The sequence below is a fragment of the Puma concolor genome, chromosome B1 (assembly GCF_028749965.1).
Source record: "Puma concolor isolate L17-30 chromosome B1, mPumCon1.1.hap2, whole genome shotgun sequence".
Lineage (NCBI taxonomy): Eukaryota > Metazoa > Chordata > Mammalia > Carnivora > Felidae > Puma > Puma concolor.
The window spans coordinates 110086309-110187817 of record NC_141670.1 but is presented as its reverse complement, the minus strand read 5'-3'; the positions used below and the strand labels follow the sequence as shown (position 1 = coordinate 110187817).

The 101509-nt window shown below is 37.9% G+C and overlaps 1 protein-coding gene across 3 annotated transcripts; it reads left to right on the top strand.

Annotated features, from left to right (window-relative positions):
• The first annotated feature begins 315 nt into the window (after positions 1-315).
• Positions 316-86776, top strand: UGT8 (UDP glycosyltransferase 8). Of its 3 annotated transcripts, XM_086704326.1 has the most exons (7): positions 316-582; positions 12637-12746; positions 30741-31564; positions 77401-77543; positions 79249-79325; positions 81900-82119; positions 84113-86776. In XM_086704326.1, the coding sequence occupies exons 3-7, from the start codon at positions 30743-30745 to the stop codon at positions 84474-84476; spliced, it is 1626 nt and encodes a 541-aa protein (XP_086560452.1). In that variant the 5' UTR covers positions 316-582; positions 12637-12746; positions 30741-30742; the 3' UTR covers positions 84477-86776. The 3 variants fall into 3 exon arrangements, with proteins under 3 accessions (XP_086560452.1, XP_025777711.1, XP_086560451.1); XM_025921926.2 differs by lacking the exon at positions 12637-12746; XM_086704325.1 differs by lacking the exons at positions 316-582; positions 12637-12746 and adding an exon at positions 583-664.
• The last annotated feature ends 14733 nt before the right edge of the window (positions 86777-101509 follow it).

The following is a 101509-nucleotide window of genomic DNA, read 5'->3' as shown; positions in this document are numbered from 1 at the left end:
CCAGTCCCAGGGTTCCCAGCTCGAGCGCGAGCGGAGGGTTCCCGAGCGTTCCAGCTTGCCAGCCGACCGCCACTCCGCAGGCGAGCATCCCTATCCCAGGACCTGCCCCTCGCCCAGCCCGCGAGCGCGTGGCAAGAAGGCGCGTCCGCATCCATGCCCCAGCCCGGGGAGCACAAGGCGTTCGCAGACCCAGGCGTGTGACGAGAGGCTGAGCGCGTGGCACCCAAGTCGTGCCCCGCTGAGCCAGACGCGGGAGGAGAGGGGCGCGCTCCAGCTCTTCCAGCAGTGCGCTGGGCGGGGCGCGGCTGGGTGGGTTGGGGGGGGGGCGGCCACCCGCGGGGAGCAGCGGAGGAGCAGGCGCGCTGCGGCCCCGAGGGAGGGCACCGTTAAAGCTTTGCCATCAATTGTGAGCCCAGTGAGTCCGTCCTAAGCTAACACACTAACGCTACAGCCTCCCTCACGCCCCCAAACCACCGAAGGCGGCGACACCTGATCTAGCGCACAAACACGGGTCCCTTCTGTCCCCGGATACAATTACGCGGCAGACACACTCAAACTCACGCGCAGCAGCCAAGAGCCGAGGTAAGTAGAGTGAGCACGCCGTTCCAGCCGGCGGAAGGGGGGCGGGCTAGGAGGAGGAGATGGGCGTCGTTTGCTCCCAGAGGTGAGTGCTGAGCGAATGGCTACGGTCCAGGGTGGGGGGGGGAGGGTGGAGGGTAGGGATTGGAAAGTGCAGATGGGGTTGGGCTGAACAAGATAGGGAATGGGGGAGTGGGGTTGGGGGGTAGGGAGAAAGGTCAAGGTTGTGGGGCTGTGAAAGAGATTGTTCCCAGCTACCCTCGAAAGCTCCCCTAGTCTTTTCCTCTCCCATATGGCACCGGTTTGAGGGTCTTTTCGAATTCGTGTGTGAACTCGGAGAGAGGAGGAAATAACTCGGCGCGGATCTGTTCGAGGACCTTGCACTTGACCCTGGAGGGATGGGCATCGGGGAGTCCCAAGGCCCGAGTCGCTGAGGGCAGCGATGGGGTCCAGGAGGTTTCGGACCTCTCCCAACAGTCTTCTACTTTGTCCTCTCCCTAAAGGGGAACTGGATGTGTTGGGGGTGGGGAGTGTCTCGGAGCTGCGCGCGCGCGCGGACACAAGCTCACACGCTCACTCACACTCTCTTTGGACCTTTGAGCTTCTGCGGGATCTCGCGCGACCCCCTAGGAAAGTACAGTGGTGGCAGGGTCGCGCGCGGTTTCCCGCGCGGTTGGGGAAACCGTGCGGCGTGCCCTCGCAGTAGAGAAGCCTGTGCAGGCTGCTAAGGTTAGAGAGGAGTTGAGAGGAGGACGCGCTGCAGGAAGTAGGGCGCCTTCCTCGGGCTGGAGGAGCGGCGAGGGGGCCTGGGATGCGTGATTTGGGTTTGTACGAGGCAAACCGCATCGGCAGGCGCAAATATGTGCAGTGCGACGGGGCAAAAGGACAGGCAGAGGTGGCGAAGGACGTACCCAATCTGTATGTGTAAATTTACTGGTTTAATTTTAGGTGTATAAAGTTGTGTACGGTGAATGTACTACTCTGCAGCACTTCCTTGGGGAGAGAACCGCGTCTGTACATGTACCGCTGGTTCCCATCACCTTAAAGCATACCAGGGCACGGGGGAGGGAGATGGGGGAGAACGGGATGTCCCGAAGACTGACTCTTCCGAAGTCTAGGTCTTGTTAACTAGCCTTTCTTAAGGAGAGGGAGAATCAGAAGAGGACGGTGGTGGGCGGCGTTCTCAGCCAGGAGTGACCCCGTGTCACCTCTGTATGAGTCAGTGTTAGTAATAGGGACAGCCTTTTATTTCAGGTGGGTTCCACCTAGAAAAGATCAAACAACAAACAAACAAACAAACAACACTACACCAAAAAGCCTCAGCCCCCTCAGGCTGTCACCTTGTATGATGAATTTTTGCGTGAAGGTGTGGCTGTTTGGCTATATGCCAAACTTTACTTTTTCTGGTAATTTCATGTTCCAAAAAAGGTCTCCACTCAGAATTGCTGTGCTTTATATCTTTGGTGGAGGGGAGGGGGGGAAATGACTGCCATTAGTAGGAAGGATAGAAAGTCCTTTTAAACTGGTTTTCTAATTATATTAGGATTAATCACACTTTGTTCTCTGGAGATTTTTAAATTAATTGAAGAGTCATGCACCTCAATGGATAAAGGAATCCAGAACTTTGTTCACTGAGTAAAATCATAAGTCAGCATTTTTTTTTTTCCAGTCCCAAAGTGGATTTAGTTTTCTCCTATCTCCTGATGGATAGTTTAAGGTTTTGCTTTAGGAATGGAATTCTGTTCAGCAACTATTCTAGATAATTCCAGTGAGAAATAAATACTCTAGTATTGTTTGATTTGCCTGCCACCCGCAAAATAAAATTGACATCTAGCGTTGTGTGATTTATTGCTATAGGATTGTTTAAAAACTACAGTGAAGTGTATTGCCTTGACATTTGGTAAAAGCTTAATAGTGTATAAGTACCTGGGCATAACTTAGTAGAAACAATACTTCTGACTTGATCTGGCTAATACTACTGAAGACATTTAAACTCTTCTTAAATCTACACTTCCCAGAGCTTTATGCTTGTTATGTTAATACTTGGTGCATTTATTAGGATAAGTAAACCAGTGGAGTAAAGAAAGATATTTACAACAAAATTTATTTTTTTGTAAAATCTATTGTTTGTGTAAAGAGTTTGACAGTTAACATTTAATTTGAATTACTTAAAACATTTCAAGGTACCTTATCAGCTTAATTACCACTTAAATAGTGGTAACAAAGGAAGAAAACAACCATATTCCCAATTCTCAAACTCCTTTTCAAAGTTATTTATTTATCAAATAATATTGATTTGATGTTGCTTAATTCACACTAGATTTTCAGAATATACCAGGAGAATAAGAACTTTTTATTGCTTTTGTAATATATAATAATACTTAATTTATTGATATTGTTACCATCTGGGATGTTGCTTATTTAGATAAGCGCATTTTCTCCATAGCTGACCTCTCACGTGATTAATTACTGAAACTTAAAAATTAAACTATTAAAACAAAAAAATAATTTCTAAATCTTACACTCAGTTGCTTCCTTGGATTTAAGTTAATTTTTCTGTTGGGTTGTCTTTATGAGCATGAATTCATAAAGAATTGAATAGTGCTATTCGTTGAGGTGTATAGAGCTGTTTTTGTTTATAGTAAATGGTCTTAGTCTGCCCAGTTGAAAAACTAGATTGAAGACAGAAGTACTATTCTTCCTTTTATGGTTTTTCTGGGTCCTCTTTCTGTTATCAGCTATCAACTTTCTACTGTCAGGCTGTGAGCGAGTCTTGCTGCTATATTATCTGTTGTCTTTTTTTCTGTGAAATGATGTGGGCTATTGCCTGAGTATAAAGCCTGTGGACTTTGTGACAGATACTTGCTGTTCTCATGCTTTATTTCTGGGCTCAATCACAAGCTATATGGTGCGGTTCCTAAAAGGATGACTTCTACATAAATGGTTTTAATGTTGTTTTATAGAATATTTTGTGTGTGAGATCTTAAGAAGAAGAGTGACTTAATTTCAGACAGTTCAGTCTTGTGAAAAATCTTCGCTTTTCTGAGAAATTGAAGTAGCCCTTAAAAAAGTCGGTTGAATATCTGACTCTTGGATTTGGCTCAGGTCATGATATCACGGTTTGTGGGATTGAGCCCCGCCTCAGGTTGTACACTGGCAATGCAGAGCCTACTTGGGATTTTCTCTCTCTGCCCTTCCCTCTTTCTCTGTCAAAATAAATAAATAAACTTTAAAAAAAAGTTTACTGTACGCTAGGCCCAGAGTGTCTTTGTTTGAGAATATGAATACAGTGATAGTTTCCATACCACTTCCTGCCACTGAAACCAGCTAGCCATATATAATATCGTTAATATTTTCCTATTCTGGAAGCCACGAGTAAGAAGTGTGGTTTGATAATCTTGTTAACCATACTTGAAGGTAGGTCAATCATTTCAATGTTATTTTGCATACCTACCTATGGAGGAACTAATCAAATTAGTTTGAATAGATTAGTTTAATTTAGTCTTGAAAACAGTAGCAATCAATATCTTCCCAATATAAAGCATTTCACAAACATTCATTCTTCTGTTCAACAAATATTTATTAAAACCACACTGTGCTCTTGTGCTCTGGGGATATACAAACACATAAGAGCCTGGAAGGGCTCTGGGTGTAAGAGGGTTAGTTAGATAGAAAACAAACTAGTTTCAGTACGTGCAAAATAGTGCCATAAGGTCTATGAGTGCTGTGATGAGGATATGCAGAGTGCCCTGAACAGGTATTGGAAGTGATCGGAAGACTAGAAAGGCTTCATAGAGAAGGTGACATAAAAGGCAGGGGAAAGGTCATGAGGGGCTGTTTGCCATCATAAGGAATATGGACCATTTTCTGTTCAAGTCTGTTTCAAACAAAGGAGTGATTTGATGAAAAGACAGCTCTCACAGCCATCTAGAAGGGTGGATCTGAGGAATATGAGATAAGAACAGCAGTTTAGAAGGTACTGGAGTGATCTTGTTGAGGACCTTATACCATAGTGGTAGCAGTGAGATGAAGAAAAGTGTTTGATCACATAGATGTTAAGGTAGGAGAATCTAGGATTAGGTGAGCAATTAGGTGAGCGATTACATGATGGGTGACATAGGAGGATGGAATAGGGACTTTAAAAGGTTGGAGGGGCAAAGATGATAGAGTTCAGTTTTGGACATGAAGAATATGAACTACCTATAGAAAATCTAGTTCTGGGCAGAGATGTCTTGGCTGGATAGATAGGTAGATAAATGGATAGATGGAAGGATGGATGGATAGGTAGGTAGATAAATGGATGGATGAATGCACTGATTTAACAGTTTTCAGTATATGGGTGGTTGTACGAAAAAAAAAAAAAAAAAAAGGAGTCGATAGGTCTTCCAGGGCAGGTACAAAGACTAAGACGGAGATAGAGACCTAGGGAGATCTTAAAGTTTAACAGTTGGGTGAGAATCAGGGAGCCAGAAAAAATGAGAGGTACAGAGTGGAAGGCAGGAGGACAATTAGGGGAGAACAGCTTTTTAGGAGCTGAAGAAATAAGTTCAAGAAGTAAGATCAGGTACTTAAATGGGGGTATCAGACAGTCCTGGTTCTGCCCCTGACTAACTCTGTGACCTTAAACTTAGAATTTAGTTCTCACCTACAAAAAGAGAACCAAAGTGCCTACACCATATGTCTACTGTGAGGATCAAATGAGATGAAGTCTAGCAAGCTCCGTGCCTAGAAGCTTACTGGTTTGTGTTCAATAAATGGCTAGCTGTTTTTATGAAGAGCTGAACTTGGATTTGGTGATAGTTTGTAGGGACTATTGCTTTCAGCAGTACTTGCTCTCAGGGTTTCAGGAGGGTGATTGAAGGTATATTTCGGATGAAAACTTGATCAGATTTACAGCCTTTGGGGAGGAAGCCAGTAGAATAGGGGTAATTGGAAATTTTGAAGGGAGCAGAAAGAGCAGTTTGAAAGCATTGCCTAAGGAGAGGGTGGGAATTGCATCAAGAGCTCTGGGAAAGCCCCTGGGATCCTCTGGACAAGCCACGCCTTTACCAGCCTGAGGGTCTTGTGCCACACAGGTTTGTTTGGTTTGTTGTTGTTGTTGTTGTTGTTTTATTTATTTTAAGAGACAGAGCAGAGGAGGGGCAGAGAAAGAGAGGGAGAGAGAGAATCCCAGGCAGGCTCCATGCTGTCAGAGCAGAGCCCGATGTGGGGCTTGAACTCACAAACTGTGAGATCATGACCTGAGCCGAAACCAAGAGTCAGACGCTTAACCATCTGAGCCACCCAGGCACCCCGCACACAGGTTGTTTTTTAAAAGCCTCTAGGGGCGCCTGGGTGGCGCAGTCGGTTAAGCGTCCGACTTCAGCCAGGTCACGATCTCGCGGTCCGTGAGTTCGAGCCCCGCGTCGGGCTCTGGGCTGATGGCTCAGAGCCTGGAGCCTGTTTCCGATTCTGTGTCTCCCTCTCTCTCTGCCCCTCCCCCGTTCATGCTCTGTCTCTCTCTGTCCCAAAAATAAAAAAAAAAAAAAAAAAAAAAAAAAGTTGAAAAAAAAAAAAATAAATAAAAAAAATAAATAAAAGCCTCTAGTAATCAAATCATAGACATTTTAAATGTTTTGTTAAACTATTTTTGGTACCATAAGTGAGTTCTAGTTTCTTAGATAATCTAATAAGGATATGGATTATCCATTTTGAAAGAGTCTGAACAAAAACAACAAAAAAGACAAGTGATATTAAAACTGAACAAAATATTTAATATTTGATGATTCAGAAAGCACTTCTATATCTTATGGAATCTGAAAAGGCAACACTATGGGAAGCAGTTATTAAACTTGTATAATGGACTGATGCATTATTTTTTTAAAAAATTAGATCTACTGTAATCATATTTAAAAATACCTACTTTTTTTCTTTAGGATTTTCTCTATTTGGATGAAGTAATGCTTTATATTAGTGATAAATATCTAAAATTAGATTTCTACTTTAATATGTGTGTACAATTTCTACCCTGTAATTAGTGGACATTTTGAGGAAATGTTTTCATGTATAAACTGGTTTGGGAACCAATCAACAATTGAACATAATGCATATTATTTACTAATTGGTTGTAAGGTATATTGGTAATAATTGGTTATAAGTAATACTGATTTTTCTTTTTTAGTTCAAATTAGTATATATGTTTCAATACTTACGGTTTCTCATTTGTCATTTGTTTATATGCCATTTAGAGTACACATAGTTTTTCAAATTTCTAATAAGTGTTTTTGAGTGAAATGAAATTAGATGATCAGCATGTTTTAATTTTTTATCCTTATCCTTATCCTTATCCTTATCCTTATCCTTATCCTTATCCTTATCCTTATCCTTTTCCTTATCCTTATCCTTACTCTTATTCTTATTTTTTTTGAGAGGGGAAGAGGGCAGAGATAGAGAGAGAATCCTAAGCAGGCTCCACACGTGGAGACCCATGCAGGACTCCATCTCATCACTGTGAGATCATGACCTGAGCTGAAATCAAAAGTCTGACACTCAATCCACTAAGCTCCCAAGGCGCCCATAAAGTCAATATTTTTAAGGTGACTCATTATGTGTGTAGTTTTCATGTGTTTTATGTGTGCAGTTTTTAATCTCTGATGATGTTCTTTACTTGAAATTCTCTAGTCACACTTTTTTTTTTTTTTTTTTTTTTTACCAGGATCTCTGTATTTTGGAGTTGAATTTTGGTGCTTTTTGTTCACTGCACTAACTTCCTCACAGTGTATAATCTCGTTCTTGCAAAGCATAGTAGTCTGTGTAGTCCCATGTTGTGTATTCACCAACTCAGTTTTAGACTATGTACTGCCCTGCTCAACACTGCCTTAAGATATGACAGATGCCAAGTTGAAATTGATTTGGACATGTGTGCCATGCTTAGGTCAGCATTTCCGAGTGCAGAGCCAGAGAAAAATGGAACCTTTGGATTTATGAATGGTGGGTATCTAGGACAGCATAGGTCAGTTCGTACTCTTTGGCTAGAAATTTGTATAAGTATTAAAACATTTGGAAAGTATGTGTAATTAGGAACATTTCAGAGATACTGTGTGTTTTGCTCTTAGCCTTGTGCTATTTATTTGTATTGTTAATAATCAAAATAATCACTATATTTATTATATTTGCCTTGACTTGAGTTAGATAATAGAAATACATCTGTAGGTATTCCAGTTTACTGACAATTTTACATTATAACTGATTTGGTAAATGTTTGCTTGATTTTGGAATATTATTCATACAAAATATGTGTAAAATTATTGTGCACTTTTCAGTCTGTTTTTAAAAGAATTAATACTTGAAATATTTTCAAGATGCTGAGTCATATTTTTTTAGCTATTTCATTGGCTATAACTAATTTTAATAAATAATAACTGTAATAACCATAGGGCTGATTTTCCCCAAAGTGAGGTGTTTTAGTTTAATAATATGTCCTCATGAATTTTTAAAAACTTTTTTAATGTTTATTTATTTTTGAGAGAGAGGCAGGCGTGCAAGTGGGGGAGGGGCAGAGTGAGAGAGGGAGACACAGAACCTGAAGGTTCCAGGCTCTGAGCTGTCAGCACAGAGCCCTCTGAGGGGCTCAATCTCATGAGCTGTGAGATCGTGACCTGAGCTGAAGTGGGACGCTTAACCGATTGAGCCACCCAGGTGCCCCCTCATGAATTTTTTTTAATGTTTTCCTGTTTGTTTGTTTGTTTGTTTGTTTGTTTGTTTTTCTTAAGTTTATTTATTTTGAGAGAGACAGAGAGCGAGTGTGAGCGGGGACAGAGAGAGAGGTAGAGAATCCCAGGCAGGCTCTGGGCTGTCAGCAGTGTGGGGGCTCAATCCCATGAACCATGAGATCATGATCTGAGCCAAAACCAACAGTCGGCACTCGACTGATTAAGTCACCCAGGTGCCCCTGTCCTTGTGTATTTTTAAATTATTTTTTAAAAAGGAAGTAGAATCCAGTGTATTTTTTGTATGTTCCTGAAAAGTTGTGTAAAAATCCAATTTTTATAAACGGACTCATATTTATAGAATTTAAAATAAAGGTGATGGGTATACAGATGTTTGTTAGTCTTTATACTTTTCTGTATGTTTGAAATATTTTACAGTAAAAAATGTGGACAAACGTGGACACTAAGCACATCAGTGTACCCAGAGACTTTGTTATTTAAAGCAAAATTTTATTTTCCATAAAAAGAATCCTATTTTGATTAATCTGTTTTGCAAATTCAAATTCTCCTAATCTACTTAAGGAAACACACACCACCACCACTCTGCCACTAACGTAGGCATTCTTCTGTACCACATTTTTGAATGTAGTCATAGCCACCAGAATTTCTTAAATTTCTAAATTAAGATAAAGGCTTAATGTAATCCTCATCATAAAATCCCTTATTCTTTTTTTTTTTTTTTTCAAAGTTTATTTATTTATTTTGAGAGAGACTGAGACTGCAAAAGTCGGGGAGGGGCAGAGAGAGACCGAGAGTGTGAGAGAACCCCAAGCAGGCTCTGTGCTGCCAGCTCAGAGCCCGACATGGACTTGAACTCAGGAGACCTTGAGATCATGACTTGAGCTGAAACCAACAGTCCGATGCTTAGCTGACTGAGCCACCCAGGTGCCCCATTATTATCTCTCATTCTAAAGGGGAGGCATCAACAGAAGGATGTTTCCTTTTTTTTACACTAGCAGTGGAATGAATGATTCAGCAGTGTTGCCTTCCTGCTTTGAGAGATTGTTCTAAGACTGGGCAGTTAGTGCAGGACCTGCAGGCCCTTCCCTGTGGGTTCTCATACAGAAAGGCCCTTGTGCCTTACATAGCTTTTGCATTTGTGCTGTTGTGCCTGTTGTTCATTTGTACTCAACCAGCCAATCAGGAGAGCAGGGCTTAGAGGAAAACTAGTCAAACAGGTTTTCCCCGTCTATTTAAATGGGGGGAAAAGCAGTGAAATTTGTGGATAAGGTCAAGGGTGAAACTATTTTAAGGAGTATTAATGCTAATCACTGACTCTTATTTTCTCCTGAGTTTTGAAAATACTTTGGGGGCGTATGTGAGAATATATCTTAATGGAGCTAGAGTGAGCGTAAGGGAAACAGAAAGAAGTAAATAAGAAATAGGGAATTAGAACAAGGTAGAGAGAGGGAAAGGGAAAACAATAGTGGAGGGAAAAAAAACCCAAGAGGAAGAGGACAAGTGTTTCCATGTCCTATCTTGCCTTTGTGTAAGCTTTGATCTGAGAATGAGTTTAATTAAAACAAGCAAACACCTGCAGTCTTCAATATCCAAAATAGGGAACATTCTACTGGGTCAGGGCTGAGGCTTGGTAGGAATATTCGTGGGAAAATGTTGTAGTTACTATCTCTTAACACTGACTTTATCTTGCAAGTACACAGTTCCTTGAACAATAGTAAAATGTTATATTCGTACAGCATTTTTGTAGTTTGCAAATCCCTTACTCATACACTCTATTGTTTTATCCTCATTCCTCTCCTGAGCATCCAGTAGATAGTCATGTTTTACAAACCATGATCTGGGCTTGCAGAACTCTTAAGTAACTGCTGGTGGTCACTAGGAAAGGCTGTGAGGATTTGGTGTTGGAACACATGCTTCTTTCCTAGAGCTGTGCCCTGGAACCACAGCTGACCACCTGATGAAATCTGGACCCTATTGAAATGACCTCTAAGTAAGTCTTTCTTTAGACCTCACCAGAGTCTTTTTACCCACCTACTGAGATTTTCTTCCCCTTTACCCTCTGGAATGGTGAGCTAGTCATGCTCATGGATTGGGGTTTTATTACGAATAAACGATTCACAGATTTGCAAGTCTAGTTCGGACTTCTTAGGTACTCTCTCTTTGTAGAGTCTCCAGGTCTGACACCCTCACTTGCCTGTCTTCAGGCATAGATTTTGGTGTTATTTTGGAGTCCAACCTCTCCTTTTCCCCTTATATCTAGCCTGGTCCCTAATTCCATCACTGTCTTCACAAAGATCTTTCACACATTGATACTTTCCATTCACTTTCTGCTGTCCCTGTCGCTTCCTGACCACATCAGTGCCTCCTTCTCACCATACCCTGGACCTTGTTTTCTCCACTCTCCCATTCCTCACTGGGTTGCATTTGCCTTCCACGAGTGCTGTTTGACTGTGCCATTCGTTTTCACATGAGAAATTCCAGCTTTCAGGGTTCTTACTGTCCAGCTGCATTCTGATCATCCTCCAACAGTTTTCCATTTATCAGGTTCCATTTATTCCTGGAGGTATAAATGGATATTCCTCCACCTGATTCTTCCGCTGTTGTTTCTCTCTGTACTTAGCAAAGTTTCATTCTTCACCATGTTGACCCTCAAGTTCCATCTCAGATAATGCTTCCCAGTCTCTTGTGCTTTTCTTTGGATTTCTTTTTTACCTGTGCTGATGATCCTTTAACACTTAATTAGATTAATTCTCCAAGGAGAGTATGAGCTCTTAGAAGGTGGGCTCTCATTCATAGTTGCCTCGTAATGCCTTGGACAAACATACTGATGACAGGATATTCAAATATAATTGAATGGCATCTTTAGTGACTCATAAGGCAGCAAAGAAGGTCCATTCTCCAATTTTCTATATGTATATTGTTGCTTTTGACCTTTTGTTCTTTCCCAACTGCATTATTCAAACTTGAAATGTTCCATTATTTTATTTTTAAATGAAATATTCTATTCTACAGAGACCACTGTATCACTTAGTCACAACAGACAAAATAAAGTCTGATCTGTTATAATCTGCTACCTCTATATTATAGGTCCTTTGAACTCTTTATTATAATATAATATTTATTATAGTTTAGTAGGTTTTTCTTTTTGAGTTTACCTGGGGCTTCTAATGGATGGAAGTACATTCACAGCCAGCTCTAGGTAAGGCTAATAAAAGGAAATAAGGACAGAGATAACTAAGTGTATTTAGTTTTTGTTTTGTGTTTATATTTGAATGTAAACACACCTGATATCATGAAACAGTAGGTGGAGAAAAAAAATGATTACACACATGAGAAAGATCTGACTTCAGAGTCATTTGAATGGCTCCCTTCCTCCCCACCCCCCAGATAAGACATTAGATACTAATTAATTCAAAGCACCAGTTCAGGCCAAGTTCTTTTTTCCCTCTTCTGTGGTTATTTCCTCCTTTGGCAATCAGCAGAATTCTCTGGTTTGAAACGTCTCCTTCCCTCTCTCTTTCTGGGTAGGGCAGTAGGAGAGGGAATAGGAATAAGAACATATTTTAAGGAATCTCTTCACTAAAAGAAAAAGAAAATAAGCAGGTTTGGTAATACTATTAATAAGAAATGATGCCTGACTCTGTTATTTGCCCGTTTTAATTTTTTTTTTAATTCTCCAGAGCTATGTTATTTTGATCAATTAGACTTTATCTGAGCATATGCTTTGGAATACTGTTTTTCTTCAAATTTTACAACTATGCAAAAATACACGGATACAGCCTCCTCTGGCTGTCCTGCTCCCTCCTTTTGCTATCTCCCTCTCTTTCTTTCTTCACCAGCCTGCCCTTCTGGAGGTAATGTCCCTGTCTTTGATGGGGAATTCAGAAGAGGGATCCTAGTGATTGGGTTACAAATTGTAGGGAGGAATATTGGAGCTGGGGCATAGGGTTCTGCCCATCACTAACATAGGAGGTGGTCATTTTGTTCAAATCACCCTGTATAGGGGTGCCTGGATGGCTCAGTTGGTTAAACATCCCACTTTGGCTCAGGTCATGATCTTGTGGCCCCATGTCAGGCTCTGTGCTGACAGCTGAGGGCCTGGAGGCTGCTTCAAATTCTGTGTCTCCCTCTCTCTCTGCCTCTTCCCTGCTCTCTCCCCTGCTCACTCTCTCTCTCTCTCTCTCTCTCTCCCTCCCTCCCTCAAAAATAAATACACAGTAAAAAATCTTAAATTTTTTTTAATTAAAAAAAAAAAAAATCACCCTGTATAGTAGTTATCTAGCCTCTGTATGGGTCCTAAGTGCTTTTTGCTTTCTCATCATTTTTTTTACCAGTAAAAATACTTCAGCTTACAAATTTGATACTGCTTAAATGCATTTCTATTCCTCCTCATACACTTCTGCCCAAAGGGTATGACATAGGACACGTTTTGAATCAGACACGCTGGAGAACTGTATGGTATCTGTAACATACACAAATTCATTCACCCATTCATTCAACAATCAGTCTATTATATGATAGAACTCTTCCACCTTAGAGCCAAAATACATGGTGTTTTTTTAAAAATCTAGTATAAAATTTAAAAGTTTTATGTAGAAAGGTTTAAAAAGGTCTTTATTAAGGCTTCTCAGAAACTGCTTTTGATTTGTATATCTCAGAATTTAAGAATAGGTTGATCGATTATCTGACATATGACAGTGGCAACTTTTGAGAGTCTTTGTATGGTACTGGTAAAGGGTCCTGGATTAGGACTCAAGAAACCTGAGTGCTAGTTCCAACTCAGCCAGTGAGTAACTACAAACTTAGCCAGGGGATGCTAGGCGACCGCCCCCTGGAGACCTTGTCCCTTTCTCTACAGATGAGAGGATTTGAACTTGGTTATCTTTAGTCTTTAAATTGGGACTTTGACATTTTTTAAAGTGAAAATGCATACATTAAGAATATTTGGTATCATTTCATAACAAATATATTAAGTACCAGTGTTTAAGTATATTTATATTATGTTTGCAAGCCTAATAACAATAGCAATGCTATACAAAAGACTTCTCTGGACTTGATTCATCATGCTGAATATCAGTTACCATTCTGGATGCTAAGAAGGCACAAAATTATGTTTTCACCTGTTAGTAAGAAAGCATCAGAGAAATAAGTTTTGTCTTTTTACAGAACCTACCAAAATCTTCCTCTTCTGGGGAATAATGTAATTTTGCTGTTTTATCTAATACCCTGTAATAACCTGCTCTTAGTGATTATGCTGGCATTTTATAGGACATCATTGGGAAAATTTATTGTTAGTTCATTCTTCTGGACTTCCAAGGAATTGAACAGGGAAATATCCAGAAGTTGTTTTTTGTTCTGATTTGGTTTTGGTTATATTTGTACAGGCATTTTTGGTTCTAAAACATGTTTAAGATATCACTTGGGAATTTATTCTGTGACTCTTAATCTTAATGTAGATAATGTTAAAATCTGCTTACACTATTGATAGTAGCAAAAGGATATTATTAATAAAGAAGAGAAACAATCTTGTGATATTTTGTGATCCTGGTACATTTCTGCAGCCTTAAGAATGTCTGTATAATGATGTGTTGAAAACCTGTTTCCCTGGGGGGGTGCCTGGCTGCCTCGATGGTAGAATACGTGACTCTTGATCTCCGGGCTTTGAGTTTGAGCCCCATGTTGGGTATAGAGATTACTTAAAAAAACGATAAAATATTTTTTAAAAACCTGTTTCCCCACACGTGAATAAACCTTGAGGTGGGAGAGGATGAAAATTTAATCTAGATTTCCTCCACATTCACTGTGGTGTTCTAAGAATTAAAATCCCAATGAAAGAGAGTTATAAAAATTCCTAACGAAACATTTTAAAACATTAATCAGGCATCAGTTTTCTTTTAAGAAACCATATACCTATAAGAACTTAAAGTCTTATGCAGTCTTATTTATGAAACTTTTCTCATTTGCTTAAAGATGAGATCAGAATAAAAACAAAGAATTTCCTTTTTGTTCACTGAATGTTGATCACATGATGCAGTTGCCTGGAGATAACTGGTACCGAGCTGGTCTTGAGGAGATGAAGAAAAAGAAACCCACACTTATTCCTGTATGATTTGTGTATTTGTATATCATACATACATATTTTTTTAAAACTGGTTACGTGATAAAGATCGAAAGTGTCTTTTTTAAAAAATATTTATTGATTTAGAAAGAGAGAGAGCATGAGCGTGTGAGCTGAGGAGGGACAGAAAGAGAATCCCAAGCAGGTTCTACGCTGTCAACATAGAGCTCAGCTCAACGTGGGGCTCAATCTCACAAACTTTGAGATCATGGCTTGGGCCGAAATCAAGAGTCAGACACTTAACTGACTGAGCCACCCAGGTGCCCCAAGATCGAAAGTCTCTTAATGCCACTGTTTTCTTTATTAGAAAAGAATTGCCTTTGTTAAAATTCCAGACTTTTATCTCTGTCAGTGATCCTTAAAATGGTGCCTGAACCAGCAGCATCAGCATCACCTGGGAATTTGTTGGAAATGCAAATTTGGGGCTCATCCCAGATCTATGGAATCAGAAACTGTGAGGACAGGGCCAATAGTCTTTGTTTTACTAGCTTTCCAGGTGGTTCTGATGGCATGCCAAGGTTGGAGAACCACTGATCTCTGATACTAAATATAATCAATTCAGGTTTTCTGATCATTTTAGGGACAAAAGAAAAACTAGGTTTAAATTTCAAAATGCTTTCCTGTTACTAATTCCCTGGTTAGTTTTTATAACCTAAACTTAAGCTATTGTGTTTTATTTACAAATTGCTAATTTATGCATATTCAAGTATTCATAGTGCATTTAAAACACACACACACTCTCTCTCTCTCTCTCTCTCTCTCTCTCTCTCTCTCTCCTCTGTTTATTAAAAACAACAAACAAAATGGGTTGGATTAGTTGTTTACTTTGGTGTATTTTGCTATGATTTTGTGTAAGGGCAGTCCAGTGGTTCTCAATATTATAATTACTTGGAGAGCATTAAATAAAAGCAAAAAAATAAATGCTAAGACCTATGAGGTCTTATCTCCAGAAATTCTGATTTAATTGATAATTTTAGGGGTAGTAGGCTTTCAGGCATCTCTAGCTTTTCCAAACATCCCAGGTGATTATAACGTATGGTCAGGGTTGAGAGACACTGGCATGTAGCCATATGTTCAAAGATTGTCTTACCTACCACGTAACGGTCACTTAAAAAATTGTATAGGTAAATTAGTTCCTTTCCTTATTGTAAGCAGATTGTCTTTTGTTTTCCAGTAGGTTACTGTATTGTTGACTGGTTGACCATGTTATTAATCAGGTTTTATTGCTCTTAATTCTAACTCTTGGCTTTACCCCAAATCCTTTCTTACCAAAGTACAGTCCATGTACCTGCGTCTTTGGATAGCACCAGAGAGCTTGTCAGAAGTAAACAATTTGGCACACTAGACATACTGAGTCAGAATTTGCATTCTAACAGTATCCCTGTAAAATTTGTCTTCACACTACAGATTCTTTGTAACATAAAGCTTAAGATTCATTTTCTCAATTTTTTTTTTCCTTAGCATCTGTTTGGTCTTAACTACTTTTATGAACCAACTCATACCAATGTCATTACACCTATTTTTAAAATTGTTTTTAAGTTTATTTATTTATTTTGAGAGAGACAGAGACAGCACGAGTTGAGGAGGGGCAGTGAGAGAGGGAGAGAGAGAGGTTCCACACTGCTAGCACAGAACCTGATTTGGGACTCAAACCCAGAAAGCCAAGAGTCAGACACTTAACCAACTGAGCCACCCACGACCTTTTAAACCTATTTTTACATCTATTTTTTTAGTAAGGTCTTTTAATTGTAAGAGATCTCCAGGACCGTCTAATTTCATAGTCTTAATTGGCAGATGAAGAAAATTAGGCACCAAGAAATTAAATGACTTGGCCCAAATTACAAAGGCTGCTGATTTGGGGATCTATAGACACATGCCATACCTATTCTTATTTTTTCTTGCATCATAGAGACTTCACTGTAGAGTCACCTAAAATGATGTTATTTTCATAGTATAAGCAACTGGAAATATGAGCTTCCCAAAAAGATAGTCTTAGGTTACCCAAGTATGACACACAGCCAAAACCCAACATGTTAAATACACGTTGACATTTGTTTAAATTATCTATCTAGTGTGACATTGATTAATACTTTACTAATACTTTAATATTTCAAGTTATCTTATTATAATTTGTGGGATTAAATGATCATGGGAAAGTTGAATATGTGGTATTAAACTGATGAAAATGAAAAGCTACTGCCGTGTTCTTATAAATTTCCAAAACTGTATTTGTGTGCCTGAGATATTATAGGTACTTTATAAAAGTATATTAAAAACATACACTTTGGGGTTGCTTGTTTGTTTATTCTGAGTTCCTCAAGATCCTGGGCTGGGCATTGTGACTTTTCTGAATACCCAGAACAAGTGAAATTTAACTCGGGTCTTTATATTTCAGATCCACATGCCCTTTGAATCACTTACGTATCTCTTAATGCACATAAGGATTGAGTAGTAGATCCTTGTCTCTCAATCCGGTGGTTGAACTGCATCAAAATCTCCAAATGCTTATTAGAAATGCAGATTTTGGGGGTTCTTTCTCCCCAGACTTCCTAACAGCCTGTGTGATGAAGAAACCATGGAATCTGCATTTTTATTTTAAAAAAAAAAATTTTTTTTTTCAACGTTTATTTATTTTTGGGACAGAGAGAGACAGAGCATGAACGGGCGAGGGGCAGAGAGAGAGGGAGACACAGAATCGGAAACAGGCTCCAGGCTCTGAGCCATCAGCCCAGAGCCCGACGCGGGGCTCGAACTCACGGACCGCGAGATCGTGACCTGGCTGAAGTTGGACGCTTAACCGACTGCGCCACCCAGGCGCCCCGGAATCTGCATTTTTAATAAGCACCACAGGTGATTGTTTAGGACAGGAATGTTGGAGAACCATTTCATGAGATTAAATATGTGTGTTTAAAATAATTTAATCACTGTTATCAAGCATTAATTTGACCCATATTATATCCAAGGTACTAAGTTGCAATGTCTGTTGGTATCCATATTATCCTATTTTTCTTTCCCTTTTTTTTTTTTTTTCTTGTTTTTATCTTACTTCCCCCCACCTGATGATCAGAGAAGGGCCCCAGGAGGGCCTGGGCCAGCTATCACTGATAAGGGAAGAGCATTGGGTTTCTCCTGACAGCTTCATCATCTGTACTAGATGTCTGAATAGATACTGGTAGTGTAGGCAAGTGTTAAGTGCGGCTAACTCGGAGTGCGGGACGACAACAAAGGACAAAAAAACATTCTTCATGACCTCTCCTGCGCGAGGAGGTTTTCGTGCGCTCCTTGGCACTAGTCTAAGTCCCAGGTGCAGGATTAAAAATTTTGAATGGTTTTACTACTGGTTTATTCCTTTCAGTATTTTGTGTGTATGAAGAAAGATCTGCCTGTGTGTTTCTTTTTACAAATTTATATTCATCTTGTTTTCTTTAAGGTGACATGAGAGTGTTAGGAATGTGGTGTGAATAATAGACTATTTTCTGTTGTGCCTTTTGATATTATTAGACACAAATAGTATCCAAAAAAGCAAAAATGTGTTAGAAATTTTGGCTAAAAGCTTTTGACAAGTAGCTTTGATTTGTTTTTTGTTTGTTTGTTTTGTATTTTTGAGAGAGAGTGCACAACAAGCAGGAGAGGAGCAGAGGGAGAGGGAGAGGGAGAGGGAGAGGGAGAGGGAGAGGGAGAGGGAGAGGGAGAGGGAGAGGGAGAATCCTAAGCAGGCACCATGCTGTCAGCTCAGAGCCCTATGTGGAGCTCAATCCCACAAAGTGAGATGATGACCTGAGAGGAAATCAAGAGTCAGGCACTTAACAGACTGAGCCACCTAGGTGCCCCTGGATTTATTTGTTTTTTTAATTTGTGAAATGGAGCCCAATTTCTTTCTTTGCATTTAGCATATTCCAGTTCAATTTTTGTAGTTAAATCGTGCACCTCCATACATATACGTAAGTATCTGTGATTTTTCTCAATGAGTAAAAAGCATTAATTTGGGAAAGTGGTAGTTTCGAAAATCTAAGTTATCTATCTTTATTAACGACTGACAGACAACCTGAGTGGTTCTGTTGGCAGTGTAGGGTTTTTGTTGTTGTTGTTGTTGTTGTTTTCTTTTCCTTTCCTTTCCTTTCCTTTCCTTTCCTCTTCTTTTCTTTTCTTCTCTTTTCTTTTCTCTTTTCCTTTCTTTTCTTCTCTATTTTCCTCTTTTCTTTTCTTTTCTTTTTTCTTTCTTTCTTTTTTTTTTTAACCCAGATTGCACCCTTACTTAATTAAAAATGCCTATTGCCAGATCAACAGTTTTTGTGAGGTGGGAAGGAATATTAACCAACAATGGGTGGCCTTAATTTTCTAAATTATCTCTCCTCACCCTCCCACACCCAGTCAAGGTGTTCCCATTTCATAGTGTGATTTTAGGGGACTCCTTCCTTTTAGTAGTTTACTTGCAAGAAGACAGTCCTAATTAATTTCAGAACTCAAGATATTGCCTGCATATGAAAGATGAATGCTTAAACCTGGGCTGTTGAATAACTCTATAGCAATAAAATGGAGCCATCCCCGAGTTAGCCCACAGTTACAGTTTTCTTCAGCTTTATTTTCTTCCTCCCTTCCTATGGTGGGATAAAAGTAGGTTAAAAATGGATATGAACCTCTGCAGTATGCTACATGTAGATCCTGCTCAAGTTCTTATCCTACTCAGTCTGACTATCCTTGTCTGTAAAATGGGAACAACACTTTTTCTTTAGTATGGTCTCTCAGTGTAAAATGAGATCATGCTCATAAAGCCTGTAATGCAGGGAAGGTACATAGTACAGTGGAGCTCTTTATAAGATATGCTATTTATTGATAGTTTTACATTAGGATATAAGTCACAAACCATAGAGGGACCAGCTCATTCCATTTTGTCCAGATAGAACACTGAAAGTTCCACATCCTGGAAATCTCAGTTCTGGGCAAAGCAGGATGGTTAGTCATCCTAGTATGGGAAACAGAGACTCAAAATAAAGTGCCTTTAAGACAGTAGTTTAGTTGTGTCACAGAGAATGGCCGTAATGAGCATAAGCAAGGAAAAGGGCTGGTATTCTGCTTCCACAGTGTGGATTCAAGTATCTTTGTTGTTGCACTATTCCTGGTTTATACTTCTGCCTACGTGGTCAGTCCAGGATGTTAATCATTACCCTGTGCTCATTCCTGCTAGCAGGAAGGTGAAAATTGAAACCTCTCAAGGCATAACTTAGAAACTGCACATATCACTTTTGCTTCTGTCCCATGCACATGTACCAGAACTTACTTATATGGCCCAAACTAGCTCCTAGAGAGGCTAGGAAATGTCTTAGGTCTTTCTGGCTGTGAGCCAAGTAGAAGTAGAGGATTCCATTACTAGAAAAGAAAACTATATGCCACAGCAGTCTCTTGTATGCCTATTATGGCATCCAACAAATTCCAGCTTCTTGTCACATTCTTTTGTTATTTAATATAATGGTCACTTGCAAATTGAATGTGTAAGAAGTTAACAAATAAGATGAAAAAGACCCCTAGACTTAAGTAAAAACTGAAATGGAACCTATACTTTGATACTTTCTTCCTCCAACTGCAATATTCATTATCCTAGAAACTTTCTCCATTATTGGGATGTGTAACTAATGTCAGTACCTCAGGCAAAAAGCTTTTGATTTAGAATTTTGTTTAGAAATAAGACAATTGATAAAATTACATTTCATTCATTTAAGATTAAAGAAAAAAAAAAAAATGGGACCATTAGTGGCTGTGCCTATGGTCCAACTACATAGTACCCTGGCTCAAAATCACAATTGCAGTCAATTCATTCAGTAACTATTTATTGAGCACTTACTGCATGGTTAACAATGGAAATAAAATAGTTACCTACTTTTACTAAAATTTCAACCTTTTTGGACCTTAAATTGTGCTAGAGGATACAGAAATTAGATTTTTTTTTTGCTTTTTTAAATTGGAGTAAAATTAGCATTCAGTGTTATATTAGTTTTAGGTGTACAATAATTAGTTTTAGGTATAAAATAGTGACTGGTCAATCCTGTACATTACTCAGTGCTCACCATGATAAGTGTCACTATTTGTCACTGTACAATGTAATTACAATATTATTGACTGTATTCCCTGTGTTGTACATTTCAATTCCATGACTTGTTTTACAACTTTTGTACCTCTTTATAGATGTACCTTTTAACCCCCTTTTATCTATTTCACCCCCACCCTCCTCCCTCACTTCCTTCCCTTTGGCGACTGCCAGTTTGTTCTCTGTATTTAAGAGTCTGTTTTTTGTTTGTTCATGTTTTTTTTTTAGATTCCATATATAAGGGAAATGATACAGTATTTGTCTTTCTCTGACTTGTTTCGCTTAGGATAACACCCTCTAGGTCCATCCATGTTGTTGCAAATGGCAAGAACTCATTCCTTTTTATGGCTGAGTAATACATTGTGCATATATACTACCTCTTTATCCATTTATCTATCGATGGGCACTTTGGTTGCTTCCATGTCTTGGCTATTGTAAACAATGCTGCAATAAACATAAAGGTGCAGGTATCTTTTCAAATTAAGTGTTTTCATTTTCTCTGGGTAAACACCCAATAGTGGAATTATTGGATCATATGATATTTCTGTTTTTAATTTTTGAAGAATCTCTATACTGTTTTCCACTTTGCCTTGCACTAATTTACCTTTCATTAACAGTGCACAAGGTTCCCTTTTCTCTACATCCTCCAGGACACTTATTATCTCTTGTCTTTTTGATACTAGCCATTCTGACTGGTGTGAGGTGATATCCCACTGTGGTTTTAATTTGCATTTCCTTGATGATTAGTGAGGTTTGTGGTGCCTAAATGGGATGTCTCTGAATTGGATGGGAGCCCCTGAGGTGAGGATCTATGGAAGCCCAAGACAAAGGAGGTGAAAGAATTCACCTGAAGCAGAACATAGGAGCTAAAAATTTATTGAATAAACCACTAGGCAGTAGAGGGCAGGACCGCAGAGAGGCTATCTGCTAGGAGGCAGGAGGGGGCTTCTTTTACTGAGGGAAAGTGAGGAGTATGGGGGCCTATGGAATTTTCCCTTTTTTGGTAACTGTGCGTAGTTGTAAGTAGCCCATTGTTTGGTTAGGGCCTGTGGATATTTTGAGATATGGGTGCCTGATGGACCTGTGTGTATTCAGCCAGGTGGTCTCTGTGGGCCCTTTCTATATTCCGTTGCTCAAGCCTATTTGCCTGAAAGTGGCCTCCAAAATGTTGAACATCTTTCTGTGGGTCTGTTGATCATCTGTATGTCTTTTTTTGGAAAAAAATGTCTATTAAGGTCCTTTGCCTAATTTTTAAGCAGATTTTGGGGGGGCTTTTCTTTTGGTATTGAGTTGTATAAGGTCTTTGTATATTTTGCAAATAAACCCCTTATTGGATATGTCCTTTGCAAATATCTTCTTCCATTCACCGGGTTGCCCTTTTGTTTTGTTTATAGTTCCCTTTGCCGTGCAAAAACTTTGTATTTTTGTGTAGTCCCAGTAGTTTATTTCTTGCTTTTGTTTCCCTTGCCTAAGGAGACATATCTAAAAAAATGTTGTTAAGGCTGATTTCCAAGAGATTACTGTCCATATTTTCTTTTAGGAGTTTTATGGTTTAAGGTCTCACATTTAGGTCTTTAATCCATTTTTACTTTATTTTTGTTGATGGTGTAAGAAAGTGGTCCAGTTTCTTTTGCATGTGGCTGTTCAGTTTTCCCAACACCATTTATTGAAAAGACCATCTTTTCCCCATTGTATGTTCTTGCCTCTTTGTTGTAGGTTACTTGACCACTTGGGTGTGAGTTTATTTCTGGACTCTCTATCCTGTTCTCTTGGTCTATCTCTATGTTTTTGTGACGGTACCATACTGTTTGATTACTATGACTTGTAGTATATCTTGAAATCTGGGATTGTGGTACCTTCAGCTTTGTTCTTCTTTCTCAAGATTGCTTCACTATTTGGGTCTTTTATGGATCCATACAGATTTTAGGATTCTTTGTTCTATTTCTATGAAAAATGCTATTGGCATTTATTTAAAAGCACTAGTAATGATGTCTAATTAGTCTTTATTTTGATGGATTTGATTTTTGTTTATTTTTCTTTATTTTTTCTGGATGGCATTTTCCTAGGTTTACTTATAAAAGGTGCTTTGAAGACAGATGAAATTATTCTAATATTTCATGTAGTACCAAGGTTGACTTCTGGTGGCAGTTATGATTGACATGTTGTTTTCATGTTATTGCAGTCATTATAATTAAATGCCAGAGAAACTTAAAAAGTACTGAGAATTTTAGCTGTTCATTTACCAGACTACATAATCTATTTTTTCTAAATAGTTCAATTCGCCACATACAGACATGATTTTAAATGTCCCATTAGCCTTTTTTTTTCCTTTAATGCGAAAACACTTTGATTCTTATTTAAAATGACAGTCTATTTTTTTTTTTTTTAAGTTTTTATCGAAATACCACTTAGTTGGGATGCCTTGGGTGGCTCAGTCAGTTAGGCGTCCGGCTTCGGCTCAGGTCATGATCTCGGGGTCAGTGAGTTCGAGCCCCAAGTCAGGCCCTGTGCTGACAGCTCAGAGCCTGGAGCCTGCTTTGGATTCTGTGTCTCCCTCTCTGTCTGCCCCTCCCCTGCTCACTCTCTGCCTCTGTCTCTGTCTGTCTCTCTCAAAAATAAAAATAAAAAAAAAAGAAAGAAATACCACTTAGTTAACATACAGTGTAACATTAGCTTCAGGTGTACAAGATAGCAATTCAGCACTTCCATACATCACCTGGTTCTTATCACAAGTGCACTCCTTAATCCTCATTACCTATGTCACCCATACCTCCAACCACTTCACCTCTGGTAACCATCAGTTTGTTCTCTAGAGTTAAGAGTCTGTGTTTGGTTTGCGCCTCTCTCTCTCTCTCTCTCTCTCTCTCTCTCTCTCCCTCTCATTCTCTCACTCTCTTGTTTTCTCCCTTTGCTCCTGAATTGCTAAGCTGCTAGGCTGGTTGGCTGTCAAAATTTAACTTCTTTCCTGTAGTTTATGTGCTTGCCATTTTTTTTTTTTATATATATAGTTCATCCTCATGTATGCTTTCCAGCTCAGTATTATTCATGGTTTAATCTCAAATAGCAAAAACCAGAGAAATGATTCTTTCATGTGGTAGCCAAAGACCATTCCCCGTCTTTCTTTCTTTCTTTCTTTCTTTCTTTCTTTCTTTCTTTCTTTCTTTCTTTCATAAGTAGATGGAAATAGCACTTTAAAGTAAGGTTGCTAGAGGTCTAGTAAGGTATTAGACTCTGGTATTTTTTAGACTCCTGTTTGAGAAAATAAGAAAAATCAGGGGTTAATGAAGCCTATTTTTTTTTTATCTTTAAAAAAGTCTCAGTAGAGTAATGGGGTGTTCTGGTGTCAGATTTCAGCTGAAGTGAACCATTGAGGCTTAGGAACAGGAAAAATATAGCTAATCTATTTTTTTCTGGTGTTCTAAGGGTTTGGTCTTAGAGGGATCACTTTTGCAAATGAGTGTTTTGGATTTGCAGCGTTCAAGTAAAGTGCCACTCTGATATCCTTGTTTTGCTGAATCCATTTACCCCTAAATGTTAAACGGCTTCCCTATGCCCTGAGGTGGGTCCTTTTATTAAAATTGGCATTGTTTCTTGTCTCAAATGCAAGTATATAGATAATTTTTAATTTAAGAAGAAAGGGAGAGCTGAAATGCAAAAGGAAATTTGTTTAGAGTCTTTGAATTCCGGATTTTCTTCAATATTGTGACAGTGGAGTACAAGTAGCAGTGGCATCTCAGAGCCAAGAGAGAATTTGGAGGGGAGAAGGGATTGATCATCAATGTATAGCATTAGAGAGAAGTCCAATCAGGGAAGTGTTGGGGGAACAAAAGGGCATTTGTGTGAATATTAAGAGGTATTTGGTGCCCTCAACAATGAGTGTTTGGGCAGAGTGGTGGTGGAGACCATGCAAGCTGTAATCATTTGGGGAGTAAGTGGAGCCCAGCAAATAGACACGGATATTTTTAGACATTGGACTCCAAGAGGAGAGTGGGAGTAAGGCTGCAGCTAAAGAGGCATGGAAATGGAATGAGTGTGTTATAAATATTATCTAGTTTTGGTAGAAAACTTCAAAAGCCCGGAAATATAAAATAGGAGGAGAAAACAAAATTCCTCAATTTGACAATCCAGATTTCTGATTTCGGTTTGTTTGCAGATTTCTGATAAGTTTGTTATCAGATAAGTTACTTTGTCATCGATATAATCATTTAGTGTATATACATAATGCATATAATTTTATTTCTTTATGTTATGAGCATTTTCTCATGTTAAAAATGTTTAAAACTCAGTTTTGATGGTTCTATAATACTCCATTGTAAAATGTACTATGATGTGATTAATCCTCTATTGCTGGATTCCTGGTAGTTTCTGGCCGTTTGCTGTTAGAAGTGAATACAGGAACATCTTTGTACATATATGTTGATATACCTGATTTATAGTACTTACATAAATAACTATAAAATGATGGGCCAGTTGTTTTTCAAAACATTTGCACCGATTCATATTATTACCAACTGCCTAAAACTGTGTTGTCATTCAAAATGATGTACTTGCTAATTTTCACGAAAGTAAAATCTAGTTTGTTTTGTTCAGTCATTCAGCAAATTTAAGCTCCTAGCCTCTAACTGGGAGGTTGAGTTCAAACTGTGTGTATGGATGCGGCATGTTCAGTGACCAGTACTTTCTCTAGGGTGACAGGTAAGGGGCTAAAAGCCACCTCCTGTAAACCAGCATTAAGAGGTTTTACCCTGTTATCAGTTCTCATCACTCTTCGGGCCGCCAATCTGTTCATCTAGGGAACCGATGTGCATTTTTACTTTGGGCAGTACATGCGGCTGCGGCTGCGGCTGCTTTGCACCCATGGGAGTGAAGAGAAGATGTGATAGGTGGGGGAAACAACTCTATCTCCTCTTTAGAGAGCTCTTCCCCTTGGTTTCTTGCTGCTCCCACCACTCTTGCTCCCAGACTTGTCCACTGAAGCTCTCAGCCATTCTGGAAGCAGTTTTCACCTCTGCTACAGGATTCTCTGTGTGTTCTGGGTCATGACTTCTTCCATTCACTTTTATTCCTCAATAAGCTATTCTTGGCATTTGTTTTCTAGAAATCCATTTCACTGATGACTGTAGCCCTGCCCACACCTCATTTCCTCATAACAATTTTCAGAGATATTAGGTATTCCCTATTATATTCTTGGCTGTCATTTCTAAAGAAGCTTTAGGAAGAAAGCAGTAGAAACACTTATGTTCAGTTAGCCATCTCAGGCTGGAAACCTCTGCTCCAGATGTCTTTTTTTTTTTAATTTTTTTTTTTTAACATTTATTTATTTTGGAGACAGGGAGAGACAGAGCATGAACGGGGGAGGGGCAGAGAGAGAGGGAGACACAGAATCCGAAGCAGGCTCCAGGCTCTGAGCCATCAGCCCAGAGCCTGACGCGGGGCTCGAACTCACGGACTGCGAGATCACGACCTGACCCGAAGTCGGCCGCTCAACCGACTGAGCCACCCAGGCGCCCCAGCCAGATGTCTTAAACATTCCCAAAATATTTAATGATTATGTAGTCGAATCTAATAATATCTGTAATGAGGATTTCTTTCTTTGCTTTATGCTCATTTTCCACCTCTTTCCAGTGATCATTTAAAGTGCAACACTTTTATTGGATGTATTAAAAAAAATTAACACTAGTCTGATTTATCAATTTATAATATGGGAACGATTGACTTTTCTCAAATACCACCTTTCATTAAAGTAGTAGAGTATTTCTAAATATTTAGTATTATTTCCATGTGTATGCCTTTGGAGAAAGGCTTGCCATACTTAGGATAGCAAACAAATATCCTTTTTAGTTAATTTCAAGGCATTTTATGTACTTTATTATTATAAATGAGATTTTTTATCACATATTATTTAAAAGCAATGATTATTATTTTTATTAAGAGAAGAGTAACACCTACATGTCCATTGTAGAAAATGTTAAATTAGGGGCGCCTGGGTGGCTCAGTCGGTTGAGCATCCGACTTCGGCTCAGGTCATGATCTCGCGGTCCTTGAGTTCAAGCCCCGCATCGGGCTCTGGGCTGATGGCTCAGAGCCTGGAGCCTGCTTCCGATTCTGTGTCTCCCTCTCTCTCTGCCCCTCCCCCGTTCATGCTCTGTCTCTCTCTGTCTCAAAAATAAATAAATGTTAAAAAAAAAATTTAAAAAAAAATGTTAAATTAAAATCCTTTGTTATTTACACTATTATATGCATAGTATAAGTAATATACATTTCACTTAGTAATATGCATTTAAGTTTCTTTCCTTTTAATGGCTTGTAGTCCATATTCTTTTTAGCATTGAGTAACATTCCATTCTACTTTATTTATCCATTTACCTACTAGAAGACATCTTGGTTCCTTCCAAGTTTTGGCAATTATGAATCAGGCTGCCATACACATCCATGTGCAGGCTTTTGTGTGCACATAAGCTTTTAGCTCCTTTGGATGAATACCAAGTAGCACAAATGCTGGATCATATGGTAAACGTATATTTAGTTTTGTAAGCGGCCACCAGCCTGTCTCCCAAAGTGGCTGTACCATTTTACATTCCCACCAGCAACAAATGAGGGTTCCTGTTGCCCTGTATTCTCTTCAGCATTTAGCGTTGTCACTGTTCTGGATTTTGGCCATTCTGACAGGTGTGTAGTAGTATCTCATTGTGCTTTTAATTTGCATTTGCTTGATGTATGGTATGGAGTGTCTTCTCATGTGCTCATTTGCCATCTGTAGATTTTCTTTGTGAGTTGTCTATTAAGGTGTTTGGCCCTTTTTGAAATCAGGTTGGTTGCTTTCTTCTTGTTGAATTTTAAGAGTTCTTTGTGTATTTTGGAGAACAGTCCTTTATCAGCTGTGTCTTTTGCAATTATTTCCTCCCAGTCTGTGGCTTATCTTCTTATTCTCTTGGCATTATCTTTCTCAGAGCAGAAGTTTTTACTATTAGTGAACTCCAGCTTATCAGTAGACACATCCTGATAAGTCTGGACTGGCAATAGCCTCACCATTTGTTGGTAGTCGTGTTGCTCATTCTGTTTCCCGCCACAACAATGTTTATCAGAGTAAAATGCTGTTGTAGTACTTCATAATTAATTTTATATTTGAACAATTTTATATCTGTAGAAATGATGCTTCTTTGTTGGTCATTAATTTTTTTTTCACAAAGCATCAGTAGACATTGTTTTTAGAAGATATTTTTTCCCACAAATATTGGTATGTTTACATAACTACTTTTAAAATCTATATGTACAGAATGTATGCACTTTTTCTAACCTTATATTAGTACTGTAGCCACTGGTACTAAATTAATTAAGCCACATGTTAAAATTTAAAATTCAGTTCCTCGATCACACTAACTACACTTCAGCTGCTCAATATTGGATAGTCGTGATAGAGAACATTTTCATCTTCACAGAAAACTCTTTTGAACAATGCTATTCTTGAACATAAGCACTTGTGCGTTAAAAAAGCAACCATTTTCCTCAGTCGATTGGGCATCCGACTTGAGCTGAGGTCATGGTCTCCTGATTCCTGAGTTCGAGCCTGGTGTCGGGCTATGTACTAACAGCTGACAACCTGGAGCCTGCTTCCGATTCTGTGTCTCCCTCTCTTTCTGCCCCTTCCTCGCTTGCTATCTTTCCCTCTCTCTCTCTCTGTCTCAAAACTGAATTAACATTAAAAAAAAAATCACAGAAAATTATGTCATTTTACTTTGTAGTAATTTCTGAAATAAAATATTAAAATAAAAAAGTAAGACAAGTAAAAAGCTCAGGGAAAGGATTTGTTTCCCTACTATTATTTTTTGTGTTTTGTTTTGTGTCTTATGTGTCTATGATAGATAAAGCAGTGGTTTTAACTGTAGCTGAATGAACTGTGTGTTCACTGCTCAGCTAGATGCAAAACACAGTAGACAAAGCCGTTCCTACCATTAGTCCATCAGTTGGTATGTCTTCTTGAACATGCAAACCATGACAGGTAGTATTAATCACAGCAGTGGACACTAGCTGCTGAAATAACTGCTTTTGCATAAATCTCATCCCTCGAATTGAGAACGTGTCCACTGAAAATCCTTAATTTTTAATTCCTTGGAATTGGGAGCCTGCACCAGAGAGATACATTAGAGAGATGGTACAGAGGAATGAAGGACTGGAAAGTTTCCTCCAGAATTGGCTATTTAATTTTTTTTCTTCATTGACCTTGTAATTATAGAATAAACTTACTTCATTGCTATAGAAATAGTGTTTTCTCTAAATTTGTTTTTTTAAAGCCCTCATTAATTCAAGCAATAGTTAACATAGGCTCTTCTATGCTTATAATGGGCATTACTTCCAATTTACTCTTAATGGTACAGTATCAACTCATCTAGAAATAGTTTGAAAATTTCCTTGGAGGGAGAGAAGAGGCACCTGGAATTATAACGTATTTTGTAGTTTAGTCCTTTTTTTAATTAAAAAAATTAGTTTTTATTTTTTCTTGAGAGGGAAAGAGAGATTGAGTGAGCGGGGGGGGGGGGGGGGGCAGAGAGAGAGGGAGACACAGAATCCGAAGCAGGCTCCAGGCTCTGAGCTGTCAGCACAGAGCCCGATGCGGGGCTCGAACCCATGAACTGTGAGATCATGATCTGAGCTGAAATCGGACGCTCAACCAACCAGGCCACCCAGGCGCCCCTATAGTTTAAATCTTGATATGAGAAGAATCTATCATTTGCCCGCTATTGATTTCTTTTTTGTTTTTTGCAGCGTGTTTGAATGTTGAGAAGGTATAGTTGCTAAAACTTCATTTAGATGGTGGGAATTTGTACAAGTAGGGTAGTTAATATATGATAATGAATGAAAATGGTTATTGATTTGGTGATGTGCATATAAATCTATTCTAAGTTGTTCCTTGAAGTAAAAATATCCAGTTTGTACGGGTAATTATTATTTAGATGGGTTTTGTTTGTTTGTGTGTTTGTTTGTTTGTTTTCAGTTTGGAGGCTAATTTAGAGTCTAAGTAAAAATTATATTGGGTCGGGTAGGAGGAGTTTGCACACTATATAGACCCCACAGGTAGAACACTTATTTCTAAAAACGGATTGAGGACAACTCTAACTATTGTACATAATCCACTAACATGAAAAGGTAGAAGTGATAGGTATCACCTGTACAACCATGATCTAACTTGCCATTTGCACCTCACTTACAAGTACAACACAGGAAGTGTGGTCTGGCACACACTTGTTAATCAATCATTTCTATAAACATTTACATAGATCTGGTTAACTCCCTTGAACTTTTCTATTAAAAGTTTTTTCTTTTAATGTCCGGAAACGAATTAGCAAATTGCTATAAATTACATAGAGACTGCCAGGATACATAAGTGTATTTAGATAGAGGGGAAATTCACATAAAAGGTAATCTTTCCTGTAGAAAAATGTCCTTTATATAGAACTGTTACTTGAAAGGATTATTTTTTAAAACAATCTTTCTTTGGTATGCTTTGGTCATAATTGGGAACGTAACTGCTGTGATAAAATGATTTAAAGAGACACATACATGCTGATGCACCCAGAAATCAAAAATCTTGGCCCTTTTTCCTGGGATTAACATTAATGTTCAATTAAAAGATAAACAGTGTTGGGGCACCTGGGTAGTTCAGTTGGTTAAGCGCCAGCTTCAGCGCAGGTCATGATCTCGCCATTTGTGGGTTCGAGCCCTGGTTGGGCTCTGTGCTGACAGCTCAAACAGAGCCTGGAGCCTGCATTGGATTCTGTGTCTCCATCTCTCTCTCTCCCCGTCCCCCACTCCTGCTCTGTCTCTCTCTCAAAAAATAAATAAACATCAAAAAAAATTTAAAGGAAGATAAACAATGTTTCATAGATATCTCATTGTGATTATTCGAAGAAGAGAGATCTTTCATTCAATCTTATAGAAGTTTTATTTCAGATTTCTGAAATCTAGTTCTCAGAAAGTATCTAGTTCTCTCTTACTGATGGAGTTATGTGCTCTGCAACAGATATATTTTAAATGTATTTCAGTTTCTGTCAGCTTTGCTGTCAGTTCTGTACTTTAAAAAATTATCTTTTAAAAATAGAGAGGTAATTAGAACAAATATCAGGATACTTTTCAACAGTGATCCTTAGACAAAATATTGGATCATCAAATACTTTGAAAGAAGTCTTTGTGATTGTTTGTTTTGAATGGTAAGGACTATACTTTGTTTTAAGTCTTTTTCTGGTTGTCATTTCAGCGATGAAGTCTTACACTCCGTATTTCGTGCTCCTGTGGAGTGCGGTTGGGATAGCGAAGGCTGCCAAAATCATCATCGTGCCGCCAATTATGTTTGAAAGCCATATGTACATTTTCAAGACACTAGCCTCAGCCTTGCACGAGAGAGGCCACCGTACAGTGTTTCTTCTCTCTGAAGGCAGAGACATCGCGCCATCTAATCATTACAGCCTCCAGCGCTACCCAGGGATTTTTAACAGTACCACCTCGGATGCTTTCCTGCAGTCCAAAATGCGGAATATTTTCTCTGGGAGATTGACAGCAATCGAACTGTTTGACATACTGGATCACTATACTAAGAACTGTGATATGGTGGTTGGCAACCATGCCCTGATTCAGGGTCTAAAAAAGGAAAAGTTTGACCTGCTGCTGGTGGACCCTAATGACATGTGTGGATTTGTGATAGCGCATCTTTTAGGGGTTAAATATGCTGTATTTTCAACTGGCCTCTGGTATCCTGCTGAAGTGGGTGCTCCTGCCCCATTAGCTTACGTCCCGGAGTTTAACTCACTCCTCACAGACCACATGAACTTGCTGCAAAGGATGAAAAATACCGGCGTTTACCTCATTTCCAGATTAGGGGTCAGCTTTCTGGTTCTTCCCAAGTATGAAAGGATAATGCAGAAGTACAACCTGCTGCCGGAGAAGTCCATGTATGACTTGGTCCATGGGTCCAGTCTGTGGATGCTGTGTACAGATGTAGCACTGGAGTTCCCGAGACCCACTCTGCCTAATGTTGTGTATGTAGGAGGAATCCTAACCAAACCGGCCAGCCCACTACCAGAAGTAAGGTTTGCTGAACTCCTTGGTAATCGTTTCTAAATACAGAGGTCAATTTAATCGGTTTTGAGTTTCGGAAGAGATAGGATTGGTTATTGTTGGCTAACCGATGCTGCTCTAAAAAGTAGTTAAGACAATAGATCCCTACCAGGGTCCCTTCTTTTGTGGATGCCATTCCCCTGGAACACGTTCCTGCTTTGATGGAACATTTCTACACTGCTGAGGGGCCATTCTATATGGTCAATAGAGTGGCTGGGAAATCTATTTTTGATTAAGTAATAACGATAGTGTGTGAGGAGAATGTAGTTATTAGTTAGCTTTAATGAACGTGAGGTTTTTTTGCTTTTAATTAAACAGAGTTCCCTCTGTTCTTTGCCAGAAGCACGATTACAGGTCTCCAGATCTAGATTAGGTTCAGTGAACTCAAATAAATAAGAGACCATGTAAATAGAGGTTCTTCTTTCAGCAATCACAACCACAAGAAAGTCCAACAATGAAAACGAGGTAGTAACTTCCATCAAACTAGGGAGCCAACTAATTTTTAGTAAGCAACTATAACTCTTTTAAAGAAATCCTGTCCCGTTGCAATTTCATTTCAGAGATGGAACTGATTGAACTTGAACAAAGCCTGTCTCATATCTAAGTCAGACCTAAATTCTTTTTTCCTGGTTGAGCTGTCAGTAAATCCCTTGTGTTCTCTTCTCCATCACAGTGTGTTTTCTTAGGTATCTCAAACTTGCAGGAGCCATGCTCACATATCTGTTGTTGTAGGGTTTCCTAACCCCAGATTGGTTCTCTGTATTTAATCTCAGCATCTGATGTCATTTACCAGGAAGCAACGAGTTGTTCTAGGATTTTGTTCTCTACTGAAACTATTTCTACTCTTGAAAATCTGAAAAGAGCCACTCACAACAACTCTGCTAAATTACTCATTTCTAGCTCTCATCACTATGTATCAACAAAAATTTGTTAAGGACTTGATGAAGAGCAAAGCCAGACATTTTTATATATGCATCAGATAAGGACAATCACTGGGCAGCATTTTCTCATGGAGAAAGAATGTGATTGGAATATACAGCCAGCCTGTAGGCTTTTCTAATCCATTTATTAGAAGTATATTTAATAAATAACACCTTGATATATTTCGTGTAACATGAAAAAAATAGAACTTGCCAGATTTGTGGCCCATACCACCCTAGCATTTCAATCAGATGTCGCCAATGGAGGCTGTGAGGGCACAATTGTTCTCTCTGCATCCAATATAAAGGATAGGAATTAACCTCAGCTTTTCTCAGCCATTCACAAATTTATCCAAGCCCATTTCGAATCCTTAAGTATTCTCTGCCAGAGTCACTGTGTTATATATTAACTCCTCTTCCTAAAGGTAGCTAAAATCAGATTTAGAAGTAGCTTCTACAAGACTTGATAAGCAAGTCTGTTTTTACTCTGAGTCATTCATAATATTACACAGATGAGCCCTGTTCCCTCCCGGTGTTCATTTTCTTTTTTCTCAACCAGAGCACTTTCTGCCTGCTCCATTTGGTTTCTGTTTTGGTGCTGTCTCCCTTCGGACTGAAAAAGAAATGCATGATGAAAAGGAATGTTCTGATGAATCTTCAGTCCCTGTACATCTGTCTTGAGTTGCAGCAACTTGAGCTACATAAGCACAGAATAATATTTTATGTTTTGTTTTATATCCACTACCCTTCATTAAGATACATACATAGCATGTGAGAATGTTTCTTTTTTTCCTATAACCCAAGCTTATCTTTTCCCCCATGGGTCCCTCTGCCCGTTAGTTTCACTATTTTATTTTAAAGCATCTTTTGAGTGGGTTTGGAGCCTTATATACGATTATTACTCCAAATGTTTTCTGATTTGCATAATTTCTAGGGTGATGCTGGTTTGACCTACTTTGTGGGCTTCCCTGTTCTTTTTTTCTCTTTGGGTGTTTTGTAATGATTCTTTTAAGGATGTGCTTTTTATTTGCAATAGACACTTTGGCTGTGCCAGTTATGGTATGTGCATGTGTTATGTAGATCTAGGTAAATGTATTATTCCCATTGAAAGTGTCTTACTTAGTTCGCAAGTGTGAAGGGCCGTTTTCAGTTCAGTATGCCACTTACGAAGTTTTTCACCAGGGAATATTTTGAAGAATGATGTGTCTTACACTTTCAGATATTTCTTACTCTGGCGAGGTTTTATATGCTTAGGAACACATGTGTTCCTACTGGGATTTCTCTAGTAGATTTCTCTGATATGATAAACTGCACCTCGGGGTTCTACAAGTTAATGAGTTTCTCAAATGCCTGTATTATTTTCAGGTCATGGTTGTGACACTAAAATAATAGGGCCCAGCAAGTGGCCGTTTAGAACACATGATTCACTAATAACAGCTTAATTGTTAACTGCCTTGGTATCTTACACTGGGGATGGATTAGGTGTTCCAGATGTCTGGAAATGATTTGACAGTGGGATTTCATTTCAAAACCTGGGATGAAAGGCTACAGAAAATTTCTAAAAGACACTTTTTAGAAGCTTTCATAATGTTTGAGCCTAGAGAAACTCTAGAGAGCATCTAGTTCAGTTCCATTAATTTAGTTTATTTTTCTCCCCTCAAAATACAGAGAATAGTCCATTCATTTGTCACATAGGAGATTCAGTGAATTTGAGTGTCCCATCCAAGGCCATACAGATGGTTTGTGGCACAGCCAAGTAAAATGTGGATTATTTTGCTGTGATTAGATATTTTGTCAAGATGCCTACATCTCTTGGTACTCATATTACTCATTTACACATTTGTAGTGTATACAAAACTGTGCAGAGAAGAATATTTCTCCACTATTTGATATCTCAAAGATTGTGAGGACTTAATACGAGAGTCAAATTTTAAGTCATGCATACTCTTACTTATGCTTTAGAGATTTAATAGTAGCAATCAGCCCCGTCCAAATGCTTTTGATTACAAGGTGTTTTATTAGCATAGAGTGAAGCAGTTGAGTTCCTTGATAATACAGTTATTTAACAATGCACGTTAGCTATGTGCCTAACTTGCAGTATTATTTACTACCTGACTCCCTAGAGTATGGGTCCTTAAAATGTGTCAATCAATGAAGGAGAAGAGGTCCAGATTGGATTATATCTTACTCTATCATTGCAGGGTGGTAGAAAACATGAATACAGATTTTTTTAAAAAAAGATTTGCCTTGGGCAGGAAAGGGGTGTGGAAATAGATCCCTACTTGATTAGGTCCTTTAAGTATTAAATGTGAATGAAATAATATCTAACAGAGAGTGATTAAAGCTTTTAGCAGTTTTATAAGTGGGAAATAATGGCACTAAGGAATCATACATTTACTTAGAGAGTCTGTTAATTTTTAATTTTTTTCAACATTTATTCATTTTTTGAGAGAGACAGAGCATGAGTGGGGGAGGGGCAGAGAGAGAGGGAGACACAGAAGCACAGGCTTCAGGCTCTGAACTGTCAGCACAGAGTCCAACACAGGGCTCGAAACCACGAACCATGAGATCATGACCTGAGCCGAAGTCAGATGCTTAACCCACTGAGCCACCTAGGTGCACCCTAGTTTTTAAGATTAACATATTTCAGGTGATAATTTTTAAATGATTTCTCATTGATGAAATGGTCTGACCCTGCCAGGCAGCTGATCTCTGCCACTGTTCTGCTTCTACAGTCCCAAACTGTTTTTGCACTTAATAGATTGTACTTTAAACATTGGTTTTTCACATGGCTTTCTTCGTAACTAGAGTGTGGATGCCTCAAAGGGGGTGGATCCTCTACTTAATTCATCTTTCTCCCCTGAGTACCCAGAAAATGGTAGGCATTCGGTGAATGTTTAAGATTAAATGAACTGCATCAAATAGAAATAGTTGCCAAAAGAAATAGGTTTCAGCTAGTCCAACAATGTTGTTAATAGTATAGGCATTATCTGTTTCTTTCTAATTTATGTCCACATACCATCCCAGCCATTAAGCAAGCAAACATTCCAAGCTAAGTTATTTTAATGAATTAGAATTGCTACATAATGTTATTGATATTGACAAAAGATCATTATACATTACTCAGTTGGTGAACTAAATGGCCTCTACTGTGTTCCAAATATGCACGGGAACAGGGTTAGTAGAGCGAATCAGCCCAGCTCTTGCTGTCTTGAAAGATGTTTTGGGGTGGGTAAGGTACTCATTTGGTATGCCTCAGAGGTGCTTTATTGACAGGCGAGAAGTATTAAGGGCATCTTCAATTCACCAGTTGTAGAAACATTTTTAATTTAGGGAAACATAGTTCTGGGGAGAGATACAGATAAGAGATAAGCAGAGATAAGAAAGAGCATGAGACCAAGGACAGGGTCGTGAAATACTCACTGCTTGTCATTTTGTTATTTGCCAGAACTCTCTCACAGAGAAACGTTTTGGGGAAAATGAGATATTGAACAACAGATTCATTAGATTAACCACTTGTGAGCAGATCAGGTTATAAGAAGAAGAATAAAACTGAGAAGCAAAACATTGGCTTTCCATTTTCAGTTTCCATTGATTCACCTGTAAGCCATTCCTTACTATTACATATAGTAATGGAAAGCTGACTTCCCGAATAATGAATGAAGTGTCTAGGCTGAGAAATGGGACCACAGTTGCTGGTGCTAACAAACTTGATCCAAGATTACAGCAGTTGTGGAAAACTCCGGCCATTTTAATACTGTGTTACATATAAATTATATTATCATGAAATATAAAGCTACAGATGGGATTATAACCATTGTACCACATTGATTAAAATGCCCACTTAGGGGTGCCTGGGTGGCTCCGTCGGTTAAGCATCCGACTTCAGCTCAGGTCATGATCTCACAGTCTGTGAGTTCAAGCCCTGCGTCAGGCTCTGAGCTGAGCGCTCAGAGCCTGGAGCCTGCTTCTGATTCTGTGTCTCCCTCTTTCTCTGTCCCTCCCCCACTCATGCTCTGTCTCTCTCCTTCTCTCAAAAATAAATAAACGTAAAAAAAAAAATGCCCACTTAAAAAATTTTTTTAATGTTTATTTTATTTTTGAGAGAGAGAGAGCATGCAAGGGAGAGGCAGAGAGAGAGGGAGACAGAATCTGAAGCAGGCTTCAGGCTCTGAGCTGTCAGCACAGATCCCAACAAGGGGCTCGAACTCATGAACCATGAGATCATGGCCTCAGCTGAAGTTGGATGCTTAACCGACTGAGCCACCCAGGCTCCCCTAAAATGCCCACTTTTAAATAAGTATCATTTAATCAAATTATATATCCTTTGTTACAGGTTCCTCATTTTGAATGCCATCACTCACAAATGACTTAGTAAAATGTCTTCATCTATATAGTACTATTGTGCTGTTAGCAGCTGTGCGGGGATCAGAAATTGACAACTGTAATGTTGGAAAGAGACTAATGAGGTAGTTCCAATGACTAATTCTGAGCTTAAATATTCACTACCACAGGATAGTTGGGCAGAAGTGATAGATTCGCTTTGGGAACTTATTAATGTAAAATGTTGTTGGAGATATTTATTGCAGAAGTTTTATAGGTTGATCATGTATTTTGTCTTTATTTTGTGGTAAGAAACCAGATTACCTTGCTCAATGAATCTATCCAGGAAGTATATCAGGCACTGTTAGAACCATCAGTAACTTATTGTTCAGTTTACTGATATGGTAATTTTCTAAGCTGCACTGTAGTTTTAAATAGCTTATCAGTTGCTTCTGTAAGCATTATGGGTTTACAAAGATTTCCTGATATGATACAAGATCCAAATATAATTGAAGGTACACAGTCTGATAGGATTTTTAAACACCTTCCTTCTTCTGCTATTACGTATTTAAGCTTTAGGATGCCTGATAGAATTGTTTATGTAGATATTAATTCAAACACTGGCCGTGTTAAGGGAAATCTTTTTAACTGATCATCTTTACAAATTCCAGTTTTCGCAATTAAATTGCTGTTGGTACCAAGTTTTTGGTATGATATTCATCTCATTGTAAGCCAAACAGTTCTGTTTTTGAAATTAAAATCTCTACTGTCAGTTGAGTTTGCCAGACCTATTCCTGAGTGCAGATTTTGACGGAGAGGATGGAGTAAGCATGAGCTTCTGAAGATTCAGTGTCACTGGAGACAAACTACCTAATTCATACTTTTGTTTATGGAATTTTTTGTACCAACTTTACTGGAGCTTGTGGCAGAAGTAGCAAAGTGGAAAAACATGGGCTTTTTCAGCCAAATGGCCCTGACTTTTAATCTTGGCCTTCACAGGACTCTTGGATGAGCGATTCAGCCTCATTAAAGTGAGGACGGCAGTGCTTACCTCGGAGGGATTGGTGTGCGAGAACCATGGCAAAGCTGGTGGTGGCAGTTGTTGCATCTATTGTTTTAGTAGCTCCTATTAAGATGAGCTATAATTGCTGAATCACTATCACTTACTATTTTCCACATGGCAAATAGAATGGTTTCAGGGGCCAAGGGGGGACGTGGAGGAAGTCTCCACATCTTCCCCTCTACTTATTTTAGGGGTGGGCACGTGGTCCTTCTGCTCCTGTCCTGGGGATGTTTATTTCTCTTTCTTTCGTCCTCTTTTCTCATCCTCATTCTCACAGAAATAGAAGGAAAATGACAAGTGAGATAATGTGAAATTAGCCCATTTGAGTGTTGTGAGAAATTAATAGAAGCAGATGGGTACATTTCTCAAGGGTAAGAGAATTAAGGGTGTAGCTTCATGGTACTTGGGAATGCCGGCTTCCTTAGGCTCAATGATACTGTCTGTGGCTTTTCAGACCTTTACATGGAGCAGTTGGGACCCTAACCCCTGTCCTGCTGGCTCTACCCCTGTTCATTTTCCTATGTCTGTGCTTCCCATTCCTAAAAGAGCTTAGGGCGAATAAATGACTGCCTGCCTTCTAACCAGAGACTCTCCCCAGATTCTCCTCCACACTCAGACCCTGTAAACTAGATTATTAGATTGGATAGCCTAGAAACCTAAAAACATAAATAAATTCTAGGTTTTCTTCTAAGATCTAGAATGCAGACTCAGCAACAAACCCCAGTCTTTATCCTGATTTCTTGCAATATCTCTGTATCCTGCCCCAGTTCCTCAGTATTGTTTGGATCAGAATGCCATGACATTCTTGTCAAAACATAGATTGACTGGCCAGTTAGTAGGTCTGGGATGGGCATACTAATTTCTGACAAATTCCTAGCTGATGCTGATGCTTGCTGGTCTGAGGACTAACCATACTTTGCAGACAAGCTGTGTGATCTATAAATTTTAATTGTATTATGTAATATATTTGGCATGAGAATGGAATTTTTTTTTGCGATCATTATAGGTTTTCTCCCTTCTAGACACTTGTTTTCAGCATAAATTGTATAATGTGTATGTGTGTATTTCAATAACTAGAAGAGCCCTCGTTTCCGTTATACACATGGGGAGTTTATTATCTTATACCTCTGCATTGTGAAATTAAGATGATGCTATTGAATTATCAACCATTGCTTTAAGACACAGTCCTAAACAGAATGTCCATGTGCAGCCATGTTACATAATGCATGCAGCCATGTTACATAATAGTTAGTTATGCTTTTCAGAATGAATACCCTCAACTATTTTCCCTATTTCTTCATTCATCTCCACTATTTTCTTTTTCTGTTTTTACAGCATTCTGGAAATATTTTATCCCAGGTTAACGTATAATATTTGATCAAAGCAGGCTATGATTTTATTTTTCTAAGTTTTTCTTTATTTATTTTGAGAGAGAGAGAGAGGGAGCGCACAGGCAGGGTAGGGGCAGAGAGAGAGAATCCCTAGCAGATTATGCACTGACAGCACAGAGCCTAATGTGGGGCTTGAACTCATGAAGCATGAGATCATGAGCTGAGCCAAAACCAAGAGTTGGACGCTTAACTGACTGAGTTCCCCAGGGGCCCCAAAGCAGGCTATGATTTTAAAGTCACATTATGTAAATGCCTGTTTTCTAAAATTCTAAGAAGTTATATGCTGAAATCACGTTTTTTTCTTATCTACAGTCTTATATCCAAAATTTAGTAGTGAACAGAATGCCATATATTTTATGTAGCATTCTATAAATGCCAGCTACCCATTATTAACATACTATAAATAAAAAATATGAGAAAGGATTTATTTTTTAGTGTGCAGTCTTTATGTCAGCTTGCTTGCTCAGGAAATATTTTTATGCCATGAGAACCACTTTATTTTTTTAACTTTGAAGGCATCTCTCATAAGTTTGCAAATCCTGAACATGTACTTAAGGAAAATACTGGTTCCTGTCTCATATGCCCAGAGTCAACTTGGGGCAGAGGGTTACTTTGTAATGGGTACTTATAGCAAGAAAATTGGATAAACAGCCAAAGAGAAATAGGCACTGAAGTAATGGGACAGAGTTTTTCAGGCACTTCTTAATCCTGAGTGTGTTCTAATTCCATCTGGAATCAGAGAGGTATAGAAACTCCTCCTAGCACAGTGCCAAAGAAAGATCATTTCACAAAGCACAGGGGAGAGGCAGCAAGGTGCTCGCAGTGCCTGCGATTTGCCTGTACTCAGCAACAGGAACTGGGTGCCAAAATAAAAATGACAAAGCTATGCAGACCAGAACCCTGGGCATTTGTGGAAGGAGGCGTATTCTTTAAACGTTGGACACAAAGCGGTCACAGCCCAAGAGACCCTCCATACAATCAGAAGCAATTGTGCTACCAAATGAGGCACAGAATGGGCCAGAATGGGAAACACGTACCTCCACCATTTTCCTTTGGCTTTCTGTCAAGATATTTTTTGGGGCGCCTGGGTGGTGCAGTCGGTTAAGCGTCCGACTTCAGCCAGGTCACGATCTCGCGGTCCGTGAGTTCGAGCCCCGCGTCGGGCTCTGGGCTGATGGCTCAGAGCCTGGAGCCTACTTCCGATTCTGTGTCTCCCTCTCTCTCTGCCCCTCCCCCGTTCATGCTCTGTCTCTCTCTGTCCCAAAAATAAATAAAAAAAAAAAAGTTGAAAAAAAATTAAAAAAAAAAAAAGATTTTTTTGCAAAGCAGCACTTACTGCTGTTACAGGGGACCACTTTTAGTAGAAGACTCAAAAGTTGTGATTCTACCAATATAATTAGACTGTTAACAGGCATTCGTTATAGAAAGTGCTGTAAGATAAAAGTGCTATGAGATATGAAAGAGAGAGAAGAAAAGAAAGAGGGTCACAGAGAGGCATGTGTTCCTTTTTCCCGAAAAGTTTGCTTCAGAGAAGAGTGCTTATTAAAATGGGCATTTACATATAATTAAGATTATTTCATATGGTAGCTTTTTGACAGGATAGCTTCTCGGGACAATTGTCTTCTGATACAAGAGAGGAAACCTTTATGCTATGTTGAGGATGTTATTTCCCTTGATTTGCTTCTGCTTTTTAGATCAAAAATTTTCAAATATATGATATAGTAAAGATAAACTTACCAAAGTAAGCTGACCGGATAACACTTCTTTGACTATCACAACCACTTAATAAATGCCTGTTAAATTGTTCTATCCCTAATTCGAGTTAGAGAAAAGTTCTTTTAATCTCAGTTGAAAATATTTAATTTGTGTAGTGCTTTAAGAAGAGCGCTAGGTTCTGGGTTGTTTGGGTGACTCAGTCAGTTGAGCTCAGAGTCTTGATTTCAGCTCAGGTCATGATTCCAGGGTTGTGGTATCGAGCCCTACATCAGGCTCCACACTGAGCTTGGTTCCTACTTAGGATTCTCTCTTTCCCTCTCCCTCAGCCCTCTCCCCTGCTCACATGCATGCTCTCTCTCCAAAATAAAATAAAAATAGAAATAAGAACATTAGGTTCTAAAAAACTGAACATTTTCAGAAAGAGTAATGGAGGAAGCAAAACTCTTTGAGAGCAGAGGTCCTGGCTCATCTTTTATATCCCACCCACTTCCATACCTCATGCCACAGCACTCTGCATGTATAGGCCTTAATATATATATATATATATCTTTTTGAATTAATGTAATTTCCAGTTGTAAAAGCCTATGTATTTGCCCAACTTATTTTGCAAAAATGAGATGAAATTATTTTTAAGCTATAGATTTCCAGAGCTTTTATCAGTGCAAAGCAGCTCAAGTAGCAGGACAAATTATTACTAAAAGTTTGAAGCTAAATAAATTCCCTGACTACCAGTTCCAGGCCATCATGAGGAGCAGTGAAACCAGCTTGACATTTTCTTTTTCACTGCAAGGTCCTTTGAGAACTTTTTTTGTGTTGGGGGCAGTGAGAAGCTTTTGCATACCACAAAGGGATGGCCGTTCAGAAAAGGAATAGATAGCCATTTTGTTATGCATTCGGTATGTACTTACTGAGAGCCTAAAATGTACCAGGCACTGAACTAGCAATATTAAGTGCAAGTCCCGGTTTCTTTGTTTGTGCCACTTAGAGTCTGATGGGAGAAATGATTAATAAAGATGTAAATAAATTAATAAGATCCATAATTTCAGCACTAAAGTGTTGTGGAGGAAACCCATCAGGGTGCATTGATGGAGACGAAGATGTCTTCTCAGGAGATAAAGTAGGGCTTCATGAGAGGTTGGAGCCAGCCACGGGAGGGGAACATTCCTGTCAGTGAACACATCATCCCAAGGTGCATTTTGAAGACCTGAGAAAGTTCAGTGAGGCTGAAGAGGAGGAGGCAAGGGGCTAGGGCAAGGTGGCTCAGGTAAACATTGACAGCTGAGCAGAGATCATCTCACAGAAGCCCTTATACACTGTAAGGGGTTCGGATTTTATTCAGTGAGTTAAAAGTGATTGGATTTTCTTTTACAAAGAATTGTTCTGGTTACTTTGTGGGGAAATCTTGTTAGAAGGAGAGAGAGAAGACATGAGGTCCAATTGAGTGAATGTTGCCATAACTCAGGGAAGTGGTGGGCTGGTGAGAAGAGGGATCTTTCCAAGTATATTTGGGAGGTAGAATTAACTGGGGTGGAGTTGGGTGAAGAGGATTCTAAGAAAACAGCAGGTTTCCTGAAAGAGTAACCAGTCAAAGGCATTTCGTTAAAGGGAAAGACTGAAGGATGAGCGGGTTTTTGAGAGAAAAGACATCATTCAGTTTGGACATATTAAATCTGAGAAACCAGGGATCTATGGGCACAAATGTCAGACTGACCTTTGAGGATATGAGCATAGAGCTGAGAGGAAAAGTCAGGGCTGGGTATTCAAATGTGGGGGTCATCTTCCAAGAGACTGGACTAAAGCATTAGGAATAAATGAAATTACTTACAGAGAGGTGTGGAAAGAAAGGAGGACTTTGGTCTGAGCCAACAATACTCAACCATGTATAAGCTTTGTAAAGGAAGACGAGACTTCAAGAACTCGGGGAGGTGAGGAAAATCCAGGAAAGAATGGTGTTTTAGAATCTAAGAAATGAGTGTTTCAAGAAGGGAAAGTCCACCAGTTATCACTACTGCTGAATTGGGTGTTTCCACATGTTAGTTGGGGACATATGCAGGGGTCCTACGTCACTGTACAACTTTAGTTGTTTACTGAGTAGATAAGTAGCAACAAAAAACTAAATTTATGCTCTCCTTTAACATTTTCTTATATCTGCTGCATCGGTCCATTGGTAAAGTTGAAAGAGTGCTCACTGGGAACCAGGAAATTATATATATTCAAGGTCTCAAGGAGGTTCTTGGGAAGATCACTTTACCTTTCTGGGTCCCCATTTCTTTATCATTAAATTGCAGGCAGGTCAGTGGGCGGGATTGGATTAGTTTTTAAGTTTCCTCCACTTCAGTGATGATATGGAATAGAACATTTTAGGCACCGTACATAATTAAAATGTAGATTTATATCCTTAAAACATTTTAATCTCTGGTGTAGTTATGTTGACAGAACTGAAGTCAAGCAGACTTTCTGTGTAGGTATGGTCTAAGTAATAGTTCATGAAGGTGGGGGCTCACAGAGGATGGGCAAGGGATAGCTATAGGAAAGGAATTTTACAATTTATATGTAGCAAAGCTTTGATTTTTTCTAGTAAATCATAAGCAATCATTAGAAATAGTATTAAGGTGAGTAGTTTTGGTCTTATAAGAATTTATGATTAAAAATTCAGGGGCGCCTGGGTGGCTTAGTTGGTTAAGCATCTGACTTGGGCTCAGGTCACAATCTTGTGGTCCCTGAGTTCGAACCCCACGTCGGGCTCTGTGCTGACAGCACAGAGCCTGGAGCCTGTTTCAGATTCTGTGTCTCCCTCTCTCTCTGCCTCTCCCCCGTTCATGCTCTGTCTCTCTCTGTCTCAAAAATAAATAAACGTTAATTTTTTTTTTAATTCATGCCATCATTTGGTTTTATTTTGCACAATACAGAAAATTCATTTTCTTCCAGAGAATATAATTGAATTACTACTTTTATTGAACAAGTTTTATTTTTCTTCTTGAACTGTAATCTCAAAGAGAATTTTAGGACACATCACAAGCCATATATATATACATTGGTTTCTTCTCACTTGAAAAATTCTGGTCTTTCAGCTTTTTATGGTAGATAATTTGTGAATAGATTTTGCAAAATGTGTTTCTTCTGAAAGGCAAAAATTGAAATGATAAGAAAATGCTTAAGGCCTTTGCAGATTTAATTTCATTTTGGTAAAGTACATACTTAGTTGAATATTATAGAGAGAGGTTAAAAGGAGGGATTTTGTCCTCTATGCTGCCAAAGCTTAGGGAGGGGCATAAAAACTTGGCTTAGTCAGAAATACCTATGATTCAGAATAAGCAATCATCTGAGGCACTTAGTACTAACCTGTTTTATATTACTGTGCCTACCAAACAGTGAATTTGGTTTTCTTTTTGCAACTTACAGTTCTTTCATTTAAGCCTTAGGTAATTTGCTTCATAAATAAAACTTCAAATGAGATCTGTTTACAGGATCTTTACCATTTAAAGGGTAGAAATTTATACTGACGCGTGTAATTGGGGTCACTTCTGTTATGGAGATAGAAAAATCTCCACTGGTTTTTAGCTATTTATAGATGTTGGATGTTACCAGAAGAAAGTTAGGAAAGAGTGAGGTTATTTATGTGCTAGATACGTACAACTTTTTTTCAGGTGCATACAGAAAAGTTCCTTTTTTTCAAAAAGTATATGGGTTTTCTTTAATAATGTTTCAAAGTAGATAGCTTATCTCTCTAGACTTACTTAGTAATAAGGTCTTTTTTAAAAATTACGATGATTTAATGGAGATCCATATGTAATGTGTCATACGTGAGCTCAACCAAGTAAGTTCCTTCGGCTTGGCTTATTTTCTTTTAGTCCAAACAGCTTTTCTACAGAGTTGACAAATACTACATCTCTTAGCTTTATCGACATGTTATATATAACTCCAGTTTATATTTATAACTTTGCTTCTTTCAGCTGAATAAGGCCTCGAAAGTTTTGTATCCAGTATTTGAGTACTTTTGTTTTTCTCTTTTAAAAAGTCAGTATTAGGCACTACTGGTTACTACCAGCTGAAGCCTCACACAGCTGTGTATTTAGCATTTAATCATGCTAAGAATTGCTAATTAGAACATCAAACTGGACAAAGCGTACCCAGTGGAGTTGATACAATACCATTTTTGTTTGAAAACCATAAATAAATAATCTTTGCACATTACTGGTTTCATTAATAAGCATTTGTGTTGAGTACGTAAAGCAGGCAGTCTTTAACAAAATGTTTTAACCTGCTAGGAATAATTTAGCAATATCATCCCTTCACCAAATTTCATAATTTCTCTAAAATATGGCCAGCCTTAGTAAAAAATTGCCATAGTTAACATGTGACCTTTTGATTTCTCTTTCTATTCTTCACTTTCTTTATTCGCTCCATTTCAGCAATGGCCCTCACCGGCCTGACTGGCCCCAAGCCCCCACCACCCAGAATCTTTCTAAGGCTCTCTTCCCCTCTGCTTTGCTTTCCCCCTAATCGGAACCCTGGGGCCAGCAACACCTCTGTAGCACCTCAGTCAGCCTTAACTGTGGCTCAGACTGCCGTATGTTCCCAAATCCCCATCTCCTATTCTTTTACTAAAACCACCTTGTTTCAGATGCAGTTAGCAGTAGCAAAGATCAAGTCTAAGAAATTTGTTTAGTGCTGTGTTAATGGCCGACAGCAATTTAATGTATTACCTTTCTAGAAGTAGTGAATATTTTATACTGAAATTGGAGGTCTAGTGACAGTAAGACATAAGTCAGAAGAATCAATAGCAGTAGCATTATTAGTCTGGTTAGTAAAAGGCAGAGGTAATGGTTCCCGGGGATGAAGGGCACACTGTGTATCCTTAATATCGGTTCTTAGTGCTCACTCATATGGGTGGTTATACTCTTAATTTTTTAATTTATTTTTTATTTTTTAAGTTTATTTTTTATTTATTTTGAAAGAGAGAGAGAAGGAGAGAACCAGTGTGGGAGGGTCAGAGAGAGAGAAGAGGACAGAGGATCCGAAGCAGGCTCTGTGCTGACAGCAGAGAGCTGGATACAGAGCTCGAACACATGAACTGTGAGATCATGGCCTGAGCAGAAGTCAGAGACTTAACCAAGTGAGCCAACCAGGTGCCCCTGGGTGGTTATACTCCTAAGGGTTCAAATTTTTCTAGGGAGGAGGAAATGCAGCATTTTTAGCTTTGTCAGCACTGGATCTCACAGTCATTGTGAGTTCAGAGAGAACAGGAATGTTCCCAGGCCTGACATGGTGGTCATAAAATGTGTGCCTACCACTCTTGTAGACTGGACTTTGCCTTTTTGCTTTGAGGATTAAATGGGCCAGACAAGTAACAATACTACATTGAGAAGCTAAGGTGTGCAGAAAATATTTAAATACATTTTGAGTGTTTAAATGGCACAGATTTTGTTGAAAATGTTTTTTTCCTTCAGGAATATGCATTTGGAGAAGTAATAAGGCAATGATTCTCCGAAATTCAACAAATGCACACTTCTTAGTAGTGTGGTGTTGCTATTAGTAACCTTTGTAGACCACCTCTGCTCCACTAATTCATATAGTCAAACCTGTGTCACTGCAGTGGCAGAAGTGTCCTGGGAGTCAGGAGACTGGAGTGTGAGTCCCCTCTCTGCCACTTACTAGCTTCATCTTCGTGAGGCTTGTCCATAAGAATTTCTCAAGTGCAGTTTTCTTAGTCATAAAAGGAGAAGAAGATTTTTGTCTGTATCAAAAATGTTCACTGAAGATCAGTTTAAATAACATTTATAGGTATCTATCAATTATAGAGGATTATATAAAAGCAAAGGATTATTGAGGCATTATGTAGGAACTATAGATGATGAATTTTGAAAGATATATCATTTACCTAAGACAGGCTGCACTTTTAAGAGAACATTTAGTGGAGATCTGAGTTCGGATGCCATTTCTTTCTAACTCCAGTTACCGACAGGCTCTTTCTGGCAGTCTTATTCATCTGGATGACAACCAAGAGCTAAAAAAGCAAGTCAAAAGGACATTTGAGAAGCCAAAATCAATGCCAAAATGTCCAGGAACTAAAGTTCATTTACTTGACTCCCAATGGATACCTTTAGGTCTTCTTGACTCAGAGTTCATTCACTCTTAATTATGTACCTTCAAAACAGCTTGGTTATTTTCTTCTCAAGCCCACTAAAAGAAGAAGATTAAGAGATAAATAAGATTAAAAGAGCAAATAAGTTTTGAGATAGGCATGCTGAAAACAGTGAAATGTGACAATCTGGTAACTTGAGACCCTTCCAGAATAACTGTAGGAAGACTTTAAGTCATTCATACAGCATAGCCCTCTTGGGCCATTTAGTGTTGTAGACCCTCAGGATATCTCTCTGTTATAGTGACACAAAGATAGAATTGGGTTCGTACGTTATATATTCTTTGTGTAATCAGGGACAGAAATGCGTAACGTGCTTTATAAGTATGATACAGTTCACAATAGGCTTCAGGTAGTTGTATCTGTACTGAGGCCAAGGATCTAGAAATCCTTCATCAAGATAGGCCAAGTTTATTCATTCACAAAACAAAGAGTTTAGGCCATACTAACCTTTAGAACCATAAACCAAAATATGTAACCTCACATATGCCTTCTACCAGATTAATATTATATGTTTCAAAACTCTGCCAGATTTCTTGCAACCAATTTTCCAATAGAATATAAATGATGTAGGTTTAGAATGACATGTGGTACTTGCTTTATTCGCGTGAAAACACCAAAATGCTTTTATCATTATGATCTGACCATAAAATAACACTTAGAAATATTTAGGTCATTTTTCATTTTCTTAACAAATATGCATGGAGCCCTTTCCTAAATCCAGAGACTACATTAGCTCCTGGGACCAGAGTTTAGCAAAAGCAGTCTTGTGTCCTCAAGGAATTTAAGTCTGGTGGGAAGGACAGATATGAAACTTGTAATCACACTAAATGACATTTGGAAGTACTCCGGAAATGCCAGGCATCTGGAGAGTTTGGCATTAGAACCTAGGGATAAGGAACAGGGTCCAGTAAGTGCTTTTTCCTTTAGAGTCCTAAGGATGTTCCACTGTTGTCTTTCTGGATCTGGGTTATGGAAATGCTTTTTGAGTAAGACCACTGCCTTAGAGCAAGACCCTTTGGAGCATGCCCAGAACCAAAGCTCCATGAGAGGAATTGGAAGGAAACACCCCAGATTAGGCACATTTTGAGGGACAGTCATCTGTTTTTCTCTCCCCACTTTGCTCCCCTCCATCTCTCTTTTCTTTTCCTTCGTCATCATTTCCATAATTTGTTGATAGTCACCATGCATGAGGCACTGTGTGTTCTCCCATTTTAAAACTCATCTCTTTGACAGGGAGCGAGGTCCACCTTCTGCTACCACTGAGGCTCACATTTCAGGTCGTTCTGATCTTTGGTTCATGCTGAATGTTCTCTACTTATTGGAAGGTACTTATTCCCTCCCACAAGCTGTTTATTTGAGCAGTGAATTCTCTTTTGCATTTCACGATTTCACTAAATTTTATAGATCGTCTGTCACCAGCACCTCCGTACTCAGGTTCAGCTGTCATTCTTAGATATCGCTTAAACTGCAGAGGATTTTTTTAGCTTCCTTCCCATGCTCACTGAGGATTTCTAGGTCTCTCAGACTTTTCTAGTCTTATGAGGATCTTGACTGAGAAGAGTACTTCATACTTATAAAAGAAAATGCCCAGTCTGCTTCATACCTATATCTTTGGTTTATTTATTCATTCATTCACTTATTGAGCAATCTGTTGAGTGCCTGCCATGTGCAAGGTACTCCATTATGTGCTGGGAATGCAGGATAAAACATCATAGTCCATAAAACTGTAAAGGATCTTAAATGCAATCTGTTAGGTTCTATAGCCTGGTGGGATCTAGTGCTAGTTCCAGCTGTGAAAGAAAACTCCCAAGTGGAAATAAAGACCAGCAGTCTCCAGAGCTCTGTCACCCTCTTTATCAGACTCCATTCACTCATTTCATCCATTCATCAATTCTGTCACCGAATAGTTATTGAGGGTTAGGTATTGTTCTTAATGCCATGACCAAATGGAATATTACCCATACCCTCCATCAGAGAACTGGAAGGGCTTGCCATCCCCAAACCTGTCTTGTGGACATTCTGGTGTCCCTGGATCTTCTGTTTAACTTTCGTTTTCCCGTTATGCCTAGACACACAGTTAAGGCAGAGTCTGAGTGCTCCGAAAGTGGTGCCAGGAAAGGCAGTCTTGCTGGGCTCTAAGTAATTTGGAATAAAGAATCTAAACCCTGTAATCTTCTCCACTTCTTTGCTTTACCTTTTCTTCGTTTATCATTCCTTGACTTTTCCTTTTGGAAACCATCTTTGTTGGAACTGACCTAACTAAGGAGGCCTCCTGGAACAGGAATGGGCACAGACTTTAACACAAGGCAAACCTGTGTTTTACTTACTAGTTTTAGGTTATAGGAGAAGTTATTTAATTTCTCTGAATCTCAACTTCTTTATCCATGAAATAAGAAAAGCAATTTTGTTGTAAAAATAAATGAGGTAGGGACACCGGGGTGGCCTAGTTGATTGAGCATCTGACTTTGGCTCAGGTCATGATTTCATGGTTAGTGAGTTTGAGCCCCGTGTTGGGTTCTGTGCTGCCAGCACAGTGCCTGCTTCAGATCCCCCCACTCTTTCTAACCCCCCACTTATGCTGTCTCTCAAAACTAATAAAAATAAAACTTTAAAATATAAAATAGGAGCACCTGGGTGGTTCAGTCAGTTGAGCACCTGACTTTGGCTCAGGTCATGATCTCATGGTTCATGAGTTCGAGCCCCACATCAGGCTCACTGCTGTCAGCACAGAGCCCACTTCAGATCCTCTGACCCTCTCTCTCTGCCTCTCCCCCACTCATGCTCTTTCTCTCTCTCTCAAAAAATAAATAATAAATAAATAATAAAATTAAATTAAAAAATGAAAATAAAAACGAAATAGAGTAAATTGTAAGTGCATGGCACATGTAGACTTAATTTCCCTTGGTTGCCTAGTGTTATCTCCCAGAAATAGCTATTGAGAGGAAAAGTGGCTCACAGGTAAACATTGAACTGGAACGGAGATAATGGATGCTTTATTGGATGCATAAAACACAAATTGTTGACTTTCCTTTTGTGTGACCTTTAGTACGTTTTCCCCTTCACTATGATGATCTCATAGATGGATAATTTTCATGTAGAGAGATACTAGAAGAGAAAAGTTCCTAAGAATTTTTCTTAGAAGAGAACATTTACTCAGGTTCCCACTTCTGTAATATTTTTCAAGAAGAATAAAGTTATAGTTGTTGACTCCAGTAAATATTAGCAGCCATCCAAAATAAAAGAGTATTTTAAAAAAATAGTATTAGAGTAAAACAAGTATACATGGGTCACGTATTTAAGTAATCTCTAACCCCAACATGGGGCTCGAACTCACAATCCCAAGACTAAGAGTCACATGTTCGACCAACTGAGCCAGGCAGGCACTCCTGTATTGCTGGATTTTATTCATTTTAAAGATCTGTCCTAGAAAATATCACCAAAAGGACAGGATAGCCTCGTCTTAAAATTGTGAAGCCTTGGTTTTCATGACACTTTAATTATTGTTGTCAATCTTAGAGGGATTTCTGTGGAGAAATTCTGGTAAGCTTTTGATGTTGCTGTGTTCAAAAACTGACAGGCACAATCTAAATTCAATACCTAAAATTAATAGCCTTTAGAAAGGCTAAGGATGAAGTTTTAATTAATAATTTGTAATTAATCTTTGTCAGCTAATAATCAATTGCTGAAAAAGAACCACACAAGGCCTACTGTTGGTAGAATTGCTATCTTCATAGGTAATAATGTTATCTTAAAATACAGTATCATTATTAATTTGTTCCTTCCCTTTCGTCCATCCTTCTAAGAGATATGTCCCTCTTTGCTCAATCTCACTTTGTTTTTATTTCCACAAACAAAGGAATACTTGAATTGGATTCTATTAAATTTTGGTCTGGTAACTGTCCTATGACATAATCATAGGTTGCAATTCATACAAGTGGTGAGAAAGTTATCTTAGTCATTTATAAAATATTAGGTCTATAAATTTGTCAAAATATAATGTTAGAAAGAAAAGGGGTACCTACATGCCTCAGTCGGTTAAGCATCCAACTCTTGATTTCATCTCAGGTCATGATCCCATGGTCCTGAGACAGAGCCCTGCGTCAGACTCCGTGCTGAGTGTGGAGCCTGCCACAGATTCTCTCTCTCTCTCTCTCTGTCTCTCTGCCCCTCCCCTGCTCACGTGTGTGCTCTCTCTCTCAATCTCTTGGGAGGGAGGGAGGAAGGAAGGAAGGAAGGAAGGAAGGAAGGAAGGAAGGAAGGAAGGAAGGAAGGAAAGAAGGGAGCAAAGGAAGGAAGGAAGGAAAGAAGGAGGGAGGGAGGGAGAGACAGAAAAGGAAAGGAAAAGGAAAAGAAAAAAGAAAAGAAAAAAAGAAAAGAGAAAAGAAAAGTTAGTTTGATGTCTACAGATTTTGATGGTTGTTAGACATAGGTTTGTTCATACACATTAACTGGGGTTACGATGAAATAAGACCCAAGTATATTGATAGTATTTACTGATTCATAAAAGGAGGGACTAACCATTGAAGTAAATTGATAGAAAAATGAGAGAAAGGTGGAGAAAACGATTGTAAAAAGTTTTTTTAAAAGACTTATTTTTTTAGAGCTGTTGTATATTCCACTGCAAAATTGAGTCAAAGGTACAGAGAATGCCCATAGATGCCCTGCCCCTACACATGCATAGCCTCCCCGACTGTCAGCATCCCCCACCAGAGTAGTATGTTTGTTACAATTAATGAACTTACATTGATACATTATAATTACACAAAGTCCATAATTTACAGCAGGGTTCATTCTTGGTGTTGCACTTGCTTTGGGTTTGGACAAATGTATAATGATATGCATCCATCATTATAGTATCATGCAGAATAGTTTCACTGCCCTAAAAACTCTCTGTGCTCTGCCTGTTCATCCCTGCCCCTCAACCCCTGGCAATCACTGATCTATCTATAGTTTTGCCTTTTCCACAATGTCAAATAGTTGGAATTATATTGTATGTAGCTTGTTCAGATTAATATCTCTGCCTTAGTAATATGCTTTTAAAGTTCTGTGTCTTTTCATAGCTCAGGAGCTCATTTCATTTTAGTGTTGAAAAATATTTAATTGACTGTATGTACCACAGTTCATTTATTCACTTACCTACTCAAGGACATGCTAGTTGCTTCCAAGTTTAGCAATTACGAATAAAGCTGCTGTAAACATCCATATGTGTGTTTTTGTGTGGACATAAGTTTTCATTCTCTTGGATCAATGCTAAGCAGTGTGATTGTTGGGTCATATTTTACAAATATGTTTAGTTTGGTAAGAAACCATGAGGTTGTTTGTCTTCCAGAGTGCCTGTGCTACTTTGCTCTCCCACCAGCATGAAATAAGTGTTCCTGCTGCTCCAAATCCTTGCTAACATTTGGTGTTGTCATTGTTCCAGATTTTGGCCATTATGATAGGTTGTAGTAGTACCTTCTTGTTATTTAAATTTGTTTTTTTCCCTGATGAAATATGATGTGGAACATTTTTTCATATGCTTATTTGTCACCTGTATATCTTCTTTGGTGAGGTGTTGGGTCAGGTCTTTGGCCCATTTTTAAATCAGGATATTTGTTTTCTTGTTGTTGAGTTTTCAAGAGGTCTTTGTATATTTTGGACAACAGTTCTTTTCAGATGTGTCTTTTGCAAATATTTTCTCCTATACTGTGGCTTGTCTTTTCATTCTCTTGAAATTGTCTTTCACAGAAGCTTCAATTTTAATGAAGTCTAGTTTATCCATTCTTTCTTTCATGGATTGTGCTGTTGTCATTGTATCTAAAAAGGCATCACCATCCCCAAGATCATCTAGGTTTTTCCCTCTGTTATCTTCTAGGAGCTTACTGGGTTTGTGTTTTACATTTAGATCTGTGATCCATTTTGAGTTCATTTTTGTGAATGGTCTAATTCTCTATCTAGATTCATTTTTTTGCCTGTGGATGTCCAACTGGTCCAGCACCATTTGTTGAAAAGGCCATCTTTGCTCCATTGTACTGCCATTGCTCCTTTGTTCTTCAACAAATTGACTATATGGAGATCTACTTCTGGGCTCTCTTTTCTGTTCTATTGACCTATTTGTTCTTTTGTCAGTACCACACTGACCTGATTACTACAGCTTTACAGTAAGTTTTGAAGTCAGGTAGGATCTTCCAGCTTTGTTCCCCTCCTTCAAGATTATGCTGACTATTCTGGGTCTTTTGACTCTCCATATAAATTTTAAAATCATTTGTTGATATCCACAAAATAACTTTCTGGGAATTTGATAAAGTTGGAGAAAAACTGATGTCTTGACAATCTTGGTTCTTTTTTGCCCATGAACATGGAATATCTCTTTATTTATTTAGCATTTCTTTGATTTCATTCATCCAGAGCTGTGTAGTTGTTCTCATATAGATCCTATACATATTTTGTTAGATTTATACCTAAGCATTTCATTTTTGGAAATAACAAATTTAAATGGTACTTTAATTACACTTTTTTTTTTTTTTTTTTTTGAGAGAGAGTGTCTGCATGTGGGTGGGTGGTAGGGGGAAGAGGGAGGGGGACAGAGAGAATCTTAAGCTGGTTTCACACAAAGCATGCAGCCTGATGCTGGGCTCGATCTCACAACTGTGAGATCATGACCAGACCTGAAATCTAGAGTTGGATGTTTAACTGACCGAGCCACTCAGGTGCTCCTAGCACTCTTTTTAATTTCAAATTCCACTTGTTCATTGCTAGTGTATAGGAAAGTGATTGACTTTGTATATTAACCTTGTATCTTGAAACCTTGATATCACTTAGTTCTAGGAGTTAGTTTGTTGATTATTTTGGATTTTCAGCAGAGATGATTATGTCATCTATGAATAAAGACAGTTTCTTCCTTCCAAATCTATATATTTTAATTTCCTTTTCTTGCCTTGTTGCATTAACTAGGACTTGCAGTGCAGTATTGAAAAAGAGTAGTGAGAGGGACATCCTTGACTTGTACCTCATTTAAGTCGGAAACCTTCTAGTTTCTCACCATTATGTATGATTTTAGTTGTAGGTTTTTTGTAAAAATTGTTTATCAATTTGAGGTTATACCTCTCGAGTCCTAGTTTACGAAGAGTTTTTATCATGAATGTGTGTTAGATTTTGTCAAGTGTTTTCTCTGCATCTGTGATATGATCGTGTGATTTTTCTATTTTAGCTTATTAATGTGATAGATTATAATAATGTATTTTTGCATGCTAAACCAGCACTGCATGCCTGGGATTTTATTAGATATTTAGAACCTAAAACAGATGCAGTTAAACTTGAAGGAATTATAGATTCTAAATTTCTCCATTGCCTGAATTAGTCATCTCATCTTCACTTACAATTTGACAGAAAAACAGAAATTTATAATCATTATATTTTTTTCGTTTACCTGTGTACTGAAAGATATTACAACATAACTGATAATTTAAAAAGTGAATTTGAAATGTTATAACAAAAGGAAACTTCATAGTTTAAAAAATTTTTTAATGTTTACTTATTTTTGAGAGAGACAGAAAGCCAGTGGGGGAGGGGCAGAGAGAGAGGGAGACACAGAATCCAAAGCAGTTTCCAGGCTCCAAGATGTCAGCACAGAGCCCTTTGCGGGGCTCAAACTCACAATCAGCGAGATCATGACCTGAGCCGAAGTCGGACACTTAACTGACTGAGCCACCCAGGTGCCCCGCCCCTATAGTTTTTAAGTATATAGAAATTCCTATTAAGGAAAAATAAATAAACATCAATAAGAGGAGGAAATGGGCTCATTATGGTTTGTAAGATAGTAGATATGGGAGTTAGTGCTATCTATATTCTGGGAAATAGTCTCCTCTTGAAGTTGTTAACATGGGCTTCACATATTTAATACAATTGTAATGTCTGATGCAGCAATGACTGGCAGGAAGATGATGGAGGTTTTTCAACTTACATTAACCTTGGTGAAGTTTTTTTGTTTTTCTTTTGTTATTGCATTTTGTTTGTTTGTTTGTCATTTCTGTCTTTGAAATATTAGGACTCTGAGCCTGCAGTTTTCTCATCTATGTATGGGAAAACTGTCTTATGGTGATGTTTTGCCTTCTAAATGGGATGGTAGAGTGATTAAAGCACATTATTTAATGCCATGACCATATTCTAGATGCTCAGTAATCAGTAGTTATTAGCTTTATCAAGAGAACATGATGTTACAATTTTTTTTAGTTAGAATTTTATTGATATGTTCTTTGAAGTAGGAGATTCTTTAGCTGTTCTTTTTACCAACTCGTTAGGTTCTGACTGTTTCGCTTCCTGAATTCTATTCCTATATTTTCACTTGAATGAGCAGCTGTATAATAAATCACCCAGCCTAGACAGCTGAATAAACTAGCACTCAACAATTCAGTAAATAAAACTTCATTTACGTCACCTTTCTCTTTCATAGCTATTTTAGTTTGTAAGCAATGGGATTTAAGTTTGCTGTTTGACATTTGGTTAGTTTATGAGAAAAATGTATTTATTTCAAAAAACATGTAGTTTTAAAGGCCCATAGATAAGTCATAGAAAAATAAATAGGGGTGTGGAATTACCTGATTAAAGACACTCTCCTCTTGCATTTTAGGTAATTTTTTTAATGCCAAATACGGTGCTTTTCTTTTGGGAAATATTATCTGTAGGTCTCTGAGATATGTGATCTCTGATAAGTATCATACTTCAATCAAAACAAAATTAGAAATAGCTCCTCCTTTAAAGGATTTTTTTTTTTTTCTAAAATGGGAAATCACCATTGGGAGTTTTGAAAGAAAAACAAAAAAACCTTTTAGGTTCTTATTATTTTAACAGTATTTTAGTTTGTATAATTTTGGTTGAAGGGCCCAGGACTTAAGATGCATGGTCACACTTTCTCTGATAGTTTTATATATATTAAGTTGTAAAAACAATGTCTGGATGCAAGGTAATGGCAGTGACATCAAATGCAGTTCTTAGGTGATCGAGCACTTGTGTTCAGGAGGACAGAAAGAAATACGGTCAACCTAAGTTTAAATTTTAATAGTTACAGAGTATTGGTGAATGATAAAGCACATAAGTAAGCCACTTGAATTATATTTGGGGCAATTAGTCACAAAAATCCTTGGGAAAAAAAAATCGTGCTAAGTCATATGATATCAGGGAGTAGTAGTTTGTGGTATTCCACTTGGCGCTGATAAAAAGGAGCTTGTGGGGTTTAGAAAAGATGTTACCATGTTTTCCTGAGTGAGTTACTAATACTCGGCCTTTAAATAGCTTCTTCAGGGCATTATTTTAGAGTAAGGTACTATTTCACAAACAAAATAAATCACTCAAGCTTAATTTCCTTCTGGTGGTACTGAGCTCATTATTTGGCATGTATGTAGTAGGTAGTCTGTGAATCTCTGTTGGATGCATGTTAGTTTTTATGTTAGCTTTTTTTATGTTAGTTTCTCAGATGGAAACTAACTCTGCATAATATATAGCAGAGCTATAGAAAGGGAATCTGTTTGACAAACTTAGACATTCTTTTTTAATGTTGTATTGAAAACTCTTCGAAGCCATGGCACATTAAAAATTAAATACATATTTCTTAAACTGTTTGAATGTATCTGTCTTTCTGGCTTCAACAAATACTGATGGTTATTCTTTGGAAATGATATTTATCCCTTTCTGTTCCATTTTATTTCCACTCCCACTTTTTGCAATTCATAATGACGTCACGTGTGAACATTGACGGAGCCTGTTGACTTGTTTCCCAGGCTTCACCCTTCAGTCATAGTGCCCTTTTCCTGACTCTAATCTACCCTAAAAGCAATGATAGATTAATTTTCAAGTATTATGGCACCGTGAAATTGTTTCTCTTATGACAAATTCTCTGATTCCCTTACATAAATGATCAAGTTCAAAAACTTGAAACTTGTAGTCAAGCCTACCTACTTGCTTGTATCTAATATTATTTCTTACAGTTTACTCACACTGCATCTGCTACCCATTTTTTTAAATAATTTTTTAAGTTTATTTATGTATTTTAAGGGGGAAAGAGAGAGAGAGAGAGGAAGGGTGTGGGGGTGGGGCAGAGAGAGAGAGGGAGACAGAGAATCACAAGCAGGCTCTGTGTTGTCAACGCAGAACCCAACGTAGGGCTTTCACCTCAGGAGCACAGCGCAAACCATGAGACCATGACCTGAGCTGAAGTCAGAAGCTTAACCAGATGAGCCACTCAGGCGCCTCTCTGCTCTCTATTGTTAACATCGCTTCATCTGAGAGGCTTCCCAGACCCTCTTTTTGAATTCCGTAATCGATTTTGGCACATTATGTTGCATTGTAATTATTCGCCTGTCTTCCCCTATGAGCCTCTTGAGGTAGGCTCCTTATTTCATCTCCATTGTATCCCTGGAGGTGTAATATTGTAGGTCTTCTATACATATGCACCGAATTAATAAGTGCATGCAACTTATAATTTGTGGTCTATATATTTTTAAGTCTTTACCTGCCTAAAATGTCTTATCCTACTTTATTAAAATCCTTGATCTACCTCTTTGTTTTGTTCAGTTAAAGCTTATTGAGTGCTGAGTATCTGCAGGACATTGTACTGGGTGATTAATAGGTCCTGGTGAGTATACTTCTGTGCGTGGTTCTTCTATAGCTAACAGTGGTGTGTTTGCCTCTTATGTTATCATTCTGATGTACTGCTTTGCTGGGACTCATCACATTGCTAGTAATTCATTTAGGTCTAGTTATTTATTTATTTATTTATTTATTTATTTATTTATTTAGAGAAAGAGAGAGAGTGAGAGGGAAGGGGCAGAGAGAAAGAAGAGAGAGCCTGACATGGGGCTGGATCCCATGACCCTGAGATCATGACCTGAACTGAAATCAAGAGTTGATATTACTGACTGAGCCACCCAGGTGCCCCTCATTTAGGTCTTTATGTGTTAATATTCCTGACCTGGATTATTAGCTCATTAAAGTCATGTTCAGTTTCTATTATAATTAAACATGTGTAAAATACCCAGTACATACTACACCAGAGACAACAGGCATCCTCATCATCTTCAAGACTGAAAATAAGGAAACTTTGTGAGAAGGATTAAAGCTGTATTTACAGAGGAGAAAATTTATTGAGCAAATAAATGAACCAGTCTAGAAATTGGTCAAACATTGTTAGGAATGTCATTGTAGATTTTCTTGAATAGGAATAAGGGTTCAAGGGTCCTTGAAAATTGTATCAGTGGCTGTCATTTGGTGCGGACTTATCATGGAGAGGCACGGTGTTGAGTGCTTTACAGGCAGGATTTCATTTTATATAAATTCCTGCTTGTTAATTAACAGAACTGTGGAAGACCTGTTGTGAACACAGGCAGATGTTCCAGCTTATGCATAATGTAGTGTTCTTGCTTACAGTTAAGGTATGTCAGTTCAGTGTCTTTTATTTACTAATTGAGGGGGTTGGTTTCTGCCCTGAAGAAACTAAAATTTAATGAATTTGGCCTTTCTTCTAAAGACCTTTGCCTCGGGTGCCTGAGTGGCTCAGTTGGTTGACTCTTGATTTCAGCTCTGGTCATGATCTTGTAGTTTGTGAGTTTGATCCCCTGTGGGCTCTGCACGGAGCTTGCTTGGGATTCTGTCTCTCTCTCTCTGCCCCTCCCCTGCTCTCTCTGTCTCTGTCTCTGTCTCTCTCTCAAAATAAATAAACATTAAAACAACAACAACAACAACAATAACAACAACAACAACTTTGCCTAGTCAGTACCTGGATGTATATAAGGAAAGATTCCTTGTTTCGACTCGTCTTCACTGTATAAGGCAGAATGCCGTTCCAGCATTTTGAGTGTAGTCTGAGTTGGTCAGTAAGTGATACCATTTATGTGCTTTATTAATACTCAAAATACATGAGGAATGAAGAGTATGCACTTCTTGCCTATGGTAGGGAAGGAGGATTGTGTCATGAACATGCCACATAATATCATTTATATGTAACCTCAGACACAGCCTATTTTTTATTCGTTTTGTTTGTTTGTTTGTTTGTTTGTTTGTTTGTTTTAAGTCAAATCCAGGGTATTTAAGGGCTGCTACTTAGGCTGTCTGTAGAGAGTTGGGGGAAAGCCATTTTTTTTAATCTGGCCCTATGATACAAGAATGAGATTTGAGATATATGTACTTTTCATTCAATTTTATCACAAATCATAATTAAATGAGAATATATTTATGAGAGAGGAGCAGTTGGCACATTGTTTAAAACTCCATTAGCACTGATTCAGGTGGATTAATACCTATGCACTTAAGAAAGAAAAAAAAATTAAAGGAAATAAAATAACTAAATGAGAAAATAGGAAACATAAAATATTTAACACTTGCAAAATTGGTTAACGTTTCTTTATGCATGTCATTGTTTTTCTTTTCCTTCCAAAGCACAGCAAAGAGGAAAGTAAAATGTAGTCTTTGAGAATATAATCAACATCGTATCTTTTCACTGAGCAAGTAAAAAAAAAGCATTTTGTGAACTACTGGGATTAATACCCTCAATTTACGTAACATTATCCTTCTGAGGCACTTCACGTAGTTTTTGCATTATCTCCTGTCCATAAATGGCTGGCTTTAGTTTCTTCAGCTGTAGAATAAAGTAGTAGGACAACATGAACTTTAGCTCTTCTTCAAACTTGATGACACCGGAATAATGTTTGATTTTCAGATGCAACTCCTGGTTACCGGGATTGATCATACAGTACGGGTAGAGTATTCTAGTTTCAGAGCAACCCAAGTGACCCGGAAATTAGTATTATATTAATAATTTGCATTGTTGTACCTGCATGCCACAAAATAATGAATGTGCTCACCTGTGTGATACTGGGATAGCAGTGCCCAGTCAACCGTGAGTAATGGACATTTATTGGAAGCCTCCTGTTTTGCATTCTTCATGATTTCATCACTTAGGATTACGTTTTAATGTGAATCACATAAAACAAATAAGAAGCTCTACACAATGGCAGTGTAGGCAGTGTATTTTTGCATCACATAAAGGAAGTACTAAGATGGGCAGTCGGGACAAGTCAGCAGGGATCCAGCCCTCTGTTCCACTGTCCTGGAATGCAGCTCTCATCCTCACAGTCAAGACGACTGCTGCATTTCAGCCACTGGCAAGTCCACTGCTGCTCACTCATTGTCCAGAGCATTGGCTAGTCACATGTTCGTGCTCAGCTTCCCCTAAGGCGGGCACATGTTGTCTTTACTGGAGCTGCAGTGTGCCCGGCTAAAAGTTGGGGATTGTTCTTCAGGAAGTGGAGGAACCGGGTATTGCTAGGTAAGGAACAAGTTGCTCCTACAATGATATACCTTCGTTTGTTTTATTATAACAAATAATATAAACGTTATTCACGAATTGAAATGGGTTAAAGTTAACATTCCAGGATGATATATTTTATGGCTTTATGGTGTCGTTCCTGGCACACTTGCGTGTTTTCCCACTGAGATACACAGATTTACACGTGATTGTTTAAATTCAGTAAACACTGACCGAAATGGTATGTGAACTGTTAATTAAAAGCAGTGTTTTGGACCAGTGGGTTTTCTTTGTTTCATTTGTCTGTTTGTTTTGTTTTGTTTTTTAACTACATTGGATTGGTATGCAGAGATTTTTTCCTAATTGAGCTCCGGAGGAGATTCTGCATTTGCCCTGAGGACCTGGTGTCAGGATCACTGAGTCCCCTCTTCCCAGGTGTTAAATTCTTTGCAGTGATTCCAGCCTGGTAGTCACACGGTTGCCTTTAGGGTTGTGTTATTTCAAAATGACTGGCAATTGGCCAGCCCTGGAACCCTTTTTCTTACAATCTTACCTGTGTATTCTCTTCCTGGAGTATATCACAGTATTACAAATAGTACTTGTTGGATAATTTTCCCACATTCACATACCTTTTGTGTATGAACTATTTTTTAAAAATTTTTTTTAACGTTTATTTATTTTTGAGACAGAGAGACAGAGCATGAACGGGGGAGGGTCAGAGAGAGAGGGAGACACAGAATCTGAAACAGGCTCCAGGCTCTGAGCAGTCAGCACAGAGCCTGACGTGGGGCTCGAACTCACGGACCATGAGATCATGACCTGAGCCGAAGTCAGACGCTCAACCGACTGAGCCACCCAGGTGCCCCTGAACTATTTTTTAAAGGTTCATATGCTTTGAAGCAGGGTGTGTACTACTACTCCATACAAATATATTAAAATTAATTTGTCTATTTTTACTTTAAAATGATCTACATACATTCTGACATTTTTATGAAATACTTAGTCCAATATTGTGACTATGATTGCTAGTTCCATTAAAAGAATTTGTTTCTTGGTGATGTCTTTGATGGTTGGTTGTTGGTTTTTAATCTATTTTAAGTATTATTCAGTTTGTCAGAATCAACTGCCGGGTAAGAGGGATCCAGGACGATCTCATACACTCAGGAGATTTTTACTCCTTTTTTGTAGTCTTTGAGCTCTCTGCTATCTACTCTTTAATTGACCATGTTCATTTCTTACTTTTCCATAGAAAAGATTTTTTTCTTCTGTAAATGTGTGAGTTCTCATTCTATTCTGCAACATCTTTCTTATTGCTTTTTTTCCATTGAACATGCCCTTCTCTTTGCCCAAAAAGTCCTTTTTTACCCTTCCATTTCCTGCCTCTAATATAAACTTTTCTACCTGAAACTCATCTCTTCCTTACTTTATTGATCCTGAAATATCTGATCTCTGCTTTACTTAGTGTTTCTTCTGTACTTTTGTTCACACTCTGCCCTGTGTTAGACTCAGATCTTCTGAGCTAAATGAGATATTTGAGATACTTGCTGCAAACATTTTCCTTATAACTCTTAAGGGGGTTGAGGGTGGGGAGTGTTATGTATCTAGTTTTCTAGTTTTTCATACTAGTGGATGATTGTCATGCAAACTTCCCTTTGGAGTCCTAGAGTAAAATAAATCACACATATCCAGAAAACATGTCAAAGAAAAAAGGAATATATGTCAACAGTTTGACTTAAAAGATTTGGCAAGCCTTGATTCTTTCCTTTTCTCCTCAGTTGGGAATAGCTGAAGAATCCTCTTCTTAGAAGTAATACTTAAACCTTTTTCTTCAGCCATGTTTCTTTTTACAATATAAAATTCTCACATATTTTAATTATGTGTGAAATTTAAGACAGTTTTAAGATTTAAAACAAATACTGGTTGGTTTTCCATATATGCATCATTTTTGTTCTCATTCTTACATGCTCTGATAAGGGTTTCCTTCATGCCCCCTCTGCTACCAACTGTGTTATGAAACACAGTTTCATAAACTTTTCAGGGTATTTGCTGTTAAACCCATACAGAGAGGTGATTTTTTCGAACAGGTGCAGAAAGTCTGTCAGTCACTGCCCAGAAATGGGAATAGAGAATGTGAATTTGTTGTCTCAAAGTTCCCATCGGAACAGTGTTATTATGCATCACAGCTAGGTTCTTAAGGCCTCTTCCAAATGTCTCTTAATTAATAATTGATCCAAATATACTGAAGTCCCGAAGTACAACTTCAGTTATCGCAAATACTATGTATAACAATAACATTTTGTGAAAATGCACATAGATTTCAGAAAAAGATTTAGAAATGAACCTTTGGAATAAATCCATTTATAAGTTGATGGATGTTTGCATGTGTTTTAGCAAAACAATAATCAAAATTTAATGTAAGTTATTAGATAGACATATATTCAGTGAATGTTTGAGTGTACGTGAATTATGGGCAATACAATGTTTTGGGTGCTTTAATATTCAAGGAATTTGTAGTCTGCTAAAGGAGATAACATATGTATACAAATCATTTTATATTAAATTCAAATATGAACACTACCGTAAAAGAGATATAAAGTACTATCAAAAGAGAAATAAGTAATAATTCCTTAAAATTGTCAAGATCAAAGATTGGTGTAGAAGGTGGCATTTGACCTGACCTTGAAGGTGCTATTTGATTTGGATAGATGGAAGTACCATGATGCAAAGGAAGCCAGAGTGAACAAAGTCACCAGTGTGGGCAGGGATGGGACAGGCTATGAGAATGTATAATGATACAGTGTGGTTCAGTGTAGAAAGTGAGAAACAGATTGGCCTTGGATTATTAATGAAAATCATAAGGTTTTTTTATGGATGAAGTTAAATAAATGGAATTAAGAACTTGAGCATTGGGGCACCTGGGTGGCTCAGTCCGTTAAGCATCCAACTTCTGCTTAGTCATGATCTCACGGTTGGTGAGTTCGAGCTCTGTATCAGGCTCTATACTGACAGCTCAGAGCCTGGAACCTGCTTCGGATTCTGTGTGTGTCTCTCTCTCTGCCCCTCCCTGCTCATACACTGAGCAAAAATAAAAAATAAACATTAAAAAAATTTTTAAGAAGTTGAGCATTGAGTGGAGAGTACTTGAATAAGTCATTTTTAATATGCTGATTTGGATTGGGCAATAAACTTTTTTGAGAGACACTAGGAATTAGAATAAAAAGAAATTAGTGAGAAAGTAAATTTTAGGTGGCTTATTCAAAGATAGACTTCTATTACAGACTTCTTTAGGAGCATAGTGGTTAATTGTATTAATGGAAGAAAGTCATGGTATTGGCGAATTAGAAAGAGCAAATAAATCCAAATTTTAATTCCACAGAGTTGACTTGAGAGTGAATAGTTTGATGGAGTGCTCCTGTAAGAACAGTACCAGGAGGGGGACTGAGAGACAGGACAACCCCAAACAGCTTTATGATGTTTATCCTTCATTCATGTAGCCTTTACTGGGACCAGCTAGGATTTTTACCTTTTTCTGTCTTCCTGTTCTCTGTCCAAGCTGTGGGTGAGATTTGTTTTGTAAATTGTCTTTATATAGGTTAGTACATGAAAGATTACACCATCTGGCAGCACTGTTACCATGGCTCCACATGTTTCTGCCCCAGGTAGAAATGCTTTCCCTGAGATGACACAGCTCCTCATGCCAGGATCAATGCACCATTGCCCAGACCCTTCTGGGTCATTGGCTTTGTTGCATAGGAGGCATTGTACTTCCTGAATGGTTGTGGAAAGAGATTATATAAAGGGAGAGTGAGGTTGAGGGGAAAGGGTAGACCAGTTCCTAGTTTTTTAGTCTATATTGTCACTCACCCCAAGAAGCAGCAGACGTAAACCAAAAACGTCTCCTGCCTTCTTCCTGTCCATGTACAGTATTCATGCTCAGCATGGAAAGACACTAGAGTTAATGGAAATATCTGTGAGGTCATAGGATCTGATCATATTGCATATTTGACTTTGTCTAACTTCATACACATTTCTGTAGACATTTGGGAGAAACTGACTCAGGTGCACTTTTATGCTATTATTGACCTGGAAGAATCTAATTGAGGGATTTATCCTGTAATTGACTGGTCTTAACCAATTTCTGCATTCATTAGTCTTCTCTTTATAGGTTTATAATCTAGAAACACCAAATACCAGTATTACAATATTAGAAAAGAGATTTTCTTTACTTTATGAAGGGATTCTTCAGCTGCCAGAGAATTTTTGATATTGTATTTAATTGAACTATTAATGTGTTTCTAACTGATTTTGGAACCATTTGCAGACAACTTTTAATTGCTAGTTGCCATGCTATGGCACTGGGAATTCAACTCTGAAATCAAGAGAAAACTGAACTATAATTTACATTAATGTAAATGTGTTTTTTGAAGTTATATTATTTATTTCCAGGTCTCCATTTCCCCAGCACAGAGGGAAGAAATAGGACAAAGGTAGTATTAATGTGCTGCCAGTAGTGAAGCGTAAACTGGACTATGAACCGTTATCTTACTCTTTTGTATTCTTGGCACCTAGTGCCTGGCACATAGATATTGACCAATAAAAGTTTAACTGTTATTGAATTATTGAAGAAATGAATATGTCTGCAGATTAATTAAGGAAAGTGTACTCAGTCCTTGGTAGTATCCGTATACTTCAGAAGGGAACAGGGCTATAAGAATTATTTTGGAAAAATACCAGGTAAATATTGCATTTTCTCTATTGAAATATTGAGGAGGACCAAAGGTCCATTGCTAAGAATTAGATTCTTTAGGCCTCAAGTTTATTCATTACCTTATTTTCTTAGAAGAAGCAATTTAGAATAGTTTAAAGTCACAAAGTGAGTTATTCAGTGCCTGTAGTTACTTCCTATTCTCTCAGTCTTTTCTGAAAACAAAACAAAACAAAAAAATCTAGGACTTCATGTGGGTCTCTTAGCCTTGTTTTTAAAATCTGTCTGTGACCCTTAAGAAAGGTACCAAATAAAGGTCCATTGGGATGTTTCAGTTACCAGAGCTGTAAAAACAATCTCAGTGGCATTTAAACAATTTCTTATGTCTATAGAATCTGTAGCTGTAGCTGAGGGATTGAGGTAGCATCCAGCAGGAATGACTTGCCTCTGCTTCTCACATGGTCTGAGGCCTCAGCTGAAGACTTGAGAAGTAAAAGAATCATCTTCAGGCTCATTCAGTCAGATGTTTGACTGTTGATATAAACTATCAGCTGAGACCTTAGTTGTTGTTAGCTAGAACTCTGTGTGTGTGTGTGTGTGTGTGTGTGTGTGTGTGTGTGTGTGTGTTTGAGAGAGAGAGAGCATATGTGCACTTGTGCAAGTGAGGGAGGGGCAGAGGAGGAGAGAGAGAGAGAGGGAGAGAGAATCTTAAGCAGGCTCCTTGCTCAGCACAGAGCCCGACACAGGGTTCCATCTCATGACCATGAGATCATGACCTGAGCCAAAATCAAGAATCAGACAATCAACTGAGCCTCCCAAGCGCCCCAGGTTAGCTAGAACTATTATTTGTGGCTTCTCCATGTGGCATGGATTTGCTCAGAGCTCATAACATGGTGATTGGGCATGAAGGGTGCATGTTCCAAGAGAGAGAGAAACAAGTGGCATCTCTATCCTTTCTGATGACCTAGCTTTTAATGTCACATAGCATTACTTCTACTAAATTGATTGAAGAAGACACAAGCCTGCCCAGATTCAAGGGGTGTGGATACAAACAACCTCATTGGTGGGAAGTAGCAAGGTTCTGAAAACACATGTGGGACTGCAGTCATTGCTTTATTGCACACAGTTTCCATGTCTTTTGCTAAAATTTTCACATGATTAATAATTTTTAGCTATCTTGAGTACTTTTACCAAAGAGACTGTCTACCAGTTCCTTGTATCTACTTAAAAAAAACATCTACAGTTGGGGCACCTGGGTGGCTCAGTCAGTTAAGTGTCCGATTTTGGCTCAGTTCATGATCTCACCGTTCCTGAGTTCTAGCCCTGTGTCAGGCTCTGTGCTGACAGCTCAGGGCCTGGAGCCCGCTTCAGATTCTGTGTCTCCCTCTCTCTCGGCCCCTCCCCTGCTCACACTGTCTCTCTCTCTCTCAAAAATAAACATTAAAAAAAAAATCTATAGTTAAATGTGTCAAACAGATGCTGAAATTGATGGAGGGAAGTTTAAATTTAAAAGTGAAAATTCATAGCTTTATTTGTGTTTCTCAGTGAGGCGTTACACATTTGTTAATATTTTGGAGAGTGAATACTGAGGATTTATAATAAAATGAGATGGTAAAAGGAGTAAGAAGACTACATTCTTCTCTTACACAAGTAAATAATGAATACTCGGCTTCTAGGTAATTTTTTCCAGTTTCTTTTTGCTATATGCTATTTAACTTTTCTATTGCATTTAATTTTAATCTAAGGCATCTTAGTTAACGCAAATAGCAATGGCATACTTTATAGTTCTAAACTATAATATGTGATTGAACAGGAAGTTACAGGAGATATTTTATACAGGAATTGTTGAATTCTGAGAAATACCAAAATTGATATGACTTCCCTTCCCCAAACTTCCTTTTTTGTTGTTTTTTATTCTCTTCTTTTGGGCTAGGTGCTGATTTTGCTTGTCAGGAAGTTCGTTTCTGTCTGAACAGTGCTGAATTTTCAGGGCTATGCTCAGCCACTTCTGCTCAGCTCGAAGGTGGTCTGGAGAATCCTAGCATGGGACTTCCATGCAGATTAAGTAGGACTAGTTCTGGAATTAGGGCAATGGTCATTTTGATACTTTGATTTTGTTTGGGATCCTCCCTAAAGGAACCAGATTGAATAGGGGATGCAATAGATCTTCTGGACCAGAGCTGTATGCATGTACCATCAATTCTTACATTCCAACTAACTGAACTAGTGGATCATGTTTTCAATGGTGCTGGAACAGAAATATAACTAATTTATCCTGCTAATTATTCTAGACCCCGAGTCTCCTTTTTCTCACTCCTCCTTAACAATTAAGGTAATTCCTTTGTCATATTCTCTTTGGAAGAAAGATAATAAAGAGACCACTCATTGCCTGTTGTCCAAAACACTCATGTGTTTCCTCTTGATGTAGTTGAGGCACAAAGCTATATCTGTCGCTCACTTTTCCCTCCCAAGTTTCATATTTCCCACTGCTTTCTAGATAGTTCCACTTAGAACAGAAGTGGAAATCTCAAAGTCGTTATGTTTAGCTATAAACTCTTCTTACCCCCCTCAGATCCACTTCTTGGTTAATTCTATAATTTTTCCAAGCCAGAAGTCTGACTAGCATGCTAACCACCCCCTCTTCTCAGGTTCTCACTAAGTCTTTGGTTCTAATAAACACTTAAAACATACTCATTCCTTACTCTTCTGACCAGCACATCCTGGTTTAGACCCTCATCTTGTCCTCTATCTCCTCATCTCTTCTAAACATCCCATGATAATTTCTCCTTGTATGAATTTCGCTTTAGTACACCTCAACCTGCCTCACTCATCTGCCTCAATCCCAGACATGGATTGTGCCTTGTTCATTGTGTCTCTGTGGCATAACAATGTGATTGTCACAACGAAAGTTTTTCCTGGGAGGGAAGAAGACAGACAGATAAACTGGCTGGCACACCTACCTTTATTTTTTTCCAAGCAAGTTACGTAAGTTAGTAGCTAAATTTGAATTTAAAAAATGAGACTTTTTTTTTTAAGTTTATTTATTTATTTTGAGAGAGAGCATAAACTGGGTAGAGGCAGAGGGAGGCGGCAGGGGGAGAAAGAGAATCTGCACTAACAGTGCAGAGCTAATGTGGGGCTCAAACTCACAAACTGAGATCGTGACCTGAGCAGAAACCAAGATCAGATCCTGAACTGACTGAGCCACCCAGGTGCCCCAAAAATGAGACATTTCTTTAAATACTCACCATTCTCTTTGTTGGCTCAAATTCTAGGGAAAACACAGTCTTATTTACTTAATTACCTGAAAGAAAAAAATAAAGCAATGTATTTATCTTTTTTAGTTGTAGATTACTGTTAGCTTTCTTGATTTCTTTTTTTTTTTAATTTTTTTTTTTTTCAACGTTTATTTATTTTTTTTGGGACAGAGAGAGACAGAGCATGAACGGGGGAGGGGCAGAGAAAGAGGGAGACACAGAATCGGAAACAGGCTCCAGGCTCCGAGCCATCAGCCCAGAGCCTGATGCGGGGCTCGAACTCACGGACCGCGAGATCGTGACCTGGCTGAAGTCGGACGCTTAACCGACTGTGCCACCCAGGCGACCCTTGATTTCTTAAAATAAGTAGTGAGCACCAAAAAGAAAGGAAGTCTTGTATGTAAATTCACAAGTGAGGTGGATTAGTGTCCTGGGAGAGAGCATGTCTCACAGAGGAGATCAACAGAGATCAAAGATATTTACCAAATATATATTTGGTGTTTATATATATGCCATCATAGATATTTACCAAAGTCCTGACAAAGGATCACCTTTATCAGGTAAATATCTGTGATGTAAGGAGGAAATCTCAAGCCCCACAAGGTAGGCTGTATGTGGAAAAATGAAGAGCAGAGAAGGCAACAACACCTGAAGAGAGGTAAGGATAGAAATATGGCCATATTGTTAAGAATGTAAACTCTCTGAAGACAGAAATTTCTGTCCATATATTCTTTGAAATGTCTCGAGTACCAAAAGAATATCAGGTATGGTGCATAGCAGGTGTTCAGTAGTATTTGCTGAATTAATGAATGGACTTTGAAACCCAGCTAACTTATTGGGATACTGTCCGATAGCCATGACTTTTTTTTTTCCCCTAACAAAACTTAGAACAGGTAGCTGACAACAGCTTGTTGAGGAAAGAATGTTCCGGGATCACATCCCTATGCTCAGATGCGTAGCGTACTCAGAAAACATATGCCTCCTCTTTCTGGATCTTCATTCCTCTCCTCCAATCTCATTCTCTGTTGCAAATAAGCATACTTAAATCTCTCTCATTCTCCCTAAATCTCTGGATTTTTAATTTCCTTTTGTAACAAAGAAAGATATCGATGTCACTTTTTTTGGGGGGGCGGATTTTTTTTTCTAGTGAGATTTTCATTGTTTTATACCCAGTGGTTACTTGATTTCAAGGTCTTAAGAACCTTGAAAGCTTAACTTTCTTCAAAGTCAAATCAGGGTTTCAAATTTTACCTACTTTTCATTATAACTGTAATGGCAAAAATTTAAAGCCTTATGAGAAAGAAAAAAGATACTGTAGAATCTCAGTGGAAATGAATATGCCTTTCTATAGGTTGTGCATTCTCCTGAATATTGTGTGTTAATAAAAAAAATCATCTGCTGAGGTTTTTAAAAATTCGAACCATCACCTTGACACTTCTCTCCTCACTGTATTGCTTTAGGTAAGCTGTGGCTTAAGCCTCTTGGATAATCTTGGAAATCATTTGAATATTCTGAAAAACTGATGGCTGGATTTGATACTGCATGTAAAACATTTTTTGTGTGTGTTACTTCTCATTTGTTTGTACCAGCTTTATCCTGAAGAATCGAAAACATGGTGAATAGAGTATAATGGAGAGGAAATTTCTTGGTGCAGAATGACTTTTTTCTTTCCTTGTCTCAACGTGGCCATTATTTCAGTCCCTATTCAGTCTACTGCTTATCAGACACCCTGTCTGGGGGAAAATAGCGGTAATTTTTATTTAACAAAGCACTTTTATATATTTGATCTCATTTAATCTTTGCAATGTCCTTGTGAACATTATCAGCACTTTTAAAGATGAGAAATCTGGGCTTGAGAGAGAATAGGCAACTTGATTGAGAGCACACAGATAACTGAACAACTGAGGTTTGAACCAAATCCCTGGCTGATCAAATCAGTGAAGACAATGGTTGGGACGTGGCATTGTGAATGGTAGGTAACTTCTGTATTTTCAGTGGTATTTTTTGTTGTCATTTAATAAGTTTTGGCTAACTATTTTAGCAGAAGCCAACAATCAAGTATGATGCCCCACAATGTTTTTTAAGCATTTTATATCAAACTGTTCATTATTATCTTAACTACCGAGTTTTGCAAAATGAGTATTGCAATTCTCTGCAGCCCACCTGACCAAAGCGGAACATTCTTTATGTCAGATACTTTAAAATGGGAAAAGAGGCCTATTGATGTTGGTGTTGGAAACAAGAAAAAAGGTCTCTCTTCTCCCGTCGTCATCTCTGTGTAGGATTCTCTCACAGCCCAGGCATTCTTCATCTCAGAATGGACGAGGCTGACAAAGGATGCAGTGTTACTGCTTTCTCAACAGTACTGGGCCCCACTCAAGGCTCTTATTTTGTGGGGAGAGAAGAGAGTAGGTTTGGGTCACAGGCTGCCATCAGGACAGATGTAATGTTAATTAACCACAGCAGCACAGTCTGTCCCCAGGTCTCTGAGAGCAGTGAAAGGTCTCCCTCAGGGTCTCCAGATTCTGGTGCCTCAGAATGAAGCCTAGACAGGACAGAGGTGGGCCTGCACTAGCCAGCTTTTAATTATTCTTCCATTGATTCTGAAGTGATTATCTTTTTAAAATCTGCTTTTAGGGGCGCCTGGGTGGCTCAGTTGGCTGAGCATCTGACTTCGGCTCAGATCAGGATCTCATGTTTCCTGAGTTCGAGTGCCGCGCAGGCTCTGTGCTGACAGCTCAGAGCCTGGAGCCTGCTTCTGATTCTGTGTCTCCCTCTCTCTCTGGCCCTCCCCTGCTCACGCTGTGTCTCTCTCTCTGATATAAAATAAAAACATGAAAAAAATCTGCTTTTACATATCTGGTATTGGGATGTGTTTTACATTGGCCACAACTAATAGGAAGTTTGCTGTTTGTTTTTGGATAGGGGGCTAAGTATATAAAAAAATGATTGTTTTCTCCAAATGTCTCAAGATCTTCCTTTTTTCTTACTCCTTCTTTTAATATTTTTCTTCTTACTCCTTCTTTTAATTTTTTTCACATCCTTCATTTCTTGGTATTCGTCATGTCAAAGTATTATGTACAATTATTGAAAATGTCACACTGTGGGAGTACTTGCTCCCCCAGCCAAACTCTGGGACTTCTCTTGGTTCCAGTTCCAGCCCATGTCCAGTGTCACAGAGCCAGGCTCCTTCATCCTGGCTTGTCCTGAACAGCTCTCCAGGGAGGGAACAGGGGACGGTGCCTTATTCTCCCTATCACCAAGTCAAGGCACCTGGGGAAATGAAATCACGCAGTACTAGAAAACAAATCTTTGTGTGTCCAGGTCAGGATTATAAAAGATAAAGAAAGGAAATACATTAACATGCAGTATTTGATTTTGATAAATATATTATCCATATTTCCTTATTCCACCTTTTCTCATAAAGGACTTCAGACCATTTAACCCTGAAAAAAGATAAAGTGATTATTTTTATTGTGACGTTCTCTTCTCAAAAGCTATATGTGTGTGTGTGTGTGTATATAAATATAATTATTTTATAGCAAAATCATAAGTATGTAAATGATTATTTTAATTGTATAGGGATGGAAATATTCATAGTAATATAGTGAGGGAAGCACCTGTGTGTACTACTGATTCCCTGCTTAATGTTTGATCCATTATTGTGATAATTTTGATTTCATTTGCATTCGGAAAATGATAAAGTTCTACCCCTAGACAAGGAGCAGGAAATACCATAGTGATAGACTGTGGGTTTGACCTGTCATGATGGTTGGAAGCCTGGGGAATACTCTTCGGAGACCAGACATCCGTGCTCCGTTCTCGCTATGCCATCTAGTGGAGCAGTGTGCTTGCTACCTGTGTGCCGGCAGAGGACTGAATGCGATTTTTTAACTTACATGGTATGTTTATTCTGTAACATGTATGCACAAATACTGGCAACATACATAAGAAGTGGTACTGCTAGTAAGTGGCAGGTAATGTGTTCAAAGAGTCCTTAAAAAAGCTGCTACATACAAGAATAACTAGTAACATCCCCAGGATGAAAATTAACGAGAGAAATCTAACACTGCAGATACGAACATGTATTATAAAATAACAATAAATAAATCTCGTTGGCACTGGCACAGGATCAATAGGACAGGATAGAATTCAGAAATCCACTGAGCAGGTGGCATTTTATGTAAATGAGGACAAGAATAGCTATCCATTGGGTTATAAATAAAGATGGATCCCAGCCTCATTCTTTCCTCCAAAAAGAGAGTCTAGATGATGAAGGGTTGAAAATTCAAGAAATGAAGCTATCAAACTAAAAGAAACTATGGGTATTTAAAAGATAATCTTAATGTGGGAAAATTTTTCTAAATATGTCAATAGGCCCAGAAGCCATTTAGGAAAAGATGTTTTATCCTTAGAGCAAAACAAAAAAGTTGACAGAAAATTATAAAATAATAATGCTTAAAGGTAAATACTGTATTCAGTTCTTTAAGTCAAAATAAATTAATATGTTGACATCGTCTAACAGAGTGCTGTGTAAAGAGGAGAGAGAATAAGAGGTAAAAACAATTTGAATTTGTGTTTCTCTGGCTAGCATGTGAGGCTAAGCATCTTTCCATGTGAATGCCATTTGTTTTCCTTCTGTGAAATGGGTGTTTCCTGATGTTGTTCCTGGAAGTTCTTTTTCTCATTATTTTGTTTTGGATATCAATCTTTTATTATGTATATTTAAACTATTTCTGCATATTATTATTATTATTATTTATTTTTTTTTAATTTTTTTTCAATGTTTATTTATTTTTGGGACAGAGAGAGACAGAGCATGAACGGGGAAGGGGCAGAGAGAGAGGGAGACACAGAATCGGAAACAGGCTCCAGGCTCTGAGCCATCAGCCCAGAGCCTGATGCAGGGCTCAAACTCACGGACCGCGAGATCGTGACCTGGCTGAAGTCGGACGCTTAACCGACTGTGCCACCCAGGCGCCCCTATTATTCTTTTTTAAAGTGTCCTTTACTCTCTGGAAGTTTTATTATTCTGTATTCAGATCTGTCAGTATTTTCTTTATGACTTCTGGGATTTGTGACTGGACCAGGAAGGCCTTCCTTGCCCAGAATAAAATTATCTTTGGGGGAGTTTTTTTCAAGTGCTTCATATATTTTCATTCAAAATGGCTTTTTAATTCTTCTCTAATTTATATTAGTGGAGAGATCTAAACTCATTTTGTCTAAGTCAGCGGTAGAGGACTCTTTTCTGAGGAAAACTGCTCAGTTTCCTCTTTCTGAGGAAACTGCTCAGTCTCTGAGTGCACAGCAGTCTGGCACTGCCTGCCACCCTCATTCCTCGCTCTTCTTCTTAAACCGGACATTTCATCGAGATGGCTCTAAATTCTAGAGTGCATTTTAATATCTACAAGGAAAATTTTCTTTTCCTGTTCTTTTTCAAAACCTTCTTAGCCTTTCTTATACATTTTCTTTTCCAGAATAATTTTGGACTCAGCTCTAGTTTCATAGCAGTCCTCTTGAAATGTAGGCTGAGAATGCAGTGAACTTAAAAAATATCATTTCCCTAATATTGATGTTTCCTTCTTGGCGCATGTCCCATCTCTCCACCTATTCAGTTTTTCTTTTTTGTCCTTCAGTAAATTGTTCTTCATGCACGTCTTGTGCATTTTGTTAGGTTTACTCTACTCTTATGTATGATTTTTGTTGATACAGTAAATGAAGTGTTTTTTATTTTTATTTTTTTACTCTAAGTTTTTAACTTCAGGCGAACATTCTAAAGTACCTTTATTTTAACTGTTAAATTTCTGAAATTGGGTTTTTTTTTTTTTTTACATTGAACATATTTATTGTAAAGGTTATTATTTTTTAAAAGAGTTGTTATAAAATCGATTTGCACTTTATAAGTGATGGGGTCTTAAATTCCAGAAAATACTGTATATGTCTATAGAGGCAAGATGCCACCTGGGAACTCTCATCCCTTGGAGAGCCAGGCATACCTTTCATGAAGTTCCAGTTCCAAAGTCTTCACCATGAGCTCAGCAAATTCGGGATCTCTGCAGACTCTGGCTCCTTCAGCTCTTCATGCAGCCTGAATATCACCCTCATTAGCCAAACCCAAAACTCAATTGGTGTTTTGTGGGAACATTTTATGTTTTAGGTTCCCACAAAGTATCAGTCACACCAAACGTTCTGTGAATTTAGGCTGAGGATGGGAGATCAAGGGAGGAGCTGGTTATGTCCAGGAGACCAGTGTCAGGCTCACTGTTTCTTGACCTCTGACCTTTCGCTTCCCCTCTTCCTTCAGTCCCCAAGAATAGCAGTTTGGAAGTCACCTTGAGGCCTCAATTCTAAGCCAAGTGGAGTATTATCTTCCAAAAATACTGAGTGCTTTTCCTGCAGGGAACTCGAATAAGTAAAATTTTCTCTGCTCCCTTTCATATCAATGAAAGCTATATACTTGAATTGTAAATGTATTGTAAATGGTTAATGCATATGGTTAGAAAAAATCTGGAAAAAATACATTAATGGATTTTATTTTATATCACATAGAACAAAGAACAAATAACTGAAGTATTTATTGCATAGAGTCCATTGAAACTCAAAGACCTTTTAAGTCCTTGGGGAACAAATTTTAAATAACATTATTACTGTAAGGCTTAGTATATCTGAATGTAAGCTTTTTTTTTTTTTTTAATGGCATTGACCCTGAAATTTTAATCTTTAGAGAATTGGGTAGTAGGTGGTAAAGTGCTTGAAGACGAACCATAGGGATAAAACATAGTATTCAAGTCATTCTACCGTGCAGCATTTATATTTGTTTTAAGTACATCCGGCTTAGGACTGAATCTAAAATGAAAATTTTAAATCAGTTTGCTCTTGTTTCTTACTTTGAATCCACAGATAACACTGTTATATTTTCAGCACATGTGCTGTTCTCGTTAAATGGAGTAGAATACAAGTTGAAAACTAATAATTACAGCTTGTTTTAATCAGGAGCTAGAAGGGTGTGCCCCCTTCTGTCTTCATCCCAGTTATCTGGTGACACTATTCACTAACTCATATTGGGCATAAAATGTGGTCCCCTCTTCCCTGTTAAGAATGAGTACTATAGAGCTGTTAATACAGATATCATTAAGTGATTTTACAAAAAGTGGGGAAAAAAAAGAAAACAAAGAAAAGGAAGACATGTTGGGGCCTGATGTGTCATATAAATATTTTGTTTTGAGCTATGTGGTGATGTCATTGTGATGATACTTCTTCCCTTGCAGTTAACTCTCAGCCGCAAATCAGGGTATACCAGAAAGTGATGTGAAATGCAAAAGGCATGGGCTACACTGTAGTAATTCATTCATCCTGAACGAGAGACCCGCAGGGTCTGGAGATGGAACTGTGATGGCTCACTCTGCACAGTATGAATACAGAGTGGGTCTGGCCTGTTGTCATGCCTGTATTATGGCAAAGGTGTTGTGTATGGACAACACATTTGTTTTCCTCGTAGTGGAATTATGTGTTCCTCTCAGTGCTGTGGCTCTATTAGTTTTCATATGGGAAAGTGATGCTCGATGTCTTTGACAAAGACTTATTCAAAGGGATAACTGACCATAAAAACAAGTTTGTGCCTACAGAGCGAAACAAAGCAAGGATAGTATCCCTTAAAACTGACTGCTTTCATTTTCAGTGTAAATCAACCATACTGGCAAAACTTTGTTAATGTGTCCTCCTCCAAAATGAGTGATTCCTACAATGTTAGAATTGTCCCTCCTTAACATTGGATCTGCTATGGCCCAGCATGTGTTGGGTGTTGAAGGACAGGTTTGAGAATTTAGCATTTTCCCACACAACGAGGGAGAATAGCAACCACCGGACATCTCCAGAACCCCTGGATGCCTCACGATAGCACATATATGATCTGTGTTCTGTATGAGTTAGAGAGATATTTAGAGAAATGATAAAATTCATTAGGCCTATGGATCTTTGGAACTATTAGCAGATTCCTTCTTTTTCTTATCATAATACAGTATGAGTCCACAGATGAAAATTACCAAGTGTAGGGGCGCCTGGGTGGCGCAGTCGGTTAAGCGTCCGACTTCAGCCAGGTCGCGATCTCGCGGTCCGTGAGTTCGAGCCCCGCGTCAGGCTCTGGGCTGATGGCTCAGAGCCTGGAGCCTGTTTCCGATTCTGTGTCTCCCTCTCTCTCTGCCCCTCCCTCGTTCATGCTCTGTCTCTCTCTGTCCCAAAAATAAATAAACGTTGAAAAAAAAAATTAAAAAAAAAAAAAAAGTTTAAAAAAAAAAAAAAAAAAAAAAAAAAAAAAAAAAAGAAAATTACCAAGTGTAGACCAAATGGAGTAGAATATAAATTGATAGCTTTAATAATTCTTTTACAGTTATTTTACCGCCCACTCCTTTTATTTTTAATGTTAATTTATTTTTGAGAGAGAGAGAAAGCATGAGCAGGGGAGGGGCAGAGAGAGAGGGGGCAGGGGATCCTCAGTGGGCTCTGTGCTGACAGCAGAGAGCACGATGTGGGGCTCGAAATCACAAACCGTGAGATGATGACCTGAGCCAAAGTCAACTGACCGAGCCACCCAGGTGCCCCGAAGTCAGCCCATTCCTAAAATAAAATCTTCCTGGGTGGGGGTGGTCATTAATGTTTTTGTTGTATGTCCAGTCCACATCTTTCACTTGTATCCTTATGCAGATTTATCCCTGACCATGTTTTAAACGTTAGTTTTAATTTTTTGACTGAGATCTGAGGCCATTAGCTGCTGATTTGCTGTTTTTATTTGTCTTATCAAATTAACTGTCTGCCCTCTTTATTTCTGTTAGCGTTGTCAGATGAAATATCTGAAACAAAAACAGTTATTTAAAGGAAAGCTTTGTATCCTCTACTTACTAATCGTTTAAGAAGATTACCTGAAGTCTTTTTAAAAACTGGGCTGTTGATGATGTTGATTATGAAATATATTGGCCTTTCATAAAATTAACTGCTGCCTTTTGATTTATAGGATCTCCAAATGTGGGTAAATGGTGCTAATGAACATGGCTTTGTCCTGGTGTCTTTCGGAGCTGGTGTCAAGTATCTTTCAGAAGACATTGCTAACAAACTGGCTGGAGCTCTGGGGAGATTGCCCCAAAAAGTGATTTGGAGGTAAGGTAATAGCATCAATTGTTTCTTCACTGTGTATTTTTGTTATCCCCTTGCTTAACTTGCAGGGCCCTGTAAAGCTAGCACATTGGTTCCGCAGCAAGATTAGCAGGAGCTTCTCCTAACTTTTCATTTTTGTTTCTTAGTGTATTGAAATCTAGCGACTAATTTATAAGACTCTGTGATGGATAAAGAAAGAGACATCAAGCCTTGGAGCATAGAAAGAAAATATGATGCAAGGGCACCTGGGTGGCTCAGGGGGTTAAGTGTCCGACTCCATTTTGGCTCAGGTCACCATCTCACAGTTTGTGAGAGTGAGCCCCCCACTGGGCCCTGTGCTGACAGCATGGAGCCTACTTGGAATTCTCTCTCCTGCCCATCTCTCTGCCCCTCTCTCTCTCTCTCTCTCAAAATAAAATTTAAAAACATTAAAAAATCTTCAAGAAAAAAAGAAAATATGATGCAGAATGATTTATCCTTGTGTCAGATGCATTTTTTATGTTAACCTAAGCTTTATACCCTTATTTACCCTAATATTAGTGTCATTTAAAAAGTTGTTTTAATTACATGCATTTCTATATACTTTCTACATACCTGCAAATCAGTGTTGGAATGAGGTAGAAAATGATAGATGAATGCATAAATAGGCAAAATATTTCATGGAACCTTTTGTCCTCTATAAATGCTTTTTATTTCTTTTACCCCCTCCCCCCCCAAAAATAGGCCTTAAAACCGCAATAACTTGCCAGTTAATGCTGGTTAAAACAGATCCTTAGATTACCCCACTTCCCAACAAGTGTCTGTGTCAGTCCACCATGTAAAAATCCGACGTGAACACTATTTACCATGTATTTATTTAGTACCTGCCAGTGCCGCTGGGCTCTGAGGATACAGCAGTGAACATCACCCCCCCAGGTCTCAAGCTGTTACAAGTAGGGCCTGAGTAATATGTCTTTTTCCTTTATAACAATGGTGTAAGGATTAGCTCCCACTTTTCCTGGCTGAGCTATGAAGTGGATACATATTTTATTCCAACTGTTTAGGACTTCTTCCTTTGGATGCCAGATCTATTGCATTTCCTCTAAGGGCTTAACCCAGAAAACACCCTTCTGCTTCAATTAGGACAGTTTGTGTCTGCTCAGTTCAGACTCGTGTCGTTCTCTCAGTTGTGAAGTATGTTCATGGTTTATCTTTCATAGATCAAGGCACTAAATGACTTAATTATAAACTCTGCCCCACGGAGTGCCTGTCACTGGGGCCAAGCTGGAGGAGAGTACTTTCTGGTTTCTTTCAATTCTCACACCTTCCCGTAGGCTCCACGTGTCAAAGATCGGAGCTATAGACTGCTTAGTGGTGGCCCTCCCAGCTTTTTCATGTTTTTCTTTCTGGGTTCTGCTGGAGAGTGACTTTCTAGCCCAGGTTTATTTACGTGCTTCTCACCTCCAGCCCCCATCTCTGTGATGGGGTGAGAAGAGCCGAAAGAAAATAGATCTCAGTATGAGAGTGTTTTTTATTTCTCTCACAATCAATGAAAATGTGAAAAAGAAACATAATTAAAATTTTGTTGTTAGTAAAGCCTGGTTTCCTTCTTAAGATAGCAATAAAAGATCATTTAACATTTATTTTAAATCTAATAATTTAAGCACAGAGTCCATACCAAGAGTAAAGTTCGGTTTTTGAAAGATTCATTGTCTGATGTACATTTTAGGTTTTCTGGAACCAAACCAAAGAATCTAGGAAACAACACTAAGCTCATAGAATGGTTACCACAAAATGACTTGCTTGGTAAGTCAGTGACACGTGGGTACTTACTTGGCATTTAGATTTTAACTGAGTAAATGTGATTTTTGTATTTGAGCAGTTTATACAATATGTGTGTAGTTTATGGTAGAGTCACTAGATTGCCTAGTATCTCATGTTAGATTTCAAACCAACAAGTCAGATCTTTCTTTGTTGGAAAATGATTTGTAAAATATAATCATTTTATGTCTGTAAATTAAGGTTTTTAGACCAGTCAGCAATTTTAATTTTCTGGAAAATATGCTTAATAAGGTATATAAACCAGCAGTGGATAAAGTTATACCTGATTAGACTAATCAGCTAAAGGTAATAAAATTAAAACAGTGAAAATGTAGATTTGTGTTATAATTGTATTACAGATGTATCTGACTAACCTGAGAAATTCAGAGTTACTCATATGTTTGAAACTAAAAAGAAGGTCAAGAAAACATTTAATTTATCTTATCTTTATTTGTTTCATCTGTTCATTTCCCCTTAAGTCATCAGACATTTTTGAAACACACATTTATTTATTTATTTATTTATTTATTTGAATTCTGATCCTTAACTAAAAATTAAAATAACAGTTATATGAATTTATTTTAAGATATTTGATCGAAGAAATTTAACTCATTTTGTTGTGTTCAATAAGCATTGATAGTAAAACCATAAAGTAATTTCATTAATTTCTAGCAAAACATGATGCTGTATTAACCTTTGAGATATTAAGGAAATTATAAAAATATTATTGATATGGCAATATTGACATCATTTGTTCAACAATACTAAAATCTAACAGCTATATAAGGTGCTTTAAATTTTAAATTACATTATTAAAAATTGGCTTTGAAAAGTATTTTTTAGAAGCTAAAATGGCCATCCTAAAAACCAGCAAATTGAATTTTGCAACTAAAAAACAGTGAGGAATTTTCTTTATATAATTCCTTTTCATCTAGTTCTTCATATATGTTATTCTATAAATGACAAAATTGAATAAGAAACAGGGCAATTTACCTTCTTAATATTTGTATTTTTTTTTTATGTCTTTACTATTATGACTTCAGATTCCATGGAAGGTAGGAAGAAGCAGAGAATTTAAATAAGATAACCTGGACTATCAGCTGTTTCAGTGCAACAGTGTGATGCTGCTCTCTGGGAACATTGAAACTGTTAGCATGGTTTTCTTCTGAGAGCCTCTACGGCAAGGTGTAGCTACTCAGTGGTGCACACCCAATGGCCCTCCTTAAGTTCAGAGCTCTTCTGTGTTCCTCAGAACCTCAGTTCTCTGCCTTTACCAAGATCAGTGTCCTTTTTTATCATTAGGCATGACTTTATGAGTCCACTGTTGGCTTCTAACACTGATCAGAAAATTCCTCCAGGATGAGAAGTAGGAACCCAACCATTATCTTTCCCCTTTCTTCCTTCCATAATATCCCTTGCCCTCCACACACCAGCACTGTCTTATTTTTCACTGCTGGGCTTGGTGGTAAGGTTTTGTTCAGAGAAAAGGTTTTGCTGCAAGAAAAAAAAAAGGTTTGAAATGCACTGAGAAAGCAGATCCATTAGGTGGGCTGAGTTGAGAAGCCACTTGTAGGCAAAGGTGACACTGAGTAATTCTAATAGACATGGAGTGGGAGAGTCCCTGCACCCTACTGAGACCAAGGTTCTACATACCATTTTATACCTGGTGTGTGTATATATAAAAGACTTCTATTTCTGCAAGCTGTAATTCCTTTCTGGCCATAGCATACATTTCCTAAGTGCAATGTTTCCTTGTCCTACACTTATACAGGGTTTTCAGTTTCAGTACCTTTTATGAAATATTGGCCGCTCACGAGGGGATCTGTGTTTTGAAATACCTCATTAATTTTGATAAATTGTCTTCTTTTATCCCCTTGACAACTCGATGTTACATGATGTTCCATCTCTTACAACTAATTTTTATGTGTCAGTCCCTACTTGTTTATATACCTAAACTGTGAAATTGGACCCTAAAATTGTGAAGCCAGAAGCTGACATGACTTGAATGTTGTAAATACTTTGTACCATACAGTGTTCCTCCTTAGATAAGCACATAAACTCTTCCTGAACTTTAAGAATCTAGCCCCACATTTTAACATATTTTTTTTGTTTTCTTACAAAATGTGTTTTACTTTAAGATAAATGCCTGGGGATCCAGAAGTGGATGTCTGTTTGTAACAGAATGTGGTTGCACCTGGTATTTTTGGCATTTCTTGCTTTTGTTGACTTCCTATTTAGTATTGGCCTTTTAAATAGATGTTGCTAGCCAGTTGATATTTATGTTTGAGGGAAAGTTGTAATATGCTCTAAAAAGCTATAGATTTTAAATTTATAAATTTAAAAATGACTCTTAATTGATATATACAAATCAATTCACTATTTATATAACAAGTGTTTTAATTGATATAGGGCAGGAATCAGTGAAATTATGCCTTTAAAAATTCTGTATCTAAAATATATATTTAGTATAGTGTTGACTTTTAAGAGATTTCTGGAAAATCTCTTTTTTAGAGTAATATACAATACCCTAAGTTGTTTTCTTTTTTAATCCTTCTTTAGGGCATTCCAATATTAAAGCCTTCCTGAGCCATGGTGGTTTGAATAGTATTTTTGAAACTATGTATCATGGTGTACCTGTAGTGGGAATCCCACTCTTTGGAGACCACTATGATACTATGACCCGGGTCCAGGCAAAAGGCATGGGGATATTGCTAGAATGGAAGACAGTTACTGAAGGAGAGCTATATGAAGCACTGGTGAAAGTTATCAATAATCCCAGGTGAGTTTACAATGAACATGAAAGCAGATGAAATATATATACCATAGCATATTGTCAATAACCAAGTATTGCCAAGAAGTTGTCAATAAACCAATTATAGGAATATCTTTTACATTCCTGTGTCTAAATCCTTGTGCATGTTTTCTATAATTTTAAAAATAAAAATGGCAAGTATATATATATATATATATATATATAGCCAGCCATGTATGACCTTGAATAATATTCTACCAGGATTTGCCAAATTGAGGGAGAAATTAGAGTGGGAACAATCATCAGGTCCCTAAAATGTGTCAAATTTTATTTGTTCTTTGTCTCATTTTAATACTCGTCATATCTGCGTATCACTATTTTCACTATTCACATTGTAAAGATGAGGCACTTGAAACTCAGAGGGCTTAAGTAATTTGTGCATAGTTGCACTAAGCTATTAGAGTAGATATTTGAACCAGGAATGTCTGATTCCAAAGCTGGTGCTCTTTGTATTGACTGATGCTAGGTTTCCCTAGGACTGAGTATCACTGAAACACAGAGATTTGTTTACATAGTTGCAGAACTAGTCTGAATCTTTAGCTTTTTTAATTTTTATTTCTTGAATGTCCCCAGTTAACCACTGAGTTTCAAATAGTCTAGAGAGCTGGCCTGTGTAGTTTTAAAACAAAGCAGTAGTTTTCCCTATTTTTTCATGACATTTAATTGATCTTGCATTTCAAATGGCAGTAATATTTGGAGGGCAATAAGCTTTTTCTATTTTTACCTGGGGCATATGGCTTAACACTTGGATTGGGAAACATTGAGATGTTCTAAGAAACAACCAATAATAGGAAAAATTCTCTCATTTAAAATGATGCAGCTTTCATATAAAAGGCTGGGTTCAAGTGCACCGAGGTTCATTGTGCTGTCTTACATGGGCTCAGAGGCAGCCATCATGCTCTGACCTCTTAAAGGATCCAGTGTCTTGGTCGCAACTCTGGCATTTGGAGCAATATGTTCTCTAAGACGTGGGGTGCTTGAGTATGGGGATCCCTTTGTGTTTTATAGCTCTTCTTTTAAAGTAGAGTGTTTTTCAAGTCATGATGTTTTTATGGAAAATGATATATGTCTTTCAGGACTTTTTAGAAAGGTTTGTAGAATGCAGCCCTAAAGCAGAGTTTATGGGGGGATAGTTACAGAGCTACTGAGATTGGATTTGTTCCACAGAGAAAAAGCAAAAGGCTGGATTATCCACATACCGTCATTCTGTCAGTGTTCTTTGAGATATAAACAGGGCGACACTATAGTCGTAGATCACATTGCAATGAAATCCCAGTTATGCAATCTTCATGTATCCATAAGTACTCTGATTTCAGAATATTGACTATTTTAGAGAGTATTTTCATTATACATATATACATACATGCATATATATGTACTGCATGTAATGTTATATATGGCTTCATGGTGTTGTTTTTCAACTCCTTGTCCTCTGTTTAATAAGTATAATATTCTCACACCATCCCTTAATCTTATTTTAAATCAGAGGCAGAATTAAATTTTATTGCTAAAAAAAAAGGTATTGAGACAAAGTGCTGCATTTTTCTTCATCTGTCCCTTTTAGAATCTAATAAATGTACTCCTCTTCCTGGTTGAGATTCATTGGTTAATAGAATTTAAAAGCATATGGAGAGAAGAAGTATATGTGGGCAAGAGGTGTGGCATAGTATAAAAAAGAGCTGGGGTTCAGAGACAGAAAAACTGGAATCTGAATCTCAACTTTATAATCATAATCAGGTTGCCTAGTCTGTCTAATTTTCATTTCCCTCTTTCAAATTTATTTTATTGCCTTAACATAAGACAATGTGTTTAAAGCATTTACCACAGTGCTTGGCACATATTAGGTACTTAATAAAGAAAAGTGGCTTTTATTATTTTCCTCATTTTAGAGTGAGAAAGTCTAAAATATATTGAACCTTGTATCTCCATGATCATTCTGTGTTCTCCCTCCACTCCGTAGCTACCGTCAGAGGGCCCAGAAGCTTTCAGAAATCCACAAGGATCAACCTGGTCACCCTGTCAATCGGACTGTCTATTGGATAGATTACATTCTTCGTCACAATGGAGCCCATCACCTACGTGCCGCTGTCCATCAAATCTCTTTCTGTCAGTATTTTTTACTGGATATTGCCTTTGTGCTTTTGCTTGGTGCTGCCTTGTTCTATTTCTTCTTGTCCTGGGTGACAAAATTTATTTACAGAAAAATCAAAAGTTTGTGGTCTAGAAATAAGCATAGCACAGTTAATGGACATTACCATAATGGAATCCTCAATGGCAAGTACAAAAGAAATGGCCATATTAAACATGAAAAGAAGGTGAAATGAGCCAACAGCCCACATGATAGTAACCAACCTGTTCAGTCACTGGATTTTTACTGCTATAATTTAGTCTAACAACTACTAAAAGTAAAATGTAAGTAAACAATTCTAACACTCCCTTATTGGATCTTACTAACAGAATTCTGTGGAATTAAGATGGCTGTAAAAAGCACAAACCTAAAATGCAAAAATGTATTTTATTTGAATACTGATATAGAGAGTTTGGGCACTGAACCTTTTAGAAGCCTTAATTATTTAAATCAATTAAGTGACCATGTCAGACCTTAGTTTTGAATCTTGATATGTGTGTGTCCCAGAAGAGGAGTGGTTTCTTTTCTCTTAAAAAGATTTGTTTGTGTGCATGTGTGTATGGGTGTATGTTTCCTAATTAAGGGAATTTTTAGCTGGCTGCTTGATATATTTGTTGAAGGTACAACACATTCAAGAATGAAATAGAAAGACAGGATCCAAATGTTTCTTTTCTAGAATTTAATATATGTGAACTCAGAACAGTACCATGAAAGAACACTTTTCCCTCAAAACTGAATGCAGTAGGAGAAAATGAAAAGATAAATGGCACCTTTTTTGTACTTCTTGGTTCGTTTGTTTGTGATAGTTTTTTTGTTTTGTTTTGCTTTTTATTTTTGTTTTCCTTTTCTTACAGACCGTGGGCACTTCTGGGGGAAAAATACATGCAATTAAGTACATGTATAAATTGGTTGTCCCATTTTACTTTTATTTTCCCCTTACCAATAATTTGTCTCTAGAAGAATTTTATAGTCCTTTCTATTTCATTTTGGTGAATAACATTATGTGAAATGCATAATTCAGACAAAGCAACAAAGCTCTGACTTTTGTTCAAAGTACTGAAGATTATTGCTTTTATGGCATCTTTAAACAGGGCTGTTTGACTGTTTTTGTAACCGATGGCTTTTTTTATAATGTAACTTTTGAATGTTCAGGTGTTAAGATTTCCAAAGTTTTAACTTTAAAAAACGATCTTCTTCATCCCTTTTGTTGTCTGGGCCACACAATCTATATTTAACATAGGTGCCAACAGTTAATTAAGTGGAGCATTTACAGTTCTCTATACTGGTACCTACTTTGTCTGAGAAGTTTGAGATCTCGTTAACAAATCAAACTTTACATATTACGCAGAAGTGACAGAGAAATTGTATCACTTGTTTATGAAAATGAGTTTCTGTTTCCCTCTTCACTTCTTCACCACCCCACCTCACCCCACCTCAGTAGTGTTTTCCAGTCATTGTGGCTGACATGGAACAGTGACAGTATTCATTTGAGGATAGGGATGCAAGTCACACGCATAAAATCAGGACCTCCTGGCTGACCATTCACTAGTTGGCAACTATGAGTTTATTCCATGTCATTCTGTTTACCTAGCATTTGCACTACACATGTTGAGTGTATGCTTTATTTATTCGTAGCTTGAAATCCCATGGCTGACAGCTGAGAGTAGAAATATACATTTACCTAATGACATTCACTAACATGGGAAGAGTTGTGAAAATTCTAGAATGCTGTAAATCCTTGTCATACACTATGACATACAACTTCATTGCACTCCCACCAGGAGCCACTCTCCTGTACTTAGAAATAATGTCACAAGTAGTTTTCTAATGTACAATGCAGACAAACGTACTGCTCTCTGAATACTTGAAGAAATGGTATTATACATATAAGCCTATTAGTTATACCTTTTCACAATCTTATCATTATGTTGCCGTTAAAAGGGAAAAAAGGCACAGGCGATGAATGGTGGGATGGCAACAGGCTTAGAGTGTATGAATGAGTTGATTTTACTTTTTTGGAATTGGATGAAGTTGACAGTAGGCACTCACTGGATGATTAAGCATAAATTAATCTCCACTGTGATAAAAACTTAATAAACATGATTTAAAAATAGAGAAATGTTGTTGGAATAAAATTTTTATTCAGATTTTATTTCACAATATTATGTATATCCATTATAAACATGTTTCTAAGACATGTCTCCCAACTTTTATATGTGTATATGCGTGTAAAAAACAGTATGTTACCTGTGGGAATATTTTTATTATTATTAAACAGAGGGATTTACCTTATAAGTACATCAACATGGATCTTAAAATTATCCCAGAATTAAAAATGTTAAGTGTAGGTATTTACTGATCACTGTTGTTGGTTTTTTGTTTTTTGTTTTTTTTTCTAGAAAGCGTATTGTTAGCCAGTTTTTGGTAAATAGAGTGATTTTAAATTTTCCACATTTGGGCTAGATTCTCTAATAAAGTAAAGTTTTCAAGAAGGTATTTATTCATTTGTTATTTAAAAAGAGCCTCTGCAAATATTTTCATAGCTTGTCATCATCATATCAAATGCAAATGAGACATTGATCCATTTTTTCCTCCAGAGCCATAACTTTTAATATCCCTCCACATAGACATAGGGGCAGAATTTGGGTGCCCAGGATTGGAGGGAGCTAATGTTTGGGTGAAAGCAATGGTTTAGGATTGAAGGTGAAGCAAGCTAGAGATTCTTTCCTGGGAATATAGAAACCTTGTGTTACAATATGAGGACCTAGGCTCAGACTCCCAAGTACTGCATAGATCATTTTCTGGTAAGGTCTTGTCTGGTGTTTATCAGCTTGAGCTTGTTGGTACTGTCCTCAAAGAATCACCTCTGAATGTTATACAACCGCACGTTCACCCCCAACCCCTAGATTTTGATATACAGCACCCCTCTCCGACTGAGCTGGAATCCACCACACTGGGTCCTCAGATGACTGTCCTTCAAAAAAAACCTACTCTGTGATCTGAGATCTATCCCTGCCCTCCTCCTTCCCTGCTAAGTGGTGGTGAGACACTACAGAGTCAAGATGTAGCATTCTGGGTTTTTTTCCCCCACACATTTCCTGCTTCTGCCAAGACTACAAGAATGTTTGTGCTTGAATGGTCTGATAGATTCTGATAACCTGCCTCAGAGTCTTGTTTCCAGCTTTGCACTATAATTGGGCATATTAGACATTGTAATTAGATATTATGGAGCATAAAACATGCACTGAAATTAAAAGGAAAGAAGTTCACTTTATTGTGAAAACATTTTACGGGCTATTAATATTTATAAATGGTAAGTATCTTCTCTGAAATACACAACTGTAGTGAATTAAAGAATATATATTTATTCACTAGAAATTAGGAACTGCCATGACCGAATGGTATTCATTCAACATTCGATGGGTGCCCATCACACCCCAGACAATATACCAGATACCAGGGGAATTTACAGATGAGAAGGTCAGTCTCTCTTTCAAGATGCTCATGATCTAGTGGGAGAGATGGACACATAAGTAATTATAATGTAAAGTGCTGAGAGCTATAGCAAGTGTATATGCAGGGTACTGTGGCAGCACTGAGTTCAAGGTGACATTGAACTGCATGCTCACTACTAGTTTTGGGGTTGTTTGTAATCAACTCCCATGGCATTAATTGCTTAATCCAGAACACCCTCATAAATTTTTTTGGCAGATAGTTGTATATTGAACTCAAGTTCTGATTGTCTGAGGGTCCTAACTTTGAAGGTTAACTCCATCATTTACTAATCTTTAACTTTGACATTTCTTATTTGTGTAATGATAATTACCTCATGGGCTTATCATGAATACACACTCACACACACACACTCACTCTGTAATGGCCACTATACTAAATGTTTTAAACACATTGTGTGTAGGTATGTGTATGTGTTTAAAACATTTAGCATAGGGGCTCCTAGGTGGCTCAGTCAGTTAAACGTCCCACTCTTGGTTTTGGCTCAGGTCTTAATCTTGGGGTTTCTGGGTTCAGGCCCCACATCAGATTCTGCGCCAACAGTGCGGAGCCTGCTTGGGATTCTCTCCTCTCTCTCTCTCTCTCTCTCTCTCTCTCTGCTCCTTCCCCAGCTTGCTTTCTCTCTCAAAAATAAATAAATAAACTTAAAAATAAAATAAAACATTTAGCATAATGGCCAGTGTAAAATGAGCCCTCGAATCGGTGGTTGTTTGTCCTGGACACTTGAATAGACTAACCTCTGTCACAGTAGTGTGCTTTCAGTTTTTGAGAGTTGTTTGAAAAAACATGTTTCATTCATTCATTCACCAACCATTTACTGAGTCTTCATTCATCCAGTGGTGCCCTAGATGGTCACAGTTGTCCTGTCTTCTCTCTGCATAGCCCAACTCCTCACCAAATCCCCAAATCCTGCTAAGATTGAAGGGACGCACCGTGAAAAAAAAATTTTTTTTTTTTTAGTTTAAAAATGAGAGAAACAAAACAAGGTGACAAAAGTATTTCAAATACAATTCAGTCATCTGTTTTATTGAAAGTATAATCCATTCATTTTCACTTTTGCTTCTAAGTAATTCAGCTGGTTTGTAAATATAAAATCACATTAGAAAATGCTTATTTATAACTGGTTTAATCCAAAACTTCGCAATAGAAAAATTTCAAATTTATATAACAAAGTTTAAGAATTATATGAATTCTATCAGTGAAAATTCCCAAAATATGCATTAAGGAGCTTTTATCCTCCTTATTTCTGAAAGGATAAGCTTTTTAGCCAGCGTTTAAAAAATACATGTTTCATGCAAAAATGTCAGTGAAATTTGTAGATGTCAGCAAAACCATTTTTCTAATGAATTTCATTTATAAATGCGTCAGAAATCCATGTAATTAAAATACTCAGATTGTCATTTTTCTACAAATTCTGCAAAATGTTTCAAGCTCCCTTACACTTGGGTGTTGGAGTTGTTAAGGTGGGGCCAGGGGAAGGATGGCGTGGATGCTCTTATTTTTCAAAATATAGAAACTAAAAGGCATACAATATAATTATATTATGGAAATTTTTTACTTTTGGGTAAATAAGATATAATTTAAGAGTGAATTCATATAGTCCACAGGATTACTGATACTATGCTTAGTTTATGTAATAAAACCAGCAGAGTTTTTTCAACAGAGCAATATGTATTCCAAGTTGACTGAAAAATAAGAACTACATGTAAAATTATGTTATTCAAATAAAACAATTATAATTGTGTAAATCTACTCCAAGAAGTCTAACACCAACGTTAACTATCTCAGGTATTACAAAGCATTTTCATTTATTAAATAATAAAACCTGAAGTCCTCACTGAACTGTATACAACTACACATATTTTATTGCTCTGTTGGTTTCTATCTACAATTAGTTTTTACTCATTTAGTAACCTATTTTGTGCAGTAAGTGATTATTCCTTATTACAGAGGCAGAATTAGTTTGACTTTAATACAGTATTCACACTTTTAAAAGGTAATTTCTACTAAGCCATGGGTTCTTAGTCCTAATACTAAGATCAATTTTCCATTTAGGTCAGAAATAAGTAAAAGATGATGTAACCATGAATAACTTGCTATTGAGATTTTAGATAGATAATTTTGCTATTGAAGGATCTGTTATTCCTTTACTTACCATGGTGCTGCATTAAAATGTCAAATATCTAATGTTTGAAAGGAAGAATTTTTTAAATTTATGCTAATTTTAATTTAGTTACCCTTATGAAATTTTGGCTGAAGTCCATGAGTATAACTTTTAGTAGAAAATCAGAAGTTTGGAGTATAAATACATGAAGTAAATTGCAGGTAATGTTAAATTTCGTTAATGATGATGTGTGGTGTTCTATAGCTTGTTGAGTGCATTTTGTTTACAAATCAAAGGGACTGGCAGTTAGAGACCAGGTGTCTAGAAAAGCCCAAGGCTATGATAGTCATGAAAATCATCAGTTATGCTTCTGATCTTGATTCTGCCCTTTGGATATAACAAGAAGTTCAACTTTTGAGTAAGTAGACAGTTCTAGAGTGCTTAAAAATGCCAGTGTATGGGGCACCTGAGTGGGTCAGTCAGTTAAGCATCTGACTCTTGATTTCACCTCAGGTCATGATCTCAAGGTTCATGAAATCAAGCCCTGCACTGGGCTCTGTGCTGACATCATGGAACCTGCTTGAAATTCTCTCTCTCCCTCTGTCTCTGCCTCTTCCCAACTTGTGCACGTGCTCTCTCTCTCTCTCTCAAAATAAATAAATAAACATTTTTTTTAAATGCCAGTGCGAAAAAAATTAGTTAAGTTTTGGCCAATAGAAAAAAAGCAAATGTATATACCAAAGTTTTAAAAACATATAAATATATAATGTTAATAGTCTCTTTTGCATGTGTGTGCATGTATATAGTTAGCATTTAAATTATACTAAACAATGAACTCAAACCAAATATTCCTTCTCTATTTTTTTAAGAAGGGTAGTATTATGGGGGCACCTAGGTGGTTCAGCCGGTTAAGCATCTGGCTTTGGCTCAGGTCATGGTCTCACAGTTGGTGAGTTTGAGCCCCGTGTCGGGCTCTGTGCTGTTAGCTCAGAGCCTGGGGCCTGCTATGGATTCTGTGTCTCTCTCTGCCCCTTCCCCTCTCACACTCTGTCTCTCAAAAATAAATAAACATTAAAACAACTTTTTTAAAAAAGGAGGGCAGTATTATAGACTTAAAGTCTATTTCAACAAAAATTTCTTTGAAACTGAATAGAGTTCAAAAGAACTAGCAAGTTTTAACAACTAGTTTAAAACATTTCTTGCTAAAATATTGTGAAAGTAAGGTGAAATTGTCATAAAGTCAAGCCATTCCTCTGAATATCTTCTTCTTTCTGGGACTTTCATCTTCTTATTTACTCTGGAAGAAAAATATTTTGAGATTTAGAAGTTTAAATTACATTTAGATTCTAGTTATGAATTACATTTTCTCTTATGATTTCAGCTGACACATGACAGTTTCCCATTGAGGGGGTCTCAAAAAGATGAAAGCAAGAAACATTTACTCAGGTACCTCTGGTAAATATAGATCCAAGAGAATGGATAAGTCGATTTTACCACTTGTGAAAACACAATTAACTTTGAGTATGTCAGCCTCTATTTCCAGATTTCATACTACATACGGTACAAGCTGCTTTCCTCCCTGACCTGGTCTGCCCCACCTACTCACCTCCAAGCTTTTGGTTTCCTCTCCTGGATTTTCCACTGTTCAGTGTTTTTTGAGCTGCCTTACCATTTCCAGGTGCATGGTGCATAGAGTGTGCTAACGTATCTACTGATGCTTTTGTTTTTTAACAGACTATGGAAACACAATTGGAAGTTCAAGGATCCCAAATTACAGAAGGCTAAATTGAGAAAATGTCCAGCTGTGTTAAAATCTCTTTTGTCTACTCTAGTTGAATGCCTTTTAGGATGTAAGGCCCATCAAAAACAATGAATATACAGATGGTGCCTCCTTAGGGGTGTGGGGAGGAAGGCTGTGGCTGGATGAGCACTGCACCCCCTCAGGGCACTGCCGGGCCCTTTGGCTTTGGAACCCCATGAACTGGTTTGTTCACATAGTGATCTCTAAACTGTCAAGTCATGCATACCCCTGCTTAACCCCAACTTGATTAGTCAAAATTCTTAAACAACTGGTGTGTACAAAGAGAGACCTTATCTTCTCCAGTGGAAGCCTGCCTCTTACATTCACTATTGGTGCTCCTAAAAGGATCTGCACCAGGATGTATTTCATCTCTGATTCTCTTGATGCTCACTTATTTAGTAATGTTCCTATCTCTGATATTAACAGAAGATGCTGGAACTGCATCCAGCTGTCTGGTAGGGCCAAAGAAAGGCCCAGGACTGCTACATGGTGGGCATTCAAAAATTTATCTCAACCTGGGATTGCAGCAGGTTCATCTTCCATGTAGCAATAAACAAAAAAGTGTGGGTAGCAAAGCAAGGATGACCTGGAAAGGAGGCCGTGGTTTCAGATAGAAAACTACCTCAGACTGCCTCTTCTGCTTTTCACAATGTATTTTTTATGCAGTTGGTCTATTTCACTGATATTCCAGAGAGGTTTATCTGAATTGGATGGATGGTTTCTCCAACGATGCAATTTGTATTTTGGAATAGTAATCCGTCTTCTTAAAAGTTTTATCCATCTATCTGTCTACTATCTATCCATCCATCCCACCAGAGAGAAGGTAGGAAGGAGCAAAATCAAGCAAAGACCTTCAAAGGTCAAATATAGAACCCAGAGAGGTCTATGGGATTTGAAAAATGCAAGACTTTGGCAATATCCAGGTATCTATAGGTATGTGGGCCCTATTATGTCATAGATGTTCTAGCAATGCAGCTTTCAACAGAAAAAGATATGATCCCTGAGAATGTAGCTTTACCACTGGGGGAGTAGGTAGAGTCACCTCATGAGTTTACACACATGAAGATGGAAAGGTACAAAACATCTCTGCTGGCTATTGTTTATTTTCTCAAATAAGAGGGCAATGAGAGCAATTTAATAATTTTTAGTCTTCAGTTTTAAAAGTAAATAGATTAGGGGCACCAGGGTGGCTCAGTTAAGCGTCTGACTCTTAGTTTCGGCTCGGGTCATGATCTCACAGTTCATGAGTTCAAGCCCCTCATTGGGCTCTGCACTGACAGTGCAGAGCCTACTTGAGTTTCTCTCTCTCTCTCCTTCTCTCTCTCTCTCTCGAATAAGTAAACATTAAATTAATTAATTAATTAATGTAAATAGATTAAATTTAACATTGATTACATGGAATTTCAATTTTATGGCCAAGTGTGTTCTATTGATATACCAGTTTCAGATATCAGCTCTAGTATTTCTTCAAAAGAATTAAGAGCTAAAAAAAGTTCCCTTATTTTCTATATCAGAATTTTCTCAGTTTCCCAAACACCTCTTCTCCATAGGCATCTATATTTCCATCTCCTATTCCTCACATCACTGGTTAAGAAACTACCCTTAGATATTTATGGTAAATGTTTACAAACTCTTTACATGACAGATTCTTTGAAAATTAAAAAGAAAATAAGCAGATGGGGGAACTAGTACAATTTTAAAAGAGGTTTTAGATTATGATTTAATGCCATCTATATTGCTTTAACTTTTTATTCTATTAAATGAATAGTAGCTTTCTAGTTTCCTTTTACATCATCACTTAATACTATATAGGCTTTAAAGTTTCAGTCTTGGGGCACCTGGGTGGCTCATTTGTTAAGCATCCAACTCTTGGTTTCCGCTCTGGTCGTGATCTCATGGTTTTGTGGGTTTGAGCCCCTCACAGCCGTCTTGGGATTCTCTGTCACCCTCTCTTTGCCCCTCCCACACTTGTCTTTGTCTCTGTCAAAAATAAATAAATAAACTTAAAAAGTAAAGTTTTAGTCTTAAGAGTGCCATCCTAAAATCCTTTAAGCAAGTACAGAGAAAGATCATCATGCTTTTTTTTAACCTCCAGAGGACATAAACTCTATTCACTCAGTTAAACTGAATGATTTATTACTCTATTGTTGTGGATGGCAGGGATGCCTTGTTTTTTTCTTTGCTTTTCAGTTTTTCTTACATTCTTTGTTTTTGGATCCCAGCTGTAAAGTAAAAATTGTAAGCTGTGGGCTGTTTGTTAGTTTTTGGCTGTAAGAATGAACATTATTCAAGGCTATCTATTTCCTGACCTTCACCGATGTTTCCGTCTGAAGGCCTTACCAGTCAGTCCAAATGCTCTTGTAAGTTCAAGGTAGGAGAACATCTTGTTGTTGTCAGCATCGAACAGCTCCAGTTGCTCTCGTTCTGGTGTTTCTTCTCCTAGAAGACTCTCTATTTCATTATAAGTTAAATATCCATTTGCATTGTTATCAGCACCATAGAAAAAGACTTGAAGATCTATGAAAATGAAAGGCTTCGCTTATTTCAACTCAGATTTTGAATATCAACCCAAACACTTACTATCCTTCTGAACACCACAGTGTTCTCGTTGCAGTTTTTGTTTTGTTTTGTTTTCCTGGTTCTCACACACACCTAGGTCATCATTACCTTCCACTTCACCTTTGCTGTATATCTCTTCAATAAACCAATTTTTCCTTTCCTTTCTTTTAATAGTGTATCCTCTCCATTCTACTCTGAATTATCCAATTATTCATGTTAGTAATTATCCTTCTGTTATCTGTGTCCTCATGGTGTTTTTGTAGTTAACCTTAAATCAGTGTTTTAATTGTTTGATATTTGCTTCACTTATTAATTTAAGCATTTTAATGGAACATTCTAGGTCATGTATACTACAGTCTTTGATACATCTATTGGATCTTATTTCTCCCCTAAAATGTTACCAGAAACATCCATCTGACTAATTGTAATGGTCTTTTCATTCTAAGTACTTGACTTACCTTGCTTACATTCACTTCTTACCTCCTCTTTGTCTAACATTTCTTTCTTAATTTTACATAAAAAAAATGCCTACTCTTTTTGTTATCAATTCTGAACATACTGACATTTCTTATGCCAAGTTGGATGTCATCTGTAAAATTTATTTTACTTTACATATAGTCAAATGTTGTTTCTTCACTTATAACACCACTAAATAACATTCCTTTGTCAGAATTCTTATTATCTTCTCCGTCTCACTGCTATAAATACTGCCTTTATTAAAACACAGTCAAACATTGTTTTCTGTGTTTCTAAAGTGCCAGGCACTGTATGTGATGCTGAGTATACCAGGATGAAGAAGCCATAGTCCCTGATTTCAAGGAGGCAAAACCAACAAGTAAGCAGTTTCAATAAGCAGTGAAACCTATATTGTAATGTAGGTATGGACAATGTGCCATTGAAGCATAGAGAAAGGTGAGGGAATATTCCACCTGGGGGTTGTTTTAATTGAATTATAATAAATAAGAGAAGTTCACCAAGCAGAGAAGTGGGTGGAAGTAATTTTTGGAAGGTATGAGCTGTGGTCAAAGGCGTTGAGTTATAGAAAATTGTAGCATGTTTGGAAACTGCAGGTAGTTTGGTTTGACAGGAGTGTATGTGGTGAAGAACACATGACCACCATACTGAGGAAAAATATTCCTGACATGAGTCTTCCCCTTGGATCTTCATTTTATCTTTGTCAGACACAAGGTGCATTGCCTTAGCTATTCAATAACTTCTCCCAGGTTACTGGTATTTGTAGCTAAGTGCTGAACACCCGGTCATTCAACACAGCTTTCGAAACTGTTGATGTCAGTCTTCTTGCATTGCAGATTATGTGACATAGTGTAAAGGCCCTTCTATCAAGCTAAATTGTAGAGAAAGACCAATGCATAACCCTTTTAAATTTACTTGTGCTTGGCTTAGGAAATCTGCAAAATGCCTGTAATATGTCCATCTTCTTCTACTTAGCTGGTTTGAAGTAAAAGAAATGAGTTTTGTTTTGTTTTTTTCATTTTAAAATGTGAAGGAGTATGTTCTGATAATGAAAGGATTCAGCAGAAGCAACAATTTATACACTTTTTTTTAACTTAACATGGTAAAGAAAATTAAATGCCTAGGAACACTGACAGAGTGCTCAAGAATAACAGTGACAAAGTAAAGATTGCGATTATCTTGGTGGTCATGGGTTAAATGGGAGTACAGATTTTACAATGTAATGTTGTCTATGGCAGGAAAAGAGAAATTACTATAGTAACAAGAGTAATATAACAGCAATATAATAATTGAATGCCATATAACTTTTAGAGATTTTAAATCTAGCCATGTATACTATCCAGTTGACACTCTTTCTACAGTTTTTGGCTTTGTTTTGCATTAGCAGGTATTTATTTATTTATTTATTTATTTATTTATTTATAAATCCTCATTTCACAAAAGCATTATTTCAAACACCAACCCAGGGTCCCAAAATCAGATCACCTGGCTTCTAAGCTTCCCAAAAGTGTGAAAGGAAAGGATAGGCCAACCGAACTTCAGGATGGCTTAAGGAACCAAGCGTGGTAAATAAAAGCAATCATGTCATCCAACTAGTAATTCAACTCAGATTCAATGATTTCTCCCTGCCCATGAGTGAAGGGCAGTTAGTCCTAACAGAGCAAGAGGAGAAGCTCCAGGTTTGTGTGTGGAGCCTCTGCATCTTATCTTTTAACCTCTTTCACTCAGGTTTAGATTGTTGTAGCTCTATGGGTCCATTGGAGCTGGCAATAAGCAACACCCTTCTTCCTTGGGGATGATGGGAAGTGAAATGCTTTTCCTTGATCTTGATTTGTTTTTAGAGAGAAAGAAGGGAAAAGAGGCTGGGAAAGTCAGTAGCCTTGAATTTCCTCCCACTAGAGGCTGATAACGGTGTAATCTTCTAACACATTTAAAACTCATAAGCCTAGATATTGATATTTGCAATTATGTTTGGTTCCATATTAAGTCCAGGGCTACATTCATATGAGGGTTAAAAAACTAAGATTCAGCTGTTTGATAAACTGCCAAACCTGGGAGTTTAAGATAACAGAGCTGGCAGCAGTAGCTGGGCCAGGAAAATTGAGATTGGTTTCCTGCGTCTTCAATGAAAAGCAATTTAAATGTCAACTCTAAGAGAACTTTAGTTACAACCCCGATTACTCCTCCCTCTAGGAGTTTCGCTCAAGTGATTTAACTGAGAGAGAATCTTAAATTCCTTCTTTCCAAATCCTGTCAACCATTTTCTGAAAAGGAAGAAAAAAAAAGATAAAGAAAGAAAAAAAAAAGTAAAAAAATTCAAACACAAAAAAGTCATTAAACGAAAAACAGAAAGTATCACTGACTCATTTTACACTCATTAAATTCCTAGAGGAGGTTCTATAAAATCGAATAGATTTTATCCTTAGGATGACAGCTACCTGGCCAAATTTATTGAAGGTTACACCTTAAGTCTGTTTAAGGAAGTTGGATTAGTGGCCTTTAAAGTCCTTCCAAATACTGGGTGGACCATCTGGCAAATTAGTAGATTTCCTTGGTGTTGTCAAAGCCATTTACCTCTTCTCTTCCTCTTCGGTCATCATATCCAAGCAAATTTTGTTGTTGTTGCTGTTTTGTTCTGTTTCGTTTTTTATCATCCAGACTCCACTTCTAAAATATTCTACTCTGGTATCCCTGCCAACCCCCTCCCTCCCCCTCCCCCCCCCCCCCCCCCCCGCGGCTAGTCTCCTATCATTCCAGTACCTTTTCCACTACATTTTATTTGTATTTAGTTCCATAACTGTTTCATTTTTTCATCTCAACCCAAAAGGTTCCTTCTGAAACATTATTTTTGGTGATAAGCTTGGGCCTCTGAACTCTAACTTAAAAATCTATGGTCTATATTCACAAAACTCTTGCTTCTGCTTTCCTGCATCACCCATGTAGCAAAAGTCCAATCCTGGAACAATGCGACCACCTGTGTTCTTTATCTGCACCTGGATCGGTAAGTTATACTGGCAAAAATCAAACAGCCACATGGATTGATGCCACTAAAAAGTCAAGAGCTTCATCTTAGGGACTGTTAGTGATGCCTACTCAGCATTTTATTTATATCACTTCAGCTTTCGTGCTCTCCATAGCTATTTCAAACCTTCACCATTTTCCCCTCAGGTCTTTTAACTTGCCAATTTACCCCTACTGGTTTCAGCAAATGATCTTGCTTTCATTGAAAATTACCATATCCATAAGCAAGTGTTCCTTCATCATTTTGCCACTTCTGCAACCTATCTGTATCCACACCACACCTACCTTTTCTTCTCTTCTGTAGTTTCAGTGAAAAAAATAACAATATGAACAATAATAACATTCACATATTTTCCTCTCAGACGTAATTTCATTATCTAGGTTCCACTTTGGAATTCTTAATTTTTGTGATGCCATAAAAATATACAAATAAAAATATCTAGGAGGGATTCAAATATACAGATCTGGAACTCAGGAAAGAACACCTGGCTGGAGATATCTATTTGGGTTTCAGCCGCAGATAAAGATTAAATTGTGGCAAAAGAAAAGTTTCTGGCACATAGAACACACTCAAAAATATTGGTTGTTTCTTGTTCCCATTTCCCTAAGCTCTTTCTCCTTCTCATGTCCTCTCCTAATTAATGACACTAGCATTAATACAATCACATAAGCCATCAACTCTGGGATCATCTTAGGTTTCTTCCTTACTCACCACTCCCTAGTGTCCCTTGGGTCTCTAGTCCTTTGCCATTGCCTTAGTTTATATGGCTCTTTTACCTAACCTATGGACACACTTCTCTAATTGTTCTTCCTGCTTCCAGATTTCCTTCTCCACAAACTAGTTCCCTTTGACTTAAAGAATGATCTGTCAAAACATGAAAATTTGTTCATATTCTTATCACTCAAAGACTTTAAGTAGCTTCCTATTTACAGTAAGATAAAACTTAGGCTGATATATAAGGCCTTCCAATATTTGGTGCTTGGCAACATCCTCAAACTCATTTGTTGCCACTTACTACACTGTGTCACCAGTCAAATCAAACAACTTGCAGTTTCTCATATGTGTTATGCTCTTTAATAGATATATGCCCTTCCTTCCTTTCTTTCCTTTTCTTTCTTTCCTTCTTTCCTGCCACCCCCATTCCCACTAGCTTTCTTTTTCCTCATTTTTCCCCAGTCTGTCCTTACCCTTTTCTTGACTAACACTTTCCTTTTCAAATTTCACGTCCAAGGTTACCTGTTTCTTTTTAAGTTTATTTATTTATTTTGAAAAGAGCAGGGGAGGGGCAGAGAAAGAGGGGGAGAGAGAGAAAATCTCAAGCAGGCTCTGCTCTGTCAGTGCAGAGCCTGATGTGGGGCTCTATCTCACAAACCATAAGATCATGACCTGAGCCAATATCAAGAGCCAGCTGCTTAACTGACTGAGTCACCCAGGTGCCCCTCACCTCTGATTGTTACCTCTTAAATGAAGCCTTATCAGTCTGAGTTATGACCCCCTGCCCCCAATTTCTGTGTGTGTGTGTGTGTGTGTGTGTGTGTGTGTGTGTGTGTTTGTATTTGTGGCCATGTTATTTTCTCAACTAATGACACTGTAATAATTGCATTTTACATCTGTATTCCTAGCACAGACCTGAGACATAGCACACACAAAATATATGTTGAATGAATGAAATATTCTAGTTATTTTTTGGCCTTTCTGCTTCCATATCAGCATATTTGGATCTGGAATGAGAATTTGGAAATAGGAATAAGGCTAAACTTAGGAAAACCACACAAATATATTTAATATATTTAATTGTTACATATTGACCATTCTGTCTCAAGCAAGATGCCCTCTCTAGCTTTCTCCTAGCACTAAGTACGTATTTATTGTTCTTTCTTTGCTGCTAGGCTTTTAGTTCCTCTAGCACAGGAATCACATCTGTTGTGTTCATTGATGTATAGTCAGTGTCTGGCCCAGGGTGAGTTCTCAGTAAAGGCTGTGGAATTAACTGATTAATTTCTTTCAGGGGGCAAGTGTAGGGGAAGAGTGGGAGGGGCAATGTTTCTTTGTTAAGTTCACATTGTTCTTGATCCTCTGAAGATCACCTTAGTGCTAACTCTTTATGTTTCTGTGTAGTTCCCTTTCTTCCTTGTTGCCATGATTAAGTTACAGATGATACAAATTAAGGCATAAACACACTGGTTTTCCATGTTTACTGGCAAACCTAAGTGCAATATACCATGTTTACCATGATATTATACATTGTCTATATAATTATGCCTCATAATACATGGTATCAAATTATATCTCAGTGAAGGTATTATTTAAAAAAATACAAGCACATGCAAATATATTATTTTAGTCCAAGTGGAGAGCTGAAAGTAATAACTTATAGCCATTTCAAAGGCAGGCAACTCATCGTCATTTTCTTAAGTTCTTTAATCACCATTTTCCCAACTTTTGAAGGCTTTATCTTTTCACAAGTTATGAATTACTATCAACATGTTATTCATGAATATCCAGGTAATAGAGGATTCATCAAAAATTTTTATAATTGGAAAAAAAACGTTTTTATAATTGGACAAGTTTCACTCACAGCATTAGCGTGGCTTGGTTTGATGCCTCTAAAACTTGAATGTGAATCATTTAAGTTTATATGACTTAAATCATATAAGTTTATAGGATAAACTATATATAGTAGAACTGTGGGATAAAAAGTAGAAATTGTACTTTTCAGTCATCCTTAGCCCCAGAGTTATTTTAGATAAATGTATTTAGTTAAATATATAAAAATATATTGAATGGTTTAGCAAAATAAAAAGTATATGTACATATAATTTAAATCTGACATTTAAAATTGATAGGATATATACTGCTAGAAATAAGGCCGGTGGTATGGAGACAACTTCTTATTGTATATTTTCCAGAGGATATGCGTGGGCACTTAGCTTTATATCAAATTGCGAAACTTACCTGTAAGATTCTTTATGAAAGAAGTAATTATCTTGGGTTTCTTTTCCAACATTTCAGAATCTACTACATCCTTGGGGACTTGTGTTGCTGGTTCTGGAACAGATTTTTTCAAAGAGAACAAAGCAGTCAGTGACTTTGGTCTAAGAGATATGAGAAAATGAATAGTCACATACTTGGTGTAGTACATCTAGGCAAACAAAATGTCCTTCTCTAACTCATCTGGATTATGGTTACCTGGAACAGAATGTTAAATCCATGCTCTTCTCAGTTGTAAACACAATGAAAGTCCTACCTATTCTCACAGGTTGATGTTTCATTTCCTTCTCCCCTCCTGACTCAGTGTTTGTTTATGTGACTTAGACTCCTCAGCAGAATCATTCACTTCTTTGTTCATTCAAAGACACATTTATTGAGTGCCCACTTTGTGCTAGGCGCAGGACTATGTGATGTGGATACCAGGTTGAATAAGACATTGTCTTTGGCACAAAGACTACTGTCTAATGATACATTTGGCAGCAAGAGGTTTTTGGAGGTACGATGTTGTAGAAAGTGTCCAGGGTGAGATTTCTGGTATAATATCCTGAAATGTAGTTTCAATGGGCTCTTTGTGAAAACAGCCATGGTGATAATGATAAATATAAAAGAATGACTCCAAATAGCCCCAGAACCCAAGCAAGAGCTAACCACTTGAGAACTCTAAGAGAAATTTTGGCTAAATATAAAGTATCAGATGCATGAATTAAAAGAGCCCATTTGACTAAAAAATGAAAGATCCCCAGGAATTTTGGAAATCCTGAAGAA

What these genes read in the sequence shown, in the direction of transcription:
- UGT8 (XM_025921926.2), top strand. Translation starts at nt 30,743, where the DNA reads ATGAAGTCTTACACTCCGTATTTCGTGCTCCTGTGGAGTGCGGTTGGG. An exon ending in CCCCAAAAAGTGATTTGGAG is followed by an intron (nt 77,544 to 79,248) that starts GTAAGGTAATAG and finishes TGTACATTTTAG; the next exon opens with GTTTTCTGGAACCAAACCAA. An exon ending in ACCACAAAATGACTTGCTTG is followed by an intron (nt 79,326 to 81,899) that starts GTAAGTCAGTGA and finishes ATCCTTCTTTAG; the next exon opens with GGCATTCCAATATTAAAGCC.